Below are 144,179 nucleotides of genomic sequence, written 5' to 3' on the forward strand. Positions count from 1 at the left end.
GCCTTAGGATAGGAGCCCTTGCTTAATGGAATAAATGTGTCTAGAAAGAGAAAGAGCTATTTCTCCAGTTTTTATATGGATTATATCTAATTTCGATCAATTAACAAAATATTTACTGCTTAATTTGAAGATTAGAATCAAATTTAATTCCATAGGAAACTAAACTTTGCTAAATGTTGTTATAAGAGAAAAAAATTTTATCTCACTTGAGAATATCACATGCTTAATAAAGGGTCTGCCCTTTGATGCTGTTCTCAATTATTGCTTTGAAGATGTTCTTGATAGGGAACAGTCGCATCAGAATCTAAGAATTCATTCTTCTGTGGCCAGTATCCTAGTCAAATAAATCATAGAACAATTATTGTTATTGAATTCATGATGACACAATAGATATAATTGAAAATAGTCTCTGGGACTCATTTTTATCATCAGAAAGTAAACATACTTATATCTCAATCTAATAATGTAAGTATTTTAGGTAACAAGTTTTTGATAAGAACCTAATATTAGATGGTACACATCTTAAGCATATTAGTTCATAATTACCCTCCAGAGGCAAAAAGGAAAAGCAAGTAGATCCATAACATGTTTTTTTAGTGAACTTTGTCTATACCCTAGCTCTTTGTTTGAACTACACTCCTTTCTTTCCTTCAAAATTTTCTATTGGTGAAAATACTTCATTTTATCTTTATTCCTTGATTTCCATTTCTCTTTCAACATACATATGTGTGTGTAAAATAAAGGGTCTGAAAGTGGTATATGCTGAAGGTAGTATTTTCTGTAACCTCAGTGAAGTAATATGAGAAGCAGTTCAAGAGCCAGGGAGTGAGACATGCTTGTGACTAGGTGACCAGTTGGAGTCCATTCTCCACATCATTCAAGGTCTTTGAGACGTGCAGTGACAGAAGCCCTTGATGTCTTTCCTCTGCTATGACTCATAGGGCAGCACTGCCCGGGGTTACTTCATCAAGTTTTCCTTCCTTACCCGGGCTCAGACTCATTTTAAGTTTCAAGATGAGGGAGTTTTTAATGGCAACTCAGCCAAGCCAACTATCACAGTAAATTAAGAGTTCTCAGTTTAAAATAAACTGGAAAGCCCTCCATTCCTGTGGCAAGAATATCTCCATCCAGTAAATGTCAGAGATAATCTGCTCTCACCCTGAGTGAGCCAAGTTGAAACCTCTACATTTTGTCTGATACCAAAGTATCCTGGTATTACCCAGTCAGTGTACCCAAAGAACCCAAAGTCATCCTCTCGCCCTTTAACAATTAAAACCCACTCTGTCTAAAAAAGAAAAAAAAAAATCGTGCATAATTCTTTTTAATGCAGGAAGTAAGTTCATGGATTTATCCTTGATTCCTTCATCTAAGGAAGTACCCACATGTACAACCATCATTTACAAAGTATCAGGATGATATCTAAAATCTATCAGGTTTGAAATATTTGAAGTTATTGTGAGCTCATGTTCCTTGGAACTGTGGAAATTCTTTGGGGGTTGTGTTTAAAGGTCTCCAATTAAAAGGCCAAAATTTCAAGGCTAAAAACTCATCAGAAAGTTTTCTTCAGTGTGAAATTCCCCCTGAGAATTGGCTTTCATTTCCATTAGACTTAGTGTAAATTCTCATTTTGAAACTAATACATATATAGGGGCTTGGACTATACCTCCAGGCAAACTCTGGGTAGTACCTATCAAAGTCCTATCAGGAGGCTGAATCAGTCTTACCTCACATTCACTGAGTGCTTAATACGCATGAAATCCTGTGCACAGCATTTTTGTAGATGTTTCTTTATTAAAAATTCAAAAATTTGAAAAGTAGCAATATCAATTTTATTATAGATACCGTAACTCAAATAGTGGCAACAGAAAATGGCTTGGCAGGTAGGAAATAGCTTATAGTGAGTACTCTTCCATGCTCTCTAGTTCTCTTTCCAGTCAGTCTTTTAATTACACTATTTTCTCCTGCATTCTGGAACAGTTCAACTGGAAAATTAAATTCAGAGTCATTTTCACCTGAGTTCATAGTTTGATGCTGGATTGATCTAACTTATTTTGGTTTCCAAATTATATTACAAAAGTACCTTTCTAGTGATATGGAGACCTCTTCAAATATTGCATAAATAAAAGTGCTAGTTAAAATATGAAATCATGGTTTTAATGCATGCATAAGCTAGCCAGAGAGTAAGGAAATTCCTAAGATGTCAGAAACAATGAGAAAGCACAAATCCTCAGGAGTAAGTAAATGGAGAGCCAGCATTTGCCTGGGGAACACATGCCAGTGTTGGTGCTTTGAGCAGGGCAGTTCTCAGCTCACAGATATGGATTAAAAGGTATTACAGACTAGTGTTAAGAACTACATATTTATGTGTATTATGTGTATTATATGTATTACATGTACATGATTATAACTCCATCTTTACAGCGTAGATTAAAAAGATGATAAAAGAATATAATGAATGAAGTGTATGCCAATTTATAAAAATTAAACAAATGTTAGGTCATAAAGCAAAAATTAGAAAAACATTTCAATGAACAGGCAAACTAGTTTTTATATAGGTGATATGGAAACATTCTTTAAATATATGTAAGGTAAAACATTAATTCAAGAAGAAATAGAAATCCTGACTTTTCTATCAATTCAAGAAGTTAAATATATTGTTATAAAACTTTACAAAAAAAAGACACATAACTAGATTATTTAACGTGATTTCTGGTGCCAATTATAATTCCAAAGGACACAATACCCAAATACCATAATCCCAAATGATGAAATCCTGAAAGATCAAAATCCCTGAAGTCTAAAATCTCAAAATTCACAATCCCAAAATATCAAAGTCCTAAATGTTGAAATCCTGAAAGTTGGAAAGAAGTAAAATCTCAGGTGAAAAAAACAAGAAATCTCCCCTTCCAAATTATTCCAATATTTTGGACAAATCCTGCCCCTTCACACATAGTACCATGCTTGCCTTCAAAAACTGTCTTTCATAAGAGAATGGGAAGAATTTGACAAGCTTAACAACCTTCTGAACTAAAGATGCTTGTTGATACAGAGGTTCTTACACTGATACAAAGCAAACTAAATGATGAACTAGTCTTTGGCTGTCAGAGATAGACTTCTTATATTCAACACTAAGTCTAGCAAAGAAAAACTAGCCCAGGCTTCACTGTGGATAATAGATGACATTTGCAAACTATTCCCACTATTTTTTAATCAACTATATAAAATTCATATCCTTATTTGATCCAAAAGTTCTGGGACTTATCCATTTCTGAATTAATGACTTAAAAAAGCAGTATGTTATTGGACAAGAAGAGACACAGAGATCAGAAATAAAATATATATATGAACAAATAACAAATGACAAATAACAAAATATATATATGAACAAATATATATATATATATATATGAACAAATAACTTAATAAGAAAGATGCCAAGGGCATCCAACAGGGCAAGGAAAACCTCTTCAATAAATGGTGCTGGGAAAACTAGACTCTCACATGTGAAAGAATGTAACTAGGTCACTATCTAGCACCAAACACAAAAATTAATTCAAAATAGGTTAAATATTTGGATCTAAGACCTGAAACCATAAAATACATAAAAGAAAACAGAAACCATTCACTTCTTGACAACAGCCTCAAAATTGTGCTTGGAGAGTCAATTCCAATAGCAATAGAAATAAAAGAAAAATAAATAAATGAGACTACATCAAACTAAGAAGCTTCTGTATAGTGAATAAAACCTGAATCAAAAAGAAAAGATACTCTACTGAATGGGAGAAAATATTTGCACACCATATACCTGACAAAAGAGTGGTATCCAGAGTATATAAAGAACTCACAAAACTCAACAATAAAAACAACCTGATTTTAAAAACGGAAAGAAGACCTAAGTAGACACTTCTCGAAAGAAGATATATAGATGACCAGTAGGCACATAAAAAGATGTTCATTCCCTTTTATTATCAGGGCAATGCAAATCAAAATAACAATGAGATGTTATAAATTCTGTGCAACTGCAGCAGTGATATGTGAGAACTGCCCTAAGTAGAATATTCATCTCACTAGGAGAATGGGATTGTTCAAATGAGATGCAGAGCATCATGGGATATTAAAACCCAGAAATGATGTAGAACAAGATGATGAAAGAAGAGCATGATTTAAAGAAAATCCAGGCATGTACCATTCTGTTAACCACACCTGGCTAAGGGTTATGCTATGGCTCAGGACAAAGAATTGCAAATAACACCAGATAAAATACCACATGTCAGTATGCTTCACTGTTATATAAGCTGCAGAGCTCACTCAGCAATAAGGGTTCAATTATTTTCAAACCTTTTGTTATCTTCATAAGTTTCCAAGTTAAAAAAAAAAACCTACAGAGATTTCTATAGATGTGCTTACATGGAAAGGATTCAACTGAGGGTTGCAATAAGAATTCTAAATGACAACAAAGGATAGGCAATAACTGTCCTTGTAGAACAGGACCTAAACGACTTCCTACCTGGACAGGGTTGCACATTTATACTTTATAATTTTTCTGATAGATTGTGTTCCCGGGTAACTAATTACCTCTGCTAATTCCTTTGCTGCTCTTCTGTTCCTCTACTAATAACCACTAAAATCTGACAAGTTCAAAATTTTGAAAGTCATTCAACTATTTAACTCAGACCTAGACTTTTTAGAGAAATAGAAACTTCCAAATGTTGATAATTTATCTAAATGACATATTATTCCTCTAAATTGACATGAAGTCAACTCAAAATTATCCCCAGTAACAAGATTAGGCGCAGCAAACATAAGTTTATTCTACTGATCATCAAGAAAGCTCATCTGCTTACTCCTTTATCAAACTTTCACCAGAGTTACTAACCAGTATCTGAAAGGACTGATTCAAGTTTATTTTATTTGCCTTATTGTTCTTCTAGACAGTCCTATTGAATTGCCAGAGTCAGACAATAGAAGGAGATCCAAGGAGAAAGAAAAAAAATATTTAATTCCCTAACTGGATAATCACTTTTGAGGTAATACAGTAGAATGTGCTTTCTCCTTAATTTAATGTTAACTTAGAAACCACATATATTTACTCTGGATGGTATGGCTTAGGTGACCAGATGTTTCAACACTGTCACTCCTGTCAACATTATGTCCATTGACATGGTCTTCATTTTATCCTCCACTTCACCTTCTTTTTTCCCCCTTTTCTCTTTATCCTGTTGACCATGAGCTAGCCCTCTTTTTCCAGAGTTCTTTATTATAGCAGAAACATGTAAAGCTCCACATGAGTAGATGGGCACCAAAAGATTAACTGAAGGTCTTCAGGCATGGAGAGTATCTCTTAGTCCCATCCCTGTCCACCTCCCCTGAAAAGTGTCATCATTCTTCCTACTTTCCTCTAGCACTAGGGAAGAAAACCAGCTTCTGCTGTGTGCTAGCCCATGCCAGACATTGTGGCTAATCTACATCCATCCTTACTCAATCCTGCCTTCAGATAACTGCAGTAATGGAATATTGTGCCTATTTTACCTAGGGCTCAAAGGGATTAGGTTCTATTCTGTTACTAAGAAACAGAGGCAAGATAGAGATCCAAGCTTTCACTCTTTCAACCACAAAAATGCTACCAGGCATGAGATACACAACTTCTTTTGCTGTATTCTAACCAACTTTCAGTCTCTAATTTGGTCAAAGTATTGTGTTTCCCACACTAATTCCCATGTTTACAGAGGAAATTAACAAACTGTAGAACATTTAAATTTAATTATAAAATTAAATAGAGGGATATTATAGTTTAAAGATTTTTAATAGATACTGGAATCAATCTGGTTTCACTTAAAATACTTCAAGAGAGTTTCAAAGAAATGCAAAGATCAGGGATTTTGTGTGTTTACTTCTGGTTAAATATGGCAGCTTGTTGGATTATCTCTGTTCCCTCCAAAAACTCTACTAGAATGACAGCAAAGAGATTTAAAACAAGACAAGATAAAACCCTCACAAGACCAAGGGAATAGAGGAGAAGAGAAAAGAAACAAAATTCTGGATGTTAGGAAGAAAATGAATGGGTACAGCAGGCTTAGCATATGCAGTAAGCTAACTGCTAAATCAGTAGTAGGGAAAGCCAAGAAGGTGCTAGATTTGGCAGCACCCAGAACATTTTGAAGTAGTGGTGAAGGTAAAGTTAATAAAGATTATTGATTGACAATCATAAGAACCTTCCAAAAACTCCAGTACCAAGAGCCAGGCAGTTGCTGCTTCTTAACTATGGGAAAAAATAAATGTTTATCCTCTAGAGGATGTAACATAGAGGCTCTCTGAGCTGAAGGATACCAGGACCAGTTAATTATAGGTATACAGTGAAACTAGATAGTTAAGTAAAAGTATTACTAAGAGCCTCTGCTCTCCAACTCTCTTTCCACACTTGCTTTCCAGTAACCTGAACTCAATAAGATATCATAATGTCCTTCTCTAGGAAATAGAAATATCCCAAGAGAAAAAGCCCAGATATTTGGACTGCCCCAGTGAAATGAGCCAAACAGGTCACCCTGATCTCCAGCCCACCACAATTGACCTCAGCAACATGCACAGAGTTTGCAGTTTGCTCTCTAGAGCTCTATCCTTACACATGAGCAAAGATATGACTCTTCAAACTTTGAGGAACACATCTCATATTAAAAACAAGAGTTCCAAATAAGTATTTTAAAGCCACATGGAGGTAAAAAAAAATGCAAGAAAAAAAATTCATAAACATTATTGCTAATAGTCTCAGGAAGCTAAGAGTGGATTTTGCATCCATTAAATAAGAATGGTATAATGTAAAAATCAAAGCTCCAAATTATTATAAAGAAGACAGTATGTGCAAAAAAAACATGATTATGTTGTTTAAGATGCAAGTTTATAAATTGTTATGATGGCAAATGGAAAACTAATATATATATTAATGAAAATAAATCAATAAAGATGTTTAATTAGATAGGCAGATAAAAATTTTTCTTCATTAAAAGCATTAACAAAAATGTACATTTTCATTAAAAATTATAATTCTTATGAAAACTCATAACCTTGTGGGGAAAACAGGAAAAAAAAGAGTAAATATTGTTATGAAAATTCCAAAGAAATGAATGATGCTTCAATGGATATAATGGCCAGGAAAATAGCTAGAGGTGACTTCTCTGAAGAAGAGGCATCAAGTTGAGACTGAACAAGTAGGAGCAAACCTATAAACAAAGATCTGGGGGTTGGAAGCACTTTGGAAGTGAATGTGACAAATCTCAGAGGAAGACATGAGATTAAAAGGGTCAAGAAACTAAAGACCCATTAGGCTAAAAAGAAACCCATGAGGCTAAAAAGAGGCTGAAAGTGAGTAAGGAGATGGGGGTGGGGGGCTCCAGAGGGGATTGGGGAGTTGGCTGAGCAGGGACTCAATGAGGGCAGGTCACGGCAGCCAAAAAAAGGTTTTGGAGTTTCATCTCATATCCCCTCTCTCTGAAAATATAGTCACACACCAGAATTTGTATTATATTTTAACTCCAACCCATCTACATGACAGACTGAATCTGAAAATGAGTTGACTTTAAGGAGATGCTGTGTAATACAACACCCAGGAGGGTGGCAGAAAGCAGGCATACTGGGAAAAAATTCTTTTTTTAACAATCAGGTCTTTGAATTCTGAAACAAAGTCATTGTTCTGTTTATTTTGTGACAATCTGACAAAGTAAGATCTTGACCAACATTTAAAGTAAAAGCGTCCCTCTACTCCACCCAACTATCCTGTGCCCCCAAGGCCTAAACATTTCAGTCTCACTGCCACAGAAACCCTTCATTTCTAAAATGGCCATTCTTTTTCACACCAATGGTCATCAAATTAAGTGAGTGTGACTCAACCAAATGACACAATGTCTTCAAACAGCCATAGGTTTAAGCTCTAATCCCCTCAATTAGAGATAAATCCAGCCCCTAATTATTCTGGATGCTGCCTCTGTGCTCACTTGAGAATGCAGGGGAGAGGAACAGTTTAGAGCTATCAGCCCCCCACTGAAACATAAAACACAGTCTCTTCACCTGTCTGTTCCTTTCAATTACGCTATCTTCTCTACCAATGGTACTTGGAAAACTCGGGGACTATCCTTTTGTACAGTACAGTACAGTACCCCCTCCTTTGGCAAACCTACCCCAGATTAATTGGCACTAATACACCCGATCACAGGTTCACAGCTGTATACAAGATGTTGGGGAGTGCAGCAGAGGGAGGGTGATTATGGTTGCCTGCACACTGTCATTGCTTAGTAAGAACAGACTCCCCTCCTTCAGAAGTGGCATGATAATGAAATGTAATAGCAGGCCCTCTTGGCAATCAATGCCATGGTGGATAGAAGTGCACATCTCAGTGACAATAACAAAGATGGAATGTGAAACAACAAAGCCCTCTCTCTCTTGGCCAGAACTCTTGAGAGCAGCTCATTACTTTAACCTTTCCACCTTCACTGGATGCACAATTAGAAACATGCATTTCCACAGGCATTAAATGCACTGGTATGCTCACTCTGCCTTCATTAGAACACTCAATGGGGCCCAATTAGCCGGATGGCCATAAACAGATGTTTGTGTCTTGAGAAAACAGAACAAGAACATTCTTGGAGCCAAAAGAGAATGGAGAAAACTCAGCACACCCCACCTGATTAGTTACCCAACACCTAGATTTTTACTTTTGACATGAGCCTACAGTTTTTGTTTTGATAGGAAAAGCTTATGGCCAGAAACATGAAGTTCTTCTATAACAGAAATCAATATTTCACTTGGGTTACAGAATATTTTTTAAATCTAGCCAACCTTTAAAAATTGAGAGACTTGTTGGATTGCTTGCATTCCCTGAAAAGAAGTCAGGTTTGGCAACTATGAACCAGGCTGCTTTCCTGTTTGGCCAGAATGACTGGAAGTGAGAGCGTCTCCCTCCTGAGAGGAAAGAGCTTGTGCTCCACCTTGCTGCCATCACCATCACTACTGAGCACCTGGGCCTGACCCACCTGTCTTTTTCATGTTGTGGGTCCTGTAACCATAAGGGTAGACTCATAGCTATACTTAACAGCTTGGGTAAATGAATCAACTTGTCCGTGCCTCAGTTTTCTTTTTTCTTTTTAATATAGAAGAGGGTTATAATAGTCACCTATAATAGTTACTATGGAAATTAAATGAGTTAAAGCATAGATAAAAGATAGATAGATAGATAGATAGATAGATAGATAGATAGATAGATAGATAGATAGATAGATAGATAGACAGATAGATAGACAGATAGACAGACAGATAGAGAATTGTGTTTGGTACATAGTAAGTACTCAATAAATTTAACCATTAATTGATTGTTACTGCTATCATCAACATCACTTTCATCACCAGTGCTGGGGAACATAACCCAAATCTGGTGTCTTCATTCCTCCAGTGGGAAATCTATGCCATGTAGTTACCAACAAGAGCATCGTCTATAATAAAGATAGCTTAGGACCCACTTTTATGTAGAAACACCATGCTGATAATTTGTCTTATATTTTACTGTAAAGTGAAAACTGGACTTGTCACAGGGCAGAAAAGAATCAGTGCAAGAAATAAATAATAATCTTAGCTTTAAACCTGATATCCTTACAGTGTATGAGGGCAGGCATCAGGGATGCATGATCAGGTGTGTGTATCTGAAGAAACAGATAAGCACAACACTGAAAAAGAAACAACAGCAAACCCATGGCCCCATGCATGTTTGGAAAATAAAGGCAATTTGTTCTTGAGGAGGTCTGTTCTAGAGCTTAACTCACTTCTGCCCAGTACCCACGTAACAATTCTGTCAAGTGAGCAGGAATCAGACTTTGCTCCAGCAGAGGTCATTCACCTTCCATGGCCTGCCTGCCACAACACCATGCCTTCCCAGGAGACTTCCCAGTTCTGTAGGAAAAGGTCAGGATGGAGAGGCACCTTACCAAAATACAAACAACAACGGAAGTGTTTTCCTTTACCTTAATGCATTCAGATCATTGGCTAAGACACTGTGAATACCTTCTCATTAAGGTTCTCAATGAGGTTTAATAGCACTTTAAGGGGTATCGGTGAACCTCTGGGCTATTTTAATCATCACAGTGATAGGGGCACACTATAACTATTAGTGCACAAAAGTGAAAGATATTAAACATCTTATCCACTCTTGGAAAAGTCAGACACAGCTAATGCCCATTCCAAAATGCCAAGGGCCACCCCACTGGAAAAAAACAAATGATTTATATTCCTATTCAAATAGAGTCTGAACAAAATCTGCCTTGAAGTATAGTAAGTGCATTCTGATAGACAGTGGTTATTTATTGTTTGACCCCAGCATTAAATATTACTCAAAAAGTCATTCAGGTGAATTTGCAATGGCCAAAGAATATTAGCATTGATAGCAACACCTATTCAAGATGCTCTTCTATAATTTCACTCTTGTTCTTTCTTTGACAATTCTCAAATAAGCCTCCATCATTCCAAAGTTTCTTCTGGGGACTCCAATTCTCCATTTTCCTGGAGGCGGAACCAAAACCCTATTAAGTGCTACTTCCTATTCTAGGTACTAAGAATATCCTTCAGTGAGCCAAATAAATGAAATTGATGTGCTCATCAGGCTCCCATTCTAAAAAGGTGAGACAAACAATAAACTAGTAAGTAAATTGAAAAAGTATGTAATTTCAGATAATGAATGCAATGAATATTTCTACATAATGATAAGATGTTATGGAATAGGGCTCCCTTAGATGTAGCAGGCAAGAAGAAACTCCTGAGAATGTGTCACTAATTTCTGGGTGACAAGAAGTAACTCACCATGGTGGATGAAGCATCCCAGGCAGAGAGAAGAATAAGAACAAAGGCCATTGGGTAGGATGAAGCAGGCATGTTTCAGGAAGAAAAAGAATGCGATGTGGCTGAGCAAGGAAGTAAAGAATACAGAGTAGAGCTGGAAAGGTAAGAGGAGATCAACTCGAAAGGTCATTATAGAACACAGACATCTGGATTTGATTCAAGGTGCAATGGGAAACAATGTGAGAAGTGTATGTGATGTGAGAAAATGGATTATAGGAGATAAAAGTAGAAGTAAGGATACCAGTTAAAAGGCTACTGGACAAAAATTTGGATTAAATAACTCCTGAGATGCATTTCAACTCTAAAATTCTACCTTGGTCCTGTGGAATCACAGGAGGTGACGAATACCAGGCAGAGCCTAAAGACAGTCTTAGTCTAACATCACCCACTAAGCCTCATTTGCTGGAGGGATCTTTTTTCACCAAAGGTATCAGTTCTCCTGAGACACCTCAAGAGTCCTGTACTTTTATGTCCTCAAACCCTGCTATCTTGTCAGAGTCCTATGACAAAGACATAGTGATACTAGTGTACTGTTTGCAAAGGTTTAATAGCAGAAGACCTCTGCATTCGATGTTTTAAGCCCAAATATTTCTAGTTACTTACATAGGATGCAAAACATAGAAAGTATCATTTTTTTCCATTGTGATTGCTAAGCAATCAGGTTTCCCTTAATGAAAACTTTGGATAATGAGTACATTTTATAAAGTGCCCTGTCTCTTCCCCAATACAGATGATCCACATCACCAGGAAATGGCCTCAGGCATGAGGGGTTAAAAGGACTGTGAGGCGGGGCATGGAAATCAATTTTTAACTCTTATTTTAATTGTTGGCTGTTTTGGCTTAATACTTGGTTATTTTTCATAAACATTTGCATTAGGCATGCAGATCATTCCCTGATTAAAGGACCCAATTTAACATTCTCTGCTTCCATCCAAAATAATCGACTTCCATGCCAAACAGAACTTGGCTTCCTCTGAGTACCTGCCTAAGCATTGTTCTCACCTCCATGTGTATAGCTGCTGATTCTGGGGGGGGGAGTACTTCCAACCCCTCCACCCAGCTTCTATGAGTTCTCATCTCCAGGGTAAAACAGACTTTTCCAGAACAAACTGCTTCCTGTCAAGGGCAAATGATAATTCACACTTGCTAAACAAGTGCACTACTAGTAGGAATCTAATGAAATTTTTTAGAATTTCAAAATGCTGGCATTTGTCTAGAAAAAGAGATAACGACTAAGCATAAATTTTGACTGCTGTGTACATTCAGAAATAAATACATTTAGACCCACAATGAGAGAACTAAATCGTGGAACAGAATAAAAACGGGAAGAAGCATCTACACCACTTCCCACAGTAACTCTGTCCCCACGTTCATTGTAACACTTCTGTTCTCCACCTTTTTTAACTTCCCTGGTAGCTATGGTTGACCTTGTGACCTGGTTTTGGTCAAAAGAACATAAGGAAGAAGTTGCGGTAATTTTCACTTTCCTGCTAAAAGTAACAGATGCGGCTAGCATCATCGCCTTCCCTGATCTGCCTTCCTGTTTCATACTTTGAACCTGTAGGAGGATGCAGCTGTGACTACAAGGAAAAGAACCCCTTTCCCCCAGAGGACCATATAGATGCCAAGCTAAAACCTTCATACTGGGAAGCAGCTGAACAAGAATCCTCAATTGCTGACCTCCATCCTTGTTGTATAAGAAAATGAAACCCTATTGGATTTAAGACATTATTTTCATATCTGCCTGAACTTGGTTCCACAATGGATAAAATCCGTCATCAGCCTTATATCAGGAAGATCCAGAGCCCCTTCCTTCTCAGGATCCAATCTCATTCTCCATAGACCACTCCCCCCTGACAATGATCTTATAACTTCTAAGCCAAAGTTTGTTTCTTGGCACTAAACACTAATATAGTTTGGGACAAATTTTGATCACATGATGCATCAATCAGGATTTAGTGAGGAAAAGAGAGCCATGTAGTAGTCTGTAGGGAGGAGTGTGGAGGGAGGATTTAATAATGGGACATAGTTGCGGGCTTCAGAAGAGCTGAGAAGTCTAGCGGCATGTGGCTCTGACCAGTGCCGGAGTAGAGAGCCACTGCCAGCCCTAGAGCCGAGGGGCCCAGGAGAGGAGTCAGGAATGTCCAGTAAGAAGAAGTACCATGCAGAAGGCCGTGGCCCGCGGGAGCTGATGCCACAGGGGGACGGTCTGCCTGTGTCTTGCCTCAGCCCTGCCTCCTATTTCTCATCACCCACCTGTACCTCCCACAGGACAAGCCTCCCTCAACTCAATAGCAAAAGAACCTGATAATGGTTGTTTTTAAAATTCAGTCTTTCTCAGTGCAGAGCAGAGTAGAAAGGACAGAGAAAGGATTTGAAACCAAGCAACAAATGACAAGTTTCAAGTTTCGCTGCTGTTACTAGTGAGGCTAATAATATCTCAATGACTGTTTACCCAATGACTTTTTTTCCCAACTCCCTCCCCCCATTCTCCAGAGAATTTACAATGATCATAAAACGTTCATCACATAGGATGTCAGAAGTGGGTGTTTCTGTGAGAGAAAAATACACATTTTTTCTTAATATTTATAGCACAAAAGCACAAGGAAATTCCATTTTAAGCAGTTGTGAGATTTAACAAAGACAAAGAATAGCAAACGACCTAGAAGTATAATTACCACCATAATGGACCTTTGATTATTATCAGAAAAGAATTCCCCTTTGCCCGACTTCATGACTGTGCCCTCTTCTGAACACAAGGGAGACCTGACTGTCATGACCTACCTTAGTAGTGAAGGAAGAGAGACAAAGGAAAGACCTGGTAATTTCAACATCATCATCCACAAAAAACTTAACACTAAGCATTTATAGAGGTGCCAAAAGACTTACTTAAAGTAAGATTATGTTGCTAAGTGTTCTGAAATCCAAAGCATTATAGAAGTAATATAGATGATGATGGACATAGACAACAGATGATGGATAGAGCTGATAACCTCCTATTTAATTTTGTAATCTTACATATATCTTTTCAAAAGGGCGTTCAGCTTCTGTTTGAATCTTTGCAGTTCCAGAATGCTTACTGCTACATGCTGTGGTATGTGCTGGAGCCATGTTTTTCTGACTAGAAAGTCAAGAATCTCCTTCCCATCTTCTTCTACCCTGTCATGTCATGCTTATCTTCCTCCTTCCTTTTGATGCTCATTCAAATATGTGAAGCTACCGTACTACCTGGGCTCCAAGCTAAAGGCTTCCTTCTTCCTCAACCAAAGCCACTCTTCAACCATGTAACTCTCCTCAGATTTTCTTTCCAACAGTGCCCTTTCTAAAATTGTGTGCTTTAACTAGACAGGATTCTGCAGTTGTCAGGCAGTTAGTGCTGAATGTAGGGGCCACACTTCTCATCTCCACACTGCCACCTGTAGAATCTCAGATTGTGTTACTTTTTTTTTAAATCACATATATGTCTTTTCCACTGGAACTGAGGTAATTTTTTTCAAGCACCTAAAGTGCTTGAAAATATCTAGCAATTTTAGGTTAATAGTGGTGTCATTTTTATAGTATTTTATATCATATCATGGCCTATAATTTTCATTTTTTTAACTGCTCTCAGAGTGTCATATAATTTGGTTGTGTTATTGACTTTGGAACACAAATATATAACTGTTTGTTATAAATATTAGCACATGGTTTTAGCCATTTTTTCTAATTTGTTGTTTGAATATTCTATTCCCCTTGGCATCTATGCAACATTCTGGTTCTAAGTTTGCCGCGGTATGACTAGCCATCTTCTTTGGCTTTGCAGTCAGGGTACAGACAGGACGTTCCTCTCCTGGTTGCCACTAATCAATATTCTTTAAGAGCAGTTCAAGCAATTATCAACAGATCAATATTAATAATCATTCGCCCACATCGTACATGAGGAAATCTCAAAGTATTTGCTGAAATCCTTGGTCTCCTATGCTAGGGACCAAACTCCTTTAAAACAGCTGCAGGAATATAATTATGGGTGGGTGTCTCAACCCCTAAATAGTTGAGATGCTATATTTGAAAAATAATGAGACAAAATATATTAAAAGTGCATTAATACCACTATAAATTAAAATATATTAAAAGTGCATTAATACCACTATACCACCAAGCTCTTCAATGCACTAACATGAGAGGAAGAGGAAAAATTATCATATCTCAATTCCCTGGCTATTTTATGATTTCTAAATGAAACGGAAAGTGATAAGGATTCTTTTCATGAATATAGAAAGTTTTACTTCTTCATACTGAACTTGTTTTTCATAAATAAAGGAAGCATTGAATTGCACTGATAGCAGTCCTCACCCCCTATCTCTTAGGAAGTCTCAGGGTATGTGTTACTTTGGGGTTCAATCTGAGTTGTCACATTTCTAGCTCTTAAATTTGAGGAGAGGACAACAGCCAACATTTACATTCTCAGTCTCTTCAGGAGGGTTTGTTTGTACTCAGACTAAAAAGAAGTTAGAAAAATAACATTTGTGGATAATTTTATACTTCCATAAATCCAACTTAGCACAAGAGGAGAATGCTAACAACAGTTACCCTATAACAAGCACTCCCTAGGATATATCACTGGATCATCACAAAACCCCACCATATGTACTATTACTGTCCATATTGTATAGGTGAGGAAGATGAAGTGTAAGGGAGCTAAGTGACTCCTCGTGGCCAGTAAGTGACAGAACCCACACAGCCTAACATCAGAGCCTAATTGCTTAGCCCTGGGTTGTTCCTGATCAAGACACTAAGCATGATCAGAAAGTTGATAATGCACCTGGTGAGTAGAGAGAGGGGAAATAATGGGTATGAGGAAGGATCTAGAAGTCATTTATGTGTCTTTGTGAAGGCACAAAGACAGAGGTACTCTGCCAATTTCTGGTGGGACTGAGACCCACTCTCCACAGCCCAGCAGTAGACATTATTATTGGAAAATCTTGCCCACCATTTGATGCTAAGATATAGGAGGTGTCATTGACAAAACTTGCCTGAAATTGAGCTTGATGTTGAAAGTCTGTCATTAAGGACTCAGGTAACTGGCCACTGCCGTCATTGGGTTTAAATTTACTCTGCACAAAGGAGTTACATTTTTGTTGCAAGGAAAGTCCTGTCTGCATTCTATAGAGAATTCATTCTCTTACAGACCGCACCTGCAAATATGAAATCTAGTTATGATAGGTTTTGCTATTTTTTTAGTCTTTTTCCTGTAAGAATCGATCAACAACACACCTACCACGTGCCAAATGGACTCAGCTTCCCTACTGCAGCTGAGTCCTTCTGTACCTCAGTTTACCTCACACTTGGCTCATATCAATGACAGAAAAACTATTTCCCAACTTTAATGTGGAACCCTTTAGACACAACTTGTGATTTGTAGCTGAGCTCAAATCAGCAATTTCTCCATGGGTCTCGTGTAAGCCTGATTTTTATTTGGCTTTGAATGTGAGGAATAATTAAGGTTTGAGAGAAGCAAAATGGACTTGCCAACTCAGCTGCTCTTGAGACCCAGTCTTTTGCATGTCCCGAGGAGCAGGAGGTGTCAATCCAGAAACACCAGCAAGCAACAGCCACCTGGCTAATGGCTTCACTCCTTCGTGACTATAAACCACATTAAGAAATGCTGTATCAATCTACAGTGACCCAACACTCTGTGGCTATTTGCACATGGAGGTGGGTATGCAGCGTACTGCACGCATACAGAGACCGCAATGGCACGCACCATTCCCTTTTATTTGTTAAAACAAGTTGGCCATTTTATTAAATTCCTATGAATACTATAACAAATAGCAAAAAATTGGGTGGCTAAAAAAAACCGTAACTTTAGTATCTTACAGCTCTAAAGGTCAGAATTCCCAAATCAGGTCAGTTCCTTAATAATGTTAACATACCCTCTTGGGAGGCCAATCTCTTTCTCACTCTGGCAAGTGAAGGATTAAAACAGAATGATACTTCATGGGATTAAAACTGTTTCAAAGAAATTTGGATTCAAATCAAAATATGTCTGCAGATATATGTGCGTGTGTGTGTCAACAAATAAAGTAAGGCTTATACCATTTATATAAAGAAGGCCTGACACATAGTAGGTGCTGAACACATTTTTTGTTAAATGAACTTGCAATATGATAGGGCAGCCAAAGAGCGGTGATTTTCTGCTGGGGGAAAAAAAAATCCATAAGGAAAATCCTCCTATTCAATCCATTGAATAGGAGGAGGCCAGATAGGAGACCCTGACATGATTTCACTGGGAAAAGTACGTGGTCTTGGGCAGTTTGAAAAAGAAGTATGAAAATAATGAGGATACCAGAAACAGCTCTGCCATCTCCTATCCACCCTAAACATGTTCCCTTAACATACAGGGATGAGAGTAGAAAGGAGAAAAGGAGGAATGATTATACCCACCAAAGGCTCACTCTAGGGTGCTGGATTGTCCTGCAACATGTGAGAAGACTTAAGTTATTTTTAGTAAATGGAGTGGAAAAGCATACAACATCCTCTCTATATTGTTTCCATTATCTCTTGCTTGTACCTCAAGTCCAGGGTGTGAATATCCCTTTTCAAAAAAGAAAGGAACTAAGCTAAACAAATAGAGAATTCATCAGGGTGAACCAATAAGGATGGGGGAAGGAAGGTCGCTTATGTCTTCTTTAAGAAACAAAGGAAGTTGAGAGCTGAATGGGAAAAAAGGGGAAAGAAAAGAAGAGAGATGTTATTTCATCCTAAAAACAAAACTCATAGAAATGGGATAAAGAGGGGAAAACTGAGTGATAGCTTGGAAATTTGCTAATAATGAGAAGTCTGTTTCCCTAGAGGCAACATATCCTTTCAGAGCAGACTGGACCATGCTTGAGATGCTGTTTCCTAGAGACCTGGCTCTTCCCTCAGCTCGTTTCAATGACAATGAGCATTTCTAGTTGAGTGCGAGAAGACATGAAGGGCATCTTTTATTTTCCTAAGAGGAAATTGAACCTATGCATTGTAAGACTTCAGCATGTGCCTGTGTATGAAAAATATGAGCCAAATGCTTTTGAAGAGAAACAGAAGTATGCTGCCCTTGTGACAGAGAAGTGTCCAAGAACAAAGACAGAGGTATTTCAGCATGCCATTCCTACCCTATGGATTCTTTGTTGTGATACATTTTATGACCAACTTTAAAGACATTGACCTGTTGATCTCGTTCTGGTTTTCATTCCCTACATCCTTCTTAACGTAAGAAAGAGTCTCTTAGGATAAGCAGGATTTTCATTTAAAAAAAAAAAACAATGCTACACAGAGACCCAGTATCTTAACTGTCTCCCTCCTGCCAGATAAAACTTTAAATAAGTACAACAACAGGAAAATGGCATCACAAATCAAGTTGAAAGTATGGATAGTGCCCCACCCAAGTGTTGTTCTGTGGGTAGAACTGGATGTCTAATCCACAAAGACACCTCAAGTCACCTTGCCAGGTGCTCTGGTTATGTAAGAAGTCACTCTTTCAGTGAACAAAATTTCTAATTAACACTGAAAAATGCATGGTAGCTAACTTTGTGGTGAAGACAGGCCATCTCCTCGTTCTTCTTAGCTGGAGCTGGATTAAACCATGAGAGGGGGACAGGATAATTGCTCACGGAGGGGCATGGTGTTTTCTCCGGCACAAACATATAATTAGGCTGTCTTAACCTCCCTGTTCAGCAATAAACACCACTTCACAGACTAATTTACAGGCAAGAGTCACAGAAAGTTGTGGAATAAACTCTCAGTGCCACAGGCCCTGCAATTCAGTTAAAGGAGAGCAGCTCCACTATTTCAAGTCAGCAAAAATCTTTTTGCACTTACCACAAACTAAAATGAGATTGAAATAAGGGCTATGTATTCAAAACATTGAACACACCAGCTAATAAAAAATACATTTGTGACTGGTCGTAAAAACAGAGAATGTAATTGGCTATACCCTAGAAATATCTTTTACTTATAATATTTGGGAAGACAGAGGTCTCCATAATATTGACTTAGCTAACACGTCTACATTTTTCTGTCTGCTATAATTATGCGTCAGTCACCGACACCTCACTCCTGTAGCTGCCAACAGGCCTTGACTCAGGCAGTGGGAGGTGAGCTGGCTGCAGCCCGGCACCAGATAATATTTGCCTGGCAAATACTGTTGGCCTGGGGCAGTGAGGGGGAAATGTTCTTATAAAGAGACAGCTCCTTCATGGCCACATTATGCTTCTCATCCCGGGACTAGAGGATTTTCTGACAGGACATAGGATCTGTTCTTTGGTTCTCTACTTTGCTGAAAAACCTTGAAACACGAAACACCACACAGATCCCATAGGGAAGCTCACAGAAGTAAGTACTCCCCTCTGTGCAACCCCCTCTCTGGGAATTATGTTTTCTTCTGCCCAAAGAAGACCATGGAGAGATAGAGAAACGGTAATTTGACACTGGTAGGAAGCCAGGCACAAAGGACTCTGGGCCGTGGATCTATGTCCTAGATATGATGCATGTGGTGAGAAGTTGGAGAGAGAACCAAAAGACAGAGAAAAGAAGCCCAGAGATTCATCAATGGAATAAAAGACACTACAACCCAGTAAACGGTCAGATTCATAGCTAAATCTGAATTATTTGTACATTATTTTCCCCACTCACAGAATGAAGAAATAAAATAGGTAGTTGGGTTGTGTTTTTTTCCCAAGTCCCCTTTATTCCTCCTGTCCTCTGTTCAACCAAGATTTTCAAGGACAAGGGCTGTAGTGCCCATAATAGGTAGGTTACTCAAACCTTGTCAAGCGAGTATGTGAGTGAATGAATGAATGAATGAATGAAACATCTTACTAAAAGATTGAGAAATAAACAAGCTAATCATACATTTTCAAGATAAGCACAAAATCCAATTTTTGCATATTTTAATTAATGAAGGAAAAATGATTGGCAAATTAATTCCACTGAGAATAATTCTCATTTTTTTCTAAACAAGCATTGAATTAAGAATATCATTTAAAATATTATTGATTATGATAAATAAGAAAAGCTATTTTAACTCTGAAACTAGTAATTTGCCTCTCAAATAACATTTTGATAAAATAAATAAAGACAACTTTAAATAGCACACAGCAATCCTTATTTTAAAAACTTGATCCTGATACCACCATCCCAGATAAGGTGAATAGTAAACATTTACTTAAATTTTTGAAATAAGCAGTAACTCAAGATTTTTTTTAAAAAAAAAAAAAAAAGGCCAATAAGACCAAGCTTCAAATTTCTAGAAATTGGTCCCCACTCCTATATTTTACAAAAAAAGTTTAGCTCTCCTTCAACAATTTAGTACTAATTCTATAAATTTCTGACACTATGTAAACATGAGTATGAAAACTATAATTTATCCTTGAGAGAAGTATAATTGTAGTTGATACTTTATAATTTTTTAAGTCACATTCATTATGCAGGCAATTCTACTTAAGTCTTGTTTTAATTTCCTTAATGTGCTTAAGGGACCTCTTTAAGAATTAGGCTTACTAATCTTTTAAACCATTTTTAAATGCTTGTACAGTAGCAGAGGCATGTGTTACTGAAACTGAGATTTTAATAAAAAATATGATTCAATAATAATTAGATAATTTGTGTTTTCAAAGTTATTACAATTCCTTTTTTTTTTTAAGTTTTAAATGCTGCTTTGATTACTAGTAGTTCTGCAACCACGAAGTTTTATCTGAGGGTTAAATATTGCTATGGAAAAACTTTTAAAATAGCTTAATAAGTCCCATTTCAAAAAGACACAGACATTATGCTTCATAAATTTACAGTTTATATGGTCAACAAGATTATAAGTTACAATCAGGATTTCCAATGATTTTCTACATTTTTTTCTTTTGTGCTAAAGAAGATAATGTTGTGTTATGTGTTCGTGAAGTTTCTAGATAAAGCAATTATTTAATGAAATACATGAAAGTACTTAAAAACTTTGGAAAAACAAAAAGGAAAGTGATTTCAGTGGAATGACCATGGGTAAGATTGAACCATGAAGAAGAGACATGTGAGTTCCTGATGGAATATCACATACCTGGCCACTTCTGGGTGTGGTGCACATGCGTGCACATGAGCATTTTAGCAACAACTCTCTTAATGAGCAAGAAGTCAGTAGACACTTCCAGAACTTGTCAGGAGGCACACACCCTCCCTGGGTGAAACATGGCAATGGTTTTAGAGTGAACATAAACACTGCACATAAGTGTAACTGTGGGGAGACGCTGGTAACCATAACCCACTGGCTTTCACAGATACCTTTAATTTAAGGCTCTGGCTGGAACAGAGCTGAGAGAGGAAACAAATAACGCCAAGCTAGTGAACAGTTATGTCAAAAGGCAAAGATAGTTTCTATCATGTAAGAAAAAGGAGAGAATTAATCAAGGGAAGGAACAACTTAGTAGCTTAATTATGAGTCTTTTAATGTCTTTTCATAATCAGTTAATAAATACCTTAACAATAAAATTGAATTTAAGCTTTTAATAGGCCATGTTGGCTTGAACCTAAACAAAGGAATTAGCAGCTCCAGGCATTGTGCAATAACTGCTCACTGTTTGGTGCCAGGAGAAACAAAGCATTTCAAGTGCATTTTTTGTGCCTCACCATAATAAACGCTTGTAATATTCCCCAATTTCTGGAGTGTACGTCGCAGATCTTATTTATCACAGTATGAGACACACCTGGCACACGGATCAGGAAACAACTGTTTTACTTCATTTCTGTCATCACCTTCCAACAGATTTCTTTCACATTCCAATTTGGATGGGAGGACTTGACTTTCTCTCCATAAGTTCTCCATTAACAGTTTCACAGCAGAAGGCGCCATTGGTCCGTTTCCTCTTGCAGCAATTAATTACGGAGCGCGGTGTGTTTTGACTGCGACTGCAGCGAAAGCGTCAAGTCACGGGTATTTACTGGTATCTGTGAGCAACGCCTCTATCGTCTTGATCATCAGCACCACGAGTCCTCTGGCTAAGGAGTGAATTGTCAAAATTCCTCAGACGGGGAATGACGAACACAGTGTCAAGTCAGCAGCACAAATTACCAACTTCAACTCCCTTCAGTCACTTTTATTAATACGCGTTTGATTTGAGCGAGGCTGTTTTTGAAGGTTATGTCACTTTGCGCGCTGGGCAGATGAAAGGCAATTTTGCTCTCCCTGTGTGCAGCGGCAGGCATATCGGACTGGGAGTCCTGAGCTCTGTGAGCCCCGCGAACAACTATGCACTAATAAACCTTGAAAAGCTTGAATTACACTATAACCCACAAAAATTTTCAAATTAAAAAGGCATATTTAGAGGCCCCCTGTGGATAGTGATTTTATTTAGTTTAATTCCCTCTTGTGGCCAATTAGATAGACACCCCTGCACACAGGCGCACTCTGGGGGGGTGGGGGAGGGTGGGCTAAAGTTGGTTTGGGGGTGGGGGGGGCATGGGGCAGTATATCATTCCTCCATAGACAGAAGTTATTTTCCAGGCTGTTGTTCTATAAAGAACAGGGCTGTTAGAAATCACTGAAAGTGTATGCAAGATGGATTTTTATTTGGATTAGTTTCTTAAGGGTATACAGTACGCCAGCTTCTCCCCAATTCAGCTATAGTGAATTGTCCATTTAAAGCATAGACGTTCCACACCTCCCAGAGAGTATTCCTTTAATTCTCTTCATTTATCTTGTAGTCAAAATGATTTCTTCCCTTTCTAAGAAGGCTTTGAATGCATCACTAATTGCAGGTTGATATGTATCTGTTTTTTAAAATAAATGATTTGCACCACTTATATGAATTTTTTATCATGTTTGCATGGAGCTCATTTGCCCAATTGGAGCTCAAGTCAACACAAGAGATATATCTTCTACAAAAATTATTCATAACACTTCTTATTGCTCACCCCCTGCTCTTTCCATCAGAATTGCAAAATTTGCCTCCTCATCTGGTGGCAGGCTCCATATGCACCATATGAAAAAGGAGTTAATAAAATGCACGTTGGAAATATAAAACAAGGTCAGGGGCGACAGTTTGGCTGAAGGCTTTTCTTTAAGTGTGGAAAACAAAAGAACAAGATTGCTTTAGCTGTTGCAGCTGTCGGGAGAGGCAGCTTCAGATGGCGGTGGCAATCGAAGTCCTTGCTACCTGTTTCTTGTGTAGATCAGAACTGCAGTGCTCTCCCTGATACAAATACCCTGCACAATAGATGCCCAGCACTTTGAAAAGTCTCAGCAGGGAAAAAGAAGAGAAAAATCTTCATCTTGCTCCCTAGAGGGGTTCAGGAGTTGCAGGAATGAAGCAATGGGAAGTGGAGGGTCAGGCTGCGGGTGGGAGGGCCTGTGTGAGACTTCAGGCTCTAAAAGATACCCCCTCCCCACCCATCCCACTCTGTGTCCCACCCAGAGTCAGCAGTGATGAATGGTGTTACTATGCGAACGGCAAAAGCCACCCAGATTGGATACGAGTCAGTGGTAGGTTTTTTAAAAATAAGTGCTTAAGATTCTGTGGTTGGTTCCATCCAACACCAACCAGACCAGTGGAAAGAAAACAATATTGTCAGTCAGGCTGTTGCCGGTTCCACAGGCCCTCAAGCGCACCACTTGACAGGTTTGTTTTCTTAATCAACTGACTGATTACTTTGGCATCACTTAGGAGCAGCCAGGCAGTAAAACCCAATCAGAAGAATTTTATCATTTTAAATTAAAGAGAAAAGGGAAAACACTTAGTTATGTCATGGACATTGATATTAACCCACAAAACCCATTAATATGGTGAACAGAAATTGGTTTACGATAGTAACCATGACCCAGCAAGAGAAGACAGTATAGTTTTGATAAAGGATGAGAAGACTAAGTCATCCAAACAGGACAAATGAGGCTCCCAAATAGGACTGGGGACAATGTGGGGGGATTGGGGAGCAGTCAGGATACTGAAAATTTAAATGGGCCACAAGGAGCCATCAGACAATTCCCTCCAGTTGTTAATTCTGTTCTTGCTGGAGTAACTGCTCCCCATTAGTCTTGGTTGCATATTTGTGCAAAGGGAAAGATAATCTTACCTCCCAGATTCAATAATGCAATGTGTGCAAAGAACTTGGCACCACACCTGGGATACAGTAGGTGCTCAACTCAGGTTAGAACATGCGTTGTCTGTTCCCTTTTCTGCCTCCAGACTGCTGTAGAAACACCTTAACCTAAATAAACCATTGCTCAAACTGTTGTCCTTGGAAGAGCTTAACTACAGTCGGATTTCCCTACATAGGCAGTAAAGAGTCTAGCCAAGGGATCCAGGAATTCCTTCCATGTAAGATTTATGTGAACAGTGGAAAGAGCTTGGACCCATCTTCAATCTTTCTTCCACTTCGACCTTCATAGTTCGAAGATTACTTGTTTCAGCAAAAGTGCATACCAAAAACACTTCCTCTAGATGCGCACAACTCAAAGTGTGTTCTTGGACAACAGCAGCAGCAAAATCACCCAAGGGCCTGTTAAAAAGGCAGAACAACACCACTACGCCTACCTTTTATGTCAGATTCTGCCAGATTCCCAAGTCATCACCAAGTACATTAACTTAGGGAGATTTTTAGTAAGAAAGAGAAAGACAAATGCTTGACGATTTCTTTCATGTGGAATATAGAGGAACAAAAGAAAGGAATAGAATAGGCAAAACTAAACCAAATCAATCCCTAGAAATATTACTACCAAAATGAGTCTGCTAGAGGGACAAGATGGAGATAGGGCACAGAAGGAATAGGAGACCCAGCAGCCTCTAGTGCAGTGATGTGGAAGCAAGGCAGGGAGCAGGTTTTCCGCGGATCTGGGCAGACAAGTAAGGGAGAGTCCTGGAGCCTTCAGGGGCTTTTTCAGGCTTTTAATGATCTTTCTACACCATTTGTAGTGAATCAACCAGGTGCAGGGCAGGCAGAGGTGCTGGGGGGCCAGGAGGCTGCAAGCCTCCTGGTTCCCAGTGACTCTTTACTTTCTCTGGGCTCACTCTGACTTTTTCTCCTAGCCCTTCTGCCATAGGCAGAGATAGCCGTTATCCACCATTCTCTCACAACTTCCTCTGTGAGATGCTGCCCTTATATCCCTGACCTCCTAGGCTCAGGTTTGCACACTAATGCATGCCCATATTATATTCCAGGTGTCCACAACCAGGCATGTGTACCCTGAGCCCATGCGCCCAAGCACCTCCTGTAGTCAAGGCCACACGTGATCGCCACAGAGGCCAGCGGTATAAAAGTCTGCCCATCTCATTTACCCTACATGCAGGATGACAGTCACTTTGGTGGTGGGTGAGGTGTGGTGTCATAGATCTGAAGTGGTTGAATCTCTTTTCTCATATACAGTATTATAAACCAATGTTACCTCAGTAAAAATAATTAATTAAAAATAGATTAATATTGGGGCCAAATCTGAAGCTAATGATATCAGAATCTTTGGGACTGGACCCAGGTATTAGTACTTTTTAAACTTCTCCAGATGATTTTAGTGTGCAGCCAAGTTTCAGGAACACTGTTCCAGTCCCATTCACAAAAAAAAAAAAACAAAACAAGAAACCTTAAAAAAATTTCAGCAAGAAATATAGTGTAAAAGGACTACTCATGAAGTAGATCCATTGAAAAAAGAATTTCAAATGGATGCTTAAAGACATATACATTTCTAAAAATCTTAGTGATAGAAGAAAGAAATGGCAAACATCTTCATATTTAACAAGTCACCCGGGTGGGCAGAACATTTATTGACATAAGTCACCGTGTTTATTGATGCTGCCCGCTTTCCGCTGATTTTAGAACTCTGTAGGGGAGGTGCCGTGACTTTGAAAAGGCTATTTTTTATAATCAAATTGTTTTACTTAAAGGTTTATGTAACATGTTGTACTATTAAACAGTAAATAAAATCCACTGATAAATCCCAGGTCCCCCACAGGTAGTTTGGCACATCTTTAATTATCTGGTTTATGAGCAAATTGCCACCTCAGCCTTGGGTTTCAGCTTGTTAGATGCATATGTGTGCACACACTTCTTTCTTGGCAACTTCTCAACAGATTCAGACTTTCAATGATGGTGCCAAAATATGTTGTGTGGGGATGGCGTTGTAAATAAAAGGACTGAAGTTTGTGTTAGAGTTTCAGGATTTTGTTTTTGTTTGAAGCAATGACTTAATTTGATGATTTATTTAAATTAGAGTACATAAGGACACACTCATAGATCCAGGGAAAGGTTATGATGACAACTGACTACATCAAAATAAATTCACTTGTTACACTGCAGTTTTTTTGCTGAAAGAGGAAATGCACCCCTATGTATGCCACATTTTACTTTTACTGCTCACAAGAATAGCTAGCTGGAAAGGTCTGCATGGCCATCCAGCAACTGAGTCTTCCAAAGAGGAAAATCCTTTTCTATGCCTTTGTCATTCAAATTTAACTAAATAACATTCTTCAATGGCATTAGATGACTCTTGTTTGCACTTTCATTGTTTTACAAATGTATGCACTCAGCGAGTCTCCCAAGTGTTTACAATCATCTTTAATCCCAGAACTCCATGAAATCAATGTTTTTCCTCTGGGCCTCAGCAGCTCACAACTTTCTGTAGGTGTCATCTGATGGGCTCCCCCTGGCGGCTGCACCATGCCTCTCCTCTGCTAGTCAGGAGAGATTCCCTCTTCCGAGCCACTGAAGACATCAGAAAAAAGTATGAGCTAGACAAGAGGAGGAAAACAGTGGACTGTCCAGTCCCTTTAGGAAATAGTCTTTGTTATGAAAGGTCAAGAATTAGCTTGGTGAGTGTGAGAGAGCTAATCTTTCCTTAGTCAGGTACCAAGTCCTAGTACCCTTTATTGTCCAGACACCGGAAGACACATAGTACAAGCGTTTATGGACACCTCTTGCCCCAGGCCGCAGACTCAGGCTGTTTTGACAAGGCATACCAAGTATTAAAAACCATTGCAAACCCTTGCATCCGGTATTGATTAGACAGTGTCTGGAGCTGGCAAACATTATTAATATATAGAATGCTATAGAGATTGATCGCTCTACTTTCATTTTTCTTCTTCCTGCCAGCCCCCTTTTGGAGAAAGCCCTGCAGCTGTTCTGAATCCCATTGCCAGAGGCATATTATAGCTTGTTTTGATGTTTCACCAGCAAGTTCTGTGCCTCATACAGGCACAGGCCAACAAGAACATCCCAAGTTCCAACTAGAGGCTGAGACACAATCACCCTGTCAGGTAATGTTAGTAAGTCGGGATCATAAAAGATAATAAACTCTCTCCCATCTTTTATGACGGCACACCAAGATCAAACACTTTCCATACCAGAGCGCAAAGCCCCTAAGGCCAGTTCTCCCTGACAGATGTTCATCTGCTATCTCGGTATTGACGTGTTACTTAATTTATTGATCCACAGAGGGAAGGAAATACAAAGACTCTAGAAATCTGGTATTGTACAAGCTGCCTTCCAGGCCTGTGAGCCCTAGAAATAAAGAGGAGACTTGATGTCATGTTTTAGGAGCTGTTTGAATATTGTTTTTTTGTTGTATTTTTTCAACATTTAAGCAAAAAAAAATACATCAAAGAAAAAGGAGTTGGTCCAAAAAAAAAGTTTTATTGTTTTTATTTTTCTTTTCTTCAATGGCTAATACATTTAGTAGTAACCAACATGATTTGTTACTCTTATTAACTTGCTGATACCTAGTACCCTCAACCCCATGTACACAAAAGCTTGCTTGGCTCACTCTAGGCTTCATAGGATGATGAGGAATAGGGCACAATAAAAGTCCATAGTGCACTGCCGCACAATATTGCCTACTCTAATCCATTCTGCAAGTAACCTCTGAGCTGCTAACATTAAAGCAGAATTTTGATTGCATGTCTCCAGGTTAGCAGAGTCTTGGCAGGTGACCCTGACTGCCAAACAGGACACATACCAAACAGTATTCAAGGCCCTCCTCTTGAAGGTCCCAACCAGCCACAAGTTCATATGCATGTGTCTGAGCTTCCTAGATTCACTGCCACTTCCTCTTTCTCACCTCTACTTTGCTCATGAAGTTCTTGTCTCTCTCTACAAATAAAAATCCCTTAAGGATCAGGCAAAACCAGTCTCTCCTTTCCTCTGATTACTTTTATCATTATATTTATATTGTCTCAAAGACTAGTTATGTATATAGTCTTTTCCCTGAACTTGAAGATATTTGAGTAGAGAACCAGGTACTATCCATCTTCATGCCTCACTCATCCCTTTTCTTTCTATAACAGGTGATTGATCACTATTATTCAGTGAGTAAATGAATTCAATGCCCTGCTTATCTTGAAATCCTCTGCCCCAAGCTTTCTATTATTTTATCTAGACTAACATGAAAATTCATGAGGATTTTTCTCCAGATTTGATCCCTACACATTATTAGAAAGTATCCTAAACTGCCTAGACAAAACTCCCCTGGAAAACTATTCTACTTATTGTCATTCACCATATCTCTACGAGCAGCTTAGACTATCCTTTTCCCTCCCCTTCCAGTAAAAGCCCACATGTATCCTCTGCTTCACACCTTAATCCTTTCTTCCCTGTTCAGCTTTCACAGTCAATTCCAGCCATTAGAGATTTTGAACTTAAACAATAGCCCATATCTGTCCTGTACATTTGTCAGTTGATGTTTGCAAAGCTTCATCACCATCATGAACCATAATTGGAAATTCAGTTTCTTAAATTTGGAAGGCATGATTTATATTCTCTTCATCTTTAAACAACCTATAGCATCTAGTATCAGGTATTGTTCATAATTATTAAATATTTGATCACTTTATTTTGAAACACATATAAAATGGTTGAATAACATATTGTCAAGCCAAAGGTTATTTTACCTTATAATTTCAAACTATTTTCCAGTAATTAATAATAAGAACTTTTCTTTCTTTATCCATATAGAGGAGTGATTTTCAAAATTTAGCCATGACTCGTTGTAAAAAAATCATATTTCAATTCGGTATCTACCCATAGTTTATATGATACAATCTGTTATTTTCAGTTTTATTTAGTTTTATTTTAAAAGTTGCTGATCATGGCCCAGTAATGATTTACAAATGGACACAATCAACTAATGTTCCTTTGTTGAAGAACACTGTCTAGAGATTTCTAGACATTTCTAGATGCTAGAGAATCTCAAAGATGCTATAAGGATAGAGAAATAGAGATTCTTTTTTCCCATCTTAAATGAATAATCAGACTCCAAATCTATACAGTAAAATAATAACAAAGCAATTCAGTAGCCTTCATCATGATGCCAATAAGGAAGTCCCAAGCTGAAAGCAAAATAGCTATAGGTGGTCCAACTGAAAATGGAATATAAAACTACTACATAGCTAGAAAATACATTGCTTCCAATTTTCTTTAGCTGATTGATTAGCCAGTGAGAGCATCATCTGGTTTGGCTAAGGCCATGGATCAATCAATTTTCCTCTACTTTATTTGTATCACAACAAAGCTCTTACCTCTATCTCTTTCTTAGAAATGTATATCACTGGTCACTTGCAAAGAATTGTTTTTACTTACTGAATAGGTACTTTTATTATTGCATTCTCTTAGCAGTTGTTCTCAACAATGTATGACTTTATTTCTAGGAAAATTTTGGCAATATCTGGAGACATTTTTCAGTGTCACAAATGGAAAGGAGTGGAGAGATGCTGGCATCTAGTGGGTAGAGGCCAAGGATGCCACTAAACATTCTAGAATGCACAGGACAAACCCAACTCCCCACTACAAAGAACCATCTGGTCCAAAATGCCAATAAAGCTACTGCTGAGAAACCTTACTTTCAGCATCTTTATGCGTCCTGTTTCTTTATTGAGTCTATACAATATTAAAGTTCAACTATGCACACACACAAAAAGGGAGAAAGAGATATTACTATCACTTGCAGATCTTGCTGCATAACATCTCTGCCTGTTCGACTATACTGGGAAAATTGAGACCTGCCCCTGAAACATTCCCATATTATCCAACGAACTATGCTTACAAAGGACCCAACAACATCATTGCTTCACCCCTTGCATCATCCAAATTTCAGGACTCCCAGATGTCAACTTAACAGTGGGGCACAGCTGCAGCCACCAGAAACCAATCAAGGAAATGCAGATGCTATTCCAACATCTGTAAGAAATGTAATATTTGGAGCCCTAATTCAAAACATACCACAAAGCTGAAAACATATCCTTTTAAAAATGTTCCTTGCTGCAGAGTCCTTGGATCATTTGTTCAGTCATTTTCACTGTGCAAAGGTGTGTTACCAACTGCTCAGGTGTTCTCTAACTCCCACAGTCACCCAAAATAATCCAAGAATTATTTCCTATATATGTATATATCAGGAGTCCCAGATGGCACTTACTCTTAAGTGCCACTGTTAGGCTAGAAGCGCAAGTTCTCAAGAATGCTTTCTACATCACCAATTAAGACATCCATATTCCACCAATCCCTCTATTGATTTTTCTACACTATTTTATCATATGACTTCTTTACCCCCAACAGATGAAGGCACATCAAATATTAACAAACCTAAAAATAGACATTGGCAGTAACACAATAGTAGTCAGAAATTTCAACATGCTATTACATCAATGAAGAGAACAACTAGACATAAAATCAATATAGAAACCACAGTATTAAATGAGGAATTAGATCAAATGAGTTTAGTAGACATTTATAGGGCATTGTACCCCCAAAAAAGCTGAATACACATTCTTCTCAAGTGCTCATAAAATATTCTCAAGGAAAGATCACTTGTTGGGTTACAAAACAAATGTTAGGGGCCTCCCCGGTGGCGCAGCGGTTGAGCGCTGGGTTGCGAAGCTGCCCGCGGCCTCTGCGGCGCCGGTTCGATCCCCGGCTGCTCCCCGGCCACCGGAGGAGGATCCCACATGGTGCGCAGACCTCTCCTGCCACCCGCTGCTCCCCTCAGCAGCGTACTTCAGTCCTTCTGCCTGCTCTGCTCCCCACTCTGGCTCTGGTGAATTCTCTCACCCTCCCGTGCTTCTGACTGTACCCAGTGCATGTATAAACAAAACAAACAAATAAAATAAATAAATAAATAAATAAATAAATAAATAAATAAATAAAAACATGCCTCTATAAAAACAAACAAAAAAAAAACTATTAAAAAAAAAAACAAAACAAATGTTAGTAATTTCATAAAGATTAAATTGTATCGAATATCTTCTCTGAACATAATGGTACCAAACTAGAAATTAATCACAAAAATAAAACAGAAAAATATCTCATAAATATGGAAACTGGGCCTCCTCTGGTGGTGCAGCGGTTGAGCGCTGGGTTGTGAGGCTGCCCGCAGCTTCTGCAGCACCAGTTCAATCCCCAGCCACCAGCGAAGGTCCCACAAAAAAAAAAAAAAAAAATATGGAAACTAAAAAACATGCTACTGAATGACTATTGTGTTAACAATGATATCAGAGGAGAAACTAAAAAGTACCTGAAAGAAAATGAAGGTGAAGACACAAGTTACTAGAAATTATGGGATGCAACAAAAGCAGGGGAAAATATAGAACACATGGGCCTACATCAAGAAGCAAGATCTCAAATAATTAATCTAATCTTACAATTTAATGACATAGAAAAAGAACACATGAAATAAAAATCCAGTGGAAGAAAGGAAACTATAACAATTAGAGAAGACATGGACAAAATAGAAATCAAGAATTCAAAAGATCTAGGAAACCAAATGCTGGTTCTTTGAAAAGGTATACAAAATAGAGAAACCTCTAGCCAGACTCAAAGAAAGAGAGAGAGAGAGAAAGAAAAAGAAATAACTGTAATAAACAGAAACAGAAACAACAGAAATGTTACAACAGACAACTTAAAAATACAGAGGATCGGGCCTACCCTGGTGGCGCAGCAGTTGAGCACTGGGCTGTGAGGCTGCCGGCAGCCTCTGCAGCGCCGGTTGGATCCCCAGCTGCCAGGTGAGGGGTGAGGGTCCCACATGGCACGCAGACCTCTCCTGCTGTGCCTGCTGCTCCCCTCAGCAGTGTACTTAGGTCCTTCTGCCTGTTCTGCTCCCCTCTCTGGCTCTGTTGAGTTCTCTCACCCTCCTGCACTTCTGACTGTACCCAGTGCTTGTATACATTAAAAAAAAATAGAGAGAGAGGATCACAAGAGACTACTGTGAATATCTCTATGACAATAAATTTGATAATCAAGAAGAAATGGAAAAATATTTAGAAGCATACAACCTTCCAAGATTGAATCAGGGAGAAATGGAAAACAGACTGATTGGTCTTAACAGACCAATTGGTCTTAACAGACCAATTACAAGGAAATTGAAACAGTAATCACAAGTCTCCCAAAACACAATAACCTAGGACTAGATGCTTTCAGGAATGAGTTCTACCAAGCCTGCAAATATGAACTAATACCTTCTCAAGCTCTTCCAAAAATCAAGGAAGAGAAAATGTTCCCAAACACATTTTGTGAGATTTGTATTACTCTGATAACAAAAATGATAAAGACAGCACACACACACACACACACACACACACACACACATTAGACCAATACAATGATGAACATAGATGCAGAAATCATCAACAAAATCTCAGCAAACTTAATTCAAAAATACTTTTAAAGGATCATACATCATGACCAAATGGGATTTATTCTAGGGATACAAGGATGATTCAATATATACAAACCAATCAATGTAATTCGCCACATCAAAAATAAGGAAAGAAAAGTCATCTGATCATATCAATTGATGCAAATGAAGCATTTGACAGGATTCAACATACACTTATGATAAAATTGAGGCTACCAGAGGGGGAGAGGGAAGGTAGAGAGCAAAGGGGTAGAGAAGGATTGGACTATGGTGTCTTGATGGTAGATATAGTATGGTAACATATATCTGAAAAGGTGTGAAACTATACTTCCAAATCATATGCAATATTGTAAACCAATATAACCTAATTCATCTATAAATAAATAGGGATAGAAGAACATACTTACATATAATAAAATCCAATAAAAATGTACCAAACCCACAGCTAATATCATATTCATTGATGAAAAATTGAAAACTTTACTCTTTTATCATATGCAAGATAAGGATGTTCACTTTCACCACTATTTTAACATAGTGCTGCATATCCTCACATAAACAAATGGGCAAAAAAATAAAAGATATAAAGTAATTCAATTTGGAAAAGTAGAACTATCACTATTTGCAGAATACATGATTAAATACATTGAAAACTCGGGCCTCCCCTGGTGGCGCAGCGGTTGAGCGCTGGGCTGCGAAGCTGCCTGCAGCCTCTGCAGCGCCGGTTCGATCCCCAGGCACCTGCGAGGGTCCCACATGGCGCACAAACCTCTCCTGCCACCCTCTGCTCCCCTCAGCAGTGTACTTCGGTCCTTCTGCCTGTTCTGCTCCCCGCTCTGGCTCTGGTGAATTCTCTCACTCTCCCATGCTTCTGACTGTACCCAATGCTTGTATAAATAAATAAATAAATCTTTTAAAACAATAAATAAATAAATACATTGAAAACTCTAAAAAACTATTAGAAACAAATCAGCACAGTGAAATGGCAGACTACACAATCAAAATGCAAAAATCTCGCCTTCATTCCTATACACAAACAATGAACCAAAGGAAATAAAACCATGAAAACAATCTCATTTACAATTGCATCAAAAAGAATTAAATATCTAGTAATAAACTTAACAATGGAAGTAAGGACCTATACAATGAAAACTCTAAGATATTGTTAAAGAAGACACAAAGAAATGGAAAGAGATTCCCTGCTCATGAATTGGAAAAACTAACATTGTGAAAATGGCCATGTTAACCAGAACAATTTAAAGATTCAAAGCAATTCCTGTCAAAGTTCTAATGACATTCTTCAAGCAAACTTTACTGAAAGTTATATGGAAACACACAAGGACCAGAATAACCAAAGCAATTCTGACAAAAACATAATGTCGGTTCAAACTCTTCTCTAGCAGGCTGCAAAGTGTACTACAAAACTATAGTAATCAAAACAGTATGGTATTAGAATAAAAATAGACACACAGACAAATGAAACGAATGGAAAGTCCAGAAATGAACCCACATTTACATAGATATTTAATTTACCATAAAGGCACTAAGAATATATGATGGAAAAAGGAAAGTCGAGTCAATGTTGTTGGCAAAGCTGGAAAGCTGCATATAAAACAACGAAACTACACCATTATCTCACATCATGCACAAAAATTAACTCCAAATGAATTAAAGACTTGGATATAAGACCTGAGACCATAAAATACATCAAAGAAAACAGACAAAACAATCAGACATTGGATTCAGTAATGTCTTTGGGTATTCAACCCCGACCCCAAGAGCAAGGAAAACAAAAACAAAAATAAACAAATGATACTACATCAAATTAAAAAGCTTCTGCATAGCAAAAGAAACTCATTAAAACAAAAAAGCACCCCCACTGAATGAGAGGAGATTTTTTTGCACATCATACATCTAAGAAGGGGCTATATCCAAGATTCACAAAGAATCATACAACTCAAAACTGGAAAACAACTCCATCTCAAAAAAATACCATTAGCTTTACTTAATAATATATAAGAATTATTCATTAATAATAATAATATTAAGTCTATTAAAACTATTCAGAGCCTATTTATATTTCTAATTATTCTACTGTCTGGATTAATAAATTCCGCTTTTTTACTTGTCAAAAAAAATGAACACAAGTGTTCAATAGACACTTCTCTGAAGAAGACATACACATGGCTAACAGGTACATGAAAAAAATGCTCATCATCACTTATTATCAGGGAAATGCAAATCAAAACCACAGTGAAATATCACCTCATACCCTCACATCCTCACTCCCATGATAATATCCCATAACAAAAGAATCAGAAACAAGTGTTGACAAGGGTGTGAAGAAACCTTTAAGTGGCAACGTAGACTGGTCCATCCTCTATGGAAACAGTATGTCGGTTTCCAAAAATATTAAAAATTTTTCTACCATTGATCTACCACACAATCCGACAATTCCACTTCTCTGTACCTATCCAAAGAATGCAAAAACATTAATTTGAAAGGATATGTACACTCCTAGGCTCAATGCAGCACTATTTATAATAGCCAAGGCTTAGAGACAATCTAAGTGCCCCAAAACAGATTAGTGGTAAGAAGACATGGGATAAATATCCATACCATCAAATATTACTCATCTGTTTAAAAAGATGAACTCTAGCTATTTGTGACAACAGGGATGGAACTAGAAAAGATCTGCTCATTGAAATAAGTAAGGGGAAAGGACAAAAGCAGAATGATTCACTCCTATGTGGAATGTAAAGAAACAGACAAAGTTAAACCAAAACAAACCCTAGAAATCTGACTACCGAATTAAGGTTACCAGAAGAGATGTGGAGAGCAAAAGGATTGCCTGTGGGAGAGGAATGTGGACGCTTTGGTGGTTCTTAGGATGTGGTAACATATATCTGAGGAGGTGTGAACCGACTCCCCAAAATTGCATACTGTGTTGTAAACCAGAATTACCTCAATAAGAAATAACATAACTTTTTAAAAAATAATCAAGATGATAATTCTGAAAAATGAAGCAGGTATGGGATTAGAACTAATGAAATCCTGTGCTCCTCTTGCCCATTTCAAGTCCTGCCCAAGAAATCCACGTCTTCTAGGACAAATAGGAAACTCAGTGAGAACTGAGTAACAGTGAGACTGAAAATAGATCATGCAAAAGAAATATATTTAGAATCCAGGGGGTTAAATAATAATAATCCTGTGTCTATGAAAACAAGCAGTGAGCTATTAAAATATTCCAGTTCAGAGTGATGGCTTTTCTAATGTTCTTCAAAGTCTGACTAAATTTCCTTATCATTTGAAGATGATTATTCCAGTATTCGAATTTAGAAATAGAACATACTCACTCTCCGCAATACTTAGGAAATCATAAATGTTTGTTCTACTAATAGGACTGCTATAGGAGAACATATGTAGCATTCTATAGGAAAGTACTCCAGGAAAGATTTAGTAAGGTCCATGTGATTAAATACTATTACCCAGGAGACTGTAAATGAATAATTTCCTTTAATAAAGTCTGCATTTTGGTAAGTCAAACAGAAGAGAAAACATCACTGTGAAAATTTTCCATGGGAAAAGTGAGTATTTGTATCTTCAGGGAATCAGAAGATAGGGCTGAGAGAAACAGATATCAACATAATTGTCAGCTCATTTCCTGCAGTAATATATCTTGGGAAGATTAAGTGCTAGATGGGGGACAGGCATGCCCAGAAAAAGAACATGAAGAAACAGCACTTGCTAGTTCCTGGGTTAGGATGAGCAAAGGATTGTCGGTGGTGGTGAAAGGAGCAGAACTAAGAAGGTTGGAGGGAGGACTCTCAAGTGTAAGCAGAAGGGAGGCTTGGACAACATGAACAAGTCCTCTCAGCTTAGCCCTTTGATTGCCAAAATATGTATTTTTTTTCCTGAAAAACTGTATCTTTTTAAAAACTGGTATAAGTTTTTATTCTACAAGGCTATAAGAGACAAATATTTAAGAAGTGTTTTAATCTGAGATTATGGCTTAGGTGCCACCCAGAAAGCAAAGAATTTACTATCCTGAACTAAATTAAGAGATCAGCGAAGAAAGGTGATTCATTTTTATTTGTATAGCAATGATTCTCGCTGGACTACAAGCTTTCAACAAGTCATATAATTGTGGAGAAGAAATCCCAAGATTTCCTTCCATCATTCTGATGCAGCCACCTTCTACTCAATCCCACATGAGTAAAAGTGCAAATAAGTGTTACAGTGAGAAATTTTTCACCACTCTGGTCCACTAAGATTTTCCAATAGCGTGATTTTGAAGCAGAGTTTTCATATATAGATATATATTCTAATTTATATATATAACAAAAGAACAAAGTTAAATATATGTAAGATAGATGATAGGTAGGTAGGTAGGTAGATAGATAGATAGATAGATAGATAGATAGATAGATAGATAGATAGATAGACAGATAGATATCTTAGAAGTCCCTGAACTTGAGAAAAAAGTAATTTTTTTCACTTAGGAATTTTTCTGGTGCTTTGAGATTTCTGGATCTCACTGAAATCTTTTAAAGCTTTATTTGTACAAGTCCAAACCTGGAATGAATCTTGGTCTTATTTAAATTTATTCATTTTGGAAATAAAGGGCACATTTGGAAATGTAGTACATCTTCAAAATATGATTTTTAATTTCTGTACAGAAATCCTTAGGTCTGTAGGCATTTCCACTGAGCTGCAGGACCACACTGCTGCATCTGACTGCTCAGCACTGCCCCTTCAAAGGAAAGTCACAGAAGACAAATGGATCTTGTTCCCTGACAACAGCCGGAATCTGCCCTCATAACTGTTGTTGAAAGTAAAAAAATAAATGTTAACTGAGCTCTGCTGGTGTCACAGTAGAACTCACCCTCATTTTCTCACCTGACCTCATGATAGTCCTGTGAGCTGAATTCTATTCCTGTTCTTACAGATCAGCAAAGCGAATATCAGAGAGATTAGGAATTTATATGGAGTCAAGCTCTGAACACATACTTTCAACTTTAGTTTTCTCTGAACTCTACCACAATATATTTTATATACAAGTCCTCTGCCCATGAAGTTCAGAGACCCATTTAATTAAGAGAATGATAAGGTTTGAACTTTATTTTCTTATCTATGTTGTTCCAGGTTCATCTTTCCAGAACGTAAATGTGGGGTTGAGTCAATGATCATCTCCCCACTCCGGCATCTCGCCTTCCGAGCCCAGCGCCTCATAACAGAAAAATGAACTTCTAAAGGGCCTATTTCTGGGTATTCTTAGTCCTTAGAGTTTTTCTTGGTGACAGAGAAGTGTACAGAAGTGCAAGGAATTCTGTTATCTTTCATGGGTAACTTGAATTCCAAAATTTCTTCCTAGAAATTTAGAAAGCTAGTCCCAAGTTTTGAAAACAGGTATAGAAAAAATAGAAGAGATGAGTTGGGGAAGAGAGTGGAAAGAAAAAGCCAGATGCTCTGTTTGTCTCTACTCTTCAACCCATTCACTGAAGAAAATTAGAATCCCCCCTTCCTTCCCTCACCCCCTCACTCCTGCCTTCACCCCCATCCACACACATTGCAAGCTATGTTCTATCCTGAGCTCTCCCAGCCCAGAGCAAAGCAAATCAGGCAGAACCATATAATTTATTGCACCAAACTGGAATTACCCCCACCCACTTAAACAATCTGGCTTCATTTCAGGGTAACAGCAGCTCAGCTCTGGCAGGGCTCAGTCAACGTGGGTGATCTGTGACATGTGGCAGAAATATAGAACTCATCAGATTTAATAAAACAAAGTTCCGCACAGGACTGGAAGGCCTCTCAACAAAGGCCTGGAGGAGTTACTGAAGGCAGTCCCCAGGCTATCTGGGGAAACCACCCCCTCAGAGTCCAAAGCTCCCTCTTTGCTCAGATCTCATGAAAGACCAACGGGCTGTCCCCTGCAGACATGGGAGGTGGTGGAGCAGGAACAAACATGGGTGAGACAAATGCCATGTAAAGGCAAAAAGAAGTGGAGGGAGAAGCAGTCAGTGTGGCCACCACGGGGGATGGTGATATTTCACATCTCTGCTGTCTGGGGGGAAGAGGGGGTGTCTGTTTGCATTTCCAGTGCAGGCGGGAGGTGCCCTCTGCTGTCCACCAGCTGCAGTGCACCAGGGCACCACAGCAGCAGATCCCAGGTTGAGTCCCCAGAGGCATGGGTAGCTGGAAATACTGATTCTACTGCAGTGACTCTTGCCTGTGGTGCAGATAAGCCACTGCCCAGATCTTTCCAGGGGAGCCTTGGGACCCTGAGTATTCAGTTGAGTGCATATTTTAGCTGACATGGTTTTAGAAGCAACTACTGGGAATTCTGAAACTTCTTCAGAGACTCACAACTATTTCATCTCCTCAGTAATCTTGCTAGCAAACCAGACAGGTAAGCAGGGAAGAGTCTGATCCTTCACAGGTGAAGAGAGAAGAAGTAATCAGATCCTTGACATTCTGGTCTCTAAAAATTTGTTGTTGAAATTTTTGGACTCCGCTCTCCATTCCTCAGGCAGCGTGTGCCTCTGATAACAGTAATAATAGCACCAATTAATTACCTGCCACCTTCCCAAGCACCTTACCACAACTCTGAAAGGTAATGTCCTCCTCACTTCACAGACTAGGTCCTTAAACTGACAGAGTAAGTACCTTGCAAAGGATACATAGTGTCACCTAAGCACCAGAGCCACGGTCCAAACCCAGGTCAGTGTAGCTGCAAACTGCCATGCTCTGCCAAGGCACACCACCTCATATGTTGTTGAACAGTTGATTAAACTCCCCCACTGTGGAAGGGCAGCCAATGAAAGCCTAACACAAGTCCTATAAAAATGAAGGCAGGCACAGTGAAACCCGACACCGGCTGTGGGGTGTGCTTTTTGTATGTGTTGTTGGGCACTCTCACTTTCTTATTTTGAAGACTTGTGCCAGGTGGCTAAATATCCCAGGCAAGTCCTGACCCGAGTGTGCTTGGGGCCATCAGTGGTCTTCATGTGGAGTAGAAACCATGGCGGGGGGAAAAGGATCCTGGACTCGCAAAGTCTGTTCTGATCCAGACCGGGCATCCCTTTAGCTCCAAAATCTCAGACTTGTCAATTTCTCTGAGTCCCTGTTCCCTCCATAATAAGATTTGTATGCTCTTTTAAAATTATTATATGTGCACATATATGCATAGATGTACATTAAATGTACATTATATTTTAAAGTTATGGGGATTCAATGAGATCACAAGTTTGCCTGTGTATATTCACATGTTTGTACACACACACACACACCAAGACACACACACCAACTATGTGACATATAAAAGTTAGGTATTCACCAGTGCCAACAATGGAAAGGTTGCTTAAAGACTGTTTCATATGTAAAGTAAAATGATGTCATATTTTGTGAGATGAAAAAATATGGTTCTTAAAGAATCTGTAATACTTGTGGCTTGCCTCTCACTTGGGGGTATAGTCTGGGGAGAAAATGGGGCAGAAGGAAGATTCAGTAAGATGGTGTGAGCAATTGCAGCTCCAGAGACCCTGCCCACAGCCCCCCAGCTGACTGCCAGATCTCTGAAAACACAAAAGCAGTCTTTCTATGGAGTGCATCACTGCTTCAGCCCTGAACTCAAGCTCAACAGTGAGAACAGGCTCCTCGCTGTGAGTGGCCATTGTTCTGACCCATACTGTCACAAAGCCGGGTCATGTCCAGAGGCCTAGGAGGAAGAGGGAGCAATAACTGCCTTTACTCCAGTCTCACCCCCTCTGCACCCCGACCCAAAAGTCCTGAGGTGACTGTCGAAACTCAGAAGTGTTATCAACTGCCTACCATTTCTCACAACTGACTGTAGTGAGCTTCCTACTCTTACTGAAGGGACAGACTTTCTGCTGCTATTTCAGTACATGCAAGAAGGATCATATGTGCTCCTATCCTTCAATTTTCTGATTTTTTTAAAGAATGCTCTAAGACTGACTTTTAAAAGGGACTCTTAATTGATGATACAAATCCTCTTCTAAAAAATTCTTCTGGCTCCCCTGTAATATGTTCTGCTTCCGCTAACACTTTGAAACAAAGGCAAATGGTGAGCAGGTTATCCATAACCTTCCTTACTCACAAGAAAACTATTCTGCATATTTTACAAGTATATCTGTCCCCAGGACATCTAACCTCACCCCCAGGGGATCTGCCTGAACAGGGGGTTCCTGTCAGTGAAGTCACCCTAAAAAAAAGAGTGTTAGCTTATCCTTTGCCATATAACGTCACTATGACCTGAGTCGCTCAAGAGAATTTTAGCAACTTAGAAACTCAGTAAAAGAGTTGAGTTGTTTCTGTTCTACCAATAAGATTATCCAACCTGTTAAAGTTAGGTACATAAAACATGTAAGTACATTAGGTGAAATAATAAACACTTATTCAACCACCACTATCTAAAAAACATCACCAGCTCCCACAGAAGCTCCTCCAGCACACACATTTGCTGCTCTCTCTCAAGAAACAAAAGCATTAGGAATTGATACCTGAAATAAGATCAAAACATGTTTCATGATTACTGTGGTGAATTGTATTTTAAGCCAGCATTGCTGAGTGGTTGAGAGCTCATGCTGAGGCGTTGTTCAGACTGATTCTAATCCCAGATTGGACACTGACCAGATGATGACTTTTGGAGAGGCCCCCCACCCTTCTTGGCCGTAAGACAGAGATAAGAATCAGATATTTGTTTACAAAACAAATAAAATGTTAATGAGCATTTTATATTCCACCTAACCTACCTGTTTGATAAATTGGTATTTTTATAGCTTAAGTTTATGTCAAAATGTTCCTGCTTAATCCTTCCTCACATCACTTATTTGGGATTTTTGAGTTCTGGATGGTTTTTAGTGACTGTCTATTCTTATTTCTAGAATTTTTACTTAGCCCCAAATTTCTGTCAACAGATGAGAGATGGTGCCAAATTCTGAGAACACTGATTGCATGCTAGCCACCTCTGACACATTTGTTCTCCACATCAACCAGATGTGCTGGACTCTGTGCACTACTTATTCATAAAGCAATATATAAAACTGTTGCTGTGGTTATTGGTATCTGCTACCTCATTCCTTCTACTCTGTCAAATTTCTTTTCTTGATAATACAATTGACTCCACATAGCTGACAAACATCTCTCATACACACACACACAGAGAGAGAGAGAGAGAGAGAGAGAGGGAGGGAGAGAGAGAGAGAGAAGAGAGAGATTGATACTTTGTTAAGCAGAAAGAAGTTAAACTGAAATATTTGGTAAAAGCTCATTTTCTACACACTTGGGATTTTCAAAAGGAAATGCTACTCTAACCTTAGCTGTCAACACATCAACAAAAGTGTTCCCAAACTCTAAGATAGTTTTCCCAGGCCCTCAGGAGAATACTTAGGAGCCAGACTTTTCTCCTTGTCAATTTCCTTCACCCCATAGCCCCATGCTCAGGTCAGTCTTCTCTGGACCTCTATTTTCTCCGCTCTGGAGTTTCTTCTCCTTATGTTAGGATCTTTATTTCCTGACCTTATCTCTCCACCCCAAACACAAGGTCCCTAAGTCTCCCCGAACCACTGCCAAATTCCTCAATTGTTCCTTCTTGCAAGTGGAGTTCATCTTTTTCTTTATGATATGAAACAAAAAAAAAAAACTTCCAATTGGAAGTGGACAAGCAAAACACAAATGCTGAAGCAGAGAACCAGATTATTGACTTGACAATGATGACAACGAAATTAATCAATAAGTATTTATTTACTTATCACCTAATGTGCCCCCTAATTCAGAGACATTGCCACAATGACACTGACAAAAACATAGCCATTAAATCAAGAAATTGGGGGCTCTCAGTGGTTAAAACAAGAAACTGAGACTCAGGGTGATCATTAACCTATGTAAGTAAGTAAGCAAGAAATAGGACAGGATTCTCAGCCAGGACAGTCTGTTCTAGAGCCTGTGTTTTTGACCACTTCATCATCATAACTGGTTCCTCAGACTTGTCAGGAACACTAGTGACACAGGACAAGGAGGAGTCAAGTAACAACTCACTTAGTGACCAATTCTCTATCTTTGGGCTAGGAAATAAGGGGTGAGAGGCAGCATCAGCAGGGACCCTCAAAAATGGGCAATGTCAGGACTTTTAGTTGATGAGCAGAAGTCTGAGGATTATGGACATACCAGTATGCACTGAGGAAGTAATATTCCATACCTTTCTGCTGTTTTTTCATCATTGAGTTCTGCCTCCAATAACTACTTTTTCTTCTTCCTTGTCAATAATAAATATCAGAAATCCAGTGATAACCAGTGAAGAGACACACAGAATTTCCAGAAGTGGCCTCTTTGTTGGTAGCTACAATCAAAATTAAAGGTGACTAAAATTCCACGAAGAGAAACCAAGAAAAGAGGTAACTCTGGCCAAGACTGGTGAAGACAGCAATGTGGCCAGAGTAACAAGAGGGATAATAAATAGTAGCTACTCTTACTGTTGGCTGTCTACTGTACTCCAGGCCCCATCTAAACCTCTTATGCACTGTGTCTATAAAAATATCCCTAACATATTGTTAAAAAAAAAACCTGGTCAAGGTAAAAAAACTAACCACATTTCAAAACCTTGTCCCTTTAATACACCAAACTATATTTTACACATTGAAAAATTATTTAACAGCTGACTGAAAATGTTTCAAATTGTAGAAATGACCTGGAATAGCCTACCTGTAGGTAAGAGAATTTTCTCTCAGAATTATCCAGTAAACAACTGACAGATTAATTTTAAAAATTACATAAATGATACAGCTACTTAAAAACTGGCTTTTTGCTGTGGTTTTAAGTGGCCTTTGTACCTAGAAGTCTTTCTTATTCTGACTTATGACTTATCCTGACATGACTTTCTATTTTTTTAAACAAGTCATTCTCTTCTTCCTAATAATTTTTGATGATAAGCATTTTCAGTTGGGTGAGTCTGTCACCTTGTTTCTATTCCTGAAATATCAAAAGAAAAAAAATAAACCACACATGTGCTATCCTTGTCCTCCATCCTGAGCCTATCAGACAGGGTTCTAGCTGCAAATAATCTGACATCCCCTCCAAACTCCTTTAAGCAAGAAAAACAGAGAAGAGCAGCTTCACATAGCTTGATTCAGACTAGGGAGGGGGGGGGAAGTATGACTCCCAGAGGGACTGTCAGTCAGGAAGTGAACTTGAAGGACAGTGTACAGTCAGCAGAGAAGTCAGAATCTACCAGAGGAGACCCAGTCATCGCTTCATGGCAGCCCTCAGGAGCAGGGGAAACGAGCACCTCTTCAGGACACCCACATGGCAGGAACATCATGACTGAAATCAGTAAATGTTACCTGACATATAGCCAAGAGCTTCCTTCCACCAAGGGAGGAGAATGTCTTCATTAGTGAACATGAATTAGGTGGTTCAGAAACGAGCCATGATCCCAGAGAGAAGTTCTTACCCCCCAATGAAGAGCTATGTTGTTTTAGGCCAGTGGGAGAAAACTGGACACTGGGAGTTATCATGGAAATATGCACTGTGGCCTTGGTGGCCTGTCATAGGAACATTCATGCTGTCCTCTCACAAAACAAAATTACAATAAAAAGAATCCCAGAGCACTGCTGAAATTCTCTCTAGGAGGGGAAAAAATACATCAGGAAACTAATGTAAGGAAGGGCTCATTTGTCCTAAGCTTAAAAGCAGAAAGTCAGGGTTCTCCTCAACAAGGGCCTGCCACTGTCACAAAGAATGAAGAGAAGTGGATGGGAGAGTTTTCTTGTCAGTGAGGAAACAGCCCAAGATAGCAATAGCTAGTCATGTGAATGTCTGCCAATTTGACCAGTCATGAAGGGTCTTATAAAATGTTTCTCAGGTCCTTGGTAGCAGAGGAGGTCATAATTTTGAGAAAGAGACATCCTTGTGATGTCCCCATGGATTGTCTATGATAACTAAAGAGCAGCAAAACAACACGTTTGGGTGCCATGACCTCTACATGGGGCAATTGTTGTCCCTCAGGGGCTTAGATTTAGATACAGGCAGGGGAATTCCTATGCGCATGCGGTAGGAAGCAAGGCTGAAGGCCAAGAATCAGAGAAAACTGTGGGTTAGAAGACAGAATACTTTTCATACATAAAAATGAGAAGGCTGATGTGTTCTTTTCCATCTAAAGCTTAGGAGAAAAAAACACAAGAGAAAATTCAACAGTTATCTCTCAAATCACCTTAGATAAACCAGTTGATTGCCCCAAATCTAGACAAAATTAGTTTCAAAATCTTTCTTCTCAGAAAAATAAACTGCATTTTTATAATTAAGAAACCTGAGTTAAAAGTCTACTGTCATCCACATTACTGAAATGATTAAGTCAGATTTGGAAGACATTTCCAAGATGCTTGTCTTCTAGCTCTCTTTTCGTATTTAATAATAAATAAATACTCAATTATGAGGTTTGAATTCTGTTTCTGAAGGGGAAATAACACCAAGAAATAAACCAATAAGCAGTATGACACTTGTTTTATAACAATAGGAATGTTGGCACTCTTGAGTTTTTCAGATGACTCTTGGGACACTCCAATAAAAACATTTGCAAATAAATCTGTATCCTAGACTAGCATAACCAGAATCACAAGATCTGAAAACTGCCTTGTACCTACAGCAAATCATCTCAGAAGATCCTCAGGGGCCTCACCCTGAAGATGAGAATTCCAGCCCCATGCGATATGGGGCTTCTTCCACCCATAAGTGGGGTTCTACCTTTGGTGATGGGGAAAGTTCAAAGCCTCCAGAAAAGGTACCAAAACAACAGAAGAAGATTTTAACTGAAGTTGTAAAGGCATCTTCACTTCAGTGAAGGGAATAAATAATTCATTTGATTTATTAACAAGGGCTATCATTTGTCATAGTTAGGGATGTTAATCTGACTTTAAAATCATTATAGGGCCTCCCCGGTGGCACAGCGGTTGAGCGCTGGGTTGCGAAGCTGCCCGCGGCCTCTGCAGCGTGGTTCGATCCCCGGCTGCTCCCCGGCCACCGGAGGAGGGTCCCACATGGCACGCAGACCTCTCCTGCCGCCCGCTGCTCCCCTCAGCAGTGTACTTCGGTCCTTCTGCCTGCTCTGCTCCCCGCTCTGGCTCTGGTGAATTCTCTCACCCTCCCGCGCTTCTGACTGTACCCAGTGCTTGTATAAACAAAACAAACAAACAACCAAACAAATAAATAAAAAACATGCCTCTATTAAAAAAAAAATCATTATAAACATTTCAGGAATTATGTTATTCCACATAACAAAGATTAAGGGGAAGCAAACTCTGTATCAGACCAGAGATGATAGCTTTGGTCAAAAGCACAAGCCATGCTTTATCCTCCAGCTCCCTCATGATGGGAGGCAGGTGATGGGCCTCGGCTGCTTTCATTCCCATGGAGATTCTGCTGTTTTGGCCAAGTGCTGCGTGGTAAGAAGTGTCCCCACACTTCAGTTCCTGCCCATATCATTCATCCAAGGGCCTGGAATGGAAGTCTAAGGAGTCCAAGTGAAGGCCAAGAATCAGGCCTTCCCCAACCACTCTGTCTCCACCGTCTGACAGCCCCAAAGAGCACACTGTGCCCAAGTGTGAAACCCTGTGACTCAAAGGACCTGGAGCTGCTCTAACAAATGGAAAGAATATTTTGTTACTGCCTTTTGTGTTAGTGTTCAAGCACCAAAACATACCCCAAAGTCAGTCTGCCTGTAATCCCATTAAACAGAATATTCCTGGCCTCACTTAGGGTAACAATAGACCAAACTGATATTTTCAAATACATGTATTTGATAACTTTAGCTTACAAGCAAGTAGACTCTGAATGAGTAAAGTTTAAAGAAATAAATAAATATGCTCATACTATCTAAATATCTGACTGAGAAAAAAATCCACTTTGAAAAGATGTTGAGCAAATGATAACAATTTTGAAAAGGTAATTAAAGCTTTCAGGTGTTTGTAGGACTGACGTAAATTTCTCCTCTCTTATCTGACTTTCAAGATATCTAAAATGGGGACTGAACACAGAATCCTTAGGCTCACAACCAAAGACCCATATCCGAGAATTTTATGCCATGAAGAGTTGCAAAGCAACCTGGCCAAATTTTCGGCATCTTTGCTTCTCAGAAAAAAATCCTCAGTCAATCCAGTAGAAGCCCTCGTTACTTCATGGCATTATGAGTGGAATCCAAAGTAAAGCATATTTTATTGACCATCACTCAATAAATATTTATTATAGTTCTTCTGTATGTTACTGTGGGAGGAAGCAAAGCTGCGCGAGACAGTCCCTGCACCCCTGGAGTTACAACACAAACACATCAGCCCACAACTCCTTCCCCTCTTCACCTAGATCTGTGCCCACTCAGACTTCCCCCCGACTCCATGTGTCAGCCGGGGGGAGGGAAGGGGGTCCTGCGGTGGGAAGGATGAAGGAATTGCTATAAATTTGCTCTTTTCTTCTTTACCCCAGTTGGGTTGGATGGCTTATCTCTAAGGGAAGTGCTTTTACTTGGGAAGAACTGAGGGGCTCAGGGTTGCTACCCACTCAAGCCACGGAAGAGCATGAGGTGTTCAGGGAGAACAGGTAAGTCTTCCATAACCCGCTGCCTGTGTCCTATCTCTCCCGCCTTAAGTTTATCTAAGTTTTCATATCTCTACTCTTCTTTTGAATGAACTTCAGTTTTCCTTCATTCAAGATATTTCCTCCTAGGGTCTCCCTGGTGGCACAGGGGGTTAAGACGCAACCTATGAGGCTGTCCGCAGCCTCTGCAGCGCAAGTTCGATCGCCCAGCTGGCCAGGGAGCAGCCCACATGGAGCAGCAGACCTCTCCTGACTGTTCCCCTCAGCAGTGTACTTCGGTCAATCTGCCTGTTCTGTTCCCACTCTGTCTCTGGTGAATCCTCTCACCCCCCATGCCTCTAGCCTGTACCCCAGCTCTTGTATGCATAAATAAATAAATCTTTTAAAAAAGATATTTTCTCCTAAATCATTCCTACTTTCCTAAGTCTCAGTCATCTTTTAATAAACATCTTAAATCTTCGACACCTCCAGCTCCCCCATGCTCCTCTATCACATATTTCTTGGCCTTTGCCTGTAAGCCCGCCACTCCAATACATGCTTCCCCTTCTCTGAATCTCCATTACTTAGCTTGTATTGACCCCCAAGAATTCATTTTCTCCAATTTGGATTAATACAATTTGGGAACTCTTTAGACCCTATCCTTATTAGACTGAAAACTGCTTGAGAACAAGCTGGTTGAATTCATCTTTTCCTCACTGGTCAAAGTAGAGACCAGGTCAGCTTGCATTTTTTTAGTCATTTATTCAACTAACATTTATTGGACATATACTTTGTGCCAGATACTGGACTTGGAATCAACAGTAAATATAAGTTGCTTCCTCGCCACCAGGGAATTTATTCTGTGGTGACCAAATAGTTTCATTTTTCTCCTGCAACTTTACAAGATAAATTTATTCCATAAAACCTTACAGCTTTAGAACATGGTTTATTTATTTTTTTATATTGAAATTACACTGCTTTACAACATTGTGATTTAGAGGCATAGCATCTCCCCTTAAGGTGGTGTTACCACACCACACCCACCACCAAATCACCTGAGTCCTCACCATAGTCCATTGTGCTCCCTCCCCATTTTGATAGTCAATGTTTTTTAGAAACCTGTTTATTTAATCAAAATAGCACCTTTAGACTAAAAAATACCTCTTTCTTTCTTAACTCCATTCTGTCTCCTCCCCCCCTTTACTCTTTTAAAAATCATTGCCATAAACAGTAACTAAATTTTCCCTACCTATGGCAAGACAGACTGAAGGATTTGAGAAAAGAAATACCTTCTACTTTGAGTGGCTTCAACTTTCTTAATTAGTGGTTAAGGAGCATGTTTATATCTTATGGTTTGACATTTATGAGTCCCTAGAGGCAAGGAAGGTATACGCCCCCAGTGTCTTGTAAATGGTAAGTCTTTGTCTGAACAAATGATACTCTCGTCATAATAGGAATAATAAGTGAGTGGCCTTTACTGGCAATTTCCCCGTTAACAAGGATACCGAGAACTTGAAAATTATGCAATTGCTAACGTCTGACAATGAGCAGGTCCAAATTAATCACAGGGAGGTGGACAGGCTGTGGAACGGAAGACATCTTCAAAGATGAATGTACTTCCTCCCTGCTCCTCCTTACACAGCCCTTCCTCTGAAGCTGGCCCCAATTAAGTGTCAGTGCTCATTAGCTGTATCTCTGCAGCGTTCCTGAGTTATTGTGCCCACTCCCATAGTTTGAACTATCAACAGGAGACTCCTAAATCTGTATCTCCCAAGGCCTCACTTCTCCTGAGATCCAGATTCTCTAACTGATGCTGACAGTTCTGCTTGGCTGTCCCAAAGACCCATTGTCTTCAGACCTGGAATGTGTTGTTTCCTTCCTGCTCCTTCCCTCTGTGCCTCCTCAATTAGTCTCTCTATTAGCACTCAAAAGTGGTGTCTTCTGCAAGGGCTGCTCCCTGGAATAGAATGCCCTCTCCCCTTCAACTCCTGGGAAGCCCCTCCCATTCTCCAGTCCCAGCTAAAGAGGCACTCTCTCTAGGACAGCCAGCCTGAACTGCAGAGCAGAATGACCCAGTCCTACTAGAAACTGTGCTCCAATTTCTGTCAGATCTCTATATTTGCAACATCATGTTGACTGACTAGCTTAAAGGAACTGGAGCAGCAGCTCTCAGTCCTAGCTACACTGTAGAATCACCTTGGGAAATTCCTAAAATTACAAATGTTTGTATCCCACCCCACCCCCATATACTCTGCCCTCCCACCCCCAAAGATCTAACTTAATTAGTCAGAGGAACAGCTGGCCATTGAGATTTTTCAAATCTCCCCAGATGATTCCTGTTCCCAACAAAAATTTAAAACTTCTGGCTTGGGGACAGTAATTTCATCTTGATTATCTTTATGGGTTATATATGTCAGGTGCTTAATACATATTTGTTGAATGAATGATTACAACATCTATCCAGAGACAGGAACTGAAAGCCATAGAGTGTCGAATCCCATCATCACCAATATCTGTGCAATTCCACCCATGAGAAATGTCTTTTATCTACTATCTCATATACACATAAAACCATTACACTTTTCATGCCCTGACTTTACCTACCAGACTACTGCACCTTCCTCATCATCTGCTTGTCTTAGGACCCCCCCCACCAAGGTGCTGCCTAAACTTCCACTAGAGTTAAGTGTTTTAACAGTGTAGTATGTACCATCCCTACTTAAAATGGGCTTGAGTAGTGCCCACAAGAAATAAAAAAGAACATCTTAATTTTCCTCCATCTCAGTCTGCAAAACCTCTATTCTTCCTTCATGACTCATCTCAGACATCAACTCTCCTATCAAGCTACCACACCCCTAAAACCCTCCCAGGAAGAGTTTGCCTTCATGGAACCCACTGTGTGTCTCTTTCACAGCTTTGTCTACTGTGTGTTGGCATTACTTATTCACCTGTGTATGTCCCCCTCTTGAGGACAGAGAGTGCACCAGGACGTTTTTGTGTCCCTGCTCCCTAGCTTAAGCCTAGTTGGCAGCTAAATACCTTGAGAAGGAAGATAGATTAATGACAGGGAGGAAAAGAAAAGTGAAGAATGGTGTTTATATTTAGAAGAAGTAGCAGTCCCAGAGGTTAAATGAAAATAGGAAGTTTCTGGAGGAAACATAGACTTGCACTCTGCAGGAATCTGTTCCAAGTCATAAGAAGACCTGAATGTCAGAGGTTGGGAAATATGCATTAGGTCTAACTGGCCACTCACCTCCAGAGTTTTCATCACAACCTGGTGCTCCCTATGCTAATGATCATCTGGGCAAATGACTCCAGCCTGACTATATCTACCATTAGAAGTAATTCTGAACCATGGGAGGTTCTGAGAAAAGTTTTTGGCCTTCCCAGTCCAAAAGGATGTCTACACATTTCAAATTAACTTGTCATTCCAAAAGAACAAGAATTTACAACTTGCATTCTTTTATTCTTACTTCCAAATTGGCCATACATCCTATGATTTGTAGCCTTATTTTGCACTGTGGGAATGCTCTGTCCTCAAAGAACAACCAAGGATGACTATTCTTTAGGCACTGAGATACTCAAGATCAAGCTGAACACTTGCAGATGCACGTTTTATTAGTGGGGGATGGGAGGAGTTATAACCTTCCTCTTGGACCAAGGAAGGGTGGATCAACTTGCCTATAGCACTGGCAACCGGTCTACACAGCACACCCCTCTCCATTGTTTTACTTCTCACCCAGGTTAGTCAGGGCCTAATTATGAAACCAGTGTCTTGTGATGATTACACGTTAGGTGTGAACTATACAGCCCGTGATAATTATGGGTTATTGAGGTAGTTATTTGGGTTTGATTGACAGAAAACATACACCTCTGTGGAAACACAATGTTTCTTACTTTCTAGCATTAGATAATCTATACAGTAAGAACTATATTTCTGAGGAAAAATGAGAAAATATTTCTAATAAAAGCTCTACATTTGACAAGTAAGACATCTTTTTGTAAGGATCTACCTGAGACAGGTAATTCAGAAATAGAGTAGTAACAAAGGGGAGAGTTTGGAAAATCAGAGTAACCATGGGCACAAAGTCAAACATCTTCTGGATTCACCTAGACTAACCCTAACTCTGCTCCAGCTTTCAAAGAGAAGCAAACATTCATTTTCCATCCACCACGGTACTTTGAGAAACCAATAGCCACGCTCTGAACTTGAGTACAAAGTGTTAGAAGCCCCATTCCTCAGCACTATCCAACTTTTAATTGTTCAATGCAAAGACTACTGCCTTTACATCAAATATTCATTAGTTACTTTTAAACCTATAACTACACAAAGAAAACAAACATATGTTCCCACTAACTGCCTTATTCCACTTCAGAAGTTGCTATTTCCTGATAACCCTCAAAGTAATATATGTATACACATATACATATATAATTTATACATACATAATTTATATAGCATACATAATTTATATAGCATCATCACTAACAGACAGAGTTACTGTCTATGGGGATGGCTCTAAAACAAAAGCCAACAAGAAAAGGAGAACATCTCCATGGAACACTGAGCATTCTGGGCAGGTATTTGCTAGTGGCACAGCCTGAGGATTCTGGGCACAAACCGTCAACTATTTGACAATTTCAAAAGTTAATTTTCTCCGTCATCTTGGAAGAGCAGCCTTGAATTTCACTAAATGATTCTACAATGAGTTTTCTGATATTCTAACTTTAACCTACAACTGAAAAATAAACATGAGCACAGACATCACATAGACTATGACTTTGTAGTAGTTCTGCCTAAGACAGAACCACCTGAAAACTGCTTTCGAAGTCTGCACACTGTTCTGGTGGTTAGCAATTCCCATTACACCTGGCCATGGATTCATGGAGAAGGGGCTTAGTAGATCAAAACAGCCAAAAACTCACATCTTCTTCACAGATTAAACCAAAAATAGAGAAAAGTCTATAAAACTACTAAACTTGCACCTACCAACCCAGTAACTCTTAAATGAACTATATTCTTGCCAAAAGGTGTGTAAAAAGTAAGAAATTACATGTACCTGGACATGATTTAAACCATAAAAATGGAAACCCTGGGCATAATTAAGAGGGAGGCCTAAGGCCAATGTCCAAGCCTGCCACCATCCACAGAGGACCTAGAGCCCCATAAGCAGAATTATGGACCTTACACTTTCTCCCTAATTTCAAACACTCTAAATAAAAACCCCTTCCTCATGTTTCACTCTATTGTTCACTCTGGAAACACGGAAGAAAGGATTGGCAGTCCCACATTCAGTTACATACATATTTATAGGCACTCATCCTCCATATCGGTAGTCGAGAATTCAGATTTCTCGAACTTTCCATAACTCTTGGCACCTATATGAAGGTGCCCCATATATTCTTACACATTGTCTGTACTCAATGCCTGAGAGTAAAAAATAGAAGGCTGCCCCTAAGACATTACAGGCACAAATGCATTTGACATTAGAACCAGGAAGATGAGCTATTAATGATGATAGTTCTTCCATCATTAAAAATTCCTTGCAATTCACTTAATTTCACATGAAATATTAATTTTAAGGAAACATTTTAAAACAACTGCAAATTCCAAATTCTTTAGATTCTAGGATTCTAAATCGATCTAAACCTGATTTTAGTTCTGAAATGGCACACACTCTTTCAACTCACTTCACTCCTTAGAGAAATGCCACTCAATATTAAGAAAATTGAGAGGACAGCAGAATTTCCAGGCTTGGCATGATCTGGGGAGGGTGGCTTTTTAAACAGAAACCAGCATGATGAACACTGGTACTTTTCTAGAACTTCCTCCTCCAGAAGCCTATTTATTCTCTGCTGGCTGGAAACCATTCCCCAGTGTTATATCTGGACTCTCCTCTGCCTTTCCAGTGTAGCAGGACATTAAAACACAAGCTGCAAATCCAGCCAGGAGGGAAACGCCTCCTGGGCCAGAGACTAACTTTTATATTTGAGGACTGACTTCAACTGACCGGGGAAAGGTTGTCCATCTAAGTAACATGTTCCCAACCAAAAAAAGTTGCCCTGAGCAAATTTTCTTTTCTGAAATGATTCTATGACATGCCAAGAGAATGACTTTAAAATTTGTTTTTGGAAGTTTATTGACCCCAGAATGTTTTCAAGGTGTCAATTTGGGCTGATCCCCAATAATAGCAACTCTTAGGTTAGTCAGATGTCAGGTTTTAAAGTAATAGTGCTTTTAAGAGAGTTTCTTTTCCTTCTCTTTCTTCAAATATAACCCCAAAGTAAATACTAGTTGAAATCCATTGGTATGTTTTCCAATTACAGAGCTTCTATCTTAGTCCCTCTTTTCTCTCTATCACCACCTCAAAATCCAATCAGCAGAAGACAGTGATCAATAGGTGTCACCCAGCATTATATGTCACCCCTCAGGAGATATCTGACCTCATCTTCCCAAATCTTTCAGCTCCTTCCAATTGTCCTTAAAACTGACATCTGATGGGAGTGCTCTCTTGGAAAGAAAAGAATGTCATTCTTCTAAGATGATGAAAAATAACACTTCCAAGGACAGGAAGGGTCAATCTTGAAAATTCACAGAAAGTTCTAGTATCTTTTCTTAGACAGTGGAAACAATTTGGTTGGCTGAAAGGAGAGAGAACTAGAAACAATGAAAATTGGTGATTCTACTCTGTGGGAGGAATCAATTCTGGCAATATTGACAATATCCAAGAAAACACAAGTCCAAGTTACTCTTTGTTAGAAATAAAAGTTAGACTTACAGGACAGAAAATAGACCCTGGAAACAGAAATGTAACATCATCTCTGCCTGTGACATTCAGTGCCATCTTTTTTTTTTTTTTTTTTTTTTTTTGTACTTGTATGTGTATGGTTTTTCTCCTTTTTTTTTTTTTCACTTTCTCTTTTTTTTTTTTTTAATAAATTTTATTGTTATATTCCCCATACAATTGCAGCCCCCCCATTCTGACCCCAATCCCTCCCCTCCCACCCCCGCCCCCCTAAAAGTGTCTCTGGTTCATAGTTTTTGTTGATTTTGATTTTCACTTTCTTATAGTTATTCATTTTCCTGGTCCCTTATTTAAGTTTTCTAGATTCCTGCTATGAGTGAGACCATCCGGTATTTTTCTTTTTCTTTTTGGCTTATTTCGCTGAGCATGATCCCTTCCAGCGCCATCCATGTTGCTGCAAATTGCATGTGTTTATCTTTTTTGAATGCTGAGTAATATTCCATGGTATATATGTACCACATCTTCTTGATCCAGTCATCTATTTTTGGGCATTTGGGTTGTTTCCAAAGCTTAGCTATTGTAAACAGTGCTGCTATAAACATAGGGGTGCAGGTGTTCTTTGGAATTGATGTTTCTGTGTCCTTTGGGTAAATACCTAGGAGTGGAATTGCTGGATCATATGGAAGCTCTATGTTTAGTAGGTCCAGAAATCTCCATACAGCTTTCCACAGTGGTTGGACCAGTTTGCACTCCCACCAACAGTGCAGAAGAGTTCCTTTTTCTCCACACCCTCGCCAACATTTGTTGTTGCTAGTTTTTTTAATATGTGCCATTCTCACTGGTGTAAGATGGTATCTCATGGTAGTTTTGATTTGCATTTCCCTGATGACAAGTGATGTTGAACATTTTTTCATATGCCTGTTGGCCATTTGCATTTCCTCTTCAGAGAAGTTTCTTTTAAGCTCTTCTGCCCATTTTTTGACTGGATTATTTTCTTTGTTGTTGTTGAGTCTCATCAGCTCTTTGCAGATTTTTGTGATCAGTCCTTTATCATTAGTGTTGGGTGCAAAAATGTTCTCCCAGTTGGTGGGGTTTCTCTTTGTTTTTGTTATTGTCTCTTTTGCTGTGCAAAAGCTCTTTAATTTGATGTAGTCCCAGCTGTTTATCTTTGCCTTCACTATCACTGCTTTGGGTGATGTGTCTGTAAAGATGTCTTTGATGTGCAAATCACGTAGTGTTTCGCCTATATTTCCTTCTATATATTTTATGGTTTCAGGTCTTATGTCTAGTTCTTTAATCCATTTTGAGTTGATTTTTGTGTATGGTGTGAGGTGGTGGTCAAGCTTCATTCTTTTGCATGTAGCGACCCAGTTTTCCCAGCACCATTTATTGAACAAACTTTCTTTGCTCCAATGCATATTCTTTGCTCCTTTGTCAAAGATTAGTTGACCATAAATCTGTGGGTTTATTTCTGGATTTTCTATTCGATTCCATTGGTCTGTATGTCTGTTCTTGTTCCAATACCATGCAGTTTTGATGATTATGGCTTTGTAGTATAGTTTGAAGTCTGGGAGTCTGATGCCTCCATTCCCTTCTTTTTTTTTCAGGAGAGCTTTGGCTATTCGGGGTTTTTGGTGATTCCATATGAATTTCATCAATAATTGTTCTATTTCTTTGAAGAATGACATTGAAATTTTGATTGGAATAGCATTGAATCTGTATATTGCTTTTGGTAGGATGGCCATTTTAATAATGTTTATTCTTCCAATCCATGAGGAGGGGATGTCTCTCCATTTCTTTGTGTCTTCTTCTATTTCTTTTAACAGTGTTTTATAGTTTTCTTTGTATAGGTCCTTTACCTCTTTTGTTAGATTTATTCCCAAATATTTGATTTTTTTTGTTTCAATAACAAAAGGGATGGTCTTTTTGATTTCTTCTTCTTCAGATTTATTGTTTGTGTATAGGAAGGCTACTGACTTTTGCGTGTTGATTTTGTATCCTGCCACTTTACTGAACTGATTGATGAGTTGAATTAGCTTTTCTGTGGAGTTTTTGGGGTTCTCTATGTATAATATCATATCGTCTGCAAATAGTGATAGTTTGACTTCTTCTTTTCCTATTTGGATTCCTTGGATGTCTTTCTCTTGTCTTATTGCCCTGGCTAGGATTTCCAGTATTATATTGAAAAGCAATGGTGAGAGTGGACATCCTTGTCTTGTTCCAGATCTTAATGGAATTGCTTTCAGCTTTTCACCATTGAGAATGATACTGGCTGTTGGCTTGTCATAGATGGCCTTTATGATGTTGAGGTATGTTCCTTGTATCCCCAGAATTTCAAGGGCTTTTATCATGAATGGGTGTTGCACTTTGTCGAAAGCTTTCTCAGCATCTATTGATATTATCATATGGTTTTTATATTTCTTTTTGTTGATGTGTTGGATAACGTTGATTGATTTTCGGATGTTAAACCATCCTTGTGCCCCTGGAATGAATCCAACTTGGTCGTGGTGAATTATCTTATGGATACATTGTTGGATTCTGATAGCTAAAATTTTATTGAGGATTTTTGCATCAGTGTTCATTAGGGAGATTGGCCTGTAGTTTTCCTTTTTTGTGTTGTCCTTGTTCGGTTTTGGTATTAGTGTAATGTTGGCTTCATAGAACGTGTTTGGTATTGTCCCTTCCTTCTCAATTTTTGGAAGAGTTTGTGAAGGATAGGCACTAATTCATCTCTGAATGTTTGGTAGAATTCATTTGTAAATCCATCAGGTCCTGGGCTTTTGTTTTTGGGGAGGTTTTTTATTACCATTTCAATTTCGCTAATAGTAATTGGTCTGTTTAGGTGTTCTATTTCTTCTTTATCTAGCTTTGGGTGATTGTAGAGTTGTAGGAATTTGTCCATCTCCTCTAGATTGTTAAACTTGTTTCCATATAACTGTTCATAGTAGTTACTGATTATTCTTTTGATTTCTGCTGTGTCCGTTGTGATTTCTCCTCTTTCATTGATGATCCTGTTTATTTGTGCTTTCTCCCTTTTTTCCCCTGTGAGCCTGGCTAGGGGTTTGTCTATTTTATTGATTTTTTCAAAGAACCAGCTCTTGGTTTCATTGATCTTTTGGATTGTTTTTTTAGTTTCAATTTCATTTATTTCTGCTTTGGTTTTTATTATTTCTTTTCTTCTACTGGTTTTGGGGTTTTTTTGTTGTTCTTTTTCTAGATCTTTGAGCTTCGAGATGAGGTTGTTTCTTTGCGTTCTTTCTTGTTTCTTGATGTGAGCTTCTATTGCTATATATTTTCCTCTTATTACTGCTTTTGCTGCATCCCATACATTTAGGATATTAGTGTCCTCCTTGTCGTTCAATTCAAAAAATTTTTTAATTTCATCTTTGATCTCCTCATTAGTCCAATGGTCTTCCAGTAGTGTGGTTTTTAATCTCCATGAGGTAGGAAAGTTCCTTGCCTTCTTTTTATGGTTTATTTCTAGTTTGATGCCTTCATGGTCAGAAAAGATGGTTGATATGATTTCAATCTTGGTGTATCTGTTGATGTTTGTCTTGTGCCCCAGTATGTGATCGATCCTGGAGAATGATCCGTGTGCGCTTGAGAAAAATGTGTACTCCGTTTTTTTGGGGTTTAGTGTTCTATAGATGTCTGTTAAGCCTAATTGCTCTAGGTCCTTATTTAGAGCTTTGGTTTCTTTACTTATTTTTTGTCTTGTTGATCTATCCATTGTTGATAGTGGTGTGTTGAAGTCTCCCACTACGTATGTGTTTTCTCTGATGTCTGTTTTCAGAGAGGACAACAGTTGTCTGATATATTTTGGTGCTCCTTCGTTTGGTGAGTATATGTTAATGAGTGTTATTTCTTCTTGAAGTATTGTCCCCTTGATCATAATGTAGTGACCATTGGGGTCTCTTTTTATCTTTTTGAGTTTGAAATCTGTTTTATCTGATATAAGTATAGCTGTTCCTGCTTTCTTTTTTGGTCCATTTGCTTGTAGGATTGTTTTCCATCCTTTAACTTTGAGCCTATTTTTATCTTTTGTAGCTAAATGTGTTTCCTGGAGACAGCAAAAGGTTGGGTTTTGTTTCTTAATCCAGGCTGCCACTCTGTGTCTTTTTATTGAAGAGTTTAGTCCATTTACATTTAGAGTTAATATTGATATGTTTACATCTGTATTTGCCATTGTGTTTGTCTTTCCTTTGATTTTATTTATTTATTCTTTTAATAACTTTTTTTTTTTTTTTTGGCCTTCTTTCATTGTTATTCGTCCCTCTGAGGTTCTGGCTTTAGGACTCCTTGTAGTATTTTTTGGAGTGGGGGTTTAGTTGCAATGAAATTCCGGAGTTTCTGTTTGTCTGGGAAGGTCCATATTCTTTCTTCAAAGAGGAAGGAGAGCTTTGCGGGATAGAGTATTCTTGGTTGGCATCTGTTTTCTTGGAGTCTGTTGACTATGTCCCTCCACTCTCTCCTTGCCTGTAGTGTTTCTTCGGAGAAGTCTGATGTCAGCCTGATTGGTTTTCCTTTGAATGTTATCTGTTTCTTCCCTCTTGCCAGCTTCATTATTTTTTCCTTGTCCTGGATTCTTGGGAGCTTTACTATTATGTGTCTTGCTGTATTTTTCCTTTCGTCGTGGAAGTTTGGTGTTCTTCTTGCTTCTTGTATATCAATTTTCAGCTCCTTCTTCACATTTGGGAAGTTCTCTTCAATTATCTCTTTGAATATTTTCTCTGTTCCTACATCTCTCTCCTCTCCTTCTGGTATTCCTATAACTCTTATATTTCCTTTCCTCATGGAGTCAGATAGTTCCCGAAGTCTTTCTTCGTTCTTTTTCCTTCGTACTTCTCTTTCCTTTTCTGTTTTGGTTCTTTTTATTTCTGTGTCTTCAAGATTACTTATTCGTTCTTCCATTTCATCTATTCTGCTTTCATTGCTTTTCCCAGAATTCTTTAGTTCTTCCATTAATTCTTTGATCTCCTGCATTTCTTTTACTTCCCTCTTTAGGGACTCAATTTCTTTCTTCTGACCATTGTTTTCCCTCTCTAGGGACTCAATTGCATTCTTCTGATCGTTGATTATTTTTCCCTTATCATTGTTTTCCTTTATGACTTCTGTCAGTTTTTTAATCACGGCAATTTTAAATTCTCTTTCTGGAAGGCTCAGAAATTCTTCCACGTTATTGTCTTTGCAATCTGGGGGCTGGCTTTCTTTTTGTGGTGTGCTTTTTCTCTGGAGAGTTGCTAGGTTGCGTGTGGTTCTTCTCCTCCCTACTGTCTGTTTTCTAATTTGCCGTATGCGTTGGGACACTGTGTTGTTGGGACTGGCCGGCATCTTGGGTGGGCTTCTCTGTTCCCCTCTGTTTCTTCCAGGAGTCATCTGTCAGTTTCAAGCAGCCGGCGGCCGGGGCTGTGTGCTGGTGCTGGTCTCCTCCTGGGGGGCGGGGCTCTCTTTAATGGCGCCTGGAGCTCACCTCCGCGGCGGATCCTGCAGGGTTCGCCTCAGCTCCCGTTCACGGGGTGTGGTGGCTGCAATAGTTCCTTTCCACTCACAGTCCCGCTTGCTGTGTTCGTTTTTCTTGTTGGCCGTTTTGGTTTGTTGTTTTCCTCCTCTCTGCCGGTCGGAGAGTGCTGCCTCTGTGGGCGGGGGAGGGGAGCAGGGTTCTGCGCTTCCCTCCCTTCTAGTCCTCTTTTATGGCCACTTTCTTCTTCGGGCAGTTTGCTGGAGTCGTCCGTTTATCTTCCGTGTCCCAGTTCTCACTGGGACCTGCCGCTTTTCCTCCCTATTAACTTTTTTTAATGGGAGATCTTACTCGCAGCGTCTCCTCGCCGCCATGTTGCTCCGCCTCAGTGCCATCTTTAAATAGCTCAATTTTTCCTACTCCTGATCAATAAATTAGGTCAAGATATTCAGAAAAATCACAATGAAATGAGGAAACAGATAATTCTGTAAACTCCATTTTATTCTTATTTTATTTGTTAAATTAGCAGTAAAGAGAATCCATTATAAGCAAAACATTAAGTTAGGTTTCATGGAGGATGGAAAACTGAGCTAACATATTTTTTCACATTAATGGCATGGCAACCTCACCAGTAAGCACTTTATGAGCATCTCCATTCAATCTCACAATGACCCACTGGTTGCCACTGTGGTTCCAGCTCCAACATGAATTGACTGCATAAGAGTCCATAGCGGGACCAGCATCTGAGCCCTTCTCAAATTCCTGATCAGCAGAAAGCGAGAGAGCCAATAGAGGGTTGCTATTATTTTCAGCCAATAACTTTTATGGTATTTATCATGCAGAAACACATAAATGAAACAGATGTTAGTACCTGGACGACGATGCTGTTGTTATAAAAAGCTAGACCATGTGGCATTGGTTTGGGGTCTGGGAGTGGGTAGAAGGTGGAAAAGCCCAAAGAGACTGTGAGTGAAAGTCTAAAGGGTTTCAAAGAAAGCCTTAACAGACCTAAAGTTTCTTGAAGACACTGTCAGTAAGAACTTAAAGAAAATTAAAATATGTTAGTGGAAGCTAGAGGAAAAGGGGAGTCTTGTTACAATAAGGTGGAAAATTGTCACTTAAAGCAACACAGAAAATAGCAAACACAGCTAATGAAACTAACAATTTACCTAAAAAGACTTCATGGCAGAAAAATATCTCCTGATGACTTCAGCCTCTCTGCAAGGAGTCTCATTGCCCAGGGGTCACCATTTTGACCGGATGAACACACTAGACCATACAGAGAGGCCACATGGAGAGACAGGTAGACACCTGAATAGTATCTTTCCATCTGGCCTCTCTAATACATCTTGATATGACAGATGCAGCCACCATCTCATTGCTGCCACAGACACAATCCAGAACCACCCGACAGAGCCATTCCCAAATTTCTGAATTGTAAGAAAATAATAAAACAGCTGTTGCTCTTTCAAGATACTAAGTTTTGGTTGATTTGTCATAGAGTCACCAAAAAAAAAAAAATGAAAAGTTAATATAAAACAAATAATAAAACATTGTCTCTACCTCTGTTCCTTAAAGATGAAATAAATTCCTCCCATGATTCATCAATATGTTCAAATAAAAATAATGTCATTCTAGCTATTCATTCTATCATGGATGACTATTTATTCAAGGAAAAGGTATAAGTTTGGGATTTTGACTTCCAAAAACACAGGAATAAGTGCATGAAGTTATTTCTTCTTAAAAATATGGAAGAGGTTAAACAATCGATGTAATTATAAATTTCATTCTGTTTAGAAGGTTTTCTTATCTACCAATATTTTTCTTCACACGGATTATTTTTTGGTATAGTGATAGTGTAGAAGACAACTTTGGCTTGTTAAAATCTGTTTAATTTTCCCCTGAGTATACAGAGAGACTACATCTCCCAGCCTCTTCCCAGATATTTGGGTCTCTATAAGGTTGATGGAGCAATCTTATAAGGTGTTTGGCACTTCTAAACCTGATTCATAAAAATCCTTCTTCTGGGGCATCCCTGGTTAAGACTCAGCACTATGAAGCTATCTGCAGCCACTGTACCACAAGTTTGATCCCCGGCCAGGGAGGTGACCCACATGGCACAGCAGACCTCTCCTGCCTCGCCCGCTGCTCCCCTCAGCAGTGTATTTCAGTAGATCTGCCTGTTCTGCTCCCCACTGTCTCTGGTGAATCCTCTCACCCCCCCACACACCTCTGGCCTGAACCCCAGTTCTTGTATGCATAAATAAATAAATGGGACATTCTCTGATACTCAGGGTGTCCATTCATTTTAGCCCAAGTTCACTTGTTTAAAGCACAGAGCAGGAGGAAAGTGCTCTGCATGGCTTATCCTGAGTTCTATGCAGCTAAGAGACATAATGCTCGTATGTCTTATATCTCTTTTCATAATGCTCCTGAAAATAATGCTATATTTACAGAAGATTCTGGCAGGAGTCATTCAGTGATTTTATCTGCATTCTTTCCTTATAGCTCGATTAGAAAAGAAGAAACTCCATATTCTGATCAATTTGTTAAATAACTCATAGAAAGACTGCTTATCATTCATTCTTAGACAGTCTCCTATTTTTAAATGATTCCTAAAATAGCAGGATATTGATGTCAAAACTGAGTAAATTGCCCTGTTTTCTAGAGTTTTGTTTGGTTTTGGTCTGGGAACTCAAAGTATTTGATCCATTTTAAGGTTCAAGTCAAGAAAGCATCCTCTTTTGTATACAGCTGTGATATTCTAAAATAATAAATATTTCAATTAGTGTGTAAAGTTCACACTTCTTCAGCTATTCAGGAATTTGATGATTAAAAATTTTCTCCTAAATGAATGCAACAACATTACTGTGGATAAATATAAATGTCTATGTCCATTTGACTTTGATTCTTCAAAACATGGGTTTAAATGATTTTTTAGGAGGCAACACTAAGAGTTATGTTATTTTCTCCAGATGGAACAGTGTCATTTCAAAATGTATTAGAAACTTAATACCTGCAGTATAGATGAAACTGTGTGATACACAGAATCCATTGTCATATCAAGGTATAATGTAGTAAATGTATTTAAATGATGTCTCATTTAAATGAGACAATGTGCTCTCATGTGCCCTGAACAAATATTAACACTTTCAAATCCTATGCCACCCTATGAGGTAGCTACTAATATGATCCCATTTTATGGATGAGGAAATGGAGGCACAGAGAAGTGGAACTGGGATTCTAGTGCTAGAAGAGTAAGGTAGAAAAAGAAAAAAACTTGAGTCCTGAAGCCAGTTCCCAAAGCTGTAACCAATGGTGAATATTTGATCAGAGAGCAACCTTTAGGGTTATAGGGCAGGTATTATTTGACCTCAATGTGGTCTGCTGTCAAATAAGAAACTTTACAAAATAGTGGGATGTAAATGACAAGCGTAATGGAATGCCAGGCATAGAACTTGGGAAACTATTCCTAGAGAACTGACTAAAAGAAAAAACCTAAAGAATCTAAAGCTAAAGCAGTGATCTTTCATAAGGACAATACCTTACCCTACTTTCCTGTATCCTTACCCCATGAGAATTGCTATTATAAAATGTTGTTACTTTTTTTTTAATTTATTTTTTATTTTTTTTAATTTTATATATTTTTACATCATTTTTCATTTTTGCACAATGTAGGCATAAAAAATAAATAAAACGCTTTTACTGAATATTGTCTCAAATTATTCATAGACCCTCTTTATCCAACTGCTGCTAACAAGAATTAAAGTGTTCTCAGCTGAAGATGAACTTTGCTGTCCTCCTGTTTGTAAATCTTTCAGACTTGGGATTGAGTAACACGGTGAAGATGGAGGGTGTTTCTCAAGAGCAGTTAAGCGGTCGGTGTGGACGCCCTCCCTCTGCAGCTCCTGACTGCTTGCTCATCAGAAATACAGTCCAAATGAGGCTGTCTGGTCCATGTAAATAAATCACTGAATTCCCATGTCAGGTTAGGAAGCCCTTGTGATAATCCCGGCAGATTTAGAGCTACATGAAACCTGGCCAGTTAGGAGGACAGGGTGTCACAGAATGCATTTTTTCCTGCCTTAAGTTAAAAAAAAAAAAATCACACATTCACCGCCTACCAGTTAACAAAGCGACTGCACACTTGTAATGTTGAAGGCATCGGGGAAGCTGTGTTCTCCCTCTTAACTTTTTGTTTCACTCTCAAATCCAAAATAGTACAAGCATTGAAAGGAACCCAGTTTAGAGCCTGCTGATCAATTCTTCAGGACCCAGATAGACGTCAAATCCTCTACGAAGCAATTCAGACCCTCCTGACCCTCACACTGGGTTCTTTGGGCACCCTGCTCACGAGTTCCAAAGTGTTTTATTTTCCCATGTGCTGGAGACGGCACCACCTGTGGAGTTATTAACCTTTGCCTATTAGTCGCACCCGTTAGACAACTGTCCTGTCATCGTCACTGTAGAGTCAGTCCCTACACACTGCGGGGCTTCACAGCGACATCATAATTATGTATTGGGTGGAATTTTGAATCATCTTGGAGTGTTAATGAGCCATGTCTCCTCCCCCGGTCATTATGAGTCTAAACAAGATATTCTAATCACAGCGCTCAAGTTTAAAATGTGTGAAATTTGTACTAAAATATACTGATGCCAACAGAAGTCCAAGAAGTCAAGTGGGACCACTTTAAGGAGAAAAGCATGTGATTCATTATCTCAAAGCAATGCTTCACTGTATTTGCCCAGTGCACCCTAAGATTCAATTGTCCATAGTAGCACACAGTATAAAAATTCTGCAAATAATATTACCTTAATTAATTGTAAATCTCCCTTAGAACTCATGTTTGCACTGTACTGTTTTGACAAGACTTTTTCTTCATCAATACTGCAAAGAACGTGTCAGAATTGCAGTGTCTAACGTGTTATAATGTCTAATCTAGAGAAGTCCAAATTAATAACATAAAGAAGGACATTGAATGAAATATAGTTTTAATGGTTAAAAAAACAAAGACGTGAAGAAAGTAAAAATTAAAAAGAAACAGATGCGACCCAAAGACTCCCACGTTCCTATCAGCCACTTTCAGATTCTGCTAAATTTCAACCTAGACATGGAGAGTTTGTTAAGGATAAATTTTTATCTTTAAAATCACACATTAAAGAGAAAATGCTAAATTAGCAGGGCTCCTCATTTTGTTGGTATTTGATTAAGTCCTCTTTATGCCTAACTTCTGGTGATAAGCATAAAAATAGTAAGGCTTGAGGTTTTTGTGTCTTTTCTTTTTGGAAACCAAAGTGTACATTTGCTCTGAATTCCAGTCCACAGACTGAACAGAAAAGGTCACTAAAGAAACACCAACAACCACTGAATTTATTCATTATTTTTGAGCATCTAGTTTTAAGATTCTTCAGAGGGTTGAGGCATGATTAAACATCACGTAAGTTGACTAAATTAATAAAGCAGCTGTTGTCTTTAAAGCACATCAGAGATTTCAGTGGAGTGAGGAGTTGCTTTGTTACAGCTAATAAATTTTCAAGTTAACATATCATCAGGTTTCAGCTAAAATTAAATATCAAATCACAATTGTCAGACTAAACACACAGTGTATGTCACCTTTTGAATCATCGCTTGTAAGTCTAACCCAGATGCTTCTTTAGCTCCAGTTCTTCTGCTTTAGCATTAATGCTCTGAGAGGTGTGTGGAGCCTGAGACACAAGCCCCCCTCATCTCAGCTAAATTTGTGCATTCAGCAGATACTGCCAAGGACCATGGCAGGACAGACCACTGAAATGAACACTTTGTTTTCAGAGTAAAGACTACCCAGATATCCCCACTAGGCACCATCTCCCTGCCTGAAAGCTTAAATCCAAGTCCCAACCTAAAAACATGGCCTCGGGTTTATGTGAGCCATCTGCTCTGAAGTGCTGCTTCACTCAAATATTAACACCCACTGCCTCTACTTCAAAACAGTTTTTTTGGCACAACCTGGCTAGAAAACAGCTGAAAGATGTTTAAATCCAATGTTTAAGTGGCTTAGAGGATTATTAGTGGGATAAAGAGTTTTTTTGTCTCTAAGTGTCTGATTCAGTGACAAACATGGTTGATAGGGAGTGGAAATCCCAGTCGATGGTGAGTGTGAAAGTCATTATTACTTCCTCACAGGTCTTCTCTAGTCTGATCATTCCCCCTGGTTTCTGGCTCCTTCCCTAGGCCTCTTTACAAGAAGACTCACAGCTACAAGATGATAAAAATGTCTCAGAGGAACAGTTGAGGTTTGGTCACAAATTCCAAATGGGGTTTGTTCTGTTTTCTTGTAAGTCTCTGTAGTTTTCACATGTTTCTAAACTCGCTGACCCAGTCAGGTTTAAATGCTTGAAATCCCAAGGTTCCTACCAAAGGAATGGTTTCTCCATTTATTTTGTGGCCTGGACACATAAAGGCCATGCTCACTTTAAGATGAACATTTTGTGGTTAAGAGCCTAGACTCTGAAGTCAGCCTCTTTGGGTTGCAAACGTTGCTACTTTCTCTGTGTGCTCCAAGGAGCTGCTCCTTCCCCTTGCTGTGGGGCATATGCATTTCTGACATAATGTGTCCAAGGGGACACAATGTCTACTGAGAAATGCTTTTAGGTAGAGATGATTCTCTAATAGGCACTTTTCTCTACACTGCATGATGGATAATCATCAGAGATGAACAAGAGTAAAACACTGGGGCACATTTAACTTTTATACTTCCCCACCAACCCTTCTCCCACCAGCCTTCTAAAAATCCTCCTTTCTTTTCCTCCCTTTGATTTCAAAATCAACAATCCCAGATTCCTTAAAACCTGATTTATCATTCATAGTCTAGAATAAATACAGACTAACCCACTAAAATGGATTTGCTTTTTAAATGAGGAGCTAATTACCCAAATACGTCATTGAACTGATAAACTCAAAGAGGGTTTATATTAGCCAGAGCCTGAACAAAGCACAGAATATGTTCAAATGAAGATAACTCAAGTTGCGAACATTTGCAAATCACAAACATAGTTGATCACAAATCGCCAGTGAATGAACAGAAGCCAAAAGGGCTCACAGCAGCAGATACCTAAGCTACCCTCACACCCAAAGGGACACAGGGAGGGAAAGGGCACCAGACACTAGAAGCGCCATCAAGGGGCATTGTCTTCCCTGCAAGAAAAGTTCCTTATTCAAGAGGAACCGTTGGTCCAAGACAACCTAACTGAGGAAACCTTGACCTCCCTTTCCTTACCCTTCCCTCCAATCCTCACTGGCTGAGCCCACAGGGCATCTAAGGAGCATCAGTGCAGTTCACGTAGGTGAGCCTTGAAGCTGAAGGCAGCCTGGAAAAGAATGGGGAGAAGAAGCAGAAGAGAAAATGGAATACATCCAGCCTGGAGGCTATGAGACATCTGGGGGCAGGGCCGTTCACTCCATCATCATCCACAGCTTGCATCTCTGTCCTCTTCTCTTCCCATAAGTTCTGGGGTCAGTGACTTGGCACAGTGCTTATGAAGTTTTTGTGTTCATAAAACAGTGAAATTCTATATATTCTCTTCCCACTGTACACCTTTCCCAAAGTTTAAAAAAGAATCTAGTTTTGACCATCAGCAGGCAAAGTAACTAGGAAAAGTGATACTCCTTTGGCACAAACCTATAACTGAAAGCCAGCATCTTTCCTGGAAAGACATTTCTTGAGCGGTCGTATATCTCCAGGCTTTGGGTGGAAGCAAAGAAACAAGCAGAACATAAATTTAACAGAGAAACTGAACCTGAGAATCCTAGTCAAATCCCAGGAAAAGGGCGCTTTGTATGGAATTGGAGACCATGACTCACACGTAAAGCAGGATATGGAAGTGGGGAAAGAGACCCAACTTGAGCACACGCACACCATGTAAATCCTACTTTACTGTCAGTTCACATCTGAAGGTCAATGCCAAATGTGTTTCACAAGCAGCACAATGCACAGGACCTGCACTGACAGCAAAAGAAGAGTTGGGAGGGTGCTTCCAGAAGAGGTCAAAATTACCCGTGTGGAGATGGGTCAACATGTCCAAGAACCACACGTGCGCTGAGGCAGATGGAAGCAGCCTATCCTTGCCCCAGGTGAGGGTAACCTGAGACATACAGTTAACACATAGGTCCCTTAGCTAAACATAGACAGAGGTGAGACTGAGAGCTGGGAAAATGTACTAAATTTGTTCTATGACGACAAGACTTGCTGTCTGTAGGACACAGTAAAAACTCATTTGCAACACTGGAGAACAGTTATTTTAGGATATAATTTTGAATTTCAACTTGTCTATCTGTGAGTGAAAAATGCAACATTACATTAATGCAACATAAAAGTTTAAGAACCAGACCCATTCGAAATTTGGGACCAACATTCAAATTCTCCTCTGACATGTTTTTATCATCCTGTGTTGCAAAATACAGTGATACAAAGGGACACACATAAAGAGCCAGGGAGTGAGACCCAGGGAGTCTTTCACTGGACTGGGGAGATTTGAGCTTCACAGTTCCCTTCAAGAAATACAGTCTCTGTTTAGCTAGTTCTCTTTTCTCTGAGACGGAGTGGGATCATAACTGGAAAAGACTCATGCATCTTAAGCTGTTGAGAGATTATAACGTCCTCCTGGCCCTAAAGCAGCTTCTTTTAAGCTGCTCTCTCCTTTCCCTTGATGTGAATGTGTTTGTGAGGCTGCTGGCACCTTGCCATTCACAATGGAGCCATATGGCCTCATGCAATCCCACCAGAAGATGCTGATGGTGAAATCAGTAGTCTCCCACCTGGCATCTAATCTGGTCACCTACTAAGCTCTAATTTTGATAGCAAACTTCTGAAAAGAAAATGGCCAGATGCCAAGAGCAGAGTATCTTGAGTCACTTTGGAGACTTCTCCACTTCATTTCTTTTGAAGTGTTCAGTATAAACCTTTCCTATGAACATCTGTATCCCAATACAATAATAATAGCAGCCCACAATATTCATTCGAGAGCTTTTCAGATGACAGCACTGGGGATTTTTATAAGAATATCATTGTTGAATTCATAAGTGCCTTCCACCACCAGTCCGGCTGGTATACAAGTCAAAGGTGACTGAATGACAGTCAGAGAGCACTGCTGAAATTGATTGTTAGTGTTTAGACTGTACAAACTGAGAATGAACCAGTTGTTATTACCACCATCCATACTACTTCTAACAGGCTGACAGCCTTTCTTAAGGGTCCACAAGGTCAATTTCTGGCCAAACAAAGGTGTATGCAAAGCAAGGCGGCAAAAATTACCTGGAGAATTCACTAGCCCAAGTTCCCTCTCAAAGAAAATGAGATATGGAAAATTGAGAGACATATTAACTACAATAAAAAATCTTTCACTTTCTTTTATTTTTGAATAGAAAATTATTCTTTTTTTCTTTCTCCCCCTTTCCTTCCTTTCCTTTCTCCCTGCTCATTTATATACCATCTTCCCAGAATAGGGAAGAAGACCTTCAAAAAATTGTCTAAAATAAACACTCAGTTTTCACAAGATATGCCTAAGTTTTATTTGGACATAAATGGTTAGTTACTAAATGCCACAGTTAAAAATTGGTAATGAGCAAAGTTTTGTTTCAACAACACCAAAAAACTCTGCCTTTGGAGGACTCAGATCAATAGATTCATGTACAAAATCTCCTCAATGTTTAAATTCAAATTCCCTACAGGGGCTGTGAATTTTATGCATTCCTTACTTGAAACTGACACCACTGAATATAGAAGAATTAATGGAATCAAATGACTGAATAAAATAAATAATGAGCAATGACTGAGTTCGGTAATACACAAAAAAACAGTCATTAATTCCCATCTTTCCTACTCCTTATTAACTATGACCTCTTCACTTACTTCTTTGAGTTTCTCAGCCACCCATACTAGAAATAAGTACCATCATAAAGGTCCTCTACAGGTTTTTTGAGAATTGGTGTGTTTTTATTTTTTTTTAAAGATTTATTTAATTTGTTTGTTTGTTTGTTTGTTTGTTTATACAAGCACTGGGTACAGTCAGAAGCACGGAAGAGTGAGAGAATTCACCAGAGCCAGAGCAGGGAGCAGAACAGCCAGAAGGACTTAAGTACACTGCTGAGGGGAGTAGTGGGTGCGGCAGGAGAGGTCTGTGCGCCATGTGGGACCCTCCTCTGGTGGCCGGGGAGCAGCCGGGATCAAACCAGCGCTGCAGAGGCTGCGGGCAGCTTTGCAGCCCCGCGCTCAACCACTGCACCACCGGGGAGGCCCAGAGAATTGGTGTGTTTTTAAACTGAAAATGAAAGACCTTTAGAGATGTCCACGTGGATGAATTTCCTGTTCTTGATTACACTTGGGTTCTACACTAAACCCAGATTAATATTTTAATCATCTTTGGTTTTAGAGGGGAAAAGAGCTAAATCCCACTTCTCTTCTTATCTAGATTTAGTTCATAATATATTTAGTTTACAAGATTTAAGGCATTTATAAATCAGACCTGTATTCTAGAAACTTTCAAGTACCTTAATTTAACAATTCACACTACTGTTCAGTGAATTTTTGTCCTTGGAACTGTCTTACATTTATGAAAGATTATTGTTTTTTTCTAATGTTTTAGGTTAAAGAATAAGGGGGAAACAAAATATCTCTCTTTCCCCTGAATTTAAAAAAAAAAATTTTTAGTCTAAGTAACGCTGGCTTACATTATTACTGGTATTTTGGAAGTATAGGAGAGGATCCCCCAATACTCAAGTGTACGCCCCAGGGTGTGTTCCCCACCATAGCCCACCACACCACAGTCCATGTGCTCCCCTGCAATGTTAATCTACAAATGACCTTTCACTGTATTAGTGAGAATAACATGCTCTGCTACTCCGTCTTTTACTTATTTTAATGAGATTCCCTTTAAGAAAAGCTCTGAGATGACTTGATAGCAATGGGGAAATGCTGGAGAGTAAAGTAAACCTTAATTCTTTTGATTCAGAAATTTTCAACTATAATAGATTGAAACTCTGAAGATTGTAAAGTATGATTGAGCCCCCAGTCTGCGTTCCCTGGGGTTAGCGTGATCCACGCCCTGTCCTCTCCTCCCTACCCTAGCTTCTGAGCGAACTTGGAACCTTTAGAAAAACTATGGGACCATACAACAAAGAAATTGTGAAATGCAGTGTTTCTCAAATATTTCTTCTAGGATCCAGGAGAGCAGAAGCTGCCCACTTGCACATGGGAGGGTCCGTTGGTATAGCCTAAAGTGGCCAGTGTGGACAGGAATGCCGCTGAAGTGTAGTGCTTTATTCAAATGAAACCACATGCTCTAACTAGTCATTCTGTGTTTCTTTTAATGTTTGTATATTTTAAGTTACTTACTGGGAAGAAAATTGACACTCCAGGAAAACACACTATATCCCCTCCTGGGGCTGATGTATCGGTAGATGGACCATATCTTCATGATCCATTCATCTGCTTTTGGGCACTTAGGCTGTTCTATAATAATATAGAGAGAGCAATGCACACAAAAATACCTGAATATACATTCTTATCAGGTACACATAGGACATTCTCCAAGATTGACCATATACTGGGTTGCAACATAAGAATCAGAAAATTCAAAAAGGACAAAATCATACCAAGCATCTTTTCTAACCACAAAGGTATCACACTAGAAATCAAACAGAAAAAGAAAACAGGGAAAACCTCCAATACACATATCTCATTTTAGAAGCAAGCTTTCAATGTCTGCTTTGAAAGGTATTTCCTACAAAGTATTGCTCCTCTCCAAAATATGTTTATTCCCTCTCTCACACTTAAGTGTGTCATTTTACTTTCTTGAACTCCAGAATCCTGCTAATTAAACATTTGTTTGAGCTTCCTTTAAAAGTACTGTGCCACTGGAAGAGCTAAGTAACTTTCTCATTTTATACTGGAGATGTAGACTCTGAACAATTGGACTCTCTTTTTTTGGCTATTAGTTTTCTTTTTATTATTATTAATTAATTAAAGTATTTTTTCTTACAGAGTTGTAGCCCCCACAGTTCTCCCACCACAGTATCACCTATTCAGGTTTTATTTTTATTTATTTATTTTTTACAATGTTTGATTTCTTTTCTCAGGTGCAGTCCCCATAGAATTTTTACTGTCCAGTCACCCGAGGACCATCACCATAGTCCCTTGTGCTCTTCCTACCCTCATTTTGATCCCTTTCCCTCACCGTCCTCTGCAGATGTCTCTGATTTATATTTGTCTGATTATTTTTGTTTTATTGTGTTGTGTTTTTTGTTGTCATTATTATTTTCCCCCTTGATCCCCTATTTTCTCCCCTATTTTCTCCATGTGGCATTTTTCTTTTTCCTTCTGACTAATTTCACTGAGCATTATACCTTCAAGCTCCATCCACGTTGCTGTGAATGGCATTAGTTTATCTTTTTTGATTGCTGAATAGTATTCCATTGTGTATATAAACCACATCTTCTTGACCCAGTTATCTATTTTTGGACATTTGGGTTGATTCCAAATATTACTTATTATAAATATCGCTGCAATAAACATAGAGGTGCATGTATTGTTTTGAATTAATGTTTTTGTGTCCTTTGGGTAGATCCCTAGGAGTGAAATTGCTGGGTCATATCATAGCTCCATTTTTAGTTGACTGAGGAACCTCCATATAGCTTTCCATAGTGTTTGGACCAGTCGGTTAGTGCACAGTACTTACAAGACTGTTGAACTCTTTTTATTCTTGAATCATGTCTGGACAGTCTGGGATACCCAAGAAAGAGGTATTATGATAGCACTTATTTTGCCAAGGTGACCCAAACACCTAAGTGAACTAGAAGTGAAGGCCACAACTCCACCTCAGGTAGGAATCAGAGTAAAGCATCATTAGAAGAAAGACCCCAAGCTCCATTAGCACTTCTTTCACTTCATAGACTTCCCAACACATCATCCCATGACCTCTGCAATATTCCAGATGCTTTCGTCAGCTGTAAACTAGTCCAAAACCAAGGTGTATGGTTTATTTTCTTAGACTTTTAGGTTAAAATAACTTTTCTTTCCTGACTCCCTCTTTGCTCTGCTAATCTCTTCCTGGTTTTCCATCTTTTCTCTTAAGACCATCATAACTGGAGCTTCTAAAGAGCTTGATCATTAAAATCAGGCAGGCAATGATTTGGCAGGCAAAGAAAGGGCTTCAATTCTAGCATTCAAGGCACATGTGCAACAGAGAAATTCTCAACTTGGAAAAGGATAGAGATTAAAATTTGGCCCACAGCTGATTTGATCTCTAGGGAATTTTCTTATTCTTTTATCCAGAACAGTCTTTCAACTACAGAGTTTCCTCTCCTTCCGCCCCCACCTCAGCTTTCAACTGAAACTCTGCAGATTTTGTTCCTTTAACACTAGGGACACTTTCTTACCTCTAAAATTCCTTCTTTAAAACTAAAAATGGATCCATTCCTTATGTTAAATGTCTAAGATTAGATCGTTATTTCTTTTTTTTTTTTTGCCTCCCACATAAAAAAATACTGCACAGTACAATAAATTTTAGTTTTTCCTTGTTTTCTAAGGTTCATGTTAACTCTAAGTTTATTTACTTCCTCTCCTCTTCTTTTGCTTTCTAAGAATTACCACCAAAAATATGAGAAATAAAATTATCAAAATTATCATATTGACCCTCTAAATCAGAAGTCCAAAACATGTCCTGAAGTCTAAAGTAAATAATAAATAAAATATCAAAATTCCCTCTCCCCTCAAAGAAACTTCTTTAATGATTCTTCTATCATTAAATCTGGAAGAAAGAGGAGGAGACAAAAGAAAGACAAGATAACAGATAGATCAAGAAAAATCTGGAAGTTAGAAACAGAGGGATGATAGGTAATTGACCTGGGAGAGGTTTAAAAAAGATGGGAAATTTAAGATTCAATCCAATTTATATTGCAGAACACTAAAAAGTTCAAAAATTGGAACACCAGCTACTTCTGGAAAGTGACATGGGTGGAGAGAAAAACTGGAGGATTGACGGTCCATTTAAAAAGTGATTCACCTTCATCCCCTTCCTTACTTCAACAGAAGAAAAGAATTTTATTATTTTGAGAAGGTAAAACAGAAATTTCTGGATAATTAAGAGCAAGTAATACTGAATGAAGGCAGGCAGATTAAACAAAATCATACATACCAAAGGCTGAAATGCCTTATTTTCTCCATTTTTCTACCAGGATGCTGGCAGGAGACTGGAATAGTCTTCTCCAAAGAATCAAACCATCTCAAGGAAAGAGATCTAAAAAATGAACATCAGAGCTCCCCAAAGAAACAACACAGTCACTCTGCAGTGGCTCATCCCCAAGCACAGCACCCAACTGGCCCTCAGGCCCTATTCTCCTCCATGACCAGGCAGACACAGGTCAGCTGACAGCTGGAGAAAACCTTTACTTTTTTCCCAGGACTGAACATTTGGGTTGTTTCCATAGCTTAGCTATTGTAAATAGTGCTGCTATAAACATAGGGATGCAGGTGCCTTTTGGAATTAATGTTTCTGTGTCCTTTGGGTAAATACCTAGGAGTGGAATTGCTGGATCATATGGAAGCTCTATGTTTAGTAGGTCCAGAAATCTCCACACAGCTCTCCATAGTGGTTGGACCAGTTTGCACTCCCACCAACAGTGCAGGAGAGTTTCTTTTTCTCCACAACCTCGCCAACATTTGTTGTTGCTAGTTTTTTTAATATGCGCCATTCTCACTGGTGTAAGATGGTATCTCATGGTAGTTTTGATTTGCATTTCCCTGATTACAAGTGATGTTGAACATAGATGACTGGATCAAGAAGATGTGGTACATATACACAATGGAATATTACTCAGCAATCAAAAAAGATAAACACACGCAGTTTGCAGCAACATGGATGGAGCTAGAAGGGATCATGCTCGGCGAAATAAGCCAGAAAGAAAAAGAAAAATACCGATGGTCTCACTCATAGCAGGAATTTAGAAAACCTAAATAAGGGACCAGGAAAAAGACTAATTAATGCAAAGTAAAAATCAAAATCAACAAGCAACTATAAACCAGAGACACACTATGGAGGGAGGGAAAGGGAGAGAAAGGACTAGGGTAAAAATAAGGGGGGGTGCAATTGTATGGGGAATATAACCAAAATGAAAATACATACATTGTGCAAAAATGAAAAATAATGTAAGAATTATATAAAATAAAATATTAATTAAAAAATAAAAAAAATCAGGACTGAAAAGAAGTAGGACAAAAGTATAAAAGGGAAAATAAAGACTATGTAGAGAAGAGGCAGAGTACTATTTTAATTGTCATTACACAGATAAGAAAATATATTGCAACTATGAACAAGAAAGAACAGTTTTTTAAATTGTTTTAAAAATTATTCAGAGAACAAGAAAAGACTTCTTGGAAATTAGCAATACAGTTGTTTAAATGGCAAATTCTATAAAAGACTTGGTAGAAAGCTTGAGAAAAAGCTCTTGGGAAGTAGATAAAAAATACTAAAAAATGGAAAACAGCAAAGAAAATATTAAACAATTCTATACGCAAATAATAGGAGTGTCAGAAAGAGAAAACAGAAGCACTATAATCATTGAAAAATCAATCAAGAGCATTTCTTGGAAATAAAAGACATGAATTTCCAGATTCCAAGAGCTCATCCAGACTCCATCACAATGGATGAAATTAAGCTCACCGAAAGACAACATGTAGTGATTTCTCTGACAGAAACCTATGATCAAAGGGAATATCTTAGAAACTTCTAAATGGGTAACACAGTTTTCCACAAAGGACAAGAAACCTGAACAGCATCTGAAGCCTCTCTAACTTTGAAGACGTTAACGTTATGCCTTCAAAATTCTGAGAAATAATTAATTCCAACCTAAATGGTATACCCAGTCAAATGCTAATCAGGCATAAGGGTAAATAAAGACATTTTTAGAAATCAAAGTGTAAGAATAGTTACCTCCCATGTAACTTTTCTCAGGAAAACTCATAAACAGTGGAAATGATCATAACTGTGGTAGAGGCATATAGAAAAATATTAAATATTAGTTGAGGTGAATGAATTTTGACTACAAGAAATAGCACAGACAAATCACAGGAATATAATAATGTTGAGTAGGAAAAAATGTCACAGAAGGATATCTATAGCAATTCGCTTCTATAATACTGCAAAATATACAAAATTAAATACATTGATGGGGAACACAAAATATGGTGAAACTATAAAGACAAGGACCTAAAACCACACAACGTAGGATTGTGTTCACCCATGTAGGAAGGGAAGGTGATGGGATGAGAAGGTAGCAGTCAGGGAAGTCACAGGGAAGAGTAATATTCTTCTATGCATACTGAGAGAGTGCTGCTGTTGTAGGTAAGATAAACACAAAGAGCTGTGCCGAATTCTCTAGCACAACCTGCCAATGTTCTCTCCTTGTTGTGGAACAATAATAGAAGTGCTGGAGTGAGCTAAGAATTATGAGAAAGCTGAGTGCACACAGGAAGCTGACTTTTGTTAGAATACATAGCCCCAAAGAACACTGACTCCACGTAATTCAAGAAGCACAATTCAATAACCAAAAGGAATTGAAAAGGAATTACATTCTCTGCTGTACTTCTAGAAAAATGTAATGAGGATCCCAATCCAGAGCCCTCGATAACACTTACTAAATCTCTATGCCTTCCTTTCCCCTTCTGCGGTGCCTCTCAGACGAACTATAAGACTAACAACTCAATTTCTCTTTGCCAGATTGGGGGTCAGGAAATTGAAATTTGGACACTGCCATCTTACAATTTTTTGCCATCACAAATTAATACGGAGATTGTATAAAAGATGTGACAGCACTTAAGGTGCTGAGGAACATGGATATGAAACTTGTCAAAGATAGACTTGTTTAAAATATAGTAATAAATTCTCTCTGTCCCCATCTCCAATTTAACAACTTGGAAGAATTAGAGACAAAACCCTGCTTTTATTTAATGGTATGAAATAGCACATTCAGAGAGAATTTGTGATAAGAAGAAAGTGTATATAATTAACTGTTATTTTAAATTAATATCAAACATTTAGACCCAAAGCAAAACCCAGTAAAAAAGAAATAAACTGTGCTGCCTTACTATCAAATTATAACTGAAAAGCTATGTCCATATTTGACATGAGTGTCCTGCAGTTTCCTCAGCTAACACATCGGTATTCTTGTGTGCTCAACAGTAAAAAAGGAGTGCCTGATTACAACTCACTGTCCAGAATTTTATGACTAGAACTTGAAGAAAACGGAGTTTCTGCCAAAATAGTTTCCTGCCCAGGTGCCGAACCAATTAACTCTTAAGCAATCAAGCAGTAAAACCAGTAATGGTGAGTTTTCTGAAGTGCTATATGTAAGGAGACAGCTTGGAAAAATAAAAATGAAAATTTGCTTTCATAACCAGGAGTGTTTAAATCCAGAGAGACTGTGGGAATGCCTTGCTGAAATGTATGTGACGTTGCAAATTCCCAAAAGATCTGATGGTTGAAAAACTATGTAGTACTTTTTTCCTAACTGTAGAGGCAACTATTATAAGGCATAACATGACTAAACATAGAAAGTCTAATAAATACTTTAAAAAAAATTTATTCAAATGTGAAATTGGCTATTAAACTATTTCCTCCAGCTATCAGCATCAAAATAAGGATTACAGCCCTGACTTATTTTAAGAATGAAATGGTAAGAAACTGGTAGCATTTTTTTTTTGCTAAAGCTACAAAATTTAAAATATAACAATATACTATTTTAACAGTTTCCCACATGATAACTTAATATTTACAGAAAAACAATATGATTGTAAAACATGATGCATAAAGCACATGATTCCAGAAGCAAAAGTTCGAGGTCTTTGAAAAAATAAAGCATCCAGATGTGCCAGTCTCAAGTAGCATCAAAATAAGATTTCTCCTTCTGCACAAACCCCAATGTGATAGACATCTTATAGGAGCATAAAATTGTTATTACTTCAGGAAATAAAGGTACTAGTATCCTTCTTTCTACTAGTTTCTAAGGACAATGAAGGGAATATTTAGGAGAATAGATAATACACTAACCTGGGAAATGGAAAGGCTATGGGTTTTGTTGACCTTCCTATGAATTGGTGTCATAACATAAAGTAACTACTACCTGTGCATTATTGCATCTATAATAAGATGCTAAAATCTACTCATTTCTTCCCAGAGAATTCAGAAGATAGGGATTTATTATATACTATGCTTGGTTCTGATTGGATAGAAAGTACAATAGGCATACAGTTCCAATGAACATTTAATGTGTAAAGGAAAAGAGTCTAAGTAATAAAGCAAAAAGAGAACAATCTAGAACTGTATGTCTCCTTCAGCTATAATTTTGACATTTTAATGGGGAAGATCAACAAAGACAGTTATTATTGCAAACAGTTGTTTTAATGGAATAATTAAAACACCAGGCATGACTGGGCAGGCAGGCAGCAAGCCAGCAGAAGAGCTGAAGAGTAGAAAACCAAAGATAGAAAAGAATTATTTGTGGACAGCCACTGTTCAACTTCACTCACCAAACATTTACTGGGCACCTCCTGAGATATGGCTCTGCATTAAGGGTTGGCCAACACCCAGATCCTGCTTTAAGCAGACTTAAATATGCAGCAGAAAGAGCAACATAGTAGTAGATGGTAAGTGTTATTATAGAGCTAGTGAGAACGAATAAGAAAACAGAGAAAAGACTAGCCCACTGACAGGGGTTACCAGAGGTCACTAAAATAAATCAGTAGTCAAACCTATGATACTGTCAAGAAAAAATATTAGCATTAAATTTCAGCTCATCTCCATTTTCTACATAATGCAGAAAGCTGCCCTAGGCCCTAACTATGAACTTTAGCATCCACAGGCTTTAGGTGACACAAACAAATTCTTTCAGTCTACCTGAGCTCTCCTGAATTGTCTATCAAGTAAAACCTTTGCTTTTCTTCAATTTATACCTTCTACATTAAAAAACACTCACTAATTGAAATTTGAAAGAAACTGAACTGGAAGATATTGAACACACACAGAAGAAATCTTCATACTAATGTTAGTTTGTTTAATGTCTCAATTCATTAGATTTACAAGCTTTTTATTGACATACAAGCCTTTTCCCACAAAATGCCAACTGTCATGTTAAAGTTTCCTTCATCTATCACAAACACAAAGCTTAGTAAATAAAGAATTAACAATGATATATGTATTTTCTTCGTGTGCCATATAAGACAATCCAGGATATGTAATGGAAAACCTCAGGTAATGATTGAAAAATCAAAAACAAAACAAGTCTAGTTCTTTGCTTGGTGCAAGTATGAAGTTAGACAAACCCAACTGTTTATCCCCTCTGTAAGTCATCTTTGTTGATGTGTCATTACCTTATCTTGTTTGTTAAGATAGAGAACAGGTTTCCTACAGGCACTCTCAAGCTGCAACTGGAAAGATTTCAATGGACCCGACATCTTGGCTTCCTGTTCTGGATTTCCCAAAGATGCCGGGCCATATGGTAACCCCCTCTAAAGCAGAACTCTACATCTTTCTGACGTGTCCACTTCTGGGTTGAATAATTACCCAGAAAAGGTATCAACCAGCTACAAGAGTCCCATGGGTCCCAATCACTTCAGACAGTTTTGCAAAAGGCATGGATGAGAAATTCCAACACCACCGCAGGAAAGCCCGGAGAGGGGAGGTCTCAGTTCAATGATGAATGAGTCTTTACCACTTGCTCAGTGCCCAGACTTAGACACCCCACCTTGACAAAAACTGCATCAAAAAGGAGCTCTGGAGTAGAACTTGACAGACGGTACCATAAGAATCATGTCCATGTCCATGCTCAGCAAATCCTGACCAACTATATTCCCCAGCTCACAACTGCAAACCTACTCAGAGAGAAGTCAAAGACAATACATAAAGGAAAACAGGAAATTATTTATTGTTAACTGTAAGAAGAAGAGGGAAACATAAATTAGCAAAAACATGTTCATGAAGCTATAGGTCTTAGCTTCCCAGGGTTACCTCTTCCATTCCAGAAAGGGAACCCATGGTCCCAAAGTAGAAGATTTTGTAGAAAGGGAACATGATGTTTGCAGAAATTAAAAGCCCTGGGGTAGGGGATGATACAGGAACCAAGGCAATCAGAGCCTGGATTATAAAGTTAAACCTCTGATTTTAGTCTACACTTAAGATTTTAGTTTATTCTTAAGTTCTTGGTTTATACCTTCACATCACACTCAGTTCTGACATAATGCAGCAAGGAAAGATGAGGGGCCACAAGTATAAATTTGGAAAAAACCTGGATTCTAAAATTTATTACTTCTATAAAGAGTTTTAGAACAGCTGATGGTTCTGTACTTAACCTGATAGTGATTCATACATACATGAGAGACAATGGTAACACAGACATTCTAAAAGAATGTTAAAATTCTATGTTTCTAAATTTGCCCGTTAAAAGTTTATCTGAAAATTTAAATGCACACAGAATTTCAATTTGACTCAATAAGTTATATTATATACTCTCTATCACCTTTGTAGACAAATAATCCCTAAGAATGATTCTACAACAGGTCTCAGCACAGATCTTGAGTAGATCTTCAGTAGTCCCAGATGGGGAGTCTGTCCTCCAACCTCCATCCCAGAGAAGGTCAATGTGACCAAGATCATCTAAAGAAATCCCACAGCCTTCTTAGAACATGAGACTTACTTTTGAATATGAACACAGCTCCCAGGATGTTGAATATGAGGTCCCCATTTAGCTCACTCAACAGCAATCTTCAGCAAAATATTTATGTTCAGAGAGCAAACCCTCAGTTTTAAAGCCCTAGAGTTACTCTGAGATGTGAGAACAAGGTCAGAAAGAGTACACTCAGAAATTTGATCTAGAAGTGACTTTTTTCTACATTTTCTTCAAAGTTCCCTTGCATTCATTGCTCAGATACATAGTAAAGGCTGTCATAAACTTTATAATTTGAGGGAAAATAAGTAACCCTAAAAATCCATGAACTTTTTTTTCCCATGTGGACACAACACTTTTACCTTGATATATTGTATCCCTAGCCCACCTCCATCCCTGTATTGTCCATTCTGAATGAAATATAACTTTAACAAGCTAGGGAGAAGTAGGCTGGATGCAAAATCAAGGGAATGAAAGTTGTATAATCTACCCTGGAAGATTTTCCTCCTACTGGGCAATTGCATAGCCTTAAGTTTTTACATGGAATTTTGGCTATTGTGAATAACAAAGAGGAACAGAAATCTTTGTTTCATTTTTAGCCTAATTCAGGCACTAACGCCACATCGTATAATAATGTAAAGCAAATTTTTGTAAACAAGAATTATAGAAATTTCACTTCTGTGAACTAGGGTAGAATTTTTTTAAGACATGCCTAGCCTCATATTGGATTTTAAAGTGAAGAATTATTAACTCAACAACTTTCTGAAAATATGTTGTATACTGCAAATATTAATGAAATAAAAAGAAAAAGACAAATAACTTAAAATCTAATAAATAAAAGAGATCAAAAGCAAATTTACCAGCATCCGCAAGAGCAATGAGCAAAATATTATACACACACACACATATTCAACTTTTCATATATATATATATATATAAAATAAAACATTCTCAGTTAGACAAAGAAATAAACAAGAATTATACTGAGGAGTAGTTAGTAACTAAAAGTGACCACTAAGTATTTTCTTGCCTGGTAATTCTACTTTATTTCTGGTGTAGGAATCCAATAAAAGAATTCACAGCTTAAATATTAATCACTGAATGCCTAAGATAACATTTTTCTAATGAAATGGCATATAGTAAATGCTCAATAAATGTTAGATTCCCTTCTACCAGTATTTACCTTAAATTCTTTGTCTAACTTGATATTGCCAAATAGTATCCAGAAAGTCTGGAATGTTTACACACCCATACATTCTTAGACATAAAAACAAAAGACCTCTGAGTACAAAGATACACACTCTGGATACAATTTTTTTCTTCTGTGGAATAATAATCATTTTCACAGAGTATTTGGGTAGAATTACAAATGAGTTCTGATCTGAATTTATTAGACTGAGAAATGATTCTTCCTGGTCATTTTACCTAGGAGGAGTGAAACAAACAAAACATAAAATCAAACTGCTGAGGAGGAGGTGGGGTGGGAAAACAGAATTCTAGAATATTGTAGTCATGACTTCCATAAAATTAACCTTCCATAAAAACCATAAAAATGCTGGCAAACTCATCAAAATCAACTTTTTTATAACTGTGGAAATTAATCAAAGACTCACAACAATCAGAAGAGTTTTCTCAAGAAAAACTATCAATCCTTGGTCATAAAGATCAGGGACTATAATATTTTAACTTCATTTACCTCTGAATACCTCCCTCCCCAACCACACAGTCTTGGAAGCAACCAGCCTTGAAGCCCCCAAAGGGACACAGGCTTTGGAGTGCCTCAAAAAGCCCTACACACTACCCATGGTCACTGTTTAACTTGACTCGCAATCCCATGAAATACCCACATTCACAGGATATTATGAATTTGACTAACTCAGAGCTCAGCTCCACAGGAAAAGCCAGCGCCCATGGCATTGATCAAAAATAATCAATTTCAATTAACATTCCACCTGACTAAGAATGTAATACCTATAGGGATCTTTAACACCAAGACTACACTATGTTCCTGAAAAAATGAAGAAAATCTCTCACCCCTTCTGCACACTGCATCATAAAGGCCCCAGAGCAGTTCCTCCTAGATCTCCCTGATAACAGCCTCCAGTCTGTTCCTACAGACCTCAAAATCTGCCTTCTTGGAATGAATGAGGGGATACAACAGACCTCATTTGACTCTGTCCTTCCACATTCCCTTGAACACTCTGCCCAGGCAATTGCGCCCCCAGTCCCTGCTCCCCCTCCCCCACGCCCCCACCCCCGGCCCCTACCAAATGCCAACTGAGACAATTAAATGCAATTGTAGGACCTGCCCTTTCCACATATCAGACCTGAATACCTACAGTTACAGGTTGAATTGTGTCATCCAATAATATTTATTGAAGCCCCACCCCATGGATACTGTAAATATGACCTTATTAGAAATAGAATCTTTATAGATGTGATCCATTACAATGAAGTCATTAAGTAGGTGTTGGTGTTGGTCCAATATAACTGTTGTCCTCTAAGAAGACACAAAAACCATGTGACACAGAACAGGGAGAGCACCATGTGATGACAAAGGCAGAGACTGAGTGATGTGGCTGTTAAGACGAGAATTATCAAGAATGGATGAAGTTTCAACCATTTAGGAACTAGGAAGAGGCAAAGAAGGATTCTACCCTGAGTCTCAGAGGGCTAGTGGCTCTGCTAACACCTTTATTTTGAGCTAGTTACCCCCAGAACTGTGAGAGAATGTACTTCTGTTGCTTTAAGCCACCAAATTTATGGTACTATTTTATAGCAGCCCTAGGAATCTATGCAATAATACCCACTCTGGCTGAAGCCATACCCACCCACCCCACCTGTTCTAAGATGGTATGTATGCATCCTGTTTCATTATGTTTCCTTTCTCTGACCTTCTATCTGCCAGCCACAGAACATTAAGGGCAAAGAGGAAAATTTTTTTCATTCCAAGGAAAGGAAAGTAGGCCAGAAAACAGACTTACTTTCTGCTATTTTTTTCAAAAACTGACAACATGGATATTCAGCAGCCTTGTTATCCTGGGAGATAAAAAGATTTCCATGCTTTGTTGCTGGATAAACTACAATCAGGACATCGGCGTGAGTTTGGGTGGAGGCATGGGGCAGGACAAAGCATGAAGGGGGCATTGCCCATTCTGATACCCTTGGGGTGATGTCTCAAATAATGTCTTGATATCAAATCCAGATCAGCTGGGAGGTCTCATCCTCCTCTCGGTGCATAACAGAGGAACACACATTTTCCATTAAATGCCAGAGACACCCGCAAGGTGCTCTGGCAGAGCTGCGTGGAGAAGTTGTACAGCACCTGCCTACATGTGTTTGGCCCAGTGCCCTCATCTTCCTTCCCCTCTGATCAGAAGCACATTTCTCTGCAACTGTTTTAAAATCAGAAAAATATAAAGAGTCTCTCCTAGACTGTTTTGATTGTTTAAAGCCAATTCCAGACAATGTGCAGTATTTTGGTTGAATTTCAATTACGACATCCTATTGAATTTATTTTGCTCAGATAAAGTGCAAAGGGAAATTCACCACAGATAATATGAATATTACTGCAAAGCTGAGTTCTCTCATTTCTCTTCACTTGCCTTCCTTTCTCTTTCTCCTCTCTCAGGTTTATTACTTCACTGATCTGATTATTCTTCTTCCTTGATTGAATTAATCTTTCCTTTCTCCCCTGCCTCCCCACCCCCACAGCCATTATACCAGCCCAGGGTAAATCATGAAATAGGAAAGTTAGTTCTTCAGAACATTGTATTCCTTTGTATGCATTTTGTCTCCCTCAGCTAGGTAACAATAAATTGTTTAATCTTTCTGCGCTTTACCTATTTGTCCAAAAGGGCTCATTCTTCCCACTTGTAAACTAAAGGGAATAATGTCACCTTCAAGGGACATGTTGCTAAGAGAACAAATAGTCTCCTCATGTACACACGTAGGACAATTCATTATAGATGACAATGTAAGAAAAAAAGGAAACACCATACAGAACTGCTACTGAAAAGGGTGAGGAGGACCCCAAAGGAAGGTAACGACAACTATAACTTAGGTAAATATATAGTGATACCTAACTAAGATAAAATAGATTTTAAGCCAAAAAAAAGAAACAATAGACAAGGATGGACACTATATCATGATTAAGGAGCAATACATCAGGAAGACAAAACATCAATGTATACTCACTAAATGAAGGAGCATCAAAATATCAATTTTTCAAGGCAAATCTGAAAACAGATATTGGGAAAAACACCTTCGTGGTGGGGGACTTAGACATGTCACTGTCATAAATGAATGGATCATCTAGACAGAAGACAAATAAGAACACAATAGCCTTAAACAAAGAAGTAGACCACATGGGCTTAACAGACTTTTATAGGACACTGCACCCAAAAAATTTATATACATTTATCTCAGTTGCACATGGGACATTCTCCAGAATTACCACATATTAGATTGCAAGACAAGTATGAGCAATTCATGAGGATTGAAATTATACCAATCAACTTCTCTGAACATAAAAGCATCAAACTAGAAATCAACCATAAAAAAGAAACCAGGGAAAAAAACTCTAATACATGAAAACTGAACAACACACTATTGAATGACTACTGGGTGAATGAAGAAATCAAAAAACTACAGCAAATATACAATGAGGACACAACCTTCCAGAGCTTATGGGACACAGCAAGAGTATTAAGAAAGAAGTATGTAGCGATACAGGCCCCCATCAAGAAACACAACAGAGTTCAAATATATAACTTTATCTCTCACCTCAAGGAACAAGAAAAAGAACATGCAAAAACAAAATCCAATAGAAGAAAGGAAATAATAACAATTAGAGCAGAAATAAATGAAACTGAAATCAAAAGACAGTACAGATTAATGAAATCGAAAGCTGTTTCTTTGAAAAGATAACAAAATAGACAAACCTCTAGCTAGGCTCACAAAGAAAATAAGGGAAACAAATCAAATAAATAGGATCAGTAGCAAAAGGAAAGTTACAACAAGCAAAGAAATTGAAACAGTAGTCAAAACTTTCCCCCAAAAAACAAACACAAAGGACCAGATGACTTTATTTTTTTTTTTTGCACCATCTATCATTTTTATTTTTTTTAATTTAAATATTTTATTTTATATAATTCTTACATCATTTTTCATCTTTGCACAATGTATGCATTTTCATTTTGGTTATATTCCCCACACAATTGCACCCCCCCCCCTTATTTTGACTCTAGTCCTTCCTTTCCCTACCCCTCCCTCTCCCCACCCCCACCCCCCAGTGTGTCTCTGGTTTATAGATGCTTGTTGATTTTGATTTTTACTTTAATTCATTAGTCTTTTTCCTGGTCTCTTATTTAGGTTTTCTAAATTCCTGCTATGAGTGAGACCATCCGGTATTTTTCTTTTTCTTTCTGGCTTATTTCGCCGAGCATGATCCCTTCTAGCTCCAAGGACCAGATGACTTTAAAAGTGAATTCTCCCAAACCTTCAAAGAGGAACTTATACATATCCTCTTCAAATGCTTTCCAAAATTTGTAAAAGAGGGAATACTTCCAACATACTTTATGAGGTCAAAGTTACTCTAATACCAAAAACAAAAAGAGCCAACACACAAAAAAAGAAAATGACAGACCAATTTCTCTGATGAACATGGATGCAAAAATCCTCAACGAAAAGAAAAGTCTGGGCCAGCTCAGCTCTAAAGCCTCCTAAAGCAGTCCCATCCAAAGCGTCCAGACTAGAAAAACATGCTCCAAGTCCTGCTAACCATAGCCATGATGGCTCCAGCGGAGGTGGAAGACACAAAGGAAGATGGTGAAAATGAGCACAGAGCTTGCTGCCAACTCAGGTCAGGGTTTCTGAGAACAAACATGCAACTTCCCAGAAAATTCCATTTTTCTGGAGATCTGAGCAATTTGATGTCAGAACACGCAATCTGCTCACTTTTAAAAGACAGATATTAAAGCCAGAGTAACTCCTGACCACCAGTTACATACTTGCCCGAAAATCAATCACAAAGGCAGATCCTGCTATTTCAAATGACTACACTTTGTCCTGATGATAGGGATTTTCCGAGTCTCTTTAGCACAGGCATTGACTTCTCTAAAGGTCAAAAGTAAATATTAGGCTTTATAGGTCAAATGGCCTCTGTCACAATTATTTAACCCTGCTGAATATAGCACAGAAGCAGCCACAAACTCTATATGATTGATTATGGTTGTGTTTCAATAAATCTTTATTTGCAATAGCAGACTCTGGCCAGATATAATGCATAGGTTGCAGTTTGCCAACCCTAGCTTTAGACAATAAATTCATAGCTCTGACATGCCCGGGGGTGATCCATAGTATGCAGTGGATATGGAACTCTATGGTCCTGACATGTTTATGCATTCACTCATGTCGATTCTTAATGTAATATTCTGGTTGATTCAAGGTGGCTGCAAATTCTCTGCAACTCTTCCAATGGTGAGATCTCCATGATCTCCTCTTAAATGGGGACAGTCTATGCAACTGTTTGAACAGCAGGATACAACAGAAGATATTCTGTGCTGGTTTATAGAACTTAAGAGACCAACAGCATTTACTTCCTGTGCTTTTGGAAGACTTGCTTCCGGAATCCACTTGCCATGCTGTAAGGAAGTCCCAGCAACCCCATAGTGAAGCTCATATGGAGAAGAACTGCAGCTCCTGGACAATACCCCCAATGGGCTCCCAGCCTGGCCCCTAAAGACTCTTCACAAGATCCTTCACATCATCTACTGCCTGCTGTTCAGATCATAGGATCCAGTGGGATACTCCAATGTTTTTGGGGATGACAAATCACCAGATGAAGAAGACTTGGTCCCTGCACAACTGAGTGGAATAGGAACATCTCCCCCAACCTGTGCCCCACCAACTCATTGCCATCAATCTGCATTAGACTGAGACAACCTTTTACTTGTTAAATCACTAGGATTTTTAAGTTTTTGTGTATCTCAATTATGGCATACCCTAAAAATGAAGGAAACAAGAAAGGCGGGTCATTCTGGAAAATTGTTACTGCAGGACAGCAGGACTCAAGAAAGAATTTACATTATTTCCTAAGATAAATCATTAGAGCTCTATAAATGACTCACAGTGTAAATCAGAGACTTCTGTGTTCTGACACCTAACTGAGAAGTATAGGCTGTTTATTTATTCAGGGAAACCTGCTCAACAGTGGAGATTATCTGCAGTTGACCAGATACACTGGAAAGATGAGATTCTTTCCAGAACTGGTCTTAGGCAGACAGGCAATCATCCCTGAGCTGTGACTGAGAGCTGTTAAAAGCTTCCTCCTCTATCCTATACACAATGGCTGAAATTGCTGCTTCTTTTATTAAAGAAATGTAATGTCCCAATGTATATTGAAAAACTATCTAAAAGGAATTATACTGTAGATCTGGTGCCAGCGGACTATGACTCCCAGCCAGTATGCCCCCTATTTTTGTATGATCCATGAGCTAAGAACAGTTTTCCTATTTGCAAATGGTTTTTAAAAATTGCAAAGAAAAATACTCTTTAGCAAGTGAAAACTACGAAATTCACATTTCAGCATCCATGAATCAGTGCTTTATTGGAACACATCTCTGCCCATTCACCTAAGTATTACTTCTGGCTACTTTCTCACAACAGCAGAGTGATTGTGACAGAGATCACAAAGCCTAAGATAGTTACTATCAACCCTTTTAAAGAAAAAGTTAGTAGCCTTTGCGGTAGAACTTGTGGCTCATTAATCCTTTACCCTGAATTAACTTGCTGGCCCCTCTCCTAACAAGCTGAGGAAGCACTACATTGTCCTGACAGTGTAATAAGAAAGTGGGGAGGGCATGAAGGAGAGAATCAAAGAGCGTGACACACTTCCAGCCAGAGACTGAGGACTATGAAGAGATCAGAGCACCAGGTGAAGTCCCAAGCAACTGGGAGAAGAAGCATACTCAGTAATCTAAAGGAAGAAAGCAAGTTAAAAACAAAAATATTAGTGTTCGTTGAGTGAGTTCCAACTCCCCCAACCTGTAAATATATCCGGTGATTTTAATGTCCTCTGAAAATTAAGCAAACTAGTCAAAAGAGCTGTGTATAGTTTCTTCCAAAGGTTTTTACAAAAGAAAACAATGGTGCAGACTCATTTTAACACATTTTCCAGTTTCGTGAAAATCATTACTTCAGCTCACCACTAAAACAACTTCAGTGTCTCCAGACCTGCTATCTCCATGGTACGCTGCTGAGGAACATCGTGTCTGTGTTTGTAGTGACTTTCTCACCTGCTGCTTCTTGGAGAACCAGGATCTAATCCTGCACCTCCATGGAGCAGAAACAACAGGGGGAAAAAAGAAAACTTCAAAGGATTCCTCATTCAGGCCAGCTCTGGAGCCACATCCCCTAAGACCTCCTTAAAATTTGGCTTTAGTAGGACCCAGGAGGACCAGTAAGGAATTAGGAAAAAACGGAAATCTTTGTTCATTCTCTGATCTCCAACCTCACATCAGCTCAGAGTTACAGCCTGAACAGTTGGCGCAAGTTGGCACTTGGATTCAGCTAAATTAACTTCTAAGAGATTTGTTCTCAGTAATCCTTATTTTCAAACATTTGGGAAAAGCTTCAAAGTAACAGCTACAATTCAGGACCCTTTCTAAAATGTAATAATAATACATATTTGACATCTGTGTGGATTTCAGCTGCAAACAGACAAGGAAAGAGACCTTTAACTAAAGCTTTCCCCACTCCCACGCCTACCTTCTTCCACGCATTCCCACATTCTCTTACACGTCCCCTCCAATTCTCACTAACTCCCTGTCCTTTAAAAGCCCCACAATGCTTCCAGTGACTCTCTCAGTAACCAGCCCCCCCACCAAGGTGTCCTGAGAAGACTATAAAATGCATGCTTATTTGTTTTCAATTAATAACTCTCTAAAGAACATCAATGAGCTTTCTACAGAAACTGAGAAGCACCACCCTAAATGCCCTCGGCCCTAAGGCTGTACAAAGGCTGGTCCTGAGTGTGATCAGCCGTCCCTGAAATGTTAGACAATGGTGGAAAACATGATAACGAGTGAAAATGTAGGCTGCCTGGACTAGAAAGAACCTTACGGGTGCTGTGGCTCAGTCATATTGTTTCATTGATGGAGCACATTGTGGCAGCGGCTCCAGGTTGGCTCCCCAATAACCAGCCCAGTGCCATCTCTGACACTTTCCACCACTCCCCTTTTCTTTCTGCCCTCACCAGAAGGACACAAACAGGTCAAACATTTCTCCAACTAGTTATAACAAATAACCTTATGAACTTCTGTTGTTCTACATAAAATTGCATTACATATTTTCATGGACTGTCATGGGAGGTGTTCTTTATGGAATAGAATAAATAAGTTTCAGATTCATCTACATGTGCCTCACCCTAAATACCTAAGTAAATTGGATCCCTTTTTTAAAAACCTGTGATCACCCCTTTAACAAAGCAATTCATTGGTTCCCAATTTACCCATTTTTTGTTGATTGTTGATATTTACATGCTGAGCTTTCTTGAGGGTATTTCCCTAGCTTCAGATCCAGCAAAGTGGCTCCACTGTATAGGGAACTAAGACTATAGACAATAAACAAAAACTAGCCACATATATGTGTGTATGATTAGATCAGCCAACTTATCACTGCTCAAGAACTCATTCCAACTTCATTCACAAAATCTGGTTTGCATAAACAGTATCATATAAATAAGCATGTACATTCAGCCTAAAAGTAATGGGAGTGTAGACTGGGAAAGAGTTAAGTAAAGCTGTGGCTGGGTTACTTTCACTGTAAAATCACTGACCTCTACTTTTCAGATTGTACTATTGCATTATTATATTGTATAAAATACACACACAATTTTATTTCATATATCACTGAAAGTAAAACAACAAGCCTATAAAATAATTCTAGCATCAGAGACAAGATAATCCAACACTAATCAACAGCCAGTGTGTCTTATTTCAGCTTATTCTGGTAGTGGAGGGGGCACTTTACAAGTAATATAGATCAACTGAAAGACACAAACTACCCTGGTCGCTATTCAGTATTCAAAGAATTGTAATGCTAGATCTACTCCAGAAATGCCTACTAATGAGAGAATCCATGATAAAGGAAGAGAAACTGGACTTTGAGAAAGACAAACTGCAAGTGATTGAGAGAAAGCACCTTGTCTTGTGCATGACTATCCCCTGGCACCTTGGTAAATACAGAACTGCCCCTGTCTGCAAGGTTTTTAATGTTGACTGCACAATAATCCCCTGAGGACCATTTTAAAACACACAGGCAGACCCCAACCGAAATCAACTGAATCATATATCTCAGAGTGAGCCTTGGCAGCTTTATTCTTTAAAAGTTCTTCAGAAGTTTCAAACATGCAGCCAGCACTAAGAACCACTGCATCTACTCTGATTACCTTCCATTCTCAAAACCTCCAACCATAACTGGGAGATGGGCAACACCAACATAATTTACAGGGTAATTGGAGTAGCAGGGCTGGCAGTTATAAAAACCTCTAGATCTTAGCCTTTGCAGGGAAGACATCCCTCGACACTGCCCATTTTACTGCCCACCCCACTGCCAACCCATATACAGCTTTCGTCCCAGCTCCAGTCTCCTGTAAGATCCACTAAGGAGATAATTACTCATGGGACAAGAGGAAATGTGTGATAAAGAATTGACAGTCATCAAAGCTCAACATTTTAATACACAATAATACAAGCACAATAATACAAACACACTCTTCTGTTTACATATTGCTGAGGCTTGAGGGGGGTATTCAAAGTATCCTTGGGTTGCTGCGTCTCCTCCAGGCATTATGAAAGGTGAGGGAATTTTTTTTGCTCAGAATAACTCTAAAAGTCCTCATAAGTAAGTGGGGAAGCCATATTTCTACTAAGTTTTCATTTCTACTGCTGAATTCATGAAAAAGTAGAGAATCCAAAGTTATGGTCCTTAACTATACATTATTTTCAGTATTTTAGACATATTGAAGATCTGTTAACCGCCAACAGATGTGTTATATAATGGTTTTCTTTGGACAAAATTAAAGCTATTCATCCCCAAAAATCCCTCTAGCTGCTTCAAGGTGTCTTGAGTCCAAAGCATAGTTAACTTAGAGCTTGCTCCACTGTGGTTAATTAAAATATGCTTTAGGTGGTTCAGCATATTTTCCCATGCAACTTCCTGCCCCCCACCCCAAGCTGGTCTAGTTCTTTCCTTCCTTACTTTTATTTCTGTAACTCACCAAGGATTATGTTATTTGAGAAACCATGGCACAAAGAATATCATTGGCTAGCTCTAGCTGAAATACAATATGAATCCTTAATTTATTCTTCTGAGGAAAGCTTGCTCAAGCGTCCTCTCATTCATTTTCCATAGATTAGCTTTGGGCCCAAAATGTGTTAGTGGTAACTTCCCAAATGAAACTCCATGCTACTTTCAGACTCAGGCACCAGAGGGATGCAGGTGGGGGAGAAGAAGCTAAATTTGAATTAAATCAGAAGCTTCTGGATATGACTTTCACCAAATAATCTTGTAGCAAACCTATCTAATGAAAATCAGATCTCATTCAGAGTAGAAAAATTTGCCTTCCTGGATAGAACATAATTGGTCCCATAAGATCTATTAACCCAAGAACTAAAGGTCCTGTCTACACAGCACTAAATGAAGTGGTCAATGAATTTAGCCAAAATCCCTAATAAAAAACAAAATATTCACTTAGAATTCAAATCCTTCTAGAGAACATGTTGGAGAGAGTGACTCATATTTATTAATGGGTTTCAGACACACTTATTTCTTGATCAAATAAATGCACTGTTAATCAACAGATATATTTGAATGCTGACTATGTGTTCAGTCAGAACTGTGCCAAGTCAGAAAGGAGGAGCTGGTAGATCTGGAAAAGAAGGCTTTGCATGACTTCTGCTTTCAATTATAGATTATGATGTAATATAATACATACATGCTTTGAAATTTTGAAGGTTTTCTCTTTTGCTACCAAAAAAAAAAAAAATTAAAATCATCTCCACTTTAGCTACCCAAACCTAGCATAGTAAATGGCACATAGTAGGTCTTAACAAATATGTGTGGCATAAAAAAACAAGTAAACAAAGGAACTAATATTTTTAGAGTATACAGAGTACATTAAACTGGGAAGTTATAATAGTAAGAAAAAAACATACATTAAGTGCTATTACAGTGGGTACTAGAGACTATTTAATCTTCACCAAAATTGGTGGGTTTTTACTTCTTCCAAAGCAAATGAATCCCCATTTTGCAGCCTCCCTTGCATTATTTACATGGCCTATAATGAGTTCTAGCTAATGGAGTATCCATGGAAGTGGTATGAGCCGCTTCCAAGACTCAGTCAGGAAATCTTCCAACTAACTAAGAAGGTAAACAACCAGTTTGAAGGCCACAAGTTTGCAATGGCAGAGCCCCTACCACCCTGCACCCCTGGAGACAGCAAAGACTTCCCACTAACTCAGAAGATACTTGTATTAGTTTTCCAACTTCACAGGTGAGAAAATTGAGTCACAGAGAAGTTAATCATAGAAATAAGGAGCAGCAAAGGATCTGAACTGGAGCACACTTCTACATCAATCATTTATTCTTCCTCAAAAACACTCAAATTGTGTAAAGGAGTTTCTGATCCATGCCCCTCTAAACTCTTTCAGGTGACCATCCCAAGCACCTGGAATAAAAGTAAAGTTGTTTCTAATATGCCATTCTGGGTACCTCCCTTTACCCAGCCCTCACCTCTCACATATGTTGTTGCCAAATGAGTGTATATCAAGTAGTATGTCCAGTGGGTAAGTCTGCACATGATCTGCCATAACTTTCTGACTTATACTGGCTATTCTGCCCATCCCTTAATCAATGCCAAACTGCCTGTCAATCATAGACTTTTTCCAGCAAGATAGAGCAGAATTTGAGCTCTAAATAAGGTTTTTTCCATTTGAAACAAACAAACAAAAACATGATTAAACAAATCTTGTAAAAAGTTGGCAAGAAAACCATTAACAAGTTTTGTTGTTTTGTTATAAAAAGTTTGTTCACATTAAAGTTCAGAAATGAAGAAGTAATAATTGTCAAATTCATTCAAAAGTTATCTAAGGTAACATAAATATTTCTATAATTTGCAATAACATCTCTTTAACTGAGATGTTCGGTTAACTGAGGTTTAATTTATGTATGCAGTAAAACTCCCTAAGGGAAGGAGACCGCCAAGCTGGGGATATGGAACTGAGCCTCAGGGGTGCCCACAAAAGTGCACATAATTTTTAAATGGTCTCTACAAAAGGAATGTAATCTCCAGGGACTTGATCACACAATCCACCCAGAGGAAATAATATCTTGCTGCTGAAATTCTTACATGAAGGATATAGAAACATCACATACAATAGAGCAGCCCATGAGGAGCGTTGCCCATTTCACAAATCAAGTGTGATTATTGAATCACAGAGACCACAGTTGGCTCCAGAAAGCAAAGTGGGAAGACAGCTGACCACAGGTTCCAACACCTGCTTTTCGTGTTTTGCCAAAATTAATACATGAAATCTCTGTGGTATCTTCATATGCATCATCTTCCCCTCAAGGACATCAGAGCTGACATCCCATCTTTCAGGCAAAAGCTCATCCCATATTCTGCCTTTGATTTTCATGTTCTCCAGGACACCTGCAGTGAAGCCTCCCTATACTGATGATACAGAAACATTTGGCATCAAGAGACCTCTAGTGAATACATGTGTAGTTTCAATGGCCACAGACAAATAACTTCTTTCATTTAGATCTTCTAAATGAAACTGGATGTACTCCAATTTCACAAATGGGATTTTTGAACAAAATATCAACTGTTGCAAATATCTATATTCAGTCGTTGTTTACTGAAGTCTTGAGATAAAATAAGAAAAGTCCACAATAAGTCAAGGATGGAGGAGGTATGGCACAGGTGACCCAAAAATCTTAACTCTTGATACTTAACTCTCTATATTCTCAGTCTTAACCCAATACCTAACTCTCAACTCCGTGTAATAATGTGGTAGGGAAATGGTCAGGATAAGGGCTTTCAATTTTAAAATAATTTAATTTGCCATTGCAATGGATTTTTAAATATTATTTGGAGGCCTTGGACCACTTCCAGAATAAGTAAGGAAGCGATTAGGAAGGACCAAATGAGGGAAGAATGCATCCGACCCCTTCACTGTTGGAAAGCTGCTGAGCATGCTAGTGCATATGTGGGAATGTTAGCAACAATAAGGAAAACATAATGAGTTTTTCATAAAGTTAAGTTTACTCAATTTAAAGTACCATATAATTTTAAGATGATATAACTTCTATTATTTTGGTATTTAAATGTTCTCTCTTCTATAAAATATTATCACTGCATGAGAAACTTACCAGTATTTTGTGCACAGCTGATAAAGAAAAAAGCTAACAATTCTATCCCCAAAAATGTTTTATGAGAGTCTGCTGTTTCATGAAATCCATTAGACAATAAACTAGTCTTATCTCCCTCCTATATTTTGCAGCTTAAATAAAGCAATAGAAGATGAATTTTAGGTTTCCTTAATGACACCCAACATGAATGAAATACTTGTGGATACCAGAGTTTACAAGAATAGAAGTGTTTTCTCAGCATCTTCTGTATACTCAGTACAAGTTTAGAAATCCCACTAAAGAAAGAACTGTTTTTTTCCAACAAAAAATTCAGTCTAGCTGTAAAACGAAATGTACCTATGTGAACTGGGAAGAACACACACATGCACACTTATTGTCAAGGGTGAGATGGGAAGGCACAGATTAAGGGCAAATGACTTGTTGAAAGTAAAGGGTGAATGTGGGGCTGAATAACACAAGAAGTGAATTTGAATTTAAGGGAAGACAGGTGTTGTTTTGGCTAAAAAGAGAGAGTACTTTTTGAATAGATGGGAAAACATTGAAAAGATCATGGAGAAAGTGATAGTATTTGCAGATGCGGAAGAAAGCAAGGTGACAGTCTTGTCAAGTAGAGTTATTACAAGATATAAATGAGATTTTATATGGCTGAACTTAAAAAATAATCACAATCAATATTTTCTGGATGTCAGTCATTTCTACCTTGATCTGTAGATTCAATATATCTATAAATGTACCCAAATTCCAACACGTTATTTTTTGCATATCAAGCTAATTGTAAAGTTCATATATGTGGAGGGCAAAATACCCAGAGTATCCAATTCAAGATTGAAGGAGAAGAATAAAGTCATAGGACTATACTACCCAACTTTAAGACTTACTATAAAGCTACAATGATCAAAACAGTATAATATTAGCCAAAAAAAAAAAAAAAAAAAAGACACATTGTTCAACAGAACAGAATAACAGGACAGCAAACCAAGAAATAGGCCCACACAAATATAGTGAACAGATCATTGACAAAGGAAGGAGCAAATGTAATATAAAAGAGAAAAAAAATCTTTTTAATGATGCTGGTACAGTGGAAATCCACATGCAAAAAATATTAATCTAGTGCAGACATTATACCCTTTGCCACAGTCAGGACAGCTGATGAAGTTCTCGGCCATTAATGAAGACTCAGAGTCTAAATGAAGTTGCAATGAGGGGAGGCTGGGGAGCGTGCCATCGAGAGCAGCTCTGCCTTTCACTCTCTCAGCACAAGCTTTAATTAAAGATATGAACAAAGGAACAAGAAAATAGCACACAGTTGTGTTTTTGCTTAGACAGATTAATAAGTTACTGCTGAAAACAAGTTTTCCTGGTTAGTAGGGAACATGAGCAGTGCCAGCACATCCTCAGACAACAACAGTCAATTCTGTGAAGGAGTTCTGTTTGCAGAACTTCTAATGTCCTGGAACTCAATATGCAGAGTAAACAGGTATTTTCCAAAAACTCCAGCTCCCTCTAGGGCAGCAGGCTCCAACAACCCTTCATAACTCAAAAATTAACTCAAAAGGGAGCATAGACAGAAATGCAAAATACAAAACTGTAAGACCCCAGAAGGTAACATAAGTATAAGTCTAGATGATTTGGGTATGCTGATGACTTTTTACAATCAACACCAAAGGCATGATCTTTGAAAGAAAGAATTGACCAACTGGACTACATTAAAATTAAAATTTTCACTTTGTTAAAGACACTATAAGGAGGAAGAGAAGACAAGCCACAGAGTGGGGGGGCTGGGGGGAACAGGGAAAAGTTGCTAAAGACATACCTGACAAAACACTGTTATCCAAAATATACGAAGAACTCTTCGAAGTCAACAATAAGAAAAGGAACTTCTGACTTTAAAGATAAGCAAAAGACTTGAAGAAACACCTTGCCAAAGAAGATTTTAATATGGCAAATAACCATATTAAAAGACATTCCACATCACGTCATTAAAGAATAGCAAATTAAAACAGACCTAATAGAATGGTCAAAATATTGAATGCTGATGGCACCAAATGTTGACAAGGATGAGGAGCAACAAGAAGTCTCATTTATGCTCATCTATAGAAATACAAAATGGTACATCCACTGGGGAAGACAATTTGACTAAACATACAATTCAGCAATCATATTCCTTGATATTCACCTATAGGAATAGAAAAGTTATGTCCACACAGAAACATGCACATTAATGTTCACAATAGCTTTATTCATAATTTATTTATTCATAATTGCCAAAACTTGGAAAGCCAAGATGTCTTTCAGTAAGTAAAGTATAAAACTGTGGTACATCCATACAATGGAATATTATCCAACATTAAAAAGAAATGAGCCATCAATACACGAAATACATGGAAGAAACTTAAATACGTTTTCTAAGGGAAAGAAGCCAGTCTGAAAAAGCTACATACTGTGTGACGCAACTGCAAAACCTAGAAAAGGCAAAACTATAGAAATAGTAAAAGAATCAGTGGTGGTCAGGTGTGGGATCACCAGACCCCTAGTTCTCGGGGGATATTGTCTTGGTGCCCAGAGTTTCTGCTTGTCAGCTAAGTGTGGGGTCATGCAGTGGGGGCACTTGCCAAAGGCAAAAGTCCTGGTATGAGGAACAGACTGGGAAAAAAGTATCTGCTGATAACAGCAGGCAGATATTAGAATAGAGATAATATGCTTAGACTGAATTTAGGTTGCTGGGGGCCACCCAGACAGGGACAGGGGCAGAGAAGAGCACCAGCTCTCCCTGGGCTGACCAAAAGTGCCAGCACACAAGGAACTCCAACTTCTCCTTCCTGGCCTGAGTCCCACAGAAGAACAAGCCCTTCCCCAGGACAAGGTCTCTATCTCTCCCATCATCTAGGTTTCCTAAATGTATGAAAAGATATAAATGTTGTGTTAGCAAGTAGACTGAGGGGCATCCAGGGACCCTCTAACCTGCACACTCTAGTTTCTGCCATCTGCCACATAAAGACAAAACATACTCTTAATACATAAGACCTTTCATGGAAAGAACTTTAACAGTATTAGTATGCAATAGAGAGAAGAAAAAGAATAGTTTCCCAATGAACTATCTAGGTATCCATCCCCTAAATGCCTAGCCAAACAGCGTTGACCTAAAGCAGGGCCACTGAGTCCCAAAAGTTTACCACAAGTTTAAGGCACCTTCTGGTGGGGACCTATAGGAAAGAGGCAGAAGGGATCAGGCAAGTCTGGAATGAAAGGGCCATATCGAAGTCCAAGTCAAGATAAAGGCTACAATTGTCAGCCCCTTTGTGTGTCTCTCACCCACATCTCTTTCAAGTGTTTCCTTCCATGTCTCCCAAGTCCCTGGTACAAGCCCAAGACCAAGCAGCAAGCAGCTTCTTCACATGAATCCCTGCCCCATGTACGTCCTCCTAGTGTTCCCTGTAGTCTTCATAGCTTCCCCTTGTCATGAGCTCCACCTTTCCTGGGTGGGACAGAAAAACTAGGACCTCCCCCTTTTTAGACACAGTATTACAGGTGCACTCTAAACTCTTGCTGAATTGCTGTAACAATATGGGAAACAATAAACCTCCCTTCAACAAGATAAATCAAGACAAGCCAGGAAGGGGGCTACAGGGACACATGTTGAAGGCAGGAAGTTCTGCTTCCTGAAAGCAACACAGCCAAAGGCAATTTCACCTGATAGCCTCAAGCACAGCACTTGACTTGGAGGTGCTGCCAAAAACTCAAATCCAAAAACAGAAATGAGTGAAAAGGGAGGAGATGGGGAAAGAGAGACAAGAATTTTTTTCCTCCCGCCCCCGGGACCTTACTAAAGTCATTTATGAGCTGCACCCACCCTGTGGCACCTTAGAAACAAAGGGTCACCATCCAAATGCAAACAAATTTCTTTCCCGAAGTGACTGCGTTTCATAACTCCTGCACTTCCTAACATGGAGCCGCTCCATCTATGAGGTCATTTGTTTTCCTGAGAACTCAGTTATGGAGCCTGCCAACCATTCAGATTGCAGCCTCTGGCCAAGAAAGTCTATGAGAGGAAAGAAATGCATTAAGCCCCTTACTGCTCTCTCTGAGGTCAATCAGAGCATTCAAGTCCCATATGATTATGTTCCCCGCCCCCCCAAAAAAACTATGCTTACAAAGATAAAAAGTTCCAAATGCTGTCTTTTCTTAAAGGTACGTTTGTTTCAAATCATATGTTTTAAATCTATAACGAAACAGCCTGAGTTATAATTATTCCAATTCCACACTACCCAAAAGCCAAGAGATAACATTCAGACACGGTCAGTGTGTTATTGGTGTTTTAAAGAGTAAATCTGTTGATTCAGGACACAGATTCACACAGAAAGAAGAAATGGCAAAGAACAGATCCAACTTACATCACGCCTGCTCCTAGAAGGAACCGATTTCATGCCTCCAGGTGAGGGGCAGGCATCCCTGCCTTGTGGAGGCTCTGCTGTTAGTCATTTACACCTGAGTGTGACTGAAAAATTTGACGCCCACACTCTTGAAATTCTACCTATAATTGAGAAACAAAGGGTTTTATATGGTTATTAAGGGAATTTGAAAACTCAATGTACAGCTAAACGAGATGTAGAAGAAGTGGGAGTAAGAAACCCACATGTTTTTAAAGAGAGTGGCTTACCCAGAAGTGTTTTCATTGCACTCTGTTTATAATGTAACTTTCATGACTCCTTAGCCTAATAACCACAGGAGCTATTGCAGGATTTCTTCCTTTTGTCAAGTCTCATGAAGGAAGCATCAGGCTCCAAAAAAGGGGAGAACTGTTTCCTTAAACATGAATCTCTACTTCCAACCACATTAGACCACCCTCGCCATACTGAAACCACATCAAATTTGCTTTTGAAAATACACCCTTTTCTCCAAGGAAAAGAAACAGAAATAGTCAAGTAGGAAAGGAAAAAAAAAAAGTTACTAGTCAGGATCAGTGAACAGTCGCCTAGAAATGGAACTGCAATATTATATGATAAACTTTTCTTTTGATTTAATTCAAGCAGGCCTGAACTTCAGGCTAGAGAGTGAAGGGTCTGGCATTCTTTATTACTAGCAAACTTGTGAATGGTGCCCGCTCAAGAAGCTCAAATTTGTCTCTCTTTTCATTCTGTAATGAAAGCCAACACCTTTGTGGGAAAGGAAATCAGTAGTTAATTGAAAGCTCATCTTAAGGATGAATTTTGTTTCAAGTTTGTTACAAATCTTAGTGTGTTTCAGATTGACCTTAAAATTTATCATCTCACAGAGTTCTGTGGAGGAAATGAGATGGGTAAGTGAATAGTCCTTGATATGAAACCCAAATCCCTCATAAGAAGAGAAATCCGACTCATTGATGTAATAACCACAGTTTGATGCTAAGCATCAGATTTCCAGGAACTCTGTTCATAATGAATTAGTTATGGCTGGCTAATATCGGGGTAAGACCTGAGGGGTGTGGGGGGAGGGGGAAGGAGAATGAAAAAATTCACCAGAAACAGAATGGAGAATAGAAAAGGCAGATTTCTTGAAATACACTGCTGAGAGGAGCAAAAGGCAAGAAGGAAGAGGTCCTCTACCCCTAGGAAGGATTTGGGGCTCTCCTCTGTAACTTGTTTTTGGGGGCTTTTCATGACTGGGGATGTCATTAGGTCTCTCTGCTGGTCATTATCAGCTATGATTATCAGTGGGCCTTCTACACAGGAGGTGTCCTGTGGTTCTGTTTGCCCTGTTTCTGCATTTCCCAGAATTCTCCACAGCCCTCTCTTTGTCATGTGGGTCTAGGGGCAGGTTCCCATGGCAACTCTATGGTTTCCTTTCCTTATCTTTTGTGTCTCCCAGCATTGTTCAGCTGAGCAAAGTGCAGAAACCAAGTTTTAATTTTACTAAATGATACCCTGATATTAGTTATTGTCTAGGGAGGAAAAATAAATAACCTATAGATGCATATCCAGAATACCAAACAATTAATTGAAGTAAAATATCTTCCCACTCTGGGCCTCCTTAATGGTGCAAGGGGTTAAGCACAGCGCTGTGAAGCTGTCCGCAGCCTCTGCAACACAAGTTTGATCCCCAGCCAGCCAGGGAGCTACCCACATGGCGCAGCAGACCTCTCCTGTCTCGCCCTCTGTTCCCCTCAGCAGTGTATTTCAGTCAGTCTGCTTGTTCTGTTTCCCACTCTGTCTCTGGTGAATCCTCTCACCCACCCCCACCCCACACCTCTGGCCTTTACCCCAGTACCTGTATGCATAAATAAATAAATCCTTTCTTTAAAAAAAAAATCTTCCCACCCTGATACTAGATAAACACCAAAATGTTCTAATAACTGCAGGAAATAATGAACCAATTTCAGAAATTATTATAAAAATTTTATTCTTGCATGTATAGTAGCAATGCACACTGGACACCTACAATAGGCAGAATATTATCCTAGAGAATGCCGCATTTCAAGAGAAATAGGATATGAAGCCTTGCTTGGTAATTAGATAATAGAATTACATAAACCTAAAAATAAACTTGAAAGTTGTTTTTAAAACCCTCAGTAATTCTAACCTATTGGAAATAAGCACTTGCTCAATACAATACAATTTCTGTTATAGGCTACACATAAACAAATACAGTTTTAAAGCTAATTCCATGGTGGCTGCATTGGGTTACATGTTTAATAGACATTCTGCACCCAACAACAGATTTGAGTAGTTTGTAATGTAGCCAAATTATCTGCCTGCTGGCTTTCATTTACATGATATTTTTTAAAATTTTTATTTATTATTATTATTATTTTAATTATATATACGTATTTTTACATCATTTTTCATTTTGCACAATGTATGCATTTTCATCTTGGTTATAGTCCCCATACAATTCCCACCCCCTCTTGTTTTGATCCTACCCTTCTCTCCCCCCCCACCCCCGTAGTTTGCCTCTGGCCCAGAGTTGCTTATTGATATTGATTTTTACTTTAATATAATTAGTATTTTTCCTGGTCCCTTATTTAGGTTTTCTAAATTCCTGCTATGAGTGAGCCCATCTGGTATTTTTCTTTTTTTCTCTGGCTTATTTCGTTGAGCATGATCCCTTCCAGCTCCATCTATGTTGCTGCAAATTGCATGAGTTTATCTTTTTTATTGCTGAGTAATATTCCATTGTGTATATGTACCACATCTTCTTGATCCAGTCATCTATAATCATGTGTGTGTATATGAAGAGACTTCCAGAAGTGGTAGGAAAGCAGCTTTCTTCAGCAGGTAAATATTTCTATTTAATGATGTTGGTGCATTTTATTTTGCTAAAAACATTTTGTTTTTATTAACAGTTCAGAAGTAAATATAAGCTTGTTAATAATTACACTAAGTTAAAAACGACTGAAGTGCTATTCAATAAATTGCAATTTGCACAAAGATCACATGGGAAAATAATTTCCATAAGAGAAGCAAAAATAGCAGTTAACCTTTTTTTCTGTACTTATTCTGTATGTGCCAGTCACCAAGCTTTTATGCAGGCTGATCTCATTTCATTGAAACATCTTCAAGAAGGTATTCATTCTGCCCCCACTTTAAACAAGTAAAAACTAATAGAATGTGAGTGTTCAAACATGATGTTAGACTGCCAGCCCTCCAACCCAGAAAGACAAACTGGAATTGTATTGATTTGTCACTTTAAAACACAGCATCTTCCCATGTAAATAAAAAGTGAGTACCCATGAAAATGTCATTCTAACCTTTTTTGCTAGTACATATGAAAAGAATTTTATTTAAATAATAACACCATTACATCCTGTTCTACTTTATAATTTCCATACTATGGTCAACCTAGAAGCACATGTGCCTAGAAAGAGCAGCCTGGAAATGACATCATCACTGCCTGACATCATCACTGCTAAGTCTCTCAGACCCAGAAAGCCAGAAAGCCCCCCTTTCTAATTTCTCTGGTGTCCTTTTCTTCTGTCTATGCCCTGTCATCATTGTGTTAATGCCACTGCAGCTCCTGCCTGCACCATCCCTGCAGGATTTCTTGGCTTGCATGTTCAAACTTCCCATCGCTCACCTACTTATCTGCCTGTTCTAATTGTTACTTCTCTCTCCAAATCTTACTAGTCAAGCTTTGTAGAGCTAATCCACAGGGTTTTTGCTCACTTTCCACCCTCTGCTTTCTGGTTCCTGCCCACATCTTTGCTTTTTCTCGGCTCCCCTCTTCTCCCTCCCACCTGCAAATAGAAGTGTTCCCCATGGGTCACCCTAGAACACCACTTGCCCTGCTCTATGCATTCCCTGTCCTAGTTCATCCACCTCTACCAGAAACACCAAAATCTCTATCTCAACTCCAACCTCTTCCTTTGAGCTCCCAATTCCCATCTAACCTCCATGAGCCACTTCCTTCCAGATGCCTCAGAAGTGACTCACATTCATGATTGAGTTCCACTCAATCGCTCCTGCTCTTGCTTCTATGTTCCCCCATTTCAGGTTATGGCTCATTATAACAAGTCCAAACCACTTACATCACCCTTGACCTCCAGTCACTAATCTCAGCAGATTGTTCATGAATCTATCTCCACTTCTCTAAACCCATTACTCTAAGTGGATGCCAGCAGCAACCCTCACATGGACCATTAAAATAGCCTCCGAATGTCTCTCCTTGACTTCAATCCTTCCCTAGAACTCCATCTTCTATGCTGCTCTTGGATTTTTGGATTGAACTGTTTCACATAAAGCCTACTTATGTAAACTCCTTGCCTAAAATCTTCTGATGCCCCATGACCTGCCCAGTGTCAACAACACAGCCCCATCGCTTCCCATCATACACATTACATTTCCACAGAACCAAATACCTATAAGCTCTCCCTGTTCACTAATGTTTTTATTGCTTTGTGTTTTTCCTCCTACATGGAATACCCTCCCCATTCTTTGTGTAGTACACTCCGATGAGATTGTCAGTAACATCAGGAGAAATTTCCTGAAGGAGGAGAAAGACATATTTCTAAACAAAGAAGGCTGAACTGGAATACCATACACAAAGTCCTGGACACCAGCCCATGTCAGCCCAAACAAATCTCCCCTGAATAGTTATGGTTTCAGCTAACTCTTTGCATAGTCTTGCTCTGAAAATTATCTTTTAATGTGCCCATTTGATTGTTATGTTTCTCAAGTCCTTGGAGACAAACCATGTTTTGGGCCACTTCATATTTCACTGTACACCCAGAACATCATTTTACACAGGACACATGCCCATTAATTGGCTAGATGTAACTTGACAACACTATTGACAGGAGTATTCTGAAACAAGTTTTTTTTGAAAGATTATTTATGCGTACAAGTACCGCAGTGCAGGCCAAGGTGTGGAGGGTGAGAGGATTCACCAGTGACAGAGTAGGGAACAGAACAGGCAGACTGACTGAAATACACTGCTAAGGGAAGCAGTGGGCAAGCCAGGAGAGGTCTGCTGAGCCATGTGGGTATCTCCCTAGCCAGGGATCAAACTCGTGCTACAGTGGCTGAGGACAGCTTCATAGGTTGCATCTTAATCCCTCGCATCACTAGGGAGGCCCCTGAAACAAGTTTTTTTTTTTTTAACCTATCCTCTGTTCATTAGAAGTTGGTCAATGTACTGACTATGATATCAGTTCGATATCATCTTTATGAGAAAAAAAATGTGTATTTGGATATGCATAGAAGACAAGATTTAATGGTAAGACTTCACTCCCTGACCTGACTGACCACATACATTAACACATTTTATCTGTTCAACAGTTTTCTGAAGTAGGATTATTGTTGTCATCTCACAGGTGAGAATGCTGAGGCACATTGAGGTACTGTAGCCACTCATGAAGAGAAAGGCTTGGATATGGGAAGAGGCAGCCTGGCTCCAGAGCTGTCTCTCCAGTGTTGCAGGGGCCTGCCGACAGACAGGACACAGGAAGATGTCTAAATACTTCATTATTACTGACAGTTCTGATCCTAAAGCCAATCTTACCCTACCCTCAAAAACATGCCATCATCTCAAATACAAAAATGAAAAATATGTAACAATTGATATTATCACACTCAAATGTAGTTTCTGCTGAAGAATCTGATTGACCATAGTTAATGGTAACATTAATAAATTAAGAGGGAAAAAAATTGGACCCTTTCAGTAGATGGTAGGAATAGCCTCCATTGCAGTGCGATTAAAAGCTAACATTGGGGTCTCCCCCGGTGGTGCAGCGTTTGAGCGCTGGGCTGCGCAGCAGTTGAGAGCTGGGCTGCGAAGCTGCCCACAGCCACTGCAGCACCGGTTCAATCCCCAGCCACCAGCGAGGGTCCCACATGGCGTGCAGACCTCTCCTGATGCCCGCTGCTCCCCTCAGCAGTGTATTTAGTCGGTCTGCCTGTTCTGCTCCCTGCTCTGGCTCTGGTGAATTCTCTCACCCTCCCACACTTCTGACTGTACCCAGTGCTTGTATAAATAAATAAATAATTTTTTTAAAAAAAGCTACGTAACATTGAATGCTACAAACATTAGAAATAAAACGTCAGCTTATAAGTGTAGTGGACGCATGTGTAGAATAATGACTTGAAGAATTAGTCAAGCATGGCCTCCATTTCCCACACATCCTTGTTCTCCAGAGTCCCTGCCACCAGTTCAGGCAGCTGGGATGCTCTAGCCTCATGCCTTCAGAGTTGAGTTGTCACTACAGAGTTGCAGATAATTACTGCTTGTGTTGTTTTTGTTGTTAATATTTCACACCTGCAAAGTGTGCATATATTAAATATATGTAAACCATAAGTTCATAATAAAATAAACTCCAACATCCAGTGGTCCAAGCTCAGTTTTGAATCATTGGGAAAAGCAATGGCTTTGTAAGGAAGGGTTCTGAGCTGCAAAATTCTGAATTATTTGCATTGTTTGAGTCCTGATTTAAACAGTAAGCAGAAGCAAGTAATAATGTTTCTAGTGAGTCTGTTGGCTCAGACACAATAAAGATCCAAGGGGACTGGGGAAGAGTTGGGAGGGGCAGCAAGAGTTAGTTAAACATCCATGACAATTTCTTAGAATCCTTGAGTGGGTTCCGCCCATGCCCTTGGCTCCAATGGATGGAGTTAGAGAATGCCTAGTTTGGAAGGCCAAAGTTCCTGCCAGAAGCCTAGGGAAAGAAGCAAAAAGAAAATTTTGAATGGACTGTTTTAAACTAAAGTGATTGATTATATTTGGCTGGTATTTTTGAAGATTTCATTTTCTGCAAAAATGGAAAGCAAAATAATAAATTTCAACTATATAAAAATAAAGACCATTATTTTTTGTACACCTGAGAATGTGATTTCGACATTTGCATTTATAACATACTTTGGTAAACAAAAATTTTTTTTTGAGCTTTATTCTAGAGACACAAACCACTAGGGAATGGTACATCAAGTGGCATGTTTAACAGATTGGGCAAATGGAGCAAATCAAAGTATCTCCATTTTTTGTTAATAGAAAGCATTCGTCTGGAAAAGAAACTAAGTGATTGACTTGCTAACCAACACCTGAGCACTGTGGAGATGGGAAGTTAGAATTATTTACTCATTATCTCTCTTTCACCAATAAACTAAGATATTTTGAAGTGCTTTCCAATCCTGGGATTCTATAACTGCTCTCCTCTGCTCAAGCATTTCAAATAGATTCTCTGAGACCACTCAGTGGCATTTATTCCTCACAGTTAACACAGGAAAGAAATGAAATCCTCCTCTTTTTCAAACATCGTGGGCTTACTGCCATCCCTTTCAAATCAACATTATTCTTTCTACTTTTAAGATGACTTAAGATTTCAATTCTTATAAAACCATGGAAAACAAAGGCAAATAAAGTACAGACCCTAAACATTTCCAACCTCCACATCTATACAAAGTCCATGCTCACAATGTAAAACTTCAGACAATGAACAATCAACTCTTACATTATTTTGGCCTCTAGTATACGACTTGCCAGAGCCCTGGACTGTAGACCAATCTTTTTTAAAGAAGGAATTGACTGTATGATGTCATTACACGCTGTATTCATGTTTAAATGTATTGTTCTTACAGATGTCTAGAGCTCAGGCACCCATAGCTTCACTTTATAATCCATGTGTGACAAAGTAGAAAGAATTTGTGGGAAGATTAAAATCAGAAAAATTGGAGTTGAAATCTTAGGCAGTCTCTGACCTCGAAAAGTTTACACACCAGAAAGGATGACAGATATACACCACGAAATTTCAATACAGTGTTGTGAGTGCTTTGACAGGCATAAACACATGATGTTATGAGAGTACAAGCGGAGGTGTCGGGGGTGGAGGTGTGAAGAAATGACCCTTAGAGAGAGAATGCCTGAGCCAAGTCTTAAAAGAGAAGTAGGAGCCTGCCAGGCAAAGAAAAGTGCTTATTAACTGCTGAACAAGGAAGATCAGTTACACCATCGACATGGCTACACAAGGAAAGCACACATCATCAATCGCAGTGAAACAGGCATGAGAATCAATCCTGAAGAAGCGTGTCTCTGGTGCTTTTGATGAAAAGTGTAGTAGAGATCTCAGGGGGAAAGATGAAAGATCAGAGACCTATAGGTATAAGAACCTTGTCTCTCCACACCATCCATCGACTCAAACTATTTTTATTGGACAGAACTGAAAGAAACATTGTTGGCAAATAAAATACCTACCAGAGCATTCTGGAGTGCTTCATGTTGAATACATGCTCGAACTTTGACCTGCAGAGCACAAATCCATATTTGAGTGGTTAAGGGGCCATATAAGATGAGCGCTTGTTATGAATGAAACTTTGGAGATTACATCAGCTACACTAACCCAGAACAGCTGACAACCATTGCCGATATCATGCATTCAGCAATCAGCAACATCTTTGGTACAGATGTCAGGGAAACCATTGTGCCAATTATGCTGTAATGATGAGAGTAGAGAGCCTGACTGGGGAATTCTCATTTCATGTCTTCTTTGGAAAAGCATCTCTTAAAAGAGGGCAATATACAATATATAATGTGCATCCTGTCACTCTTTTTGGCCTGAGCTGTGCTCCTTGTGACTCTGTGGATCACCGAACTTTCTGATCTTAGAGTTGGGATGGTACAAGCTAAAGGATTTTGGCACACACAAAACCCACTACATTCTTGAGTGCTCAAGACTTTACAATGTTCTAAGCTACATCTGAGCAAACCTGTTTCTTACTAATACTATCAGCCCTTTTAAATAGTTTCTCTACAAAGGATACAGGAAGAAAAATATTATTTAGTAAGGCTCAGTTCATTAGAGCCCATCATTCTTTCTGCATTCCAAAATTAAATTAGTTACATTTAATTGAAATTAATGAGTAGAAGAAAATCTTTTATAGGAAAATAAGCAATGCAAGCCTCAGTGTCAGTGTGGATGTTAAGTCTTTAGCTCATATCTTCTATAATAGCAATACTCTGCAACTAATTCTTATTTTTTTCAAAACATATTCACTGAGCATCTATTGTATGCTAATAACTAATCCCAATGAGAATCAATGTTCAGAAATGTGAGCCTTGGACACAACATTCTTAATCATTAGAAAAAGGTTAAATTACACTTACTCTCTTGAACTGACTAAGATTAGGAAAATGTTCCAATAGATTTTCTCAATAAGGTAGGAAAAAAAATGGACTTCATTAATAAGATCATTCCCTCACAACTCTCTCCTCCTCACTGTGCCATTTGCTAACCCTTACAGGAATTTCAGGAGGGTACTTTTTATTTTTTATTTATAACTATGGATCAAGGGACAATAGACTAACCAAAAGGTTTTAGCTGCTGGCCGAAGTTAATGAATACAAGACACAGATGAATGGAGAAGGAATTCTTACAAGACAGGTCTTCAGATCATGAAGGTGATACACCTTCAAGCACAGTGTGAATTTAGACCCCAAGCACACTATTGCTTCCAGAAACTCCCTCCAATAGAAAATTTTATAGGCATTTTAGAGTCTCATGGGTGAGTCCCTGAAAATATCACAGTTGGTCAAAAAACATATGTGTTTCAACTCTTTCTAACTTGCTTTGGTGTTAGCTTATAAAAACTCATAGGTGTATATTGGACTCATTAAACAGAGGGACTCATAAGCACCAGCTCGATCAGGGCAGAGTGCTGACAGGCATTATACATTATGCAAGCTTCCCCACATCATTCTGCCAACGTACTTCCATTTTAATCCAAAACATTCCCAGCTTGTCAAATACTAGGCCTCCCTGGAACATATAAAACCAATCATGCCACCTCACACAGAGGTTCTCTGATGTGGACAAATTTCCACTGGAGACTGTAGGGAACCCATGACCACATTTTCACATGTTACTTCAAATCAATCCAAAATCCTCTCTTCAGAGCTGGTACAACAGTAACTCAGGGAAAGTAGATAGAAGAAGTTGGAGCCCAAGGCATACTGACTTGGCAGTTTTCAAAGATTTATTCATCATTAAATAAAGCCAATGAATATTCATAACTCAGCCATAGACATTTCATCTAAGAACTCACTGTGGGTGAAGATATATATATATAATTTCTCCCAGGACTGTCAAGATCATATTGACACTGAATATAGAAAAAAAAAAAAAAAAAAACAACTTCAAATCTCCAAATTTTCTAAACAGGCAACAGAGAGAGCTCATATAAAATACTTCACAATTTCATGTTGACAAATTGGCATGTCAAGACAATTAGCCTTTTTGCAGAAAGATGGTGTACAGATGCTTGGAAGAATCATGAGTCTGATTGTTCTACAAAAGTCAATAAGGCTGAGTCTCTAACAGAGCTAACATGTCAGAGAAGGAAAAGATAAGAATTGGGAAATTGATATGAAAAGCAGCCAGGCAAGAAATACACAGGGAAGCATGTTGAGTCATGGTTGAAAACAATGTGAGTAAACTTTGTCTTAAGGCATGTATGGCACTGTAAGCAAGGCATCCTGAAAGAGTGATTATAAGCCATGAATAAGAAGTTTATGACAACCTGAACAGTAAAAGTAGGAAGGTCAGTTCCTTGTGATGGAATGAGAGGTCTCTGAGACCCTTGAGAGAAGAGGCAGAAGAATTCTGAATTTTGCTGAGAATCCTGAAGAATGGTCAAATGGAAAAAAAATTATGTGCTGCTTTCAGTTTATAGAAAAGATAGAAATGCTACCCCAAAAATATGAAACCAATTGGACTAATAACCTAGAAAGAATTCAAAGGATACTTAATAGTCACCATAAACCTGAAAATGTATTCATGCCATTGATGACTTGTGTTTAGTGCAAATCAATCTCTAAGAAAGCATAAAAATAGACAGGCTAATAGAAGTGTGTTTAAATGTTTGGGGAGCTTAGAAGGATTGTACTATGCCAGATCAATTTAATGTTCCTTTTCAATAGAAGGATAGTGTTGAAAAATAAAAAGAGAAGCAATAGTAACAGGGAATTTTATTTCTCCAAATCTGCCATTCTTATCAACAAATGAAGACTATATGACCTAAATCACATGCGTCATGTGTAAGTACAATCAGCTAGAGGGATATACCCAAACTTTGGCTATACTCTAGAGATATGATTAAGTGAGATGGTTGACATTCACTAATGTTTTTTTCAGCAACTTAGCTGACAGGATGCAGTGCTATGTCACTGGAATGTTGAGCAATAAATTGAGGGAAAGAGAACACTGTAAAAATGGGAACATAATTTGGGAACTACAATATATCAGGGCAAAACCAAAATAGTCTTCAGGAATGCTAAAGGATTAAAAACAAATACACAACTGAGTTAAGCAAAGATTTCTTAGCTATAATACCAAAAGTGTGATTTGTTTTAAAATTTTAATAAAATAAAATAGACTTCATCAAAATATTAGAAACTTGTGCTCTTCAAAAGATATTGCTAATTCAAAAAAGATAAACACATGCAATTTGCAGCAACATGGATGGTGCTGGAAGGGATCATGCTCAGCGAAATAAGCCAGAAAGAAAAAGAAAAATACCGGATGGTCTCACTCATAGCAGGAATCTAGAAAATTTAAATAAGGGACCAGGAAAATGAATAACTATAAGAAAGTGAAAATCAAAATCAACAAAAAACTATGAACCAGAGACACTTTTTGGGGGGTGGGGGGTGGGAGGGGAGGGATTGGGTTCAAAATGGGGGGTTGCAATTGTATGGGGAATATAAAAATAAAATCTATTACTTAAAAAAAAAAGATATTGCTAAGAGAATGAAAATACAATCCACATATTGGTAGAAAATATTTATAAGTCATATCTGATAAAGGATTTGTCTTTAGAATATAATTTTTTAACCCTCAAAAGAACTCAATTATAAGAAAAGAAATAACCCAATTTTTTAAACAGGCAAAAGATATGAATAGATCACTAAAGAAGACAAACATGTCAAATAAACACATGGAAGGATGTTCATCATCATTAATTATCAAGGAGATGCAAATCAAAACCATAGTGAGATGCCATCTCACTGCATACCCATTATAATGTCTAAACTAGATGTCTAAAATGAAAAAGACTAGCAGGTATTGGCTAGGATGTGGGTGAAATGGAACTCTCATACACTGTTAGTAGGAACACATAACACAATAACCATTTTGGAAAAGAGTTCATCGATATCTTTAAAAAGTTAAATATGTATTTTCCATGTGATCCAGTCATATTGTAACAGGGCGGTGCCCAGAAAAAGGGGAGGTTCCAGGTTCTGTTTCTCTGCTCCATGTGCCTTCTTTAGGTCTCCTCATTGCTCTCCATCCTGTTTCCTTCCTTTCCCAGTCTCCTCTCCAGCTTCTCCTCCCTGCTCAGCTCCACCTTCCTTTGGGTGGGGCAGGGAATATGAAAAGTCCCCTTTTCCTCGGCACCACCCTGTTACAATTCCAGTCCCTTGGTATTTAAACCCGAATGTCCATTACCAATGAATGGGTAAAGAAATTGTAGCATATCTAGTCAATGAAATCCTACTCAGCCATTTCAAAAAAGCATGAACCACCACATGGGTGAATTGCACAATAATTATGCTGAACCAAATATATGTATACACTAAATAACTACATTTATATAAAATTATAAACAAAAACAAGTCTAAAAATGACAGAGAGCAAATCAGAGGTTGCTTGGAGACTTGGGGGATAAGAGATGTTAAGCATGAGGAGGGTGGAAAGGGAGAAATTATAGGAAGGCAAAAGAAACTTTTGGGAGTGAATATGTTCATCATCTTGGTTGTGTTGATGGATTCACTGTCATATACATGTTAAAACATAAGATTATACCTCTTAAAATGTATGATTTATCAACAAAATTGTATATGCACATGCATACACAAAATAAAAATTAAGGTGAAAACTCCAAGAAAGAAAAAACTGGCATAAAAATAGATAACTCAGTGTATCTATCATCTTTCTGGCATTTCATCAGAAAGAAAACTGTGGTATTGCTGTGCAAGAGTTAGCAAACTTTCCATTATGATAGCACTGGTTATACCCACATTCGAATACAGATTCTGGTCAAGGGTCCATATTTGAAAAATAATAGAATGAAATTCAATAGAAAATCTATTCACTGCATATGTAATTACTTGACTAAAAAGTAAAAGAATTGAATCACTGAAGTTTCACCCATTCAAAAATCTCCTTTCTGGTGAGAAGTCACCTTACTTAAAAATCTCAGTTCTGGTTCAATTCTTTTTCCATCACTTTTGGCAATTAAAATCATCTCTGTGCACCAGCTCTGCAGAATCTTTTGTTTTTCCCCAGTTATAGTTGAACTATCAGTTCAAGTGCCTTGGGGTTAGGAAGGTGGGAAGCAATCTGTACTTCCACTCTTCTCTCTATTCCCTTCATTTCATCCACTTTCTTCATCCCACCAGCACATGCTCAGAACCAAAATTTCAGTGGAGATCATTGGATGAGGCTTGGCAATCATTTGCTTCAGTGGCTCTGAAGTCATTGGTAGTGAGTCCATTGTCCCTTTTTCTGTTCTTTGTTGCTACTTTTCTTTCCATGACAGGTACCCGATACTTTTCTTTCCATGACAGGTAGGTGCATTTGTTGTTCCTCAGAGAGCACTTAGCGACCTTTCCCACATGAGGTACCACCCCCTTCCAGTTGACAAATCTACATAGACTCTGAGGCTTTGCCTCTTGCTCCCCACCCTCATGCGCCAAATGGGTGGCCCAATCAATACGCTTGTATGGCTTATGTCCCTTCACCCAAACAGACATCATTCTTAGAAGCTCCTACCAAGATTAAGCCTACTTAAGCCAGGTCCCCATTTAAGGTCTCCATTCAATCATAGAGAACCCTCATATCTCCTTGTCAAGTCAAACAGACTGGACACACTTGGAAAAACAGACTGCTCTCACCCCATCACATTTTTGTTCCTTTTCTACACAAGCAATGTCACACGTTCTAATAGTTTGTTTAGGGACACAGCAACTTTCAAAGAATCTATTACCCATTCCTAACTATGGAGATAATAGCCTGGGCACCCCAATCTTCCATGAGGCAGAGAAAGGAGGAAGAAACCAATAACATTTGATAACTTCTGTTTCTACCCCCAAAATCAGTTTTTCCTCCACCCTCATGTCTTTTCTTGAACAAGAACTCAAAATTGTTGAGTCTTTCTCAATGGAGTGTGCTTGTAGGAGCAGGGGAAAAATTCACATTAAGAATTAAGCCTTTGAGGGCCTCCCCTGGTGGCGCAGGCGGTTGAGTGCCATGCTGTGAAGCTGTCCACAGCCTCAGCAGCGGCAGTTCAATCCCAGCCAGCCTGCCGGCGAGGGTCCCACATGGCAAGCAGACCTCTCCTGTCTTGCCCACTGCTGCCCTCAGCAGAGTATTTCGTCAGTCTGCCTGTTCTTTTTCCCACTCTCTCTCTGGTGAATCCTCTCACCTTCCCATGCATCTGGCCTCTACTCTGGTTCTTTATAAATAAATAAAAAATAAATCTTTAAAAAAAAATTAAGCCTTTGACACAAAAAATTAATTCGAAAGGATACTTGCACTCCTATGTTCATCACAGCACTATTTACAATAGTTAAAATATGGAAACAACCTAAATGCCCAAAAACAGATAACTGGATCAAGAAGTTGTGGTACATATACACAATGGAATATTACTCAGCAATCAAAGATAAACTTATGCCATTTAACGCAACATGTATGGAGCGGGAAGGGACTATGCTCAGTGAAATAAATCAGAAGGAAAAAGTGGTTTCACTTTTAGGAGGTACATAGGGACACCATACAAAGGGTCATGGAAAAAAAAGAAAACTAGCAGACAAACTATAAATTGGAGATAGTCATCAGGGGAGGGGGAAGGAAAGGGATAAAAATGGGAGGGAAGAGCACAGGAGTCTATGGTGATGGTTCACAGGTGTCTTGGTGGTGGTAATTTTATGAGGACAACACCTGAGAGGAGAAATAAAACATTTTACAAAAATGAATGATGATGTAAAAGTAAATAAATAATTTAAAAAATAAAGAATTAAGCCTTTGGACTTAACCTTAGAGAATTTAGTGAATATCTCCAACTGGGGGGTGGGGGGGGGAACGCGTGGGGAGGGGTGCTCCACTGTAAGCTCTGAAATTCTGCTGGATGCTCCAGGAAAGAAGATCTCCATTAGTTGTACCACATGAATCTACTTTCTACAGAACCTTCTGCTGGGTGTGCCAAAGAATTCCACAATGAATGGGTATACAGTCTCAAAGGGGATATTCAACAGGTGCCTTAGCAACCATAACAGAGTCACCAATAAAGGTCCAGGATGGATTGTACTTCACCAAACACTTCTCTGAATTCAGAATTATCTGAAACGGAGGGGGGACATTCCCCTAGCTATGGGATCATGAGCCATTGGCATTTGTTCTGAGCCTTGAAAAGAATGAAGAGTTTCAACTTGTAAACATAGGTGGGGAGGCAATTAGAAGTGAGGAAATTTTTTTGTAGACAGTAAATCACAAGGGATAACTTATTAACTATCTTTAAGTACAATGTTTCTCAACTTTCCTGATTATAGGAATCACTGGAGATGCTTGTTAAAAATACAGATTCCTAGCTCCACCCCAGACCTCCTGGATCAGATCCAGAGAAAGACACAGGGAATCTGAATTTTTGACATGTACCTCCTGGGTAATTCTTATGAGGAGGCAAGTTTGAGAAACACTAGTGAAGAGTCCAAAGTCTACTTTGAGAAAGAAATGAAATTTGTAACCGATCTCATTGGACATAAAGGAACCCCAAAATGGGCTCTAGTTTCTGTAAAAGTCTGTTTTGGAATAAAAAAGACTCTAATTAAAGGTTTCTAAATACTGCAGTAGGCTTTTATGAGAGCTGGAATCCCTATCACTGAAAAACTTTTAAAATGGAGGAAATCACTATTTGCCCTAGAGGAGCTGGTTCTGGGGAGCAGTAAGAAAATTGAATCATTTGGAGATCATTTGGGGGTTGTGAGAAACTGAAACCCACTGAAGCTACCATGAGGGAAGAGTTTATTGTGAGAACATAAGGGAGTTTCAAGAGGCAAAAGAGAGAAACCAGTGATGGGACAAAGAACTGGAAAATCACCAGCACTTTGCCTTTCCTTTCCTCATTGTGGGGGCATGTGTTTTCTTAGCATTGTATTTCCCTGTATATGGATTTAATTATCTTCTCTCCTTAAGCCAGTTTTAATCATCTTACTTACCAGTGTCTACCTAAGCGCTTAGATACTCAGAGTAAACATGGAGTTTTGATTTCCATATTCCTTCAGATGATAAAATCTGATTGGTCCATTTTGAGTCACATGTCCACGTCTGATCCAATCAGCTGTGGCCAGGATGACTCCCTTTTTGGCTGAGAAGAGAATGTAGTTGATAGAAATGAAGAAACTCTCATACAAAAGAAGTTCATATGAGCCTTATGTTGCCTTAATTTTATATTTTACTCCAAAAATAACAATGCACTGACTTTGAAGTTGTCACTCTCTTACAATTGTCCCTCTTGACTTCATTTTGAAACCCTTGTGAAGGCACCACCTACTGGAATGCAAGGACAAGTACTTAAAAACAATGAGTGATCTGATCGGGTTTTAAAATCTTGTGGATAATCTGAGCGTTTATCTAAGAATGTCTATGTCTACAAACTCAAGGCAAGAAATTGAAATTTCTTCAACTTTTATGCTAATCTGTCATTTTACAAAACCTGCATGTCAGGATAAACTTGGGTGTGTTTCTAATTATTTTTCACTTAGTTCATCTGAATACTCACTAATTATCTGAAGAATTATCAGAGAATTTTTTTTTTAAATAAGCTATCATCCTTTCTCTGACTTGAACCCTCTGCATATGGAACTTGAACCCAGTAGTCCCTCTGCTCGATCTTGGTTAGTCTACCTGACCCCCACATGACTGAACATTAAGTTTATTCAGCATTAGTTATAAACATTAAGCTATAAACATTCACATACACATTTTCAGAAGTGAGAATGCCATTTATTGTAATCCTCAAAGGAAGGAGAAAAACATTTTGAAGGTAGCAACTCAGCACCTATTCCTCTGCAAGTGGCAGGATATGCTATGATATTAACTTGAAAGATTACCCAAGTCCAGTAAATTAGAAACTTAGATCTTTTCCTATCCACATATCAACTTGGCAAAGCCCAGAGGCTGATAGTAGCACCTGGACACACTTACTGGGAAGCCTGTTCTCTACCCAGATAAAATCAGTGGGGAAGAAATTGACCACATTTCTACCAGAAAAGAAAAAGAAAGAAAGAAATGTGGCCAATTTCAGAGCTGTCTAAATGGGTATGTGCAATGACTAATGAATGAATATGACTGAGAAATGAGCTCTTATGATCATGTGCCTTGAGGGAGACGTGGGATGGGGGTGGGAAGAAGAATTCAGAACTTGTCTTTTTTTATAAAATTTGTTGTGTTTTTTTTTTTTTTAAGGACTGCACAGCTGCAGGAATTGTGTGAGCATTTTGGGACTGTCAAGCCCTCATCTGACTTTGTGAAGAATTCTTCTGGGGTGGATTTTATTGGTTTCAGCTGGAGAATCCAATCCCCCTACCACCAGCAACACAAAGCCACATGCCCACCAAACACTACCTCTCCCCTGCCCTAAAGTGATCAGAAAGCAAGAGTCCACCATGAGGGAAACACGTGGAGTCAATTTGGGACTCGAATTAGCTCACAGATTTCCACAATCTTCAGGAGATAAGGCGGGATATAGCGTCATCCCAACAGGAAGAGCAGCCCAATCAAGTTTACCTTTGCCCAGGGCATCTGTCCCTTTGTGAAATCTCTATTTACTTTTTCTTTTTGGCAGCCCTGATTTCCTATATGTTCAGTAAAAGAATGTTCAATTTTCCTTTCTAATACTTTCTGGAGCTTCAAAAACAATAATAAATTCTGTATCAACATGCACAATGGAAAAATATTAGTGACATTGAATGAATGAATGAAAACGAATAAAGGAGGCAGTTTAGGGGAAGGAGTGGGCAGAGATTGATGGGAAGGAAGTTAACATCTGCTCCTGCTCATAGCATTGTTTGGCCAACCTCAAAACTCCTCCACCCCCTTTAGGTCTTTCTCTGAAGTTCATAACATTGCTCAGCTTCCCTGTATGTCACCATCCTGACACAGGGGATCCAACAGTGCTGGAAAGGCAATGTGGAGGGCCTGCTTCGGCCACACGCTGTGAACAGAAGTAACAATCACTTCAGTCCTCTTTGCTCAGAAACCAAATGTGAGCCCTTGCCAACTCTCTGACTTTGAGGACAAGCTTTGAGGGAGATGATTGCAGGATAATATTTCCCATGTTGGAGATAAATTTTAATATTTCCAAGGCCATCAAGAAGGAAAAGTTCTTAAAGATAAATTAATCTGGCCAAACAATTTTTATTCAGTATCACTACAACAACTTCCTTACCATTAAATTACAATAATAATGTATTGTCCTCAAAGGAACAATTGTATTGAGAATCCCTGGGGAAAGGGAGAGAGAGAGAGAAAGAAAGAGAGAGAGAATGAATGTGTGTTTTGGAGTAGGGAGTCAGATATGACTAGTTCAAGTTCAAACAGACCTCAATATAAATCTGACTTAAAATTTTCATGTATTTTTTTAAGAACATTCTTACTAGATACAAAACATACAAGTCCCCAAGTGTCCCTGAATTTTAATTGTGATAAAAACCATGCAACATAAAAGATACCATTTAAACCATTTTAAGACTACAGTTCAGTAGTGTTAACTATATGCACATTGCTATGCAACTGATTTCTAGAACTTTTCCATTGTGCAAAACTTCAACTTTGTACTCATTAACAACTCCCCCTTTTCCCTCCTCCCAATCCCTGTACCACATTGGATTTTTGGTTTCTAAGCATTGAGAGTCATTGACTTTTAGAACTAGAAAGAATTTAGAAACCATCTAATCCAAACCCTCATTTTTAGCCAAGTAAACTGTGGCATGGAATGCTTAATCTACTGGTTCAAGGGTGGCCAGCCAACTTGGACCCCTTAGGGTACATGGAAGTTATCAGGATTTTTCTGCCCTCCCACCATTAGCATCAATGATCCACACCTATGGTCTTACACGCGTGCCTGATGGTGGCACCTGGAGCATGGTGTGGGCTTGCATGAGTGGACACCTGAGCGTGGAGGATGAGCATATAAGGGCAGTGGCAGCAGAGGATAGGAGGAGGCAGATGACGGTGTATCAGAGTGCAGTAGAGATCAGTGAAGAGACCATGAGAAAACACCAGAAAGGCCAAAGAAAGTAAAGATTCAGTGGGGCTGGGAGGCCCCCTCGGCCACCCTGCCTGCCCTGCACCTGGTTGTCTCACTACAAATGGTGTAGAAAGATCATTAAAAGTCTGCAAATGCCAGTGAGGGCTCCAGGACTCCTCCTTCACGCGTCTGCCTGGATCTGCAGAGAACCTGCTCTGTGCCTTGCTGGGGATAAAGACCCCCAGTGCACAGATGCAGTCCTGGCCCCAGTGTAGCAACATCACAATGTTATTTTGGTTTTTGTTGTCACCCATTATCCAAATAAATGTACATTTCTATACAAAGAAGCAACATCGAAGTAGTCAATATACAAACATTAAAATAGAATTCCAGAAATATTTTGTAAATTTAACGGGACAGTCAAAGAGCACTTATGCCCACCACATAATTCTTCTTGAAACACTGCTCAGGCTTGAAGGAAGACCATAAGCTTCCCATAGGGAATCTGCAAAAAGCTCTGGGTTCAGAGGAAGTTGTGTGTTTAGTCTAAATAGCTGAAAACTCTGGAGAGACCTCAACTATATCAAGGATGTGAATAGGTACATTTTGATCTATCATGAAGTCACATTAAGTATAAGACTTAGTGGAAAAGGAAGTGCTGACCATGGGCAGTTAGGAAAGAAAGACACGCATTGTAAAATCACCTGTCCTGAGGTTAATTAGAATTTATCTCCAGATTCTCATCATCATGACATCACTAGGCTGTCCTCATGTTTCATCTTCAGGCTTCAATTCCAGTTTGCTTATTTGTTAGTTTATTTATTTATTTGTATTGAGGTAATTTTGATTCACAACATTGTATATAATTTAGAGATACAGGATCACCACCTTCAGGTGTTGTTACCACACTATAACCAACGCATATAAACACAGTCCCCTACCGTAATCCACTGTACCTCCTCCCCAATTCCTCTACCCTCCCACTCCACTTATGGTGGCCTCAGTTCTGCAGTCAGATTTCTGTTGGTTTCAACTCTATAACTTTTAAAGCACCAGGATTTTCAAGACCCTCAGTGGACCAGGAATAGGCTGAGAGATACATCAGAGACAACGTGTGTCTCAGTAGGAGTTTTATCTCTGGAGCAGCAGAGCAGAAATTCTTATAATATCCTGACAAAGTGCCATCTTCCTCCCTGAATCCTCAAAGTCTACCTGGGTGACACCATAGGAGGCAAAAGAGGAAACTGAACCTAAAGCAACACTAGCAAGGCTAAAATTATTTTTGTGAAATCACAAGTTTGAGCTGCCCCTGAACTCCAAAGATGAGTCTCCCAGACCTGTGTGCACAGTAAATGCATGCAAGGCAAGAAAGCCACTGAGCCATCAAGGTCATTGCCACAGCAATGAAACCATGATTAGACATTCGGATGTGTGTTTAGCATGTCTGGGTTCAAGTCTCATTTCTGGATGTAAGCTCTCAGTCATTGGATCTCCCTCTGCCTCAGTTTCCATATGTATAAAAGGAGAATGATACTGGTAACTGCCTCCAAGGGTTGTGGTGAAGATAAATGAGTTAATATATCTAAGTCACATAGCACAGTGCCTAACCGACTGGCATTCCGAAAATGATAGCAGTTATCATTAATAATCCACTTCTCATATGCACCTTGCTCATTTTACTCACTCTCCCTACCACACTCTCCTTCCTCTTTCTTTCCCTAACACCTAAATACGCTCCTTTCCTTTCCCTCGTCACCTGTCTATGTCCTCACTCATTCCCATGGCCAGACCAATCCCATGTTTGGTGATTTCAAAAACTACAAAAGAACACTTCTGCCATACTATAAAACTACTCCTAAAATATAGACATTCAGCCCTATGACTAAATAATTGTCCGATTTCATGTGACATCCCTGGGAGAAGTTGAACACTAAATTCTTAGCCTTACTCCCAATCATTCTGACATATCCTCTTTTCAAAAAAAAAAAAAGATTTATTTATTATTTATTTATTTATTTATTTATTTATTTATTTATTTATTTATACAAGCACTGGGTACAGTCAGAAGCGCGGGAGGGTGAGAGAATTCACCAGAGCCAGAGCGGGGAGCAGAACAGGCAGACTGACAAAATACACTGCTGAGGGGAGCAGTGGGCGCAGCAGAAGAGGTCTGTCACACCATGTGGGACCCTCGCTGGTGGCTGGGGAGCGAACTGGTGCTGCAGAGGCTGGGGGCAGCTTCGTAGCCCAGCGCTCAACCGCTGTGCCACCAGGGGAGGCCCCTGACATATCCTCTTATGGGAATATCTGTCTGAAATTATCTTGTATATTTGTAATCAAATTTTATTGATTCACAAATTCTTTACAAAATAAAATTTTGGGATTATAGCCTCACACCTCAATTTGTGTATATGCCTCCCTCACCCTCCACCAAAGTTCTAGTGCCAACATTCTATAAATATTTATTTTTACTTATTCCTTCCCCATGTTGAAATGATGCATCCATGTCAGAACATCCAGAAATAACACAGGTTTACAAAGGAATCCCAGGCATTTCAGTAGACTCAGCTCTCACCCCAAATTAAAACACACGGGTATTGACAACTGGCCACCCACACACTTGGGGTAATTAGGCCATTGTCCTCCATAGAAGCAGTCATAGCTGCTTTCTGGCCACACTTGACTGGGGGTTAAAAAAGAAAACTCTGAATGTGTGACAGAGCTAGTGGTAGGAACAGGTCAGCACCAACAGATTCAATCAGAGCAACGGTGCAAAGGCTTTGGATTCCAGTTTAGAACTACCCCTCCACCACCCATCACCCATTCCCCATCACCAGCTCAGGGATAACCCAGTAGTTTCAAGCCTTAATTCGCAAGTCAAATAAAACTCAAGATTTTGAAAATCTCCATCTGTGGGAATGTGCCCTCAGCTACCCATGGGAACAGGTAATAAAATGGGGTGAGAGCAACATACTCAGTTTTATGTCTAGACTATATAGCCAAAACAGAAATAGTCCAAAGTTGACAACTTTTCTCAACTATATCATAGCAATGATTTATATCTCTTGCAATCTTAATATTGCCTCCAAATGTGTGAAAGAATGGACTGCACCATTTCAAGAAAATGAATGTTTGATGTCAAAATAAGTTAGTGGTGCTGTATCAGTTCCAGACAGTGAAGGACCTCACCCCAATATATGTCTGTGCAACACATCCTCTTTTAAAATCCTCATTCCATTGCTGAAAGGGAAAATGCACTGGAATCATTTTGGGACAAATTTAGACATGTTGGGCAACAAAATATGCAGACAGCTGTTTGGTATGCAATTAAAATACCACTGGTGGGAACAACTGGCTCTGGCAATGGTAACGGGAAATATACTTTTCCCTTCAGGAAACCAATTCCAGTTGACAGCCTCACTCAGTAAAATAAGATGGAGTTCTTAGCATGGCTCCCTATAAGGGGTCCAGCTGACCCCCATTCAGCACCTGATCAGCCACTGACACACTACACAGAGGGGAGTTAGAAGTACTTCTTGGAACAGAAGCAGAGAGCCACACACATTTCACACTCTGAATTCACAGACAGACATGGCAGGCTTCCTCAGAGCACTCTGCTGGTGCAGCCGTCTGGGAGCAAGTTGCAAGAGCTGACCTTAGATCTGAAATCATGACTGCCTCGCAGTGGCCTAGAGGGGATACATTTGAGCTAGAAGTCATCAGGTGCACCTCTAGGAAGACTGTGGCAGTTTCTCCGGGATACACCTGCTTTCTTCATTGTACTCTGAAAATTCTGAAATGGCAGTTATTAAGCTTTCCCTTTAATGAAGAAAATGCCAGTTTATTCCATGATTTTACCATACTTGTGGGTGAGAAAAAGGTGTGTCCTCAGCACTTCTCTTCCGTTTTTATATGGAAAACATCAAACATATACAAAAATTAGAAAATTAATACCATGAAACTTTTACCCATCAATTACCTTCAACGATTATCAGCCTACTGCCAATCATGTTTCATCTAGAACTCACCCCCTCTCCTCCACAACTCCAAATTGCTCAAGCAAATCTCAGATCTTGAAGATTTCAATGTGTATCTTTAAAAGAAAATGACTTTAAAACTAAGCATTAATATGGAGAGAAACTTGGGCCTCCCCAGTGGCACAGCGGTTGAGCGCTGGGTTGTGAAGCTGCCCACAGCCTCCGCGGCACCGGTTCAATCCCCAGCTGCTCCCCGGCCACCAGGCGAGGGTCCCACATGGTGCGCAGACCTCTCCTGCCGCCCGCTGCTCCCCTCAGCAGTGTACTTCGGTCCTTCTGCCTGCTCTGCTCCCCGCTCTGGCTCTGGTGAATTCTCTCACCCTCCCGTGCTTCTGACTGTACCCAGTGCTTGCATAAATAAATAAATAAATAAATATTTTTTTTTTTTGATAAATAAATAAAAACTTAAAAAATATATATGGAGAGAAATTTAAAAATAATTCTTTAATATTATCAAATAACAAGTCAGTAACTGCTGATTACTTGATTGTCTTATATTTGTATTATTTGAACAAATTGAAGTCCAATATTGCAATTGATGACTGATATCTCAATCTGTACTGTAGCTCGCTCGCTCGCTCTCTCACTCTCTCCCCCCACCCTGCAATTTGTATTTAAACAAGCCATTTTTTTTTTCTGAATTGTTTCTCACATTTTCAGTTTTCCTGGTTGTATCCCCATAGTGTCATTTAACATGTCCCTCTTCCGCTCTTCTCTTGCTGTAGCTGGCATTATATTAAGGTCTAATTTTTTTGGTAAAATATCTTGAGTGGTTAAATGCAGACACTGGAAAGCACATTAGATCTGGCTATTACTTTTCTCTGTGAGATTAGTGGCCACCATAGATCGTTGCCTAAATTAATTCATAACTAATTAATTGTGATTACAAAATGGGATAGACTTCATTCATTCTTTCTTAGCTTAACATTAAATACTTCTTTTAAAATAATGATTCTTTTGTACCTTGACATCTACTTTTGTATGGAAAAGAAGATAAAATGCTTGCATTTCTCTTTATAAATTTTTAAAAGGATGAATAGCTCCCCAGCAAAAGGTTTTTGGTTTTGTATTTAAGTTTGTCATTATGAGCACATGGATTAAAAGCATTTTGTGTATTTCAAGCTATTGCAACTACTACTCCACTGTTTATTGATACTCAAATTTTTCCCTTTTTAATTAATAAATCCCTTCAAGTTTGCCCCTGATTTATTTCATCAAGACCCCACAATCTTTAATAAATTCCTTGCTTTGTGTTATAGTAAAATGTTCCACAACTCTCTTGTATATTTTCTAGTGCAGAGCTAAAGTCAGACAACTCTCTAAGGAGTGCTAGTGTGTGGAACCCACAATGTGGGTGCTCAAAGTTGGCATATAATCTTCAGTAAAATGAAAGTAACTGAAGGGAATTATGTAAACTAAAATGAGAAAGATAAATATTGGATATTTCATCTATATATGCAATATAAGGAAACATAGTAGATGAACTGACAAAACAAAACAAATATAAACTAGTAGACACTGATAAGAAAACCAAGGTTACTGTATGGCAATAGAGGGGTGGGGGAGTAGAAGGGGTCTAGTGGAGGTAACAAATGAAAAAAAAAAAACCTTAAATTTTTTTTTAAATAAATGTTTTACAATATTTCCTTGGGGAAAAAAACCAGTGAGGAGGTTTTTTCAACACTTCAAAGTATGTACATTCATAAATAATAATATGCATATAGGTTCAGGGTAAAAGGAATAACTCCGACTTGTCTTTGGAGTCAGTGACAGAAATGGTATAGGCTTTCACAAAGGCATTCTTCAAAGGCAAAAAACTCCATGGCACAGTCTGGATTTGAAACACTTTTAACTCAGGGGAGATAAAGTTTCACCTTTGCCCTTACTCATTTGGCTGCCTGACCTAGTCTCCAAATTCCTTTTGTCACCTTGCAGGGAGAGCATTCACCTGCTCCAAATTTGACCTTCTTGTTCTAGTTCTTGATGGTCAAACGATGGTCAAAGGTAAGAGGAAAAAGTAATAAAATAAATAAATAAATGATTAACACCTGTCTCTATTCAGAGATGATGGTGTATTGCTGTTAGGGGGGCCCAGCCAGGTTCTAGTCTATGAGTGCAGGTATGTGACTGCCCTCAGGGGCTCACAGTCACGGCATGCTGCCACACTCACCCCTTCCTAAGAGAATATCTCGGTTGTCACATGAGATGGAGATTTGTCGTGCACAAGATATAGACATGCTTAGAAAGCTATTCTGTGACCACATTTTTATTTCATAAACATTTTCAAGAACTTACGTGTCAAAATTTGGGTTCACTACTAGCAATACAAAAATGAGTCATGTGGTTCCTAACTCATGAATTCAATTTACAAGAAAAGAAAGTGTGAAAAAAGTGCTTTTGTAGAATATGTACACAGTGCTGTTGAAACAAAGAGAACAAAGCAACTATCTACACCCAGAAAAATGAGGAAAAACAAGGACAGTTGTCAACTGTGTTGGATCATAAATGATTTAGTAGGAATTTACAGATCCCCTCCAATTGAAAGAGCCTTCCCCTGCGGGCATGCGTAAATGCATAAGAAACAGTTCTTGTGTTTAAGTCTGCAAGTTGTACTGTGAGTGTGACTTCAACCTAGAGTGAGCACGCGGGACCGACAGAAGGTCAATCTAGAAAAAGAAGCATTAAGCTTTTGTGTGACATCTGGTGTTCTCATGTCTTGCCTGCTAGAGGCCCAAGGCTTTGGAGACCTCAGAGGTTGACTATAGGTCCTAGTTGCAAGGCCCCTTCACAGTTCCCCTCAAAGTACAGCAGCAGCCTACTTTTTCAAGACCATGGGAAGTTTTTGCTTCTTCAGAAAGGTTGGTCTCTTCTACAGGATCTCCTGATGTGGCCAATTCATTCTGTACAGCCTGCTCTGTGATGATGGAGCTAAACTTTGCAGTGGTAGCACATTCGCTTTTGTCAGCAGAGGGCACTGGAGAGACATTGGGAAAGGAGAGGCTGCTTTTCCTGGCCCAGTGTGCTCTCTCAGGAGCCTCCAACACACATAGCTTCCCCAGTATCCAGCTCCTTCAGGCTCGTGGTTCTCCAATGCTCCAGTTTGCAACACCCAGAATCCCTCCTACAAATTGCCAGCACCTAAGGGCAGATTTCAGGCAAGTTCTGGTAGTATGACACCTCACAGTTTCTCCACCATTTGGTGTGCCAAAGAAGTGCCTCTCCCTTCAGCAAGTTCTGAACCTCAGCCTGGGGGTGAAAGGCAGGGCTCTGCCCTGGGCACTCTAATCCCATTACAGCTAATAATTCCAAACATTTCCCTGCTTCCCTGCTTGAATCACTCCACCTGGATTCTGTCTGCTGGCTGGACCCTGCCTCACTCAGCTCACTCTATTGGGGGCCCTTCATGGTCAACTCCCAGACCCTTGACTGGCTCTACTTTGTTACTAGAAGGAAACATTGGACACTTCCTCCCCATTCCCTGCTCGGAACTGAGTTAATTCAAACACCACAAAGTTAGGCAGCATGTTCTGTACAATTATGCGTGGTAACAAATGCAAGAAGTTAGTCTAAATGGTTCCAATTGTTTCTAATATAGATTTTAATATGAGGAAAACTTTCTGGGCAATCGAGCTAGTGAACAGTTTCAAATGTTATGCAGGGCAAGGGAGGAAGGGACAACAGTATATTAATTGTCAACAATATGACTATGAGCCACTTAGACACTTAGATTTTGTACAGATTTTTTGTCTTCAGAGTCTATACCACTAGGGATATAGACTCTCGCAATGAAAATTTATATGGTTTTGTCACTAACTTAATAGACAAACATATTTATATCATTTTTTTGATATTTTAGTAATCCTTTTTAAATTTTAAATTTGTGAAAACATCCATATAGATCCAAAGTTACCAAATTTATTAAAGCTCTAAAAGTTATCAAATCTAAAAATCAAGGAAGATTTTATTATTTGTTTTTTAAAGTTTTTTTTGTTTGGGTATTATTCTTAGATATAGATGATATAAATACAGACATGTAGCCAGAGAGAGAGGTATACCACATATGGGACCCCTTTCTTTATTGACTTAATACTATATTAACAATATATCCTAGCGATCACTTTGTGAAAGTATACAGACACACTCATTTACTTTAAGTCATCTTTATAATTACATAATAGATTGGGTCTTGCTAAAATAAAATACAAACACAATCTTCAGTGTCATCAACACCTGAAGAAAGTACATGTGAACAACCTTTTTGTGTGAAAAATAAAAATTCATCAATGTTTATTCAGTCCTGTCAAGGAAGAAAAGAACTGAATCATAAAAAAGAGTAAATCTGAGGACTGAAGAGGAAATCGCCATGGAGGGGCAGTTACCTCACGCCTGGAAAACATAAGCCTTTGTTGCATTTGTTGATTCTCAGGCCTCTAGTGCCATACCTATCCTGCCACCTTCAGGGAGGGAAAGTACTTGCCAACTTTCAAATCTGTAGCCTCCATCAGGACCATTTCTCACTAAAAGACACTGTGCACCACAGTTCTAGGGAGCCTGTGGGAACAGTCACCTGGCCTGTTTGATTGAGCTCAAAGCCAGCTCCCACGGCCCCCAGGACTTATGAGGAGGTGTCTCCAGTGCTGACTTACACCTCCCCGACTGAAAGTGAGCTATCCTGGAAGTCTGAGGGACAGCAAAGCCATAAAATCAAATTGATGTGGTTTCATGTCTGCAAAAATGTTGAAAAACCCTTGATTGTTTTAAAACTGAACTGAGGAAATAGTGGAATTTTCTGGCTTATAATGGATTCCTGAGAGAGAAGCTAAGTAGACCGATGGACCCCTGAGGTTCCTCAGACGTGCAAGACTTTTTATCTGATGTAAGTCAAAGGACCTCCCACAACAGGTGAGTTTCCATGACGAAAGTAATCCAACTATGGGACCACCAAGAAGCAAGAGAAGATTTGGCAAGAGAAGATTTTCTAACATGATTCCAAGGAATGGCATTTGAGCTTCTTAACTCTTTAGGCCTCAACAATTAGATGGTTCCTGTTCCCCTCTAGTAGAGATTTAGTAGGATCAACAGGAAACCCACTTCAAAGTCACACTAATTTAAAATTATTCTCCGGAGCAGCCCCACAAGTCCCCAGGGGTTTTTTTGTGTTTTGTTTTGTTTTGTTTTGTTTTGTTTTGTTTTGTTTTGTTTTTTCCTGGTAAGGGGAGGGAAACTGATCAGATTAGGAAGTTTGACATTTTACATAGTCACACAAATAAATGTGTTACTCTAGAAACTCACTCTGTCTAGAATTAATTTGAGACCAAAGTTGAAATCTGCTTCCAACTTACCCTTTACTGTTCAATTCCATTGAAATGTTCACCCCCACTTTTTATATGTTCAATATATTCCCTACTTTATTTCTTCTTAAGATTCTTGAGGTCCAAAACTTTTAAGAGTTAGATTACTATAAATGATGCTGAAATTATATTAAACCTATTAAAACCAAAGTCTGGCTAAACCTAGGGCTTTGCTAAAATAAATAAGTGGTTTTACTAGCAAATTGCACAGCACATTTAGAAAGAGTCAAGCCTTCTATCCTATTTATGAAGACTGACTTTCATCTTTACCCCAACTGCCTTTTGCTCTGCCAACTAGAAAGAAACACCAACTCTACTTCTGATGCTTTACTGGGGTTCAGCAGGCATTCTACAAATCACTAATCAGACTCGTTCTCAGGAGTGTGGGTATCCTCAGTCTTGGAGATGTTTCTATTTTCTTTTCTTGCCACCTTTTCTTTCATCTTCACTAAAAGACATAAAGTGATTCTAATGAACAGTATTTGGGCTGCTTAACTCTTTCGTCCTTAATTCTTTTCCCCTCTAGTAGCCTGGAGATAGCTTTAAGATAATAAATTTACCCTTGACCCGTGGGCTCATTTTGTCAAGTTTTTACACACTGCCCAGTTAATGTAGGTTTTTGCCACCTGAGAGCCAGATGTCCTTCCATGTTCCAAGACATTGAATGAAGACACCAGTAACAGACCCAAATCTTCTGATTTTTCATTCTGTGCCTCACCCCCAACCCATCCATATTGAATTATTAGTTAATAAATTCTTCTAGTCATCCACATTTGATGTCATATAATTGATCAAACATTAGATTTTACTGAGGGTCAGCTATGTAAAATTCCCACCCAGTGCATTAGGAAACTTGTGTTGTGATTTGCAATAATTTAAGAAGGATGCTATATGCATAATGAAGGAGCCTTGAGAGTTTTCTACATGTAGAAGCATGTACCTCTCCCTCCCCCATTTTTAATTTAGTTAGGTTTGTGTCCTGGATACATATGAGTGAAGCATATCACTCATAACGTATCAACGTGTATGTACACTGAAACCTAAGATATGTTTGATCCTTTCATAAGTTTGAAAAGGGTGCAATATTTATATGGCAGCTTCCTACACAGGAAAATATGAGCAGAGCATGGAGTCATGAGGAAATATTGCATGTAGAAAAAAAGGTAGGACCAAAGCAATGAACAAGGTCCAGATGTACAATCCCTTGAGTGCCACACAGAAAATTTGAGGTTTATCCTTAGTGATGGGTAATGGTCAAAAGGTTTAAAGGAAAAAAAGACATGATCTGGTTTGTATCTTGGAAGCTTACTCCAACAGCAGCATGAAGGATAGACTGGAAACTTCTGAGATGGAAGATGAGGTGTCACAATTAGAAGACAATGGTTCTACAGACAAAAAATGAGGAAAGCCTGAAATAAATCAGTAGCATAAGAGCTAGGAGGAAAGACTTTGGGAATGCACACAACTTGTTCAAGAATTAGGAACTGGGGGCGGGGGAAGAAAGGGTGGAGTCAAAGGCAGGTGTCAGTGCTCCAGTTGGAATGTCAGGGCATCAAGCAGTGCTATTTACCAAGGCAGCAAAAACAATAGGAAGAAAAGGTTCAACTTGTGAGGAAATAAATGAGCTCAATTTTTGACATACTGACTCTGAAGAATTGTATAAGATACAAGTGGATTATCATTTTGGCAACAAGGAATGAAGTCTGGACAGGAACTTGGGTGCCACAGGGATAGATGTAACAGTGCAAGCCAGAGGAATAGGCAGCATCTCTCAAGGATTGTGTAGAGACATTCTGGAGGCAATGGAGGAGGATTAGGAAGACAAGAAATTAAGAGATTCCAGGTGAATATTCTATTCCACCTGGAAGAGGACCTAGAGGCTAACCTATCAGAAAAGCGAGTATCTGACACTGGGAGCACTTTAAGAATAAAGACATGGTCAATGGAGTCAACTTGAACCAAGGACACAAACCAAAACAAAAAAAAAAAAAGGGAGTAACTGAGGTTCAGTAGCTCGAGGACAGTCATGAACAAGGTCCAAGAAGACCTGATCAGGTGACAAAATCAGCCTGGAAAGAGGGAAGGGATGCCTCTGAGGTTAGTGATAAAGTCAAGAAAGAAACTGCAGAGAGAGGAAGTTTGTAAGTGCCAAAGGAAGTTGAGAAAGTTCATGCCCATGGACTCAGTTTGTCTGAGAAAAGGCAGCTAGGACACCTGCTGAGAGAAGGGAGGACAGCAGTGAAGGAGGGAACTGGTACGAGGCCATGATATTTGGGGAGGATGCAGTGAGAAAGACTCCTCTGCCCCACACACCTTTGGCACCCCCCCACCCAACCCCTAACACACAACATAGTGCCTGGCTCCTGATGGGCACTTAAATTCACTTTTCATTTTCATTATAAATGAAAATTTTCAGGGGCCTCCCCAGTGGCGCAGCGGTTGAGCGCTGGGTTGCGAAGCTGCCCGCGGCTGCAGCGCCAGTTCGATCCCTGGCTGCTCCCCGGCCACCCGAGGAGGGTCCCACATGGCGCGCAGACCTCTCCTGCTGCCCGCTGCTCCCCTCAGCAGTGTACTTCGGTTCTTCTGCCTGCTCTGCTCCCCGCTCTGACTCTGGTGAATTCTCTCACCCTCCCGCGCTTCTGACTGTGCCCAGTGCATGTATAAACAAAACAAACAAACTAACTAACTAACTAACTAAATAAATAAAAAACATGCCTCTGTTAAAAAAAAAAAAATAAATGAAAATTTTCATATATATCTATTTATTAAATTCCACTTCCTCAGGGAACCTGTCCTCACTTCCAGACACTACCTGGGCAGTGGGTGAAATAATGGGTTTTCCTGGCCATTCTATGTCCTCTGAACATTAGATGCCTCTACTAAACATTTTCTATGTATTCTATGCTTTTCTTCAGTGGTTCTTATAGTAGTGATAACAAATAGTTCAACCTATAATTATAAAAATATACAAAATAATCATTATGTAATTTAATATCTTTCCCCCACCAAGTTGTAAGATTTGTTCACTGATGAATGATCCACAAGGTCAGAAGGTTTGTGCACTGCTGAATGATGGGCACCAATAAACTGTTCTTTATTCATTCTTTAGTCATTCACCCAATCATTATTCATCCCTCAAGCACAAAACAAACACTCAAGAAATAACTGTTCAATAAATGAATGAATGATTGGATGATTGGAGGGCTAGATGAGGTCTTGTTTCTGCAGAACGATGGCTAATGAGCCAGTGACCTATGATCGCAGCGGCTAGACTACAAACTACTTGCCAGACTGACTGCAAGTGTGAAGCAGCAGGGTGGGTTTAAATGAGCAAAGAAGTGATGATTTGGGGAGAAAGTAATGATTATGGATTAAAACTGATGCTAGAGGGGTCGGCGGCCCAGAAAAGGAAATGTTATTTCTAGGACCACCAGCACCCCCTCCCACTATTCACAGGTGGGGCCCACCTATATACTACAGCACTTTCATAAGAAAAGGAATAGAATTTCTTACCTTAATTGGACCGTGAATAAAACTTCTGTTCTACTTCAAACCATAAACCTAAATATGACTCCACCAATTGTAAGATAAAAGACTAGAACTTGTAGCACAATGCTGCAAAAAGAACAATGACTTTACTTTTCAATCTCTCAGATTTAACTAAAGTTTAAAAATGAAAAATAGCTTTTTGTTACTACTCTGGGATGTTTTCCCACCATAAGGACGATAAGCATTAAAGTTCAGCTAGCTCAAAACGTCTGCCATGTAAGACATACACTTGAGAACATTTTCTTGGCACTTTTGGACTGTTTGAACTAAATGGAGCGTAAAAAGGCCTTACCCATTTTTTTTTTTTAATTCCATTCACCCTCTTAAGAAGACCAATGAGTCTTTGAATAACCAAACAGTGAGTCTGGAATCATACTTGATCCTAGGAAGGTCTACCCTGTTGAATTGGGTGGCCTTCAAAAGCAAAAATACAAAAACACAACCCTTTCCTGCAACACCTCTTTGCAAGTAAATCACTCTTGCAAACAGTTTTAAAAATCAGGAGACCTCCAGTTGCAACACCATTTGGCTTATGATGGTTTCCTTGGCCCTGGCCATATTAAACCAACCCAGGTTTCCCTCAGTTTCCCTCCTTGCCCATATGTCTAATAGAAAGCAAAAGGAAAACATATCATCTTTTTAATCTCCTGTCCTAGCCCCTTACAAAACTATAATCAACGAACCACGAGTTAATTAAAGGAAAAGCTAAGTGAAGGAAAAGAATGAAGCAAGTATTCTCCAAGATGAATGTACCAGTGGTTAAAATGCCGAAACATTTCTAGATCACCTGATTTCCCCCCTCCCTCGTCAGCCATCCACAATCTAACAAAGAATGAAGGCCTGGTGGCCAAAGCATCTACTCTGACTGGTTAATGTGCTGTGTGATCAGCAGTAATGGCAGACATAGATGTAGACACTGATGTAATATTCTTTTTAAAAATAGACAAACTGCATCCATTCTCTTTTCAACCATTAACTTCCTGATTCCCTATAGGGCCATCGTACTTTTCTCTAACTCCTGGACAAATTTCTGTTTTCACAATTAGAGAAAGTCAGAAGCCAATGTTTAAATAACCCAATATTTCCTCATGATGTAATATGGTAAAACTGGCACAAAAGAGTATTACAATAATAACCCAACTTTTCCTTTGATTTCATTATGAAATTGAAGATTTTTATCCTCAGAAAAAAATCTTCCTATGATAGAAAAGTTTAGGATTATGCTCAAGGCCTGAGGCACAGTGGGCCATACTATACATTTGCCAGTTCCCCACCCGCCCCCCACCGACATCCATGAGTCCCCAACAGCTCATTTCCCTTCTTAGGCTCCTGCCAGCTCTGGGGTGTCTCCTCTACCACCCAGTATTTTCCCTACAATTCTAAAAATGTCTTTTCCTCTGCTGAAATTTCCCAGAAATTCACTTTTCTATTCCTTGTATCTTGGTGTTCACAGTTTCTTTTTTTTTTTAAAGATTTATTTATTTATGCATACAAGAACTGGGGTACAGACCAGAGGTGCAGGGGTTGAGAGGATTCATCAGAGACAGAGTAGGGAACAGAACAGGCAGACTGACTGAAATACACTGCTGAGGGGAGCAGCAGGTGAGTCAGGAGAGGTCTGCTGCGCCAGGTGGGTAGCTCCCTGAGCAGGGATCAAACTGCAGTGGCTGCTGATAGCTTCATAGGTTGCGTTTTCACCCCTGTGCCACCAGGGAGGCCCCACAGTTTCTAACTGTACCAGGGTACTTATCAACCCTTCCCCAATGAAAAAGCAACCCATGAAAATGCTGGGAACTGAAGGATGAATATTAGCAAATGAGTGAGTTCCCCAAAGCAGAGGGTATCCCCCTGCTCATGAGCTGCTGCTAAGTTCCCCATTGTCCATCAAGGGGTCATCAGCAGGCACAGTAGGGCTGGTCCGCACAGGACCCACACTGCCAGCTCACACAGTGCTGTGGTCTCCATGTTTGCACACAGGAATCCTAACGCTGTGGGAAGGTGTTAGGAGGTGGAAACTTTAGGACACAATTATTAGGTCATGAGGGTGAAGACCTTGTGAGCAGAGCTAGTGCTGTGATAGAAGAGGCTCCGCAGGGCTCCATGCCCCTTCAGCCATGTGAGGACACAGTGAGAAGACATGACTAGCAGAGGCCTCTCAGACCATGCTGATCTTAAAATCCACTCTGATCTTGGACATCAGCCCTCCAGAACCTCAAGGAAAAATTTCTGGTTAGAGCCCAGTTTGTAGCTCTTTGTTACTGCAGCCTAAGGGAACTAAGTCTGATAGGGAATAGGGATCCTGTGAGAAGAAAGTCATCTTATGTTAGGAAGGGGATGAGGAGGATGAGGACAACAGGGCAGGAGGGGGCATCTGCCCTACCCCCTCCCCCAGAAGCTGCACCAGATCCCTGGGGAGGGGAGGCAGTACCCTTTCTCTACAGCTGCTCTGGGGCTGTAGCAAAGACTGGGAGCTCCGCTGCCCTTCAGAGTGGACGGCACCAGCAACAGGGAAGGAGCGCTTCCTTCCCCTCTTATTTTTTTTTTTTTTTTTAACTTTCAATGCTTAATTTATTTTTTTTTTTTTTTAAATCTTAAATTTTATTTTTATATTCCCCCATACAATTGCAAACGCCCCATTCTGACCCCAATCCTTCCCCTCCCGCCCCCCACCCCCAAAAAGTGTCTCTGGTTCATAGTTTTTTTGATTTTGATTTTCACTTTCTTATATTCATTTTCCTGGTCCCTTATTTAAGTTTTCTAGATTCCTGCTATGAGTGAGACCATCCGGTATTTTTCTTTTTCTTTTTGGCTTATTTCGCTGAGCATGATCCCTTCCAGCGCCATCCATGTTGCTGCAAATTGCATGTGTTTATCTTTTTTGAATGCTGAGTAATATTCCATGGTATATATGTACCACATCTTCTTGATCCAGTCATCTACTTTTGGGCATTTGGGTTGTTTCCAAAGCTTAGCTATTGTAAACAGTGCTGCTATAAACATAGGAGTGCAGGTGCTCTTTGGAATTGATGTTTCTGTGTCCTTTGGGTAAATACCTAGGAGTGGAATTGCTGGATCATATGGAAGCTCTATGTTTAGTAGGTCCAGAAATCTCCACACAGCTCTCCATAGTGGTTGGACCAGTTTGCACTCCCACCAACAGTGCAGAAGAGTTCCTTTTTCTCCACATCCTCGCCAACATTTGTTGTTGCTAGTTTTTTTAATATGTGCCATTCTCACTGGTGTGAGATGGTATCTCATGGTAGTTTTGATTTGCATTTCCCTGATTGCAAGTGATGTTGAACATTTTTTCATATGTCTGTTGGCCATTTGCATTTCCTCTTCAGAGAAGTTTCTTTTTAGCTCTTCTGCCCATTTTTGACTGGATTATTTTCTTTGTTGTTGCTGAGTCTCATCAGCTCTTTGCAGATTTTTGTGATCAGTCCTTTATCATTAGTGTTGGGTGCAAAAATGTTCTCCCAGTTGGTGGGGTTTCTCTTTGTTTTTGTTATTGTCTCTTTTGCTGTGCAGAAGCTCTTTAATTTGATGTAGTCCCAGCTGTTTATCTTTCTCTTCACTATCACTGCTTTGGGTGATGTGTCTGTAAAGATGTCTTTGATGTGCAAATCCCGTAGTGTTTCGCCTATATTTCCTTCTATGTATTTTATGGTTTCAGGTCTTATGTCTAGTTCTTTAATCCATTTTGAGTTGATTTTTGTGTATGGTGTGAGGTAGTGGTCAAGCTTCATTCTTTTGCATGTAGCAACCCAGTTTTCCCAGCACCATTTATTGAACAAACTTTCTTTGCTCCAATGCATAGTCTTTGCTCCTTTGTCAAAGATTAGTTGACCATAAATCTGTGGGTTTATTTCTGGATTTTCTATTCGATTCCATTGGTCTATATGTCTGTTCTTGTTCCAATACCATGCAGTTTTGATGATTATGGCTTTGTAGTATAGTTTGAAGTCTGGGAGTGTGATGCCTCCATTTCCTTCTTTTTTTTTCAGTAGAGCTTTGGCTATTCGGGGTTTTTGGTGATTCCATATGAATTTCATCAATAATTGTTCTATTTCTTTGAAGAAAGCCATTGAGATTTTGATTGGAATAGCATTGAATCTGTATATTGCTTTTGGTAGGATGGCCATTTTAATAATGTTTATTCTTCCAATCCATGAGCAGGGGATGTCTTTCCATTTCTTTGTGTCTTCTTCTATTTCTTTTAACAGTGTTTTATAGTTTTCTTTGTATAGGTCCTTTACCTCTTGTTAGATTTATTCCCAAATATTTGATTTTTTTTGTTTCAATAATAAAGGGTGGTTTTTTTGATTTCTTCTTCTTCAGATTTATTGTTTGTGTATAGGAAGGCTACTGACTTTTGCGTGTTGATTTTGTATCCTGCCACTTTACTGAATTGATTGATGAGTTGAATTAGTTTTTCTGTGGAGATTTTGGGGTTCTCTATGTATATTATCATATCATCTGCAAATAGTGATAGTTTGACTTCTTCTTTTCCTATTTGGATTCTTGGATGTCTTTCTCTTGTCTTATTGCCCTGGCTAGGACTTCCAGTATTATATTGAAAAGCAGTGGTGAGAGTGGACATCCTTGTCTTGTTCCAGATCTTAATGGAATTGCTTTCAGCTTTTCACCATTGAGAATGATACTGGCTGTTGGCTTGTCATAGATGGCCTTTATGATGTTGAGGTATGTTCCTTGTATCCCAAGAATTTCAAGGGCTTTTATCATGAATGGGTGTTGCACTTTGTCGAAAGCTTTCTCAGCATCTATTGATATTATCATATGGTTTTTATATTTCTTTTTGTTGATGTGTTGGATAACGTTGATTGATTTTCGGATGTTAAACCATCCTTGTGCCCCTGGAATGAATCCAACTTGGTCGTGGTGAATTATCTTATGGATGCATTGTTGGATTCTGATAGCTAAAATTTTATTGAGGATTTTTGCATCAGTGTTCATTAGGGAGATTGGCCTATAGTTTTCCTTTTTTGTGTTGTCCTTATTCGGTTTTGGTATTAGTGTAATATTGGCTTCATAGAACGTGTTTGGTATTGTCCCTTCCTTCTCAATTTTTTGGAAGAGTTTGTGAAGGATAGGCACTAATTCGTCTCTGAATGTTTGGTAGAATTCATTTGTAAATCCATCAGGTCCTGGGCTTTTGTTTTTGGGGAGGTTTTTGATTACCATTTCAATTTCGCTGCTTGTAATTGGTCTGTTTAGGTGTTCTATTTCTTCTTTATCTAGCTTTGGTGATTGTAGAGTTGTAGGAATTTGTCCATCTCCTCTAGATTGTTGAACTTGTTTCCATATAACTGTTCATAGTAGTTACTGATTATTCTTTTGATTTCTGCTGTGTCCGTTGTGATTTCTCCTCTTTCATTTATGATCCTGTGTATTTGTGCTTTCTCCCTTTTTTCCTTTGTGAGCCTGGCTAGGGGTTTGTCTATTTTATTGATTTTTTTCAAAGAACCAGCTCTTGGTTTCATTGATCTTTTGGATGTTTTTTTTAGTTTCAATTTCATTTATTTCTGCTTTGGTTTTTATTATTTCTTTTCTTCTACTGGATTTGGGGTTTTTTTGTTGTTCTTTTCTAGATCTTGAGCTTCGAGATTAGGTTGTTTCTTTGAGTTCTTTCTTGTTTTTTGATGTGAGCTTCTATTGCTATATATTTCCTCTTATTACTGCTTTTGCTGCATCCCATACATTTAGGATATTGGTGTCCTCCTTGTCATTCAATTCAAAGAATTTTTTAATTTCTTCTTTGATCTCCTCATTAGTCCAGTGGTCTTCCAGTAGTGTGGCTTTTAATCTCCATGAGGTAGGATAATTCCTTGCCTTCTTTTTATGATTTATTTCTAGTTTGATGCCTTCGTGGTCAGAAAAGATGGTTGGTATGATTTCAATCTTGGTGTATCTGTTGATGTTTGTCTTGTGCCCCAGTATGTGATCGATCCTGGAGAATGATCCGTGTGCGCTTGAGAAAAATGTGTACTCCGTTTTTTTGGGGTTTAGTGTTCTATAGATGTCTGTTAAGCCCAAATGCTCTAGGTCCTTATTTAGAGCTTTAGTTTCTTTACTTATTTTTTGTCTTGTTGATCTATCCATTGTTGATAGTGGTGTGTTGAAGTCTCCCACTACGTATGTGTTTTCTCTGATGTCTGTTTTCAGAGAGGACAACAGTTGTCTGATATATTTTGGTGCTCTTTCGTTTGGTGAGTATATGTTAATGAGTGTTATTTCTTCTTGAAGTATTGTCCCCTTAATCATAATGTAGTGACCATTGGGGTCTCTTTTTATTTTTTTGAGTTTGAAGTCTGTTTTATCTGATATAAGTATAGCTGTTCCTGCTTTCTTTTTTGGCCCATTTGCTTGTAGGATTGTTTTCCATCCTTTGACTTTGAGCCTATTTTTATCCTTTGTAGCTAAATGTGTTTCCTGGAGACAGCAAAAGGTTGGGTTTTGTTTCTTAATCCAGGCTGCAACTCTGTGTCTTTTTATTGAAGAGTTTAGTCCATTTACATTTAGAGTTAATATTGATATGTTAGCATCTGTATTTGCCATTATGTTTGTCTTTCCTTTGATTTTATTTATTCTTTTAATAACTTTTTTTTTTTTTTTTTTTGGTCTTCTTTCGTTGTTATTCGTCCCTCTGAGGTTCTGGCTTTAGGATTCCTTGTAGTATTTTTTGGAGTGGGGGTTTATTCGTAATGAAATCCCGGAGTTTCTGTTTGTCTGGGAAGTCCATATTCTTTCTTCATGAGGAAGGAGAGCTTTGCGGGATAGAGTATTCTTGGTTGGCATCTGTTTTCTTGGAGTCTGTTGACTATGTCCTCCACTCTCTCCTTGCCCGTAGTGTTTCTTCAGAGAAGTCTGATGTCAGCCTGATTGGTTTTCCTTTGAATGTTATCTGTTTCTTCCCTCTTGTCAGCTTCATTATTTTTTCCTTGTCCTGGATTCTTGGGAGCTTTACTATTATGTGTCTTGCTGTGTTTTTCCTTTCGTCGTGGAAGTTTGGTGTTCTTCTTGCTTCTTGTATATCAATTTTCAGCTCCTTCTTCGCATTTGGGAAGTTCTCTTCAATTATCTCCTGGAATATTTTCTCTGTTCCTACATCTCTCTCCTCTCCTTCTGGAATTCCTATAACTCTTATATTTCCTTTCCTCATGGAGTCAGATAGTTCTCGAAGTCTTTCTTCATTCTTTTTCCTTCGTACTTCTCTTTCCTTTTCTGTTTTGGTTCTTTTTATTTCTGTGTCTTCAAGAGAACTTATTCGTTCTTCCATTTCATCTATTCTGCTTTCCTTGCTTTTCCCGGAGTTCTTTAGTTCCTCCATTAATTCTTTGATCTCCTGCATTTCTTTTACTTCCCTCTTTAGGGACTCAATTTCATTCTTCTGACCATTGTTTCCTCTTTAGGGACTCAATTTCCTTCTTCTGATCTATCACTTTTTAATCATGGCAATTTTAAATTCTCTTTCTGGAAGGCTCAGAAGTTCTTCCAAGTTGCTGTCGTTGCAATCTGGGGAGTGGTTTTCTTTTTGTGGTGTGCTTCTTTCCTGAGGAGTTGTTAGGTTGCGTGTGGTTCTTCTTCTACTCCCTACTGTCTGTTTTCTAATTTGTCGTATGCGTTGGGACACTGTGATGCTCGGACTGACTGGCATCTTGGGTGAACTTCTCCGCTCCCCTCTGGCTCTTCCAGGAGCCATCTCTGCCTTCTGGGGGAGCTTTCTGCTGGTTTTAGGCAGTTTTTACTGAAGAAATGTCCCTGTTCTCAAATGGCGAAGCAGGATGCAGTCCCTGCGCCTCCGGTTTCAGGCACACTCTTCTGCTCCCCCAGTCTGCCCCGGACGTGGGTGCCTGCTCCCTCTGTGGGCTCAGACTGCTGGTCGGAAGGGGCCTGGCGTGGAATAACTTCCCGGCTGGCCACTGCAGAAGCCTTCTGCCCTTTTCAAGCAGTCTTAAGAAATCCTGTTCTATGGGGTGTTAGTGACTTTTTTTTTTTCTTGGTCACTAGGTGGCGCCAGAGATCTCTCCTATTGTCCTTGGGGGGCTGTTTTTCGCCCCCCCCCACCCCGTGGGACAGGGAACAGAGCGGGAATGGTAGGGTACACCTCAACAGCTTTGGGGTGCTGTGTCTGCCTTGTGCCCCACCGTCGTGGAGAACCCACGCCCCGAATTTTCGTGCCCCGGGTCTCAGTTCAAAGCCCTCAGTTCCAGGACGCGGGCTGTAGCCCAGTTCAGTGGCGCAGGAATGGCGCCTTTTGCACAGCTCCCGTGCCCGGGCGCCTGGTTCCTGCTCACTCAGGGAGGGACCTTCACCTCAGTGAGGACCTCCGCGCGTCTCCCCGCAAGCCTAGGTCGCAGGCGCGGGTACCTGGGCAGCCGTGATCCGGTCTGCACTTGCTTTTCAAGTTCCCCGAGCGGCGCGTTTTCCGCGCAGGCTTACCGGCAGCCCGGGCTGGGTGCACGTCTCCCGGGGTCTTTGTTCTTCTCTAATGGCGCCTGGAGCCGTTCGCTCGCCGCGGCGAATCCTGCAGGGTTCGCCTCAGCTCCCGTTCACGGGGTGTGGTGGCTGCAATAGTTCCTTTCCACTCACGGTCCCGCTTCTGTCGTCGTTTGTTCTTGTGGGTTGTTTTGGTTGTTGTTCCTCCTCTCTGCCGGTCGGAGAGTGCCGCTCTGTGGGCGGGGGAGGGGAGCAGGGTTTCTGCGCTTCCCTCTAGTCCTCTTTTATGGCCACTTTCTTCTTCGGGTAGTTTGCTGGGGTCACCCGTTTATCTTCCGTGTCCCAGTTCTCACTGGGACCTGCCGCTTTTCCTCCCTATTAACTTTTTTTTAATGGGAGATCTTACTCGCAGTGTCTCCTCGCCGCCATGTTGCTCCTGCCATTCCTCCTTCCCCTCTTAATTGCCTGTGAGCAGTGGACACCAACTGAGACTCTGGAGGAGAAAAATACAAGGATCCTAAGTCCGGGGAGCATAGAAAGGAACTTATCTGGGGTGTCCCATAATAACAGAGGAGGGTTTCTAGCAGGCGCTGTGAGCAAGCAGGAACTGGAGGACTCTGGTTCATCCTTGACCTTGGTATCCTGTGGAGCTAGTGAGGACTGGGACATCATTATGGGCTTTACTTACCTGGTCACCCCAAGGTTAAGGTTCACTGTCAATTTCTCTAACAATCTCCTGGATGATAGAGGTGGGAAGGCGCACACTTTTATTTCTTACAGAAAGGACCCTAAAAAAGGAAGTCCTTGGTCCAAATATACATGGGGCCTCCCTGGAGATGCCAGGAGGGGAATAACAAATCTGTTCATGAGACTCTGATACTACTCCTTTCCGTGGGCCTGTGTCTTTATGATGTGACCTTGGAAAGAATATTCCAGACAGTGGAAATGTTTTGACTTCTTTGGACTTTGGTGTTAAAGATATCTTTTCCCTCTGGTTAAAATAGTGTTTCTAAACTTGTTTCCATTATTACCCTGAAGGACCCTTTTTCAAACTTTTTTCCTAGTGGCCCACCCCAGTGAAATCTTAATGCCACAGATTACTACGTCTCAGTTTAGGTACTGCATGTGTGTTTTACTGTGTGTATATCTGTGCTTCATATATTTTTTTAAGATTTTTTTTATATTCCCATACAATTGCACCCCTGTTATTATGACCCCATCCCTCCTCTCTCCACCCCCCACCCCATAGTGTGTCTCTGGTTTATAGTTGTTTGTTGATTTTGATTTTTTTCTTTATTATAGTTATTATTTCTCCTGGTCCCTTATTTAAGTTTTCTAGATTCCTGCTATAAGTGAGACCATCCAGCATTGCTTCATATATTTTTTAAGGACTAAGATCGTTTTGCCCCCTATGCCATGCCTACATATTTATCTGAAGAATATGAAATAGCATTTGAAAAATGTGTGCACCCACAGAGAATTATTCAAATTATCAAGACAGGGAAATGCCTAAATGCCCATGACGGATGACTGAAGATGTGGAATATATATACGCAATGGAATCCTGCTCATCTGTTTAAGTAAAGATGAAATCTTGCCTTTTGTGGCAATATGGGTGGAACTTTAGATGATTGTGCTCAGCGAAATAAATCAGAAAAGCAGTTACTGGATGGCTTCACTCATTGTGGTCTATAAATAACCAAAGAAACAAGCTGGAGAAACACAACAAAATAACTCTAGACTGAACAATATGGTGGTCACCAAAGAGGAGGGGAAGAGGGGTGGGAAGAAAAGGTGTAGGGGGCCATGCGATCCTGTGAAGGTGCCAGAACTTTGGTGGTGGGTGGGGGGAATATTCACACCTATCACGGCGTGCAGCTGTACTTTCAAAATTATATCATTTTGGGCCTCCTCTGGTGGCACAGGCGGTTGAGCGCCTTCTGTGAAGCTGTCTGCAGCCTCTGCAGCACCAGTTCGATCCCAGCCGGCAAATGAGGGTCCCATGTGGCGCAGCAGACCTCTACTGTCTCGACCGCTGCTCCCCTCAGCAGTGTATTTCGTCAGTCAGCCTTTCCTGCTCCCCACTCTGTCTCTGGTGAATCCTCTCACCCTCCCGCGCATCTGGCCTGTACCCCGGTTCTTGTATGTACAAATAAATAAATAAATAAATAAATAAATAAATAAATAAATAAATAAATCTTTTTAAAAAATTATGTAGTTTTGCAAATGAATGGTAAATCAATAAAATTTGAATTTTTCAAGGTTTTTTTTCCTCCAAAGAACAGTATTTTACCTGTTGGGAGTGATATTGTCTCCATTGGAAATGTGAGATTTAGACCCCCCCTGCTTTCACAGCATAGACACCTCAACCCAGCCCTACCTGCCTTTGCTCCATCTGATGCCCATTTCTTCCATGGGAGACAGCAGCACACATGCCCTCAAGAGTCTAAACTATTTCCTCATGGATAGGGCTGAGATGGTAGCCATATGCACCCCTCAAACAACCCCAGACTGTTGCTTTGCATGTACCCCAATTCTATGGGTTCTTGCTTTGCTGCTAAATCACATGTGCCCACTCAAATGTAATCCTCTGCCATTTACCAATATAGTCAGATATGACCTGAGCAGAACACTGCAGTCCAGTCACATTCCCATCCACAAATTGTAAAATCAAATTTCTCTTTTTATACCTGACGTGTTTTAAAACAATAGTCTCTCTAAAGTATCCCTTCATATAAAGTTCTTAAAATTTCTCAGATTCCAAAGTATTTTTCATAATCTATACTATTGTCAAATGTTTGGTTAAGGTGCAAAATAGGAGGTTTTCACTAGTTTTGTTTTTTTTTTTTTTTCCCAGCTCTCTGCTCACCACTCAAAGAACGTAAAGTCAACACCTACTCTTTTTCTTGCCATTAAAAAATCCTCAAAACATGGATTTTTTTAAATGGAGAAGGTGTTTTCCAATTATATTAAGCAGAGGGAATCATTAAGCAGGCAGCTACCACTCTGGGGGAAAGTCCACACATTCAACTCCAGTCATCATAAAATAGAAGAATCCTAAACAGAACCTCTGTGCTCCACCACTGCACCTTCATTTCATGTCTTGCCTTCCCCATCAGCCTACTCTAAGGCTGCTGATAGCATCCAATTAATCAACAGGGTATGAGACTTCGCGATGCAGAGCAGTGAGGTGCTAACGAGAACCACGTGTGGTCGTGAGTGGTCTCCACGTGACCAGTCAGGCTTGCCAAATGGATAGGAAATGCTCAAGATGGAGCTATTAGGAAGTTTAGAGGATGACCCCATGCTGTAATAGCATGTGCCTTTGTGCGGGCCAAGGGCTTCAGAAAGATCCCAAAGGGCACATTGATTTTTTGTGTCAACTTAATTTCAAAACATGCTATTTTCAAAACTTTTGGGATGCTAGGTCCAAATGCAAATGGTAGGTCTATGCCCATTATCCATCAACATATAACAATCTAAATTAATTTAATTCGTTAGGAAGAATAAGTGCCTTGGAAAAATAAGCATATCTGAATTATGCTACACTTTAGCTTTCTTACCTCAACTAGTCATGCAAAATTGGTAACTTGTTAACATATCTGAAATGAGCTTTGAAAGACTTGAGTGTGGGCCTCCCTGGTGGTGCAAGGGGTTAAGCACAGCACTGTAAAGCTGTCCACAGCCTCTGCAGCACAAATTCGAGCACCGGACAGCCAATGACCTACCCGCAGCAGTTCTCTCCTGTTTGGCCCGCTGCTCCCTCAGCAGTGTATTTCAGTCAGTCGGCCTGTTCTGTTCCCCACTCTGTCTCTGGTGAATCCTCTCACCCCCCGCACCTCTGGCCTATACCCCAGTTCTGGTATGCATAAATAAATCTTTTAAAAAAGAAAGAAAGACAAGAAAGACTTGAGTGCAAGGCCAACTTCAACTTTGAATGGACCTCAGGATTCACACATTTTCACATTTTGCATTTTCATGCATGATTTATCAGCCTGACACCAACTGCATGCTGATATTAATGACTCATAAAATTTCAAGGTCAGTGTTTCTTAGGTGGGAGGGTGCCTCTGAGTAGTCTAGAGAGATGTTTGAGCACTGACTTGCTGAGTCCCACGCTGGGAGCAACTGATGGATGATGGTCGGGGCTGGGCTCTGGAAACCTTACTTCTAGATAATCCAGAATCTGGTTTGCACAGAGGTTTGGGAATAAAAGCACTAGTTCTTTATAATATGATTCAATTAAATGTTTTATTTATATACCATTTTAAGGTGTTGTGTTTATCTTTCCTCATACATACTGCTACATCTGCCTGTTATGCAGACTGAGGGAAATGTGCCCAGAAGACTGGGTCTGCTCCAAGGTGGACATCTGTGGTTGTGTACTATTCTGATTAATATTTCTGCATAACAAACCACCCCAAAATTAGTGGTATCGAGCAACCATTTGTTTATGTCAGGAAATCAAATAAGGCACAGCAGAATGACTATCTTTTAACCTCATCAAGGAAAACTCAAAGGTTGAAGGTGATTTGACAGCTGAGGCCACGATCCATCTCCCTCTTCACCTGTCTGACACCTGGCCTAGGAGACTCAGATACGGGGCTCTGCTGGGACCATTGGCCAGTGACCACATGTGGCCTCACTCTGCACTTTGGGCCTCCTCAGATGGTGGCCTTGGGGTAGCTGAATTTT

The 144,179-nt window shown here is 39.2% G+C and overlaps 1 long non-coding RNA gene across 1 annotated transcript; it reads right to left on the reverse strand.

The window, feature by feature from the left end:
- Positions 1-317: 317 nt before the first annotated feature.
- Positions 318-107,202, reverse strand: LOC129146339 (uncharacterized). Its single transcript, XR_008552907.1, has 3 exons — positions 107,036-107,202; positions 98,777-98,912; positions 318-334 (listed from the first exon to the last, which is right to left on the reverse strand). It is a non-coding gene; the product is annotated as an uncharacterized LOC129146339 (long non-coding RNA).
- Between the last annotated feature and the right edge of the window lie 36,977 nt (positions 107,203-144,179).

Source organism: Talpa occidentalis, unplaced genomic scaffold (genome assembly GCF_014898055.3).
Source record: "Talpa occidentalis isolate TD23 unplaced genomic scaffold, MPIMG_talOcc4v2.1 talOcc4.2, whole genome shotgun sequence".
NCBI lineage: Eukaryota > Metazoa > Chordata > Mammalia > Eulipotyphla > Talpidae > Talpa > Talpa occidentalis.